Source organism: Emys orbicularis, chromosome 3, assembly GCF_028017835.1.
Source record: "Emys orbicularis isolate rEmyOrb1 chromosome 3, rEmyOrb1.hap1, whole genome shotgun sequence".
Classification (NCBI taxonomy): domain Eukaryota; kingdom Metazoa; phylum Chordata; order Testudines; family Emydidae; genus Emys; species Emys orbicularis.
Genome location: NC_088685.1, coordinates 98,718,947 through 98,863,125, shown reverse-complemented (window position 1 = coordinate 98,863,125; position 144,179 = coordinate 98,718,947). Strand labels below are relative to the sequence as shown.

General features: G+C 43.2%; 2 protein-coding genes and 1 pseudogene across 3 annotated transcripts in view; all 3 read right to left on the bottom strand.

Moving 5' to 3' along the window:
- The window catches only part of HINT3 (histidine triad nucleotide binding protein 3), a 10,119-nt gene extending 4,369 nt beyond the window's left edge, over positions 1–5,750 (bottom strand). The window contains exons 1-3 of the mRNA XM_065401875.1: positions 5,595–5,750; positions 3,995–4,112; positions 1,337–1,406 (exon numbers count right to left, since the gene is read on the bottom strand). Coding sequence (XP_065257947.1) covers positions 1,337–1,406; positions 3,995–4,112; positions 5,595–5,750 — 344 coding nt within the window. The remainder of the gene's footprint in view (positions 1–1,336; positions 1,407–3,994; positions 4,113–5,594) is intronic.
- Positions 5,751–7,115: 1,365 nt separating this feature from the next.
- Positions 7,116–14,789, bottom strand: LOC135876225 (uncharacterized; annotated as a pseudogene).
- A 15,104-nt stretch (positions 14,790–29,893) lies between these two features.
- Positions 29,894–143,261, bottom strand: NCOA7 (nuclear receptor coactivator 7). 2 transcript variants are annotated; one of them, XM_065400740.1, is made up of 16 exons: positions 142,914–143,261; positions 133,585–133,714; positions 109,495–109,748; positions 80,195–80,274; positions 78,898–79,005; positions 77,079–77,192; positions 75,526–75,651; positions 73,157–73,341; positions 69,749–70,794; positions 68,513–68,681; positions 57,461–57,608; positions 42,596–42,721; positions 42,151–42,303; positions 41,342–41,437; positions 40,563–40,636; positions 29,894–32,275 (listed from the first exon to the last, which is right to left on the bottom strand). In XM_065400740.1, the coding sequence occupies exons 2-16, from the start codon at positions 133,632–133,634 to the stop codon at positions 32,140–32,142; spliced, it is 2,865 nt and encodes a 954-aa protein (XP_065256812.1). In that variant the 5' UTR covers positions 133,635–133,714; positions 142,914–143,261; the 3' UTR covers positions 29,894–32,139. The 2 variants fall into 2 exon arrangements, with proteins under 2 accessions (XP_065256812.1, XP_065256813.1); XM_065400741.1 differs by lacking the exons at positions 57,461–57,608; positions 68,513–68,681; positions 69,749–70,794; ... (6 more) ...; positions 133,585–133,714; positions 142,914–143,261 and adding an exon at positions 50,231–50,376.
- Between the last annotated feature and the right edge of the window lie 918 nt (positions 143,262–144,179).

Genomic DNA, 144,179 nt, shown 5'->3' with positions numbered 1-144,179 from the left:
AGAAAAAATCAGTTTCACACATACAGAATGGGAAGAGACTGTCTAGGAAGGAGTACGGCAGAAAGGGATCTAGGGGTTATAGTGGACCACAAGCTAAATATGAGTCAACGGTGTGATGCTGTTGCAAAAAAAGCAAACATGATTCTGGGATGTATTAACAGGTGTGTTGTGAGCAAGACACGAGAAGTCATTCTTCCGCTCTACTCTGCTCTGGTTAGGCCTCAGCTGGAGTATTGTGTCCAGTTCTGGGCACCGCATTTCAAAAAAGATGTGGAGAAATTGGAAAGGGTCCAGAGAAGAGCAACAAGAATGATTAAAGGTCTTGAGAACATGACCTATGAAGGAAGGCTGAAAGAATTGGGTTTGTTTAGTTTGGAAAAGAGAAGACTGAGAGGGGACATGATAGCAGTTTTCAGGTATTTAAAAGGGTGTCATAAGGAGGAGGGAGAAAACTTGTTCACCTTAGCCTCTAAGGATAGAACAAGAAGCAATGGGTTTAAACTGCAGCAAGGCAGGTCTAGGTTGGACATTAGGAAAAAGTTCCTAACTGTCAGGGTGGTTAAACACTGGAATAAATTGCCTAGGGAGGTTGTGGAATCTCCATCTCTGGAGATATTTAAGAGTAGGTTAGATAAATGTCTATCAGGGATGGTCTAGACAGTATTTGGTCCTGCCATGCGGGCATGGGACTGGACTCGATGACCTCTCGAGGTCCCTTCCAGTCCTAGAATCTATGAATCTATAAGGATAAGATGATTTGAAACACGGTTTTGCTTGCTAGCACGGCAGGGGCCCAACTCTTTTCAAACAAATTCTTTAAAACAGCATTTGAGACTAGCATAAGCTCAACCACATTCAAACTCATCTCAAACAGAGACCCAGGGTTCCATATGGATAGGGCCAGGAAGTTCATCTCTACTTTGGACTCCAAAGCATGCTACTGGCACCTGGTCAGGGCAGCCTTTTGAAGTTTGTTTAAAATTTTCCCCAAGGCCTGGCCATAGACAAACTTCAAACTGCAACACTATTTTGTTCCATTCAACATTTTCTAGAAAACAAACAGGAAACTAATTTCATATAAAATCATGCTACATTTTACCAAATAGTCAAATCAAATTAACTCTGCACTAGAAATGTATCAGTGGAAGAATAGTTTATGGTCCCATGTTTGTGCACTCTATCAGAGAGCTCACGCTGTATTTCAAATCCTAATCAACTCCTAAGTCCATTTCTCTTTGACAATTAACCATGCTGCCCTTGCTACCACTATCAGACAAGTACTGTTGTAAAAAAAGTCAATAGTGTACTAGATATATCCAGAAAGCAAGTTATATACCTTATATCGTTCAAGTCAGTAAAATTATTTTGCTGAAGGATGTTCTTTCCAGCTTCCATCATTTTCTCCACTAAGTAGAAAAGAAGTTAAATTGAATGTAAACTCTAAATGTAATGCACTAAATGCCTCTAAATTACGAGGAATATAAAAAAAATGGGTACTTCTCTGTAACAGCCCCAAACTCTTCCAGTCCATAAGAATTGTTTTGTAAAATACTATTTTAAAATTTGTAACAATTTAGTAGCAGGGATAAATTGGAAAACTCATGGGATTGATAATTAAATACAAACCCTTTTCCTTTCTAAGTCACTGATTTGTATCTAGCGCAGATTGCTAGATGTGGCTGTCTGATAATGAAAGTGAAATGCAGAAGTGGTGTCCATCCACTTTAGTGGTCAAACTTCCACATCAAAAAACTTCCACCCATATTTTGGCACCATTTTTGGCAGCTTCAGCAAGGCCAAAGATTTATTTTCTTATGCCTAAAACCTCCAGGCCAATGCTGATGCATATTAGTGGGTCAGAATGGTGAAGTTTGCTCTGTTGCCCCCAGTGATGTATCTGCTTTATAGACAGCTGCAGGACTTCAATCTCTAGGGCCTAGCATTTTTCTTAAAGTCTGACAGCAGCAAATAGGACAAAGGCCAGCCTACACTAGTACTCCAAGATGCACTGGTGTTAGTGAAACAGTAAGAGATGTTAAGAAAAAATGCCAGAATAGACAAGGACTAGGACTGTTAATCCAGAATCTTTCAGATTCATTTTTAAAATTCTTGGTTTTTTTAAACTTTTTTGAAGTTTAACTAGGTTGAATGAGAAACTCGGGACAAAAAATAATGTTCATGTTAACAAGAATAAACATTTCATAGTCGCTCTCTCTGATTCTTAACACACAGTTAATCAGAACATTTCTTGCAGACTAAGGCAATCATGGAGCATGGCCAGGATTTTTTAAACCACAAAAGCTTTGACATTTTATGAATGCTACAAACTGATTAAAAACAAACAAACCAAAAAAAAAAAAAAAAACCTAATCTGTTCTCGCTGAAACTGCACCTAGCTTTAGAATCTGCACTATCTTTCCAACATCATTAATAAGCAATATCCCAATTTAGCCCGGGTAGTAAAGCTAGTAATAAAATACCTTCCACATACTTCTTTCTTCTCGCCATTCTCCAAAAGGAAAAAAAGGTTTTCTGAAAAGCACTAACAAAGATTCTCAACCAATTTAAACTACATCTGCAACTTCAAACAAGAAGAAATAGCTATATTCTTGGATCTTAGGGCTTGTATACACTGGCAAATTGTTTGACATAGCTAAAGTAGAATTATTAACCCAAAACAGAGTATCCACACAGAGGACTTATACCACCATAGCCACAGCAGAATAATTATAACTATTCTGCTATAACTATGCCAGTCAAATTCCCTGTGTAAACAAGCCCTAATATACTACTAACCAGTAATCCTCTGATACTGAGATGGAGGAAAACCAGTGATCTCTTAACAAAACAAAACAAAAATTGACTTTTTAAATTTAAATCAGCCTTTTCAAATTTAATTTTTAAAGGTTTATTAAAATAAATACACTTTGACAACCTATGTCAAGGCCTTGACCTAAACTTAATATAATCTATTAAAATAATTTAAATAAATATTCAAGCAGTACATATTTGCTGCCAAAGTTTTAAAGAAAAATCAAACCACTGAACTGGTAGAATACACTCGCTAATTGCTAGAAGCAGGGTTTGAAGATGTTCTAAACCAGCTTTTGACAGCATTTGCCTCTTCTGCAGGTGCAGAGAGAATATTTTCTACATTTCATTTTTTTCAATTTGTTCAATTCAAGGACTAGTTCATTCAAAGTTGAGAAACCAATCAGAAGTTGAAAAAAGCAGGAAAGCATGTTTTCTTCTTCCAATCTATGAATAAAACTAGGTGTGAAAGGATGATACTTACTAGTTCTAAAATCCTGAAGGACATGGTGACCAGTGCCAACCAGTTCAATGCACTAACTACAGATACTCTGCCTTTTGTTTAAGAAATCCATTTTAAATGCAAAATTTGTTGTAATGGGCTTTTTTTTTTTTAATGCAGCACAGTTAAGGTTGTTTTAGTTAAATAAAACTATTTTAAAATATTGTTTGTGCATTTTTATTGAATTTCATTTTCCTTCCAAATACAGTTTGACAAATCAGAAGTAAAATGTATCATCTAGTAAACAAGAAGTGAATCATTCACTAATTTCTAACATAAAAAAATATAATAATTAAGAATCTGAATAAATGTGTGATGTCATATATTGAATAAATGTATAGATCTAGTGTATCCTTCTGGTTAGCATGAAGTACCAAATCATACCAACCTTTCTTTAGGAAAAGAATTCCCAAAAGTACACCTGCAAAACTAGATTTAAATCAATCACTTAAAATCAATGCTTTCTGTTTGCTGATTTAAGTCATGATTAAAATCTTATTTAAATCAATCTACCCTGACACTGTTACCCATTCCCATAATAGATCTTTATCCACAAAATAAGCAATGCTCAAAACTACAATGCAATTGACAATATACTGTGGCATGCATCTCTACAGGAATAAACAATGATCCACAACTGTTTTCTTTTGATTCATGCAATAGCCATAGTTACAGTCTTACCTAGTGGTATGTGCTCTTTCTTTAGAGTCTTGCAGTTTCCCATATGCTCTATTGGCACTACTAGATAATGGTGTGGGGCCCCAGGTCTGATATCTCTAAAACAGACTAGGCCTTCAGACTAATGGAACAACAACAAGATATTAATCTGTTATTAAAATTAACACATTAGAAAACAGCAGATAACATAAAATCACTTTTACTGGAGCTGAAGTGGCATTCACACAGTGGAGCATTCTATGGTTATTCAAAACACATTATAGTTCTATAAATTGTAGCATTAGCTTCACAAGTATTTATCTCAGTGATGTATGAGATGTATATTGGAATTAGTACACAAAAAGCAATAATGCTTGTAAATAAATAGTTACATCATCAGCCACTCCCCATCCAGGCCTCCCCAGTTCTGATTTTTTTTTTTTTTTTTGATGCTCGCCTACTGTAAGGATACTGCTCAGAACAGTGAGAAATTTCGAGTGACTGCCTTTCTGATGAACATTTCACTAATATCTCCATCATATTAGTGGAGGAGGTCTTCCAGCTTTTTAGCTATGCAAGCCCCAAACCCACAAAGAACTCTGTACAGGCAGACCTGTGTTTATTTAGAGCCCCATGCAGGTTCAGGGCTTAAACTTGTGAATTATTGTATTGGTCCAATACCACCACATTTAATCTACAGAATGATTATGGATAAAACTAAGAACCTGTCATTTACTGACATTTGGAAATTACATTTTCCCTACAGATTAAGTGAAATGATAAAGAATAAATCAGACATATTTTAATTCAAATACACATTTTTAGATACATCTACTGCTACAAACCCCCAAACCTCAGAGTTAAGATTGAAAAAAGTTTAGTTCTACCCTCATACTTTACTGTTGGACCCCACCCATCCCACTTCCTGGGCAAGGCAGGGAAGAATGATTTAAGTTAAGGCAGTTTAAATCTTGTTCCAAGCAGCAAGACACTAACAAGCAGCAGATGAAGATAGCCCCAGAACAGACTAGTTATCTAGAAAAAAAAACAGTAGATTCGGTGAGTTACAGATCATTCAGCTAGAACTACTGAGATTTGGACAATCCCAACACTGGCTCTGCAGCACAGACTGCACGTCTTTATTTGCTTGCTACTGTTCAATAATGAGGAGAATAGAAAATAATCTATAAAGTCATGAATCGCCGCATCTTTCGCAGTGTTTTTGCTCAGTCGAGTCAGGGGGACCCCTGCACTTCCCTTGGGAGCCCCTGGGCTCGGTTTCCCAGACCTATGAGAAAATTCTCCTTCTCTCAACTGCAGGATCAGCAACTTCGGCTGCTCTTCCCACGGGTTAGCGAAAGAGGAGACAAACACCAGGGTCTGCCACACTGCACTGGCCAGGTCTCTCCCACCCGCCCCGGGCTCTCAACCGGCTCGCCAGCCCCGCGCTGTCACTGGCGGCTCTGCAGGGCGATGCCCGGACACCCCGGCTTAGACACGCTTAACTGTGGGGTCCCCGACTCCTCACAGCGCTTCCGGGGCCGCAGGGAGAGGCGCGCGGGGGCAGGGCTCAGAGGGACCGGCAGGGAAGGGCTGGTGTTCGGCGGTGCCCGGCTCCCCTCACCTCGCAGGGCAGCAGCGCGGTGCCCGGCTCCTCCCGGCGGCCGATCCTGCAGAAGACGCACTTGCCGTCGTAGCCGCCGCCACTGCCAGGGCTCGGGTCCGCGGGGGGTTGCGCAGCCTCGGGGGCGGCGGCTCCGGCTCCGTCCTCCCCGGCCATCGCTCAGCGCTGCTACCGCCTCCCTCCGCCCGCGATCAGCACCAGCCACCCGCTTCCCGGAACCCGGCGCAGCCGCCGTGTCGCCTACTACAGCGCCCCCTGCCAGCCTCAGGGAGCCTCAGCCACTCCCCCTCCCCGGAACTATACAGCAGGGCGCGGGGACACGTGACTCTGAGCGGGCTCGTGAGCAGGCGGCGCGCGGTGCTAACGGCACTGAGGACTCGAGGCATCTCCCTCGCTCTCTGCGGGGGCGGGGCTGTGGGCTCGGCCAGTGGCTATAGCCGTTCTGCTCCAGCCTCGGGCCAGGGGCGCTGACTCCCCTGCGTACCCCAGGCCTAGGACCGGGCTGGCGCGCGGAACCCTGGTAGGACCGCGTCCCCCAGCCAGGCTCAGCCCGGCCCGCGGGGGAGGTGCAGGTGGAGGCGAGACACTGGCAAGGAGACCTGTAGATGGCCGGCGGCGCAGCACTTGGGGGCGGTGCTGGGCGGAGAGGGTGTCGTCGCGCGCAGGTCCCAACGCAGGGGGCGGGCGCGCGTGCAGGACCAGGGAGCGAGGCGCCGAGGGGGTTGCGCTGGGACCGGGGTGTCTCTAGTAAACCCCCGATGCTGTTGTTGGCTGTGGGGTGTCCTGGGCGAATGGTTTACACAGTGCGTTGTGTCAGCGCTGTTGCAGGGCACATTTCATACACGCTCAGCGTTTGGAAAAACCTGAGGAAGGCGGCGTTCAGGAGACCTGGAAGACAGGAGCAAAGGCACAACTGGAAGCGGTCCTGATGCAAAGGAAAGGCAGAAGTAGCAGCAGGCCAGTAATGCTCTGAACACCAGACAATGAATCCTACTAAAACTAGGAATTTGGACAAATTGCTAAAGAGAACAAAAGACACGTACAAGTACTCAGGGAAAACAGCAGAAAGGCTAAGGTACAAAACAAGTTACAGCCTGCAAGGGACATAAGAAGGCAGTAAGAAGAGGTTCATTATATACGCTAGGAATGAGAGAAAGATGAAGGAAAATGTAGGTCTGTTACTTGATGGGGAAGAAGAGTTAATAACTGATGCCATCAAAAAGGCTGAAGTGTTTAAGGCCGATTTTGCTTCAGTCATTGCTGACTAAGGTTAATAGTGACCACATACACAAGTGATTATTAATAAAGGGGAAGGAATGCAAGCCAAAATAAGGAAAGAACAGGCGAAATATTTAGATAACTTAGCTGTATTCAGATCAGTAGAGCCTTTGATGAAACTCATCTAAGGTTACGTAAGGAACTAATGGAAGTAATCTCAGAAACATTAGCAATAATCTTTGAGGAGAGGTGAGGTCTTAGAGCAAGGGATCTCAACAAAATTTTAGTGGCCTCAGAGTGTGGTCACCAACTCCTGTTCAACAGGTACACGTTACTCCAGAACCCCTGTACTGTAACAGCAGGCTGACAGAAGTATGTTTTCATTCTTGAATCATTGCACATTTTCAGCATGAGGAATTTGAGGCTACGTCCTCACTACGGGGGGAGGGGGGGTCGATTTAAGATACGCAAATTCAGCTACGCAAATAGCGTAGCTGAATTCGACGTATCGGAGCTGACTTACCCCGCTGTGAGGATGACGGCAAATCGACCTCCGCGGCTCCCCCGTCGACGGCACTTACTCCTACCTGCCCCGGTGGAGTACAAGCGCCGATTCGGGGATTGAATGTCGTGTCCCAACGAGATGCGATAATTCGATCCCTGAGAGATCGATTTCTACCCGCCGATTCAGGCGGGTAGTGTAGACGTAGCCTGAGATTCCTTAAATCCAAAGAGTCAAAGGAAGCTAATCTGTCTTGCAAGGCAGTTTGCAGCCCAAGAAGCTGAACCAGAATTGCTGAATGGGCCAGTCACAAAGGTGTACAGTAACTCCTCACTTAATGTTGTAGTTATGGTCCTGAAAAATGCGACTTTAAGCGAAACGATGTTAAGCGAATCCAATTTCCTCATAAGAATTAATGTAAATAGGGGGGTTAGGTTCCAGGGAAATTTTTTTCACTAGACAAAAAACTATATATTTTATTATATATATATATATATATATATATATATATATATATATATATATATATACACATGTACATATATACACACACACACACACAGTATATGTTTTAAACAAACAATTTAATACTGTTCACAGCTATGATGATTGTGAAGCTTGGTTGAGGTGGTGAAGTAAGAGGGTGGGATATTTCCCAGGGAATGCCTTGCTGCTAAATCAGTGGTTCTCAAACTTTTGTACTGGTGACCCCTTTCACATAGCAAGCCTCTGAGTGCGACCCCCCCCCCCATATAAATTAAAAATACTTTTTTATATATTTAACACCATTATAAATGCTGGAGGCAAAGCAGGGTTTGGGGTGGAGGCTGACAGCTCACGACCCCCCATGTAATACCCTCATGACCCCCTGAGGGGTCCCAACCCCCAGTTTGAGAATCCCTGTGCTAAATGATGAACTAGCACTCGGCTGAGCCCTCAAGGGTTAACACATTGTTGTTAATATAGCCACACATTCTACAAGGCAGCAGGAATAAAGGGGAGGGGAGATAGCATAGCAGACAGAGACAGACACACACCTTGTGTGTGGGAGAGAGAGAGAGAGAGATGCACACTCCCCCTTTAAGTAAGCTGACCCACTCTTAAGTGCATTGTCTTTTTAAGTGGATCAGGAAGTTGAGGGAGCAGCTGCTGCCCCAGGCTCTCTCTGTCTTCTCAGTCCGTGTCCCCACCCTGCTCTATATGGAGAAGAAGGGGTAAGCAGGGTGTAGGGGGGAGGGGGACACCCTGACAGCCCCCCTTCTCCCACCTCCCGCACAGCAAGCAGGAGGCTCAGGGAGCAGCTCCATGGCAGAAAGCAGGAGCAGCACATGGCAGTGGGGGGAGGGATAGCTGCAATTGCTAGTCTGCTGGCAGCTGCTGCACAGGGAACTTAGGGGAGCGGGGAGCTGATAGGGGGGCTGCTGGTCCACCCTGGTTACAAGCCCCCACCAGCTAGCTGCAACAGGCTGCTCTTCCTGCAAGCAGTGGACAAAGCAGGCGGCTGCCAAACGACATTAGAAGGGAGCATTGCACAACTTTAAACTAGCATGTTCCCTAATTGATCAGCAATGTAACAATGAAACAACTTTAACCAGGACGACTTTAAGTGAGGAGTTACTGTACTGACGGGAAAAGTTTCCCTCACTGAAACAATTTTCAAGATCCTCCAAGAGGATACTCATGTATTTGGTTGCACCTAAGCCAACTTTTTGCTGCACATTCCAACCGACTAAGCTCATAAAAAACTGAAAAGTCCATTCCTCTTGTAGGTGCTGGACTGTCATTGATAGTATTGAAATAATTAATACATTTAGAATGACAATCAAATATTGTTAGCTGAGGTTTCTGAAGCTTTAGGTTCAAGGAAGCAAGCTTTGGTAAAAACTCTTTCAAAAAGAGCAGGCAACCATGTACTTCTGGATCTTGTAGCTTTCGGGACAGTTCCGGTGAAATTTTATTCAAAACCTCAACAAGCTCTTCCCAGAGTTCAAAGAGCCTCTGTACGCTGTCATTAAAACTAAGCCAGTGGACTGGGTTGTAATTCAGCAGCACCTTGTGTGTCTCTCAGCCCATTTCACACAGAGTTGCGAATCTTTATTGACACTGCTGGTGTTGACAGCAATGATGCATTTTTTCACTATGGATTCAACCTCATCCATACTTTCCATTGAAGCTTTGCTGGTAAATACTTCTTGGTGGGCAAAACAGAGAAACAAAAAAAGTTTCTCAGTGCACCTTTCTTGGAAGCAGTTCAATACTCTACTCAAGCACTTTTCATAGCTGCTGCCCCATTAGCTGTCAAACTGCAGAGATTGTCAAAGTTAACACGGCACTCCTACATTCTCACCTGAATACATTCAAAAATGTATTTGCCAGTAGGCCTATCTCTGTGGCACCTGACATAAAACACCTTCAGAAAAACAGTGGCAATCACAGTCAAAAAGTGAACGCATATGATTACCTCTGGATTCTTCATGACATCAAGACTCTCATCCAAGCACAGACTGTAGAAAGGGCTTGCTGCGACTTTTCCAGCTATTTCATTTTGTAGAAAATTCACCAGATCTCTTGTTCTCCTCTGTAATGTGTCATTGCTCAGTGGTATCTCTCTGAAAAGCTTACTTTCTGGTTCTATGGCCAGAACAATTTTCTTCAGGAGTTCTCCATCGCTGAATGGTTTTCTAACTTTCTCCAAAAGTAGTGCAACTTTAAAAGTAGCCACTCAATTCTGATCCGCTTTATTTAAAAAAAATCTTTAAACCGCCACTATTGTCTTTCGAACTCGGTTTTTGCATCATGTAACAGCTTGCGCCTCTGAAACTCATTGTGGTAATTCTCTTCAAGTACCCCTGCATGAGTGCTGTAGTGATGTTGCATTGCATAAATTTTGATTTGATGAATTTCTCTCTTACAAACATTGCACACTGCAACTTGCTCAGAAACGGAATCAGACAGCTTCAGAAACACTAGAAACTGCGTTTCCCACTGGTCTTGAAATGTTCGTTTTTCTTCCTTCCATGTTCTGCTTTTCTTAGCAGGAGGTGGCTCCTGTGGGATCATCTCTGTATCACATTCAGGGGCACTATCTGGCACTGATTTTTTGAAAAACTTTCTAATATCCATTTGTGTCTTTAACTCTTTTGCCTTCTGCCACAAACAAACAACCTCAGCCCACTCAAACACCACACAGTGATCTTGCTGACAATGAGGTTGACCAATAGCTACTTACAACAAAAACAGAAAAATTCCCTACGTTTCCCATCCTTGGTAACCTTGTAGTCTTGACTGCATTGGTTACCATTTCTATGTCCCAGCTGTACTAGAATACCTGTGCTGCATAAAGACCTTTCTTACCTTGGCCTTAACCCAACTTATGGTAATAATAATTGACACTATAGTAACAAACTGAGAATATACCACACCTTTGTAACTTCAGTGGGACTTGCAAATAAACTTTCCCACCAATGAGCGAACTTTGCATCCTTTAGTACCCGTTTAAGGATCTTTTCAATGTTGTTTGTGGAGTGATGGATGGGAAGCATCAAATTTTTACCTTGGTTGGCCAAATCCTTAATGTGACCCTCTAGTACAGGGTGCTGGACCAATTGTTCCAACACCTTTATGTTTACCCCCAGATGGATAGGGTCCAGGTAGTTATACAAACTATGAGAGCACAATGTTCTGTACATCTAACTTTTCTGATACAAAAGTTATATCACACCTGTGTATAGTCATGACAAAACGAAGACAAATTGACATGGGGATTGTTTACAACTTTGTAAAAGAAGTTAACAGTAAAATTTCTACAAAGGCTTCTAACACAAACACAGTTGCTATTAACTATTACTAACTCTGAATGGTTGCTTTCGTGTACCTGGAGGTCATAGTGGCATTTTCCTTGGTCTGGATCTAAGCAGATATGTGGACCCACATAGACTTTGGTGACACAGATATACCGATTACCTGCTTCCCTTACACATGCACTAATATAAATACCGTAGTATTGCCCTTCACTTTCCTGCACCCAACTTTGGATGTCTGTAGGTATTAACACCGACTGGTTAACATTAATACACGAAGGAATGCGGGGATATGCCCACTTTGTGCTGGCTTTGCTGATGTTTAGGATGTGAGCTGTTATTCTATTCATGTCTGCATCAAAGTAAAAATCTACTAACTTCCACCAGGCATGATGTTCTCTCTCGAAAGGCATGACATCCTTAAACATTAGGTTTTTACCTCTAGGGGAATATTACCCTGAAGTTCTGTTCTTAAGATTCCTACTGCTACATCCTGTAGCCATGCCTGGGTCTGCATACAGGAAAGTGCCCATGAGGTGCTGGACTGGAGCACACTTATAGCCTTGATTATTTTATCAAGATCTTGTTTCTGGGTGGTATACCAGACATTCATGGTATCTACGGTATCATAATTTAACTCATTGATTTTGTTGAGTGTAGAGGTAAGGGGCTGGCTGAGGGAGGTCATATTGTATCCTGATTTTCTGGGCCAAGTTGGTAGTGCTCAGTGAATTTGCCACCCCAAGGCTAGTCCCACCCCTCCTAGAACTTTGGCTGCTAGGTTCCTCTTTCGTTTGGAGTACTTAGAGGTGATGCTGTCTAACCAAGCATCCCAGCCTCTTGTTAAAGGTGTCACAAGGCGCACATCTGGGGGATATATGAATTAGCACCGGAATGTCCATAGAGCTAACATAGGTTTTGGGCACAACAGTTATAGTCTATTTTACCCCAGAAAGACCTGCCAGGTACCACATTCCAGAATCATTTACAGACACAGACAAGTTAATACTTCCATAGCAACTAAACAAAAACCGTTCTTGAACATACAACGAGCAAAAATTGTTCACATATTCCAAAGCATTACAGTATTGCTTCGGTTGGGTACTACAATTTAATACAAGAAAACAGGAACTTGAAGGGGTGCGTAACCATACTCTTACATATGGTACATAGGATTACATATTTAGGAATACCTTTACTTCCTGGATCCCTTCCCTAAGTTTTTAGGCAAAATTAGATATCATACAGGCACATCTTAGGGGACTTTTTGTTATAAGCCCACGAGTACAGTTGGTGATGCATCTGTCATGTAGCTTCCAAACACAGCTCTTGAACCTTCCCTAAAGGTTCCGAATTTCTCTCAGTTAAGATTACATGTGTGTTATAACTAACTACAGCCATGTTTACCTTATTGCCCATTTCCTCGTTCCATTGGAGGATACAGTTGGTGTCCCTTTTGTAGGCGACCACCATTATAGGACCTTTATCATCAAGCAAACGTGGTCCATGAGATACTCCCCATGGTCTTTTCTCATTTCCAAGAAATTTCCAAAATTTTTCAATTTCCTTAGTACCATTCACAGGTGATTCAAGGTTACAAAAATAATGTTCCCCTTCTTCTATGGGCAACATATTATACACGTTTGTATACATTAAAAGCAATAGCAGGTGATTGATGATTCTGGACACCTGTGCGATGAACAAAGAGGGAGATTACATTTTGCATTAACTTCACGTCTTAGCCCCTTTCTACCTTTTTAATTGACTGGAGTGAAACCATTTAAGGGTTTTAACTTTTTTGCCCTTTAATTCCACCTTGTAGACAGTGGGGCTGACTTTATTTGTAATTACCACAGGCCCCATCCATCTTGGGCTTAGGACATGCCCTCTTTCTGAATAGAATTTGTATAAAACACAATCCCCAATGTTCCAGTCAACAGGTTTCAATGTGTCTCCTAACCATTTTCCATGAACTTGGCATTTGCCTTCAACTGTAGGGCTACCTGTCTTTGAATACAACTGATGTTACTCAGAAGCTCCTTCATATACTTATCTATCAGAACCCTGGTAGTGGTAGGTAGTGGTCAGGAGGAACCCCTCCTACCCATCAATGCTCCGGAGTTTTCATCACACGACCTATTGCCTTGTATGGTGTAAAGCCATGGGAGGCTATTGTGGAGCTTAATGCCATGAAGACCAATGGCAACTTTTGGTCCCAGTTCTTTCCATTATTGCAGATGATCTTATGGAGAGCAGTTTTAATAGTCCGGTTGGTCCTCCCGACCAATCCAGAGCTCTTCGGGTGTCCCGCAATATGAAATTGTTTGATACCCAGAGCCTGACATAGGGCCTTCATTATTTCACCCACAAAGTGGGGATCCTGGTCTGAGTCGACGGTTTCAGGCAGACCAAAGCACCCAAATGTTTGCTCCAGGAGGGTTTTTGCTGTTGTGGAGGCTGTATTATTTCTGGTAGGATAAGCCTCCACCCACGTGGAGAATGCATCTGTGATGATGAGGCAATATTTATTGCCTCTGCCCATACAGGGTAATGGCGCAATAAAGTCAATTTGTAAACGCAACCATGGCCCAACGATGTTTTGGTGTGTCATGGGGCCCTTGATTACTTTGTGGTCCGTGTTATTTTCGGTACACTGAAGGAATTATGGATGACTGTTTCCACATCTCTAGTTATTCCCGACCACCAGCCCACACTTAGGATTCTGTTGGTGATTTTTTTCCACTCCGAAGTGGCCTTGGTTATGTGATAGGTTGATGAGTTCTTTTCTCAAGCATCCAGGCACCACTAAGACTGGTGTAACAAGAGGATGGAACTCGGCTGTTCTCAATGGTGGCAGATGACAGAACAAGGAGCAATGGTCTCAAGTTGCAGTGGGGGAGGTCTAGGTTGGATATTAGGAAACACTATTTCACTAGGAGGGTGGTGAAGCACTGGAACGCGTTACCTAGGGAGGTGGTGGAGTCTCCTTCCTTGGAGGTTTTTAAGGCCCGGCTTGACAAAGCCCTGGCTGGGATGATTTAGTTGGGAATTGGTCCTGCTTTGAGCAGGGGGTTGGACTAGATGACCTCCTGAGGTCCCTTCCAACCCCGATATTCTATGATCGTTAAAATCTTTCCTTAGAGCCATGATGATCCCATTCTTGTTTTTGAAGATGTTCTACCCTCTACATTCCTTTTTTGACAGAAGGTCCTGGACTTTGTAAGCTTTTTGAAGGTCTACGATGTCTACCTGGCTCATGATTTCAGATTCTGCAAGTTGCGCTTTATAGATCTTTTTATCAGACTTGGTCCACAAAGATTCTTTTTCCATTAATGCTGCTTGCTTTGGGAGGCTATCAACTTGATTGTTGAGTTTTGCAATTTCTGCCTGATCTTTCCTGTGTGACTTCACTTTACAGAGGTATGTATTACCTGTCCTGGAGGTGGCAAGATCCCAGGTGTGCAAAAGGTATTTTGCATAGGCGACAGGTCTTCCATCCGAGGTCTTCATGGATCTTAGGATCCATACTGGCATCCATTTTGTGAGTGCCTTCACCACCCAATCGGAGTCTGAACATACCAACAAGTTTCTCTTTGGGTTTGCGGCATCTAAGACAGCCAGGATCGCAATGACTTCTGCTGCCTGTGCTGAATAGAGTAGGACAGTGCTGTGCATGATGGTCTATGAGCTGAGCTGAAGGGCGGCATAGCCCGCATGCAGCTTGCCATCCTTGTGATAGCAACTCCCATGGACTACCCAGAAGTCAAGATGTTTATCTTTGGCTTCCTGGTATGTCATGCCCATTTTAAAGGGTGACTCTTCCTGCTCAAAGGTGTCTGATGTTAGAGGGCACTCATGCTCCTCGCCTTGTATTAGCAAAGCATATGGTGCAGCTGATAGTTGAGATGGCTTGTGAAGTTTGATGTCCCGGTTGATTAGGCTAAGAGTCCAGCATGCTAATCTTGGGTTTGAGACCCTTCCTTCATTTATTCGTCCTGACAGGACATGCTTGATAGGAGTGTGGGCTGTTTTGAGAACTACTGGGGACATTCTGCTGACATATTCCCAGTGGCCAAGTGCCCATGTAAGGGCCAATACCTCCTTTTCACATGCTGTATACTGTTGTTCTACATTGCTTAGTACTCTTGAGCCATATGCAACTGGTTTAGGACCATAACCAGCATCCTGCATTAGAACTGTGTAACGTTGCACTCCATATGATTTTATAAAAATATGCTGTTGAGTGTGAATATAATGTAACTGGAATATGCTTCATGCAAAAGTTCTCTTGTAAGGCATCATGACAAAGCTTATAATCTACTGAGTGTGTTCATCCTATTTGTATAAATGTATCATTCTTGAAGGGTTAAAATTCATGTGCATTTTATATAACAACCTGGTATATGCATTGTGCCAGCTCTTTCTAGGCCCAAAGTCCAGAGTTTGGTCAAGAGACCAGAGGCCTAGCAAATAGTGATCAGCTAAGAGAAAGCAGGGGTAAACAGATAACCTTGTTTTTGCTAAAATAAGCCTAGCCAGCAAATTGCCAGGTGTTGGAGCTGAGTACTGAATAATTGTCTTATTCAGAGTTGCAAATTGAACAAAGAAGCCCTGTTTCTGTTGTGTTAGTTTCTTTTGTAGGGAGATGTTCTTCCCACATATCCAACCTTGAGTTTATGAAAGGTTGGCACATGTCAGTATAAGATATGGCCTCCTCCCACCTCCCTTTCCCAGGGACCAATGCCTCCCTTAAAACACAAAGGAGACCATTTTTATTGCCATATACTTTCACTGTTTCTTTGCTTTAACCCCTGGGAATGTACCTGTTGGACAATCAGAGGAGTTGCTTCATTCCTGTGGACCCCAAATCAGAATTCAACATAGTATATATTATATATATATATATATATATATATATATATATATATATATATATATATATAAATACATTTAGCAGAGTATTAATTAAATGTTAACTTGTTAACTTGAGACCATGGGCGGAGACATTATGTAACCTTTTAACCATTGGCTAATGTGCTTCTCTTGTCTTGCTGCAAAACCTATCCCGGGGTGTGGAACTGCCTACCCCGTCACCTTCCCCCGCCCAGGGAAAATCTATATATTCCATTGTAATCAGTTGATTGACAGTGTCTCTGAGCCTAATAAGCGAGGTGACACTCTGTCAGCGCGGTATGTAATAAACACCTATGCTTGACTTCTACATGGTGTGGATTTATGTTCCTTCAGTTTGGGGGCTGGTCCGGGATCCAAGATTATGAGCTGATTGAGGATCTGAGACTGAAATCCAAAAGAGGTGAGTATGTTTACTTTACCACCTCATTAGGCGAGGGATAGAAGTCTCTCATCCCCTTTCGGACACATCTTGTTTCCATTTTTTAAATTTAAGTGCAGCAGAACCTAGACATGTGTAGTCCAAGCAGAGGGGTTAAATAAGGGTACCAATTGGAAGGGAAGACTTATGCAAGAGGGTTATGTACTGTTTATACTAAGGGGTGTGTTACAGAGGACTTGGATAAACCACCAGCAAGTGATTGGCCGTGAGTTAAACCACCAGCAAGTGATTGGCCGTGAGTTAAGCCCAGGACTGGCTGGGTACGCAAGTGATAGGCAGTGCAAACTGGTGGTCCATTTCCTCATTGCACGTAACATTGCAAGTCCTAGGGGAGTGCCCCCTCAGGCATGTGACGTACATGCTTTTGAATAGCACAAAGTCTCCAACCAATAAGGCCGGCAATTGTGTGTAACTTAATACCGCGCAGTATTTAAAAAGGGGGGAGACGTCCTCATAAAACTGTCAAGGCTGTGGAGATTTGAGACTATAGCATAAAAAAGGGGTGAAAGTAAATCCTCATCAAGGCTGACAGGCTGTGGAGATTGAGACTACGGCATTTATGGGGGGAAACATAAGTTCCCAACAAGGTCAGCAGCCGGGGCTAGTAAAAACCAATGGCATCAAAAGGAGAGATGATAATCAGCCCTCAAGAGTACTTGGAATATAAAAATGTCAAAACTTGGCAGGCAGCAGCTAAAACAACAAACTATTCTGCAGCTGGACCAGAGGCAGAGCTGGTTACTTGGTGGAATAATCAGAAAAGTGACAAAACAGACAAAGCAGTAATAGTTATATTGGATATTCTCAACATAAAGGAGAAAGAAAATGCAACTTTAAACTCTGTAAACCAGGCTCTGAAAGATAAGAGTCTATGCTTTAAAATATGTAACTGTCAGGAAATTGGAAAAGATCCCAGAGCAAGAGAATCACATTCACCATGCCTGGGACACGCCTCCAGATTGGGAGGGAGAAAGCACACCCCTGACATTTGTCAGCCAACTGCACCACCTATTAACTATCTGTGGGAAAACTCAGCAGCACAAAGCGAAGGGGAGGAATCAGAAGCCCCTCCATACATTTCTCCGCATGACAGGCCAAATTTGAGCACCCACAGAGATAGTAAAGGGACACCACAAGAATTAATTGCCCCAGGGGAGCAAGTACAGCGTATGGCTCCAATCAAAACACAGCTAAAGAGGTTCAGAAATGTTAATGCGGATGGTGAACCAGTAAGGGGACTCAGGACAGAAACAACTGAAATCTACCGTCCCTTCACCCCCCAAGAAAAACAGGCACTACTGTCTGATTTACCCAAACTCAAATGTGATAACAAGAACACTGAGTTCTGGGACAAGCTGGATGGCCTGACTGAAATACATGGCCTCCATAGGAAGGACGTTCACATTCTGGTCAAGTGCAAGTGCCCCAGGGATGTGTGGGAGAACCTAGATACTAAATGGAAGACAGGGCACTGGGCTGAAGATCATAACCCCAACCCAGCGGGAGGGGGATCAGGCTGAAGAACCAGCAGGAATCCCAAATCCAGACGCAGGTAGTGTAACAGAATTCAGGAATGCACTATCTGCTGTTTTAGGAGCCCAGACCACTAACTGGGGGGCTTTGCAATCAGTGGTTCAGCAGAAGGGGGAGTTTGCCATGTCCTATGCTGAAAAGAAATGGAATGCATTTCGAGCTTATTCAGGTCTGGAAAATATAACATCCCGAGACCATGATATATTCCTCCAAATCCTAAAGGAAAAGCTGTCTGCAGACCACCAAGCAGTCCTGGCATTGGGCATCTCAATGGGAGAGACATACTCAGCAGTAATGAAATGGGCCACAGAAGTAGAAAACAAAAAAGAGAAAGGTAGCAGCAACCGTACCCTCTGAGGAAATTGTAGCAGTTCATGCAGTCAGAACTACTACCTGCTACACTTGCAATAAGCCTGGATATCTGGCACGTGACTGTAAAAGTAAAAATAAAATCAAAACATGCAGTAATTGTAAAAGGAGCGGCCACATAAAGGAAGACTGTTGCCACCCTGGAGGGGGGTAAGGAAGGCCAGTGGTCAAACAAGCAGAACAAAACTGATACAACTACTACTCAAGAACAAGATAAGGATAAATAAATCCAGGAGTTGCTCAAACTCCTGGCTAGCAAATAGGTATCAGCGGCCTCTGTGGCTGGAACCAAAGGCGAGCCCAGGATGTTTCTTAACGCACGAGTGGGGGGCTGGCCGTGCAGCATGTTAATAGACCCAGGAGCCTTGGTATCGATAACCAGCCAAGATCTCCCCCTCACCCGTCGAACCATATGGATTGAAGGGGTGGGAGGGGGAAGATTAAAAGCAACCCTAAGCCAGCCAGTAGAAATAGAATTTGAAGAGATGGTCACAGTCAGTCAAATCTGGGTTTGCCCCAAGCAGGGAGACACAATTTGCGGCATAGATCTCCGTAAGGAGGTTGGGGGAGTAATCAACCCCAGAGCTAGCTGCATTGAATGGGCCAGAGGGTCCAAACAGGAAAGATCATCTCAAAATATAGCCATGATTGCCAGTAATAATACCAGAGTGGGGGGGAAGTCCAGTAGAAACACTGTGTTCCCTTCACCCTGAAGTATAGGCAACAGATAAACAAGATTGTGGGCTAGTAAACATGAAGCCTATATCTGTAGAAGGACCAACTCACAAAGTCCACAGGCAGTACTCAATTAAACCAGAAGCCTTAGAGGCAGTTAAAAATATAGTCACTAATTTGGAATCTAGAGGGGTGATTAGAAAAACCACCTCCACAACTAACTCCCCAATTTGGCCCATCAGGAAACCAGATGGGACCTGGAGGTTAACTATAGGCTACACCCACCTTAACCGGGTGACTCCAAAGGCACATCCCATTGTGGAAAGCCCTGCCACTATCCTTAATTTGCTAAAACCAGGACACTCAGTATTCTCAGTCCTGAATGTAGCTAATGGATTTTGGAGTATTCCCCTTGCAAAAGAGAGTCAGGAGAAATTTGCATTTACAGTAGGAGACCAGCAGTACACTTGGACCCGAGTACCCCTGGGGTTCCATAATTCTCCCTCCATATTCCACAGGGCAATGACAGAGGTAATAGCACAAGTGCCTTTGGAAGAGGCTACTGTGATACTACAGTATGTAGATGATTTGCTAATTGCCAGTTCAAATGAAAAGGACCATTAAAAAACCCTAAACAGACTGTTCATATATCTTCGCGAGGCAGGATTTAAATTAAGCGCGAAGAAAGCTCAGTTGCAACAGCAGCAGGTTTTATACCTAGAGCATAACATATCACAGGGAGAGAAGGCACTCACAGTAGACAGAAAGCAGACAATTCAAGAGTTAAAAAGACAACGGACAGTTAAGGAAGTCTGGAAGGTGCTGGGTCTTCTTAATTTCTGTAGAACATATATTTCGGAGTACTCAGAGATGGCGGAACCAATTCAAACTCTCACTAGAGGGGGAAAGCCTGCAAATGAGTTAGTAATATGGGGGTACAGAACAAGAGGAGGCATTTATAAAGATAAAACAGGCTTTAGCCTCTGCCCCCAGCCTGGGCTTACCCGATATGGGAAAGCCATTCCACCTTTACTGCAGCCATAGCGAGACCCAGTACTCCGCTGTATTAACTCAACTCCATGGAGACAAGCAACGTCTGGTAGCATACCTATCTACCTTAAGACCCCTGTATCCCAGGGATTACCGGAGTGCATAGCCGCTCTAGATTGCGCTATGTGGGCTGTGAAAGCTTGTGAATCATACACTCTCACTGGGAAATTAGTGTTACATACACCCCATACACTTATTGATCTCCTTAATACTGGGCGGCTAAGATCTGTAACAGCTGCCCGCAGGAGTCTGTGGAAATCAACATTGTGCTTGCAAAACCCTAACTTCTCTATAGTAAAGGACAAGGGAATAAATGTAGCTGAATGTCTGAACATAGAGGGAGAGGTACACAAATATCTTGTAGATAGAGAAGAGGAGGGGTTGGGGAGAATTAAAGAAGAGCCATTAGAGAATCCAGATATAGTTTTGTGTGTAGATGGATCAAGGAAGTATGAAAATGGAGTGTCACACACCGGATGGGCAGTGGTACTTAGTGACGGAACAGTGATAGAGTCAGGTCAGATGGAAGGACCAAAGTCAGCACAAGAAGCGGAGCTCACAGCTCTCACAGAAGCTTTGAGAGTGGGGGAGGGCAAGAAGCTCACTGTATATACAGACAGCAGATATGCATTTGAAGTAGTGCATAACTGCATGGATGTGTGGTCACGCAGGGGTTTCATAACAACAACCGGCAAGCCAGTTAATAATATGGAGGCAGTTCAAAGACTAGCAGAAGCTGCCAAACTACCATCAGAACTGGCAGTAGTAAAGATAAAAGCACATAATAAAATTTCAAGTGAGAAACAAAAAGGCAAGTCCTATTAAGGTTTGTGCAGCTATAGTGCCAGAAGAGGTGAATTTAAAAAAAGCTATATGCAACCAAAAGCCCAGAAGAGAAAAGTAAATTGGAAGAACAAGGCTGTGTGTATAAAAATCACCTCTTGTATGGGCCGGGGGGGAGGAGCTGGTAGCCCCGGAGTGCATCTGGACTCTACTGCTCCATGCCATCCACTCTCCAGCTCATCTGGGGTGGAGACAAATGATGGCCGCCCTGGAACACTGGTGGTGGCCAGCCATGAAAAAAGATGCTTTACAATTTCTCAAAAGGTGTGTGACAAGTGAATGTAGGTAGAAGGAAAAAGGTGCCTCTAAATCACCAAACCCGGCCAGAGGGACCGTGGCAGAATTTGCAAATTGATTTTACTGGACCCTTGCCACAAAGCAGGGGGTACACTTACATTTTGGTAATTATTGACACTTTTACCCGATGGGTAGAGGCATTCCCAACCAAGAACTGTACTGCCACAAGAGTGGCTCGAATCCTAGCAGAAGAAATAATACCCAGATTGGGTTTGCCACTGTCAATAGACTCTGACCAAGGAACTCACTTTACAGAGCGAGTAATGAAAGAGGCATGTAAGGCACTAGGAATAAAGCAAAGATTCCATATACCATACCACCCTGAAAGCTCAGGAATGGTGGAAAGAATGAATAGAACAATGAAAACAGCCTTAACAAAAGCAGTACTAGATACCAGAGAAGGATGGGCTCGTATGCTCCCTGCTGTATTGTATCGAATCAGAGGCAGCCCAAACAGGCTGACTCAGCTGACACCCTTTGAGCTAATGACAGGAAGAGCAATGAGAATGCCTAGCACTGTGATCCTCCTGGGGGGTGGGGTCGGGGCTTTTTGCAGACAGGCTGCAGAACTACATCAAGGTATTGGACAGAGAGTTAAAGGATTTATACAACCAAGTGAAGGAAAATCAAACCCAGCTGGATAATAGCAGTCCGGACAAACCTGCATTTAAAGTTGGGGATTTGGTAATGTGTCATATTTTCCCAGAGGTTAAAGGAATTTTAAAGCCAAGATGGCAAGGCCCTATGAGGGTCCTTCTGACTACCAATACATGTGCAAAGATTGGGGGGAAATTGGGAACGTTTTGGCGGCACTAAAATCAGTTAAAATTGTTTGAATCAGCATCTGTCAATACTAACAATGTTTCCATAGGTGTCTCCACAGGTGAACAACAAGAAGTGAAGGAGGAAGGACTGAAGGGTGACCATGGGGAGGCTCCTGCTGTCCCTGTGGTGCATGAGGAAGGACACAAGTAGTGTGCCATGTGAAAAGGAGGACTGGGAATAGGTCACTAACCCCCCTCCTCTGGATTTGCTTCGCTTTAACTGCCACACTAAGGAAACACTTAGCTTTTGCAGTGCCCAATAAACAAGTCTGGTCAGAGGTAAAGGTGGCACTATGGTTAGGACATGAGCACACAGTAGAACGCAAGAAGGTCCAAATAAAATCATACACTGATGCTCATAACAACAGGGAGGCTAGTAATATTACAATTTTGATAACAGCTGACTGCCCTGCTATCCGCTGGTGTCAGGTACCAGAGATTATGGAGTTTTATGGAGACATTTGGAAGGAATCATGGAAGTGCCTGAGCTACCCCTTCGAGCAGGGGGACGCTTTTAGATGATGTTGTGGCCCTCTTAGAGGGACAGTGTCTATACTTAATGCAACCAGTGTCCGAATTACCTTTAAAGGGGGACAGCTGCATACTACTAGTGAAGGGGACTACAAAGTCTTGGGCTATCCCTCATTTGAACACAATTACATGGCATATTGGCACGATGGCTTGGGAGGAAACACACAGACCTTGATACTGGAATTTGTGTGGGATTTTGTGGGAAAGAAACCAAACACTCATGAAAGATCATGTGCCAATTATACTGACATGGTACCTGTGGAAGTTGGGCTTGCTGATTCAGGATGGGGCCTACCACTTAAAGCATGGACAGAGGTAACCCCAAAGGCATGGCAAACATTTGTTAAATGATGGCCCAAATTAGAATGTCCATGACTGGTAACAATTAACCGAGTTATCAGGGACAGAGTGGAACCACCCGACTTTGTGTCATGCCCTGAACAAATCCCTGTTCCAGAACCAGGATTGGTCATGATAGGACCAGCACTACTGGTCCTCACCTCGGTGGTATTCCACACCTACAGGATCGAGGTGAGTATTTCTTTAGAGGAAGTGAACAGACAATGTGCAAAGGTCAGGCCTTGAGTGAGTAGAAACATTACTAGCCTAACAAACCAAATTGGTGAGCGCTTAACCAGACAGAAGAGGGGATTACTAGATACCCTTGCAGGATGGTTTGGTGCAGGTAATTCTGTTGGCAACACCTATACCATAGCACACCAAGCTGAAAGGAGGGACCAACTGGAATCAAGGCTGGCAGATGCTGTAATCTCTAATGCCCGGGGAAGATTGGATACTACTAGGGCTAGTTGATTGATCCTAGACAGCTTAAAGGATCTGTCAAACTCTGTAGCCACCTCATTATATATAACAAAATACCTGGGTCAAGAAGTCACCAGCCTGCTAATAAATGGGACTAAAATAAAGGCACTGGAGGAGAGTTGTTGGAGAGCAGGACAAACTCTGGCCATCACCACACGGAATTGTAACCTATCTCCTTGACGGCCAGGTCCACCCAGCCCTTATGGAAGTGGTGGGACCCTATCTCCCCAGTACCCCTCCGTGGGCATGGGGAAACAGAGAATCAATGAGAGTCCAAAGACCAGTTTGGATAGGTAACAGTATACTCTTTAGCCTTCTGGTACCTTTAGGCATCCCTCATTTGCAGCGAGCCAGGATGGTGACCTCCCTGCCAGTATGGAGGAGGGGTCATGTTATTAAAATTGAAGGCATTGCATACTCCAAGGTTGCTGGGAGAGCATTGTATCCTAGTGAATGTTGCACCCACTCTGATAAGGAAATTCTATGTACATTCCCATATAATATTCTAACTAATCTGTCTAGGTTCGAAGTGGCCATCAATGAGAACTTGTGCAGATGGAGCTGGTCCAGATGAACGGTACCTACTGGTGTGTGACTGCCCAGAACCACTTCATCGAGCTAAATGGAAAGCCCTGCGCCTCGAGACTTGCATCCGTGTGCATGACGGTCCCCCGAAGGGCAATCCTGACTGTTGACGGGACGCGGCTCCACCGTACTCCGCCAATGATGGGTAACCGAACCTGGGCTCCGGAATGGCACTACGGCAGTAAGTATCTAGAGGAGGGTCTACAGGCCCTGCAGGCGAAGATCGAGGAGTTGGTGGCCGAAGCCCAGAGGCATATTGGGGAAGGCCGTCTGAGCTACACTCAGATAGGGGAAACCGTGGACCAGGCCGATATGAAGTACTCGAAGGTGCGGAACCAGGCAGTGGAGGTTAAAGCGATGATTATGGGTGATGCCATCTCAGGTGATAAGGTCCCCTGGGGCTGGATCTGGGTGCTGTTTTGTCAAGTTATGTGGGGAGTGTCTATCCTCACATTCCTGATGGTACTGGTGCTTTACAAGTGACTCTGCAGTAGGCTGGGTACATTAAAATTGGTATATTTGACCTGGCAGGTTAGGGAATGCTAGGGTCCAGAGGAGGGACTGAAGGGTTACAATTCATGTGCATTTTATATAACAACCTGGTATATGGATTGTGCCAGCTCTTTTCCAGGCCCAAAGTCCAGAGTTTGGTCAAGAGACCAGAGGCCTAGCAAATAGTGATCAGCTAAGAGAAAGCAGGGGTAAACAGATAACCTTGTTTTTGCTAAAATAAGCCTAGCCAGCAAATTGCCAGGTGTTGGAGCGGAGTACTGAATAATTGTGTTTTATTCAGAGTTGCAAATTGAACAAAGCAGTCCTGTTTCTGTTGTGTTAGTTTCTTTTGTAGGGAGATGTTCTTCCCACATATCCAACCTTGAGTTTATAAAAGGTTGGCACATGTCAGTATAAGATATGGCCTCCTCCCACCTCCCTTTCCCAGGGACCAATGCCTCCCTTAAAACAAAAAGGAGACCATTTTTATTGCCATATACTTTCACTGTTTCTTTGCTTTAACCCCTAGGAATGTACCTGTTGGACACTCAGAGGAGTTGCTTCATTCCTGTGGACCCCAAATCAGAATTCAACATAGTATGTATGTATATATATATATATATATAACTAAATAACTAAATACATTTAGCAGAGTATTAATTAAATGTTAACTTGTTAACTTGAGACCATGGGCGGAGACATTGTGTAACCTTTTAACCATTGGCTAATGTGCTTCTCTTGTCTTGCTGCAAAACCTATCCCAGGGTGTGGAACGGCCTACCCCGTCACTTTCCCCCGCCCATGGAAAATCTATATATTCCATTGTAATCAATTGATTGGCAGTGTCTCTGAGTCTAATAAGCAAGGTGACACTCCATCAGCGTTGTACGTAATAAACTCCTATACTTGATTTCTACACAGTGTGGATTTATGTTCCTTCAATTCTTGAATCTGAAACTAGGAATATAAAATAGAACTCTGAGGTCCTATTGTAGTTATGCAAAGTGTGGGTCATTAATGGTGGTTTGGAATCTTGATGGCTCCCATTAACTAGGACAATTAGTTGTAAATGGCTATGTTTACTTGCAAGCTTTCCTGTGAATCAGGCCGGGAAGAATGAAGGCTTGGGGTCCCACAGGACATGTGACCATGTCACCTGGTACTGGAATCCATCTTAAACCTGGTGCTTTTCCATTTAGAAGGATGGGTAGGAACCCAGAGAGAGACAAAGGATTCCCACCTTGTTCCAAAGCTGTAAAAGAGGGTGGAACAGAACAAAGGAGGCTGAAGCCATGAGAAAGCCCCTACCTACCACCTGAGCTGGAACAAGGACTGTACTAGGGGAAAGGATTGGGCCCAGATTGGGAAGGAATCTAGTCTGCGAAAGAAGCTTATTGGAACATGTCTAAGGGGGAGATTTACCTGCATTTGGTTTCCTACTGTACTGAGCTTAGACTTGTGTGTTTTTGTTTTATTTTGCTTGGTAATTTACTTTGTTCCGGCTGTTATTACTTGGAACTACTTACATCCTACTTTTTATATTTAATAAAATCACTTTTATTAATTAACCTCAGAGCAAGTATTAATTCCTGGGGAGAGCAAATAGCTGTGCATCTCTCTCAATCAGTGTTATAGAGGATGGACAATTTATGAGTTTACCCTGTATAAGCTTTATACAGAGTAAAACAGATTTATTTGGGGTTTGGATCCAATTGGGAACTGGGTATCTGGGTGCTGGAGACAGGAGCACTTCTTAAGAGGTTTTCAGTTAAGCCTGCAGCTTTTGGGGGACATGGTTCAGATCTGGGTCTCTGTTTGCAGCAGGCTACCGTGTCTGGTTCAACAAGACAGGGTACTGAAGTCCCAAGCTGGCAGGGATAACGGGCTCAGAGGTAGTCTCAGCACATCAGGTGGCAGTTCCAAGGGGGTTTCTGTGACCCAACCCGTCACAGACAGCACATAGACCTTTTCCTGTTGTAGCCAGCTGTAACTGATAGGGAATGTTAGGCTTAGGATAAGCAAGTGTCGGAGCCTTCATAAGGGCTTGCTTTAGTCTGACAAAGGCATTTTTCTGTTCTTCTCCCCATATCCAGTCCTGTCCCTTCTTTAGAAACTGGTACAGAGGGCAGGCCATCTTTGTGTAACCTTCAATGAATTCTCTTGAGAATCCTGTCAGGTCGAAGAAGGAGCGTAGAGCAGATAAGCTTCCTGCTCCACAGAACATATTTATGAGCTCAATTCTTTGCGCGTCTGGTTTTCTTCCTTCAGCTCCTAACTCTATGCCCAGGTACATTATTGTTTGACACACCAGGTGAGCCTTCGTTGGATTGACAAAAACCCTGTATCCTTGATTCTCTCCAGCACTTTGTCAAGTGCCATTAAATTTTCTTCTTTATTGGTGGTGGCAAACAACACATCATCATCAACATACCTTAGGACCCTCTCTCGGTCTTCCAAGGAGTCCCACATTTTTATCAAATGGCTATGGCAAATAGCTGGCACACTGTGGAAGCCTTGTGGGACGGGGCAGAATGGATATTGCCGGTTCTTGACGGTGTATGCAAATTTGTACCAGGTTGACTCGTGCAGTGGGATCAAAAATATAGCATTTGACAAAGTCTAAAACTGAAAACCATCTGGCTCCTGATGTTATGGTAGCCATTATTTCATTGAATTTAGCTACAACTGGAGTTAAGCAAGGGATTAATTTATTTGACTCCCTGTAATCTAAGTGAGCCGCCAGGTTTTCTGGTCAGCCTTTAAGACTGGCCATACAGGTGAATTGCAGATGCTTTCAGTTTCTGTCAGCACCCCTTGGTCCACTAGCGCCTGGATGGTTTCAGTCAACCCTTCCTCTGCTGCTGCAGGATAGTGGTATTGGTGCTGAGGTTTCGGATTGGGACCTTTCACGATGAGTTCAACCTTAATTTTCGTGCATTGCAGTTTATTGCTAGCAAAGGCCTCTAAGTGTTGAATAGCCACTGCTTTTACTTCAGGTTCCCAATTTGGATTGACCAGCTTCTCCAGTGCTTTCAGTGCTGCTACACGATGGGACACAGGTATGATTTGGCATCCTTTATCCTCTAGGTCTCGCATTAGTCATCTGTTTGGCAGATCCACTACCACCTTCATTTTTGAAAGTACATCCATTCCCAGGATGCCACTGCCATCCAGCTGTTGGATTCCAAATGTTGTCTTGATAATGAACAGATCGATGTTGCATTCAATAGGTTCAGAGAAAGAAACCATGCTCTCTTTACCATTAGAACCTTTACCTCTTTCACAGGTAAGTTCTTAGCTTTGGTTCAGATTGGGTGCCCACTATTGAGATAGTGGCACCAGTATCATCGAGCATCCTCTGCTCAAAATCTCCCCTTAGAACCACAGATGTTGTTGGTCTTCCCCATTGATCGTTCCTGATTTGTGCCACCATCAGGGCCTTAAGCCCAGGAACCGCAAAAGGTATACACATGGTGGGTAAAAGATATAGCAAAAGCTTTAACATATCACCATATTTGCAGGGGAGGATCACACACGCAGGAACAGAGACAGGAACATGGGATACCACAGAGGCAGGGATTGACGAGGACACCAGGATATACCGAGATGGATATTCAGATGGAACACAGATTAGGTAATCTTCAGGTAAGCTGATCTCCTTCTCCTACACTTGTGTCGTCCTGGGTGGATGTATGTGGATACTAACCTGATAAAGTGATGGTATGCCAGGTGAGTGGGAGCAATGCAATTGCAGATGGAACAACGGGCACTGGTCTGCCACTCTGACGGGCAGCAGCCGCAGGACGGGTGAACCAACCTTAAATACTCTATTACGAGGCAGATTAGGGTCATGTGACCTTACCTTTTCCCGCCTTGCGGAGAAAAAGGGCACCAAACCTGGCAACAAGGGCACCAAAAATGGAGGGACAACCACCACCCCTTGAATCCAAGATGGCTAAGTAGGGAAAAACAATAAAAACAGAAAAATTTCCTACAAAACCACCTTTGTGGCTTTCTGCTCCTGGAGCTGATGGATGCTGGCACAAGATAGAACAGCTTGGAAAATACAAGCTGATCTATACGGAGAATCTTCCCACCAAAATCAAACAAGAAAGTAGTTTTAAACTGAGACATTTTGAAAAAGTTCACCTCTGAAGATTATTCTAAGACATTTTCTTGCAAGATCCTAGCTTGAGAACAGAAAATGGGAGCTAATTTAAATGATTCCAACACAAAAAACTGTGGTGTGCAACAGCTAAGTTTGCACAAGTACAACTACCAACTCAAATATTAAACAACTTAGAAAATTCACAGTTAAGAGGTAGCAAACACACTATATAGCAGCCAGCCAACAAAAATGCATGGAAATTAAAATCTTAATCATCCATCACACACTCGTAAGGAAACCAAAATAACCTTCAACTGTATTCCTGTAGTGATTAAAGCATACGATTCTGAAACAACTTTCCATCCATAACAGTTTCAAAATCCTACTGACCATAAACCACTAGACTATTTTACTTCTAGTTTACAGTTTTCCTGCAAATTCTGGTCACCGTTAAGTTTATACAAAGATGTACTTAAATTTATTAAAAGAGGGTATGCTCGTTCTGAGACCTCGGAGTTTCTCCAGTCAGAACAAAAACTTGACATGCCTAATCTTTTTGAAATTAAAGAAAAAAAAAATGCCCAAAAGAACCCAAAAAGAAACAAAAATAAAACAGACACCGCAGAAGAGTTTTTCTGGTTTTAATTTCAGGCCTTCTTAATACACTATAAAGTAGCAAAAAAAGCACAAGTTCCTTTGCAGATTACTTTCATGTTACTAATATCGTCAATTTTAGCTTCATTTTAGTTACTTTTTGTCTGGAAATAAAAGTATTATATTTTGCAAAGTCAGATGGTAAGCTAAGTATGTGTGCTACCTTTTCATATCTTGAGATCTGTTGAGACTCAGGAATATCATGGCCGTTCTCAAAAACATGAAGTACTTGTAACATGGCATGTGGGCACGTACAAAAGTACGAGTAAGCAATGCAGAATAAGGCTGATCAGACCCTTAAATTAACTGTTATATTATTTTCATTATTTTTTTTCCTAGTAAAAGGAAAGTGTTTTTTTCTTTTTTTGCATAGTTTTTCTTCTTGAAGTCCCTTCATAGGTACATTGAACCAACCCAAGTTAGAAAATAGCATATCAAAATAGATCAGCTTCCACCATCTACTCCTGTATTCTGCCTCTGCCGCGATCTGTACCTTTGAACTTCTCTTCTCAAGGAGGATTCAGCTACTATTCTTATCTGAAGCATTTGTGCCTTAAGGAAGGGCTTGTCTTATTCCCTCATTTTTAGGAGTATTCAAGGTTTGTAAATAAATGTAAAAGGAAAAACATCCAAAATAAGCATCTGAATGCATAAACTCCTTTATTGAAAATATTGCGATAGCACTGCATTACATATATTCAAGATTCATAGTTTAAAGTGTAAAGGGTCACAGAAGTTTGAATGAACAACACTGCTGAATATAGAAGACAGTGTTTAGATATGCTCTGACAAATACAGAGTAATGGAATAAACTGTAGTTAAATAAGAGAGATAGGTATGTAAAATGACAATTTTTTTGCTTATAACTAGTAAGTGGTATGCAACTGGCCAAAATGACAGACATTATTAGACATGCCTAGAATCTCTCAAAGCACTATGCTATTAGCAGTTTCTGAAATATCTTACAGCTAAATCCATCAGAACTTTTTTTATGGATAGACCAAGTGGAAGAAAACTGTTAACAGCGTATGTGCACTGTGTTACAGACTTCTTATTTTTACAGCAGTTTTTAACTGCATGGAACCTCTGTGTGGACTTAAGACTGATTGATGCTTTTGAAAAACAACAACAACAAAAAAATACTTGGCATCTAAGTTGTTCTCTTTTATTTCTGGGGGATGGGAAAAGAGGGTGAAGAGTAGTAACTAACTGGAGTTGTACTACTTCAGTGGAATATTCCAAGTGTTTAACAGTGCTTTTTTGAGCATGGAAGTGCAACACCAGTTCTAAAACCTGACTTCTTTTAAGATGAATTGGATTCAGTATGATGTGGTTACATTTTGCTTTGAACTCTAGAGACAGGACAGATTCCTTTCCTCGCAGCAGAGATTATCATTTAAATAATTTTTTTTTTTTTAAACAAAAACACCCACAAAGCTATGTTTTTTGAAAAGGCAGAATTGGTCACATACCATAAAGAAAAAAGTATTTTCTTATTTCCTTCAGTTACCTTTTGTATCTATTGATGTTTTCACAGCACTAACTGGATTAGAGTTCAGCTCTGCCTTTCGCAAATGAAATGTCCCTCGAGAAAAAATTCTGGTCTGTATTTAAATGCCACTTCATTAAACCAAAAAAGAAATAATTAGTTACTTGTAAAAGCGTAAGTTAGCCTGTTGGTTCAAGCCTTTTTCAGGAAGAAAACCAAATATCAATTACCAAGAAAAAACAGTTATTACATCAACATAATATGGCCTATTTGGGAAAGAACATTCCTTCCCACTTTTCACATTATATTTTTCCCCCTATTAAAAAACAAGATTTTCTTTAAAAAAATAAAATAAAAAATAAAAAAAAGTATAGGGTAAAACTCCTGAAACAGAGCTAGTTTTCTGTGCCACCAAGCAAGTGGCTGAGAAAAACAACCTGTGTTTCTTTTCAGACATTTTCTTAGTCATGAGTATAAACATGCTGGGGCAGATCCTGAGCTGATATAAACTGTCATAGCTCTACTGAAGTCAATGAAGCTATGACAAGTTACACTAAGAATGTGCCCTGCTGTCCCATATATTGCCAGTAGAAAACCCAATTAATAGGAAGATGGCAGCAGAGTCAATAATGAATGCTGACAGCACCCACCTCTCTCCCACCATCTGAAAGAAATCCAGAATTATGCACTCAGTGTTTCTGCCAAAAAACAAAAACCCTAAATTAGGGCAACAACAAAACAGAAACAAAGTTTCATTTACAAAATAAAAAAAAAATATAAAACTAACTTTAGAAATCAAATGGATTTGTTGCCAACACATATGAAAACTACCTCAATAGTATTTTTCTGTCAAATTCTGAGGTTTTAAACATTAAAAGAAAAAAACATAGCTAATACATTTTAAACAAATGTACTATACAATGAACAATAAATAAAAAGATTTAAAAAAAAAACATGTTCCCTTTAAGTGCTGTGTTCATCTATTATTTCAGATGATTATTATTGTTTTCATGGCAAACAAAGTATGTTGTAGATCTTCTTTTTGGTTAGCACTTATATGTAATATAAATACACATGGAATGTACTATATATATTTTTTCCACAGTTACAGAAAATAAAAAAACCGTTCTAAACAAATTCATACACCATGAATGTCTTCATAAGCATCTTGTTTCCTTATTCAAGGAATGTTGGTGGGAAGAGAGTAAAAACATTAACACACACTGGTCCTCTTATTGTTTTCTCCATTTCTGCCTCTTAAAATTGGGTCTCAGAATGTTTTCGTGTAGTCGTGTTCTGCTACGATATCAGAAAGAAAGTGTTACTCTGTGAGGCAGCCTGTGCTGGGGATTTAGCTTTCAGCATCCTCAATGAACCCAGTCCATAAGGCAATCCGTATTTCACTCAAATGTCCATACTTCCACATCTTGTATTATGAAATCTTCTTTCTTGGATAAGATGTCATTATTGAAGGTGCTGCAGGAGTTGCTTCGCCCATGATACAAGTCAGCATCTAGCCATAAACCAAATCGACCACTAAAAAAAAAAAAAAAAATTGTTAAAGTTTGAACTTTATCTACAGCAGCTAAGCCCACATACTTGTTAGCTAGAAACAAAACAAAAACCCCACAGCTTGGGCAAAAAACAGTTACCTTCTTGTAACTGTTCTTCGAGATGTATTGTTCACATCTATTCCAATCAGGTGTGCGCGCACGGTTGTCAGAAACTTTTCCCTTAGCAACTCCCATTGGGTCGGCTAGGGAGCCCCCTGGAGTGGCACCTTCATGGTGCTCAATATATGACCCTGCCAACCCAACCCCCCCTTGAGTTCCTTCTTGCCGGATACTCCAACAGATGTGAACAACACATCTCAAAGAACAACAGTTACAAGAAGGCAAGTAACCGTTTTTTCTTCAAGTGCTTGTTCACGTCGATTCCAATCAGGTGACTCCCAAGCTCTCCCCCAGAGGGGGGGGTCGGAGTTAAGGAATCACTGATTGGAGAACCGCCCTCCCGAAGGCGGTGTCCTCTCTAGCATGCTGGGTGATGGCACAGTGGGTGGTAAACGTGTGCACCAAAGACCAGGTTGCTGCTCTGCAGATCTCCTGGATGAGCACCTGGGCCAGGAAAGTGGCAGACGAGGCTTGAGCTCGTGTCGAGTGGGCTGTATTAGCCGGGGCTGGGATCTTGGCAAGGTTGTAGCGGGTATGGATGCAGTCTGTGATCCAGGAAGAAATGCGTTGTGAGAAGACTTGAAGTCTCTTCATCTGGTCTGCCACTGCTACAAACAGTTGGTTCGACTTCCTGAAAGGCATTGTGTGCTCAATGTAGAATGCTAGTGCTCTCTGGATATCTATAGTGAGTGAAGCCTCGGCTCCTTCGCATTAGCATGTGGCCTGGGATAGGAGACTGGTAGAATTCAGATACCACCTTAGCCAGGAAGGCTGAGTGCGGCCTGAGTTGTACTTTGTCCTTATGGAAGACTGTGGGGGATGGAATTGAAGGTTAGCGCTTTTAAACTTGGACACCCTCCTGGCTGATGTGATGGCAGCCAGGAATGCCACCTTCCATGAGAGATACAGAAGGGAGCATGTAGCCAGTGGTTCAAATGGGGCCCCTCCATTAGCTTAGAGAGGACCAGACTGAAATTCCAAGCAGGTACAGGCAGTCGGGCCTGTGGATATAGCCTATCCATGCCTTTCAGGAAATGGCCCACCATTGGGTTGGCAAATACTGAGCGCCCCAACTCTCCCAGGTGGAACGCCAAGATGGCCACGAGGTGTACCCTGATGGATGATCCCGCCAAACCTTGCTGCTTCAGATGCTGTAGATACTCCAGCATGAACAGTGTGGATGCCTAAAGTGGAGGTATGGGACACTGCTCACACCATCATGTGAACCTTTTCCACTTACCTAGCTAAGTGGCCCTGGTGGAAAGTTTCCTGCTACCAAGCAGCACCTCCCTCACCGATTCCATGCATTGGAGCTCCGTTTGGTTTAACCATGAAGCTTCCAAGCCATGAGATGGAGGGACTGGAGGTCTGGATGAAGGAAGCGACCATGGTCCTGTGTGATCAGATCGGGGTAGAGTGGCAGTGCAATTGGGGTGTCCACTGACAGCTCCAGAAGCGTGGTGTACCCACGTTGGTATGGCCATGCTGGGGTCCGCTTTGTCCCTGCGGATCTTAAGCAGCACCTTGTGGATGAGTGGTATCAGCGGGAAGGCACACATTAGACGGTCTCCCCAGGGTAGCATGAACGCATCCGAGATAGAGCCCGGACTGTGTTTCTGGAAACAGCAAAACGTTGGACACTTCCTGTTGCGCCTGTTGCCAAATAGGTCTACCCGGGGAAACCCCCACCTTTGGAAGATGGAATGTACGACATCCGGATGCATGGCCCACTCGTGGTTGCGAAACGACCTGCTGAGGTGGTCTGCAAGCTCGTTCCGTATTCCATGGAGATAAACGGCTCACCTTGAGGCGTCCTATGTAAAACATGGTGGTGGTGTCGTCGGTCATCACCGCCACGCACTGACCCTGAATTCTGGCCTGGAAGGTCTGGCAGGCTAGACGCACAGCTCTGAGCTCCTTGATGTTGATGTGGAGTGAGAGCTCGACCTGCGACCACAGACCTTGCGTCTGTAGGTCTCCTAGGTGGGCCCCCCAACCCAGAGCTGACGCGTCTGTTATTAGGGTCATGGAGGGTTGAAGGGTGCTGAATGGGAGTCCTTCGCAGACCGTGCAAGGGTCTAGCCACCATCGAAGGGATTCTAGAACTCGCTCCGGTACTGTCACTACCGAGTCCAAGCTGTCTCGACCTGGGTAATAAAGTTGAGGTGAGCCATGCCTGGAGCGGCCTGACCTTCAGTCTGGCATGCCCAACCATATAGGTGCAGGCTGCCATGTGACCGAGGAGACTCAGGAGTCCCCTTGCAGTTGTGGTGGGGTACTGCCTGAGATTCTGGATAATATCTGTCATTGTTTGAAATCTGGACTCCGGCAGGATTGCTCTGGCCTGTACTGAGTCCAGCACCACCTCGATGAATTCTATTCTTTGGGTCGGTGAAAGCGTGGACTTGTTCATGTTGAGGAGGTGTCCTAGTCTCTCGAAGGTGTCTCTGACTAACCGGACTTGGGACTCCACTTGTTCCCTGGAGCGCCCCCGCAGCAGCCAATCGTCGAGGTAGGGATACACCTGTACCTGCCTCTTTCAGAGAAAGGCTGCGACCACCGACATGCACTTGGTGAACACTTGGGGGGCTGTCGATAGACCGAATGGGAGCACTGTGAACTGGTAGTGTTTGTGGCGGACCACAAACCTCAGGAAAAGTCTGTGGGCTGGATGAATGGCTATGTGAAAGCACACATCTTTCATGTCGAGGGCGGTGTACCAGTCCCCCGGATCCAAGGAAGGTATGATCATGCTCAGGGAGACGATGCGGAACTTCAACTTCACCATGAGCTGGTTGAGTCTTCTTAGGTCTAGAATGGGTCTGAGACCTCCCTTCACCTAGGAGATAAGGAAGTATCGGGAGAGAATCCCTTGCTCCTTAGGAACCTCCTCCACTGCCCCTATGGCACCTCCTGAACAAGGAGTTGCTCGTGAGAAGGGTCCCTGAAGAGAGATGGGGAAGGGGGGTGGGAGGGAGGGGAGGAGCATAACTGGAGAGAATATCCCACTTCTACTGTGTGAAGCACCCAGCGGTCTGATGTTATTTGTAACCATGCATGTAGAAGTGGGACAGACGATTCAGGAAGTACGGGGATGGATCTGGGATATTGGCGGGTACGCCGTCCTCAGGCGTCCCTTCAAAATCCTTGTTTAGAGCCCGACAATGACTTGATTGGGCCCTGACCCTGCCCTGAAGGGGGTATGAAGGCTTGCGCCTGTGATTTCTGCTCCTTCATCTATAAAAATCCTGCCTCGGCCAAGGAGGATATGGGCATTGCTGTTACAGTGGTTGGGGCTTAAAGTGCTTGTGTTGGGTTGCAGGGGTGTGCATCCCCAATGACTTCATGATTGCCCTGGAATCTTTCAAACTGTGCAGCTTGAAGTCAGTCTGCTCCGAAAAAAGCCCTGCGCCCTTGAAGGGAAGGTGCTGCAGGGTTTGCTGTACTTCCGGGGGTAGCCCGGACGTTTGGAGCCATGATATTCCTGAGGCGAGGGTACAGGTGGCCGAATCTGTCGAGTCCAGGGATGCCTGCAGAGAGGTCAGTGTAACTGCCTTCCCTTCCTCGACAATAGCAGCGAATTCCATTCTGGAGTCCGCCGGGATCATGTCTCTGAACTTCAACATGGTGGTCCATGAATTGAAGTTGTATCTACTGAGGATAGCCTGCTGAGTGGCTATCCTCAGTTGTAGACTGCCTGTGGCATAGACCTTTCTGCCGAAGAAGTCCATCCTTTTCGCCTCCTTGGATTTGAGGGCTGGCCCTTGCTGTCCTTGACGCTCCTTCTCAATGACTGCTGACACAACAAGCAAGCATGGCTGTGCGTGTGAGAATAAATACTCATATCCCTTGGAAGGGATGAAGTATTTACTCTCGACACCTCTAGCAGTCGGCAGGATTGAGGCCGGGGTCTACCACAGAGTTTTTATATTGTTTTGCACCATCTTGATTAGGGCCACCCGTGATGGACCTTCGGGAGCAAGAACGTCCACCATGGGGTCCTCAGGCTTGACAACCTCCTCCACTTGCAACCCCATGTTGTGGGCGATTCGCCTGAGGAGGTCTTGGTGCACCCTCTGATCTATTGGAGGTGGCCCTGAAGCGGACGCCCCTGCTACAGCTTCGTCTGGGGAAGACGACGAGGTGGCTAGTGGAGGTACCGGGTCCTCCTGTCCCTCTAAGTCTCTGACCTCCTCTTGGTCAATACAGACCGTTGTGGCCACTACAGTCGATGCCTGGGACTGTTCCTGTGGTGGAGAAATCTTGGCCACAACCCGAGGTTGAGGGGGCGGTTGGGACAGGGTGGCCTCAGATCCCCGAGGGGCAGGTCTGTCCCCAGGAGAGTGGTGCAGCCGGCATCCTGACGCTACAGACCTTGATCCCCTTGATAAGGTGCCCTGGGCTTGATGATACAACCAGGGGGTCCAAAAGGGCCATTGCACCAGGGGTTGCCAGTGCTGTTGCCAGCTCGGTGGCGCCTCCCTTCGTTGCCTCTGGGATCTATGCGGATTATGTCTTGAATAATATGAGTCGGCATTGGACTCTGAGGAGGCCAAGCCCGATCGTGTGGCTTGCCCATGTGACTCCAAAACTCCATCTTGGAGCTGGACTTTGCATAGGAGTGAGGAGGGGGTCTCCACCCACAAGAGAAAGTCTATTTAAACCCCTGGGAGACCCCTCCATTTTGTCTTCAGCTGGCTAAAGAGAGCCTCTCCACCCCCAAGGCTACCTGAAAGAGATTGGAACAAAGGACAGTAACTACAGGGGGTGTGAGTGATTGCTGGACCCAGACTAGAAGGAGACTAGTCTGTAAAAGGAAGCTTACTGGAACTGGTGAGATTGTTATCTGTATTGTTTTCTTACTGTATTAAGCTTTGGAGCCACATGTCCATGCATGACTCAGTTACCACCAGCCAAGCCACATTCCTGGGAAATCTCCCATGTGGATTGGCATCTCCCAGTTCATTGTTGGCTTAAGTGGTTCTTGATTGGGCACTTAATCTGCTGGCCAAATGCTTTACTAAGCTAGTTAAAATCAAGCAAGTATACAGCCAATATTCCTAACTTCAAGTACAAAAATGATGAATGCATACAACTAGGATGAATAGATTCAGTAGATCATAACCTTTACAGAGATATGTTAAATGGCATATGTAGCACAAAACATTCTAGTTATGTCATTTATACATTCATAAGCATATTCCATAAAGCCTTATGCGGGGGAACCGTCACAGGATCTTGCTCCTCCTTGCTTGTTGATGTAAACCAGGCAGGACAAATGGTCTGACATGACCCTGACAGCTTTGCCCCGATGAGGGGCAGGAAATGGAGGCAAGTGTTCCTAACCACTTGAGTTCCAAAATTTTGATGTGGAGACTGGTTTTGTGGCTGCCCATCTGTCCTGAACCATGAGGGTGTTGAGGGGGGCTCGCTATCCTAACGGGGATGCATTGATTTTTAGAGTCACTAATGGGGTTTGGTGACAGAAAAGGATGCCTACACAGACACGGAGTTGCTCCTTCCACTAGTCTAGGGAGTTCTTTACATACAAGGGGACAGCCACCTGCCTGTCCAAGGTGCCCCTGTCTGGAGAATAAGTAGCTTTGATCCAACCTTGGAAGCAGCATAGGCATAGCCTTGTGTGATTGGTCACAAAGATGCAAGCTGCCATATGGCCCAAGAGTTGAATATGAAATAGTGACCAAAGGGGAGGTCCTCTACTGTGTTCTGAACCTCTCTCAGAAACCCTCAAAATTGGAGCCATTAAGCCCTGCACATAAGTACCACTGTGGAGATGGATCTCACAGCAGTGTCCACCACATCTAGAGATGCTTGGAGAGCTGTTCTGGTCATAGCTGACCCTTGGTAACTATAAACTAGAACTAATCCCTGCAGTCATGTGGCAGCTGTTCAATAAAGGCTGGGAGTTTATTGTTATTAGTAAAGTCATTTTTGGTCATGTCCTCTGGGAAGTTTGTGATCCAGAACTTCATGGTTGCAGATGAGTAAGACTTTTGTCCAAAGAGATCCCGCCGCTTTTGGTCCTTATCATAAGGGATAAATCTCAAAAAGTGCTGCCTACCCCGTTCATTCACTGTATCCACCACTAGGGAGTTGGGGGTGTGTGTGTGTGCGCGAAATCAGAATCTTTAAGGGGTAATCTTATCCACTGTTTTGCACATTCGTGGGGTAAAGGCCAATGTTTGCCACACTATCTTAGCAGGATCCAGGAGAGCCTCATTAATAAGTAGTGCCACTCCGGAGGGTGTTGCTGATTGCAAAATATCTAGCAGCTTGTGTTCAGATCCCCCTGGAAGAGGTCAAATATCTGCAAGTGTGTCTGATACCCTTCTAATGAGGTCCTGACATTGGGCAGTTTCATCGACCATGGAAGGTGATGGAGACATAGCTGCCTCATCCGGTGGCGATGATGAAGAAATGGGTGTCTCAGGGGTGGCATCCTCATCTGCCCTAGCCTCCTGCTCTTCAAACGTCTCCTCCTGTTGTGGAGGAGTATGGGGAGGATGTGAAACCCTGGTATCCCTAAGGGACATTACTGGTGGTCTGTGAAACTGTTATCGATACACAGCCCACGGGTTCCTACATGGCCATCGTGGAGCCCCATTAGATGTCTGGGTCCACCTCCTTGGTGACCAGCGAGGTTCTCCCTGTGTGAAGGCAGATTCCCAAAGGAGTATGCAGGAGAACTCCTCACCAAATTCAAGGAGACTGATTGGGAGTCCTTTCCTCCACATCCACCCATTTTGGGGGAGCCACTGAGGATGGAGAAGATCTCTGTGTTGCAGAATGGCCTCTTGGAGATGCTTGGTACCTGTCAACAATGAGGACTTTGGTTCATCCAACACTGAGAGGTCCTTTGAGTACCAAGATTCCGGTGGTACCAGAAAGGATCCTGGTATCGATGCTGTAGCCAAGGTTGCCGTAGCTGAAGCTGATGGTACCAATGATGATGGGCATACAGCAGATATTATAGATGTCAGGTGCTGATGCTCGCTTGGTACTGAGGGTACTACTTGTACAGGTACCACTGACTGAGCTGCTTGCATTGGTAATGATGGTGGGGCTAAGGTGCATGACAGCAACAACTGCTGAACAGGATGCTTCGTTGCTGATGGTAGGGTCGAACTCAATGGTACCATGTGCTTACCTTCCCCTTACTAGGGGAGGGTACAGGTGCCATATCAGAGCTGTGTTTGGAGCTCTGGGAGTTTGCAGGCTCACAGGTACCAGAGGAAGAGTCCTTGGCCTCAACAGTACCCTTTGAGACTGAGGACCTTGTTAGGAACCTGGTCTTTTTTGGAGATAGAAGAGTGAGAGTCCGCGCTCCTCTTTCTGGGAGTCTTCCCAGCAGGCTCCAAAGACTTTCCTTTTTTAGAGAAGGCATGCCCTGAGGCTGATGGGGTGCTGGATCTGTCCAGGGATTCCCCTGACCTGGCTCAGAGAGTGGTTGCAGAAAGCATTCCATGGCCAACAGTCTGAGAGATTTATCTCCCTGCTCTTCCTAGCTGTGGACTTAAGGGCCAAACAGAAGGAACATTTCTGGGACATGTGGAACTCTCCCAGGCAACAGACACACTTGGGAGTGCCCATTGCTTACTGGTATAGCCTCCAAGCAAGAGAGGCAGCATTTGAAGTCTGGTGAGCCAGGCATGCCCTGCCAGAAGAAGACAAGTCTCCCCCGAGGGAAGGGGGGGAAAACCACCCACAATCATCTAACCAAAACTAACTATGGTAAACACGAAGTACAACGATCTGTGCAAAACAAAGAGAAGGCCAATTACGCTCTAGGTGGACATGCTAGGTGTTCCATAAGGCTGAGGCAGTAGAGAAGGAACTGAGGGTGGTTTGCGTGTGCATCCCTATGTAGCCTTAGTGTCTGCCACCAGGAGGCATAGGGTGCATGCGCAGGCCAGACGGACACTGCTGACTAGAAATCTCCGATTATGGGCTCAGGAGGCGCATGTGCGCCTGACGCGGAGCACCCATAGGGAAACTATTCAAAGAAGGATAAATTAATCTACTAGACTAACTAGTTTTAACTTGACTACACTTTGGGAGAGAAGGGATAGTGTTACATGTAAGTGTGAAAGTTAATTATAGGATTTCAAAACCAAAAACCACACACTTACCCTCCACCTCCAAGTTCTAGGGAGCTGATATCTCCATTGATAAAGTAGGTGTTTTCTCCAGACCACTTAAACACCTACAAATGCAAGACCCAAATTTGATTATTGGGAATATAATAAAATAAAACAGCATGGTTCATATCTAAAAAAGGCACTAGATTGCTTTAAATTTTACATGTGTCCAATCAATACGCTTTTCCTTTTCATAGACTTTTTAATATCTTCAGTATTTAAAAATAAACAGTCTATTTACATTTTAGGGGTGTCTCACAGTTGCCCCATTCTCTAGTTTCTTGTCACGATGATCTAAGCACTATGTGAAATCATAAACTGCTTCTGTAGTTGCCACCTCTGGTTTTATGAGTGTTCCATGGTTTATTCATTACATCTTCCCACACAATCAACCTAGAACCCTCTTCTCACTCTCATGGAAGAGACTGGTCCAGCTCCTTCAGCCACTTTTGCTGAAAGTACTGCAGTTTGGTAGCACTGAATGAAGAGTTTAGTGATTAGCTGCATTCACAAGAAGTTTGTCACACACCTTCAAACTGATGCTTTCTGAGGACTCAAATTTTTTTCTTCTCTCTCTGACCAAGAGAAGTTGGTCCAATAAAAGATATTACTCCTCCCACCTTGTCTCTCTAATATCCTGGAACCAACATGGCTACCTCAGCACTGCAAAAGGTTCTCATGATAAACATGCTGTATCAGTAATGTTTTGTCAAGCATGTTTCACAAGTGGAGCTCCCCCTAGCCTTGGGTCCCCTCCCCCAACAAGTTACCTTGAAGTTTGGACTAAACGTGTAGAGGAAAGTTTCGCCTGTGCCGTAATAGTGGTCACTAAATTTGAATGGATGTGTTGCATATGCTCCAAATATCTGTCAAAACAAAAATGGTTGTGTTATACTTGAAGACAATTTGCAAAATTCAAAAGGAGAAAGGCCTTTCAAATATAGTTTCTGACAAATAACTGCACTGATGTTTTAGGTAGGTTAAAGGCTAATGAGTAAAATTCGGGGGGGGGGGGGGGGGGATGCTGATCTGGTGTCTGGGTTGTCCACACCCCTTTTTAGTTTTAAAATCCACATGGCTCCAGATATGGGGATTCTAGAAGCTACTGGAGAACTTCACACCAGTCCTAAAGATGCTCTCTGCTATTTTATAGCAGATTGATAACTGAATTCTGCTAGTGACTGGGATGGATGCTTGCGAGAACACTATTACAATTGCAAAGCATGCTCCATAGAAATTGTGAGTTGCTGCAGAGATTTTACCTCTTTTAGTACTAATATTTTCCTGGGTTTGAGTTTAAGGATAAATATGCTAATTTAGCAGTACTAAGCATAGTATAACATACATCTTGTCTTATTTTGACTCATACTATTCCATATAATTGAATTTGGCTGAAAACTGCTGCTTTGCTAACAAGCGTATGCAACTCTTAAAATTGTATGGAATACTCATGTGAAGGTTGTACTGCAAATGATAAAGACTGTAAATAGATTAAACATAACTATCATAAAGTCTTCTATAATGGGGTCACTCCAATCAAGGAGACCCCCAAATAAGTGCACTATACTCAAGTCCTAACCTGGTTGTCCATATCTTTGATGACAAGGAGGACTGGACTGTCAAGAGACGCTGATTTCCTGTACAGAGTTTTCAGGCTGGTTCCATGCTCCAATGTGCTATATGCAAGCCGCCATGGATATCCCTGCACTCTTGCTGGCAGACAGCGGGCAAGCTAGGAGTGAAAGAAAAGAATGGTGTAGACATTTAATTATACAGGATTTCTCTCTCTTCATCTCAAGTCGACAGCCAGTAGAGCACTGCAAGAAGCTGTGCCGGACACCTAGACACTACAGAGATGGGTATTTACAATGCACCCAAAATAAAGAGCTGAAGCATTGTGGTTAGAAATTTAAATTTGCGATAGTGTGCCAATATAATTTCTAATGTAACTGTTCCAGTGTCAGCAGGGAAGAAAATGAGAATGTGGGGAAGGGAGTAAACCAAAACTCCATTACTAATTATACCTGTTCTATGTGCATATTCTCTAGGAGCGCGCTGTGGTGCTTTAGGACAGGTAAAGAATCACCGTCATCTTCCTCATAGTAACTGCAAATGCTCTTTCGACGTTTTGCCTCTTCTACAGTGATAATCTGAGACAAGAGGACACAAGTATTATAAATTTGAGTCAATTTCTGCGTTTTCATTAACTTTAAACCTGAAAGAGTGAATTAGACTAATGGAGTTAAATTAGTACCAGGTCCAGATCTTGTACACTGTAAAGCAGCTCCAGAAAGCTAGTATATCCTACATATGCAGGACCACCCCAGCGTAAGGGGATACCTCAGGGACAATGTTACATATTGAATAAAGAAGTGTTGTTGACCCTGTCCCACAATACAAAAATCAGGGGTCACCTGATGAAATTACATAGGCAGCAGATTTAATACAAACAAGAGGAAGTACTTTTTCATTCACCACAACTAATCTGAGGAACTCATTGTCATGGGATTTTTGTGATGACCAAAAGTATAACCGAGTTTAAAAAAAAAAAAAAAAAAAATGAATAAATTCATGGAGGATAGGTCCACCAATGGAAATTAACCAAGATGGTCAGGGATGCAACCTCTTGCTCGGGGCAACCCTACACTCTGACTGCCAGAAACTGGAAGATGGGGTGGATCACTCCAAAATTGCCCTGATCTGTACACTCTCCCTGAAGCTCTGGTACAGTCACAGTCAAAAGACAAGATACTGTGTCAGACCAATAGTCCATCTAACCCAATATTGCAGCTCATATATTCATAGAATATCATAGAATATCAGGGTTGGAAGGGACCTCAGGAGGTCATCTAGTCCAACCCCCTGCTCACAGCAGGACTAATCCAGAGTTAGATTTTTGCCCCAAATCTCTAAATGGCCCCCTCAAGGATTGAACTCACAACCCTGGGTTTAGCAGGCCAATGCTCAAACCACTGAGCTATCCCCACCCCCGGTCTTGAACACATGGTCTAGATGAATTACTATAAAATGGGTGAACAACTGCTTGAAAGATTGTACTCAAAAAGTAATCATCAATGGTTTGCTGTCAAACTGGGAGGACTTACCTAGTAGGATCCTACAGGGGTCTGTACTGGGTCAGATACTATTCAACATTTTCATTAATGACTTGGATAATGGAGTGGAGATTATACTTTATAAAGTTTGTGAACGACATCGAGCAGGGAGGGTTTGCAAGCATTTTGGAGGGCAGAATTCGAATTCAAAACAACCATGATAAATTGGAGAATTGGTCTGAAATCAACAAGATGAAATTCAATAAAGACAAGTGCAAAGTACTACAGTTAGGAAGGAAAAAACCCAAATGCTTAAATACAAAATGGGGAATAACTGGCTAGGTGGTAGTACTGCAGAAATACATCAGGGGAGTTATAGTGGATCACAAATTGAATATGAGTCAACAATGTGATGCTCTTGTGAAAAAGACTAATGTTCCGGGGTATATTAACAGGAGTGCTGTATTTAAGACCTAGAAGGTAACGTCCTGCTCTACTCGGCACTGGTAAAGCCTCAGCTGGAGTACCATGTCCAGTTCTGGCTGCCCCACTTTAAGATGTGGACAAACTGGAGAGAGTCCAAAGGAGAGCAACAAAAAGGTTAAAAAAAACCCTGTGCATGTTTCGTCTTGTGAGAAGAAAACTGTGGGGGGACCTCATAGTCTTCAGACATGTTAAGGGCAAAACGGGAGATTTAGGTTAGATATTAGGAAAAATTTCCAACTTTAGCTGGCATTCCATAGGACTGAAGAATATTCCACAAAGTATGTCTGTGCAGGCTGTCAAATGCCTATGGAAAATCCATGAAATTGATAAGGGGAGGTGCCATTCTACATGTTCTTCATGCTCTACAGCCAAAATGCTTCTGAAATAAATGTAGTCAAACTTTACTAATTCTGGGTCACTGAGAACGAAAATGATGCTTAAAATTGTTGATTGGCTCTAGTTTTCAAGATATGCTATTGGGTCAGTATATACGACCCTTGACTTGGGAATGGTCGAGGATAAGTGAGTTATAAAGGGAAGGGATCGCAATTTAAACCAGAAATGACTAAAATACATCTTTGACTGGATCTATGAATAAATCTATGACTGGGTTTGGACAGTACTTGCTTTTTAGGCAAAACAATTAATGATGCAATCTGAAGCTGGTATTGCGTCATACATGATATGAATTGCATCATGTTATTCCTAGAAGTCATGGATGATGCAATCATAACTAAGCTTACATCACTCTGCTGAACAAATTGCCCTATATCAGCTCTAGAAATCATACAGTGTCGTGCTCTCTTATTTGTCAGGGTTTGATTTTGCAAAGGGACACATTTCTGTTTAGCCAAAGTGAGCAGAGATGCCTCGTACTTGTGTGAACAGTGCAGATAACTTCTGCTATGTTTGTGGTGAAGTGACTTTTGCATCACAAAAGCGCAGTATAACCACTATGGTTAAGAAAGCCTATCACCTTTATTTTGGCTGCAAAATTGGAGATCAGGACAAGAGGTGGGCCCCACACATATGCTGCAACACTTGTGCAACAAATCTTCGCCAGTGGTTGAACAGGAAAAGGAAATCTATGCCTTTTGCAGTGCCAATGATTTGGAGAGAGCCAACAGATCATACCAGCAACTGTTACTTCTGCATGGTGCCTCCAGTTGGGAAAGGTGTGTCAAAGAAGAAAAAGTGGACTGTGCATTATCCAAACATTCCATCAGCTATACGCCCAGTACCCCATGGAGAAGGACTGCCAGTTCCTGATGCACCAGAATCATTCTCACTTGAGTCAGACGAGGAAGAGGAAGAGGATGAAACTTCTGGTCCTGAACCATCAATGTCACAGGACCCACATTGTCTCCCATCCTCCTCCTCTGAACCACACCTCATAACACAAGGTGAACTGAATGACCTTGTCAGGGATTTGGAACTACCCAAGAGTAAGGCAGAGCTGTTGGGCTCCAGACTACAGCAGTGGAATCTCCTGGCAGGTGATGTTAGGGTTTCCATGTTCCGTGACCGTCAAAAGGATCTTGTCCCATTCTTCTTCATGGAAGGTGATCTTGTAGCCTGCAACAACATCGATGGTGTGATGGCAGCCCTCCACATCCTTCACGATCCAGATGAGTGGAGACTGTTCATTGATTCATCGAAGACGAGTCTTAAAGCTGTTTTACTGCATAATGGCAATGTTTTGCAATCAATTCCAGTTGGTCATGCAGTCCATATGAAGGAAACCTATGGGTAGCACAGGACGCATGGACATGTCTTCCTTATGGCCTGACAATCCCTTGTTGCTGTATTAACCCCTTGGGGCCATTAGCTGGTGGAGTAACTAAGCTATGTTGGGGAACTGGCCTGGTACATACTTAGTCCAACATCAAAGGAGTGCAAAGGCCACCTCTTCCTGAGAGGCACAATGCGCATCTGGGCCACGGGGCTTGAGATGTTCTTTTAAATATGAAGGACACAGAAGCTTCTTCGTTTTTCTTCCTGCAGTTAGTCAAGCGCAGTGAACTCTTCTCAGATGCTAATGCATAGCACTAGTATAAATAAGGCTTTGAGTTTCACTTCCCATTATTCAAGTATCAGAGGGGTAGCCGTGTTAGTCTGGATCTGTAAAAAGTGACAAAAAGTCCTGGGGCACCTTATAGACTAACAGACGTATTGGAGCATAAGCTTTCGTGGGTGAACACATGCATCTGACGAAGTGGGTGTTCACCCATGAAAGCTTATGCTCCAATACGTCTGTTAGTCTATAAGGTGCCCCAGGACTTTGTCGCTTTTTACTTCCCATTATTGCTAAACTAACAACAGCCCTTTCTTGCTCATTAATAAACATTTATATAAACTGAAATAAAACACCACACCAAAGAACCAAAAAGAAAGTTACATTTGAGCAAAACCTGGAAGAAAAGCACATGCTCTGAAGGCTGTATCATATAGGCAAGCTCTCAATGAAACTATATGCTCAGTCAAGTATTTAGTCCCAAATTCTTACTAGTGTAAGTTCTTTCCTGTCTATAAATAGTCATTTTGGGAAACTGATGCTTATTTCAAGAAATTTTAAGAATTTATTCCAAGGTCAAAGGTCTCATGGTATGATTTTTTTAAAATACATTTTCAGTTGAAAAACTATCCAATAATTCTTTGGAAATGTGGAGAGGGATGGGTTACTGACAGTTTTTAAATCTGAGTGTGCTACAACTTTAAAAGCAACATTGATCCATATAAAGACTCATTAGTCAGATCTGGATTCAAATGTTCTTCCTATAGTTAGAAGGAAAATGCCATGCCCCCAGAACTCCATTAAGGTCACTGCCTGTTCCAATAGGGCTATAACTTTAGTGAGAACTGACTGCAGAGTCTGAGGCTTCAAATTTATCAGTTATCTAAACCCACTCTCTCTATACAAACCTATTAGCCTACAATTCCCACTCTGATGACCTGGAATAATGGCCCTAATCTTTGTGCTGGGTGCTCTGCAGCCAACTCATAGGTGCAGCTTTAGGCTATCTTTACAGTGCTATGCAAAGCCATTCCCCTCCAGCATCAGTTACAAAAGCTGTTGTAATTTGTAGAAGCTGCCAAGAATTTCCAAGAAGCCCTCTCCTCCTACTTTAGCCACAGGTAGAAGCTGCTGGGTCAGCTATCTGCCCCGAGCCCCAGCGCTCCTCCCAGATCTAAAGCCCTGAGCCCTGGTGCTCCCATGGGGCAGAAGCCCTGAGGGCCCCTCCCCTCCCAAGCCCTGACCTCCCCGCACCCTGCAGCTGCAGCCCCAACTCCCTCATGGCTGAAGTCTAACATTTTGTTTAAAGTTACAGAACATTTCAGATATATGAACAACCTCCATTCCCGAGGTGTTCGTAACTCTGAGGTTCTACTGTACAAATTAAAATTTCATACAATTACTTGTTTATACTGCTCTATATACACTATACACTGAAATGTAAGTACACTATTTATATTCCAATTAGCGCTGTCAAGCAATTAAAAAAAATTAACCACACTGTTAAACAATAATAGAATACCGTTTACTTAAATATTTTTGGATGTTTTCTACATTTTCAAATATATTGATTTCAGTTACAACATTGAGCACTGTACACTTTCTATTCTATTTATATTTATTTTTATTACAAATATTTGCACTGTAAAAAACCAAAAAAAAATAGTATTTTTCAATTCACCTAATACAAGTACTGTAGTGAAACCTCTTTATAATGAAAGTTAATTCTACATTTCTAAGTTCATATACAAAAAATAACTGCATTCAAAAATAAAACAATGTAAAACTTTAGCGCCTACAAGTCCACTCGGTCCTTCTTCTTGTTCAGGCAATCGCTCAGACAAACAAGTTTGTTTATATTTATGGGAAGTAATGCTGTCCGCTTCTTGTTTACGATGTCACTTGAAAGTGAGAACAGGTGTTCACATGGCATTGTTATAGCTGGTGTCGCAAGATATTTACATGGCAGATGCGCTAAAGATTCATACGTCCTTTCATGCTTCCACCACTATTCCAGAGGATATGCATCCATGCTGATGACACCTTCTTTGCCTTTTGTCAAATCTGCTGTGAAAGTGTTCTTAAAATGAACATGTGCTGGGTCATCATCCGAGACTGCTATAACATGAAATATATAGCAGAATGCGGGTAAAACAGAGCAGGGGACATACAATTCCCCTCCAGCCCCCCAGGAGTTCAGTCACAAATTTAATTAACTCTTTTTTTTTTTTTTTAAATGAGCATAGTCAGCATGTCCTCTGGAATGGTGGCCGAAGCATGAAGGGGCATATGAATATTTAGCATATCTGGCACGTAAATACCTTGCAACACTGGCTACAAAAGTACCATGCGAATTCCTGTTCTCACTTTCAGGTGACATTGTAAATAAGATGCAGTAAGCAGTATCTCCCGTAAATGTAAACAAACTTGTTTGTCTTAGCAATTGGCTGAACAAGAAGTAGGACTTGTAGGCTCTGAAGTTTTACATTGTTTTGTTTGAGTGCAGTTATGTAACAAAAAAATTAAATAAAAAAATCTACATTTGTAAGTTACACTTTCACCATAAAGAGATCGCACTACAGTACTTGTATGAGGTGAATTGAAAAATACTCTTTTATTTGCCATTTTTACAGTGCAAATATTTGTAATCAAAAATAATATAAAAAGTGAGCACTGTACACTTTGTATTCTGTGTTGTAAATATAAATCAATATATTTGAAAATGTAGAAAAATCCAAAAATATTTAATAAATTTCAGTTGGTATTCTCTTGTTTAACAATGCGATTAATCACGATTAATTTTTTTAATCACAGTTAATTTTTTTTTTAGTTAATCGCATGAGTTAAGTGCAATTAATCGACAGCCCTAATTCCAATTGATTTATAATTATATGGTCAAACTGAGAATGGAAGCAATTTTTCAGTAATAGTGTGCTGTGACACTTTTGTATTTTTATGTCTGATTTTGTAAGAAAGTAGTTTTTAAGTGAGGTGAAACTTTGGGGTGTGGAAGACAAATCAGACTCCTGAAAGGGATACAGTAGTCTGGAAAGGTTGAGAGCAACTGGTTTAAGGGATGTGAATTTTCTGCTTTTTCCTTTCTTCTCATTAACTGTGGTCTCCCTGGAACCAGTACTTTTTTACCTTTTTATTTTTGAATATTTTATGAGTGACTCCTCTCCCCCCCACTGTAATCAAAACAACCCCCCCACTAAGCTTTCATAATGCCACCAGGTTTCTCAAAGCTTTAATAATGCCTCCAGGTTTCAAAAAGAAAGAACTCATACCAAGTCTACCGGCCAAATATGTTTGTAGTGATGTATAACTGAATTTGCAGAGGCAAGCAGCGGCAGATATGTTTCTTCTTAACAAGTCCATCATCAATTCCTATCAGTCAGGAATAAAAGTCAAGCCCCTCCTACCACCCAAAAAAGGGACAGAAATCCAGTTCTTAAGAAGTTAAAACAAAAAGGCATTCAATGAAGACAAACTCTCCAAAAGTTCACCTACTTGCATCACACTAGATGAATTAAATATCTCAATGCTGTAGTCCAGGGGTCAGCAACCTTTCAGAAGTGATGTGCCGAGTCTTCATTTATTCACTTAATTTAAGGTTTCACGTGCCAGTAATACATTTTAACATTTTTAGAAGGTCTCTTTCTATAAGTCTATAATATATAACTAAACTATTGTTGTATGTAAAGTAAATAAGGTTTTTTAAATGTTTAAGAAGCTTCATTTAAAATTAAATTAAAATGCAAAGCCCCCCGGACCAGTGGCCAGGGCCCGGGCAGTGTGAGTGCCACTGAAAATCAGCTCACGTGCTGCCTTCGGCACGCGTGCCATAGGTTGCCTACCCCTGCTGAAGTCAGACCAAAATAGCAATGAAGAGGTCTGCATTACCATCCATTTACAGGTCAGTTCAGGTAGCATAAACATTAAAAACCCCACAGAGAGCTGAACTGCAAAAAGGTTTTTAAGTACTGCCATTTTTAGGAACAAAGAAGCAAGCCCCAGCGTGCAGAAATACCCAGTTAAAATGCATTTTAGTTTATTGGTGCAGAGATAGAACACAGCACCACAGCATTGTATGCAGTCCAACGTACCTGCACAAAAGGCTCCTGGTCAGGTCTGACACAGTAAACAATCTGAATATCCAACGGTATTTTTCGCACTCTCATTGTTATAGAATTTATTTTCACTATATCAAACTTCTCTTCTGTACTGCCAAAGCTGTTTCCTACACGCTAGACAAGGCAGCTACTGCTTCTGACATGCTGTGATAATATTGCTTATACACTTCCCTGGTACAGTCTTACTTTCTGTTTCCCCAACATGAAGTATAAGTTTCACAAAGGATTATGACCAAATTAGGGCTTCACTCAAAGCCATTTCCTGGTAGATCCACCTTCATATGTAAAAGCTTTAAGGGTTTTTTTTTGTTTTTTTTTTCTCTGAACCTTTGGAACCATTTCCAGCTATTTCCTTATTACCACCAGCACATATTTAAAATAGAACAATGAGAGTTCAGCATGATAGGAGCAGCGGTTTGTCTCCTGTGCCTTGTGGTAGGCGTTCTGCAGCTCCTTCACTTTGACCCTGCACTGCAGAGTGTCCCGGTCATGGCCCCTTTCTGTCATGCATCGTGAAATCTGTCCGTAGGTATCATAATTCCTACGGCTGGAGCGCGGCTGGGACTGCACAGCCTCCTCTCCCCAAATGCTGATGAGGTCCAGCAGCTCGGAATTGCTCCAAGCGGGGGATTGCCTGGTGTGTGGAGCAGGCATGGTCACCTGGAAAGATGCGCTGAGACCACTACACATGTCACTGAGCAAACAGGAAGGGGACTTTCAAAATTCCCCAAGGAATATAAGGAGTGGGGCTCATGGTGGTCACCTGAGGGCAGGGCAGTAGAGTTCAAACCGATGACCAGAGGCAAGAACAGACTGTAATTGACCAGTGTCTCTACACTGGCAGCGCGGCGCTGCAGCCCTGGCGCAGAAAGCTGTACACCTCTCATCGAGGTGGTTTTTTTACAGCACTGCAACTGCACAATTTTTGCACACTAAGTGGCTTGGCATAGTGTACACACCTCGGGAGTTACTGCACAGAAAGCTGCTTTACTGCACAGAAACTTGCCAGTGTAGAGAAGGCCTAAGTTATTCCATCATCTTTTCTTCCTCTCTTCAGCGTCCCTCAACCTCTCTCTCTCTCTCTGTCCTTGGGTTTATTATCCCTCCCCATCACATCTACTTACACATCATGTGCTTGAACTAACAACTGCACAGTGAAACTTACCGTATACACTCGTTCATAAGCCGAATACTTTTGGTAAAAAAATGATGCATCAAAGAGTGGGGGTCGGCTTATAAACGGGTCTACACCAACATCTGATGATTTTAAACTCTATGGAATCATTGAATTGAATATCTAATACAGGGATTGGCAACCTTTGGCATGCACCCCGCCAGGGTAAGCACCCTCGCGGGCAGGGCCGGTTTGTTTACCTGCCACGTCCACAGGTTTGGCCGATCGCGGCTCCCACTGGCCACGGTTCGCCGCTCCAGGCCAACGGGGGCAGCGGGAAGCGGCAGCCAGGACATCCCTCGGCCCGCACCGCTTCCCACTGCCCCCATTGGCCTGAAGCGGTGAACCGCAGCCACAGGGAACTGAGGGGCTCCATGCCTGCAGACGCTCCAGGTAAACAAAGTGTCCTGACCCACCAGCAGCTTACCTTGATGGGCTGGGAGCCAAAGTTTTCCAACCCCTGAAATATAGGGTCGGCTTATGAAAGGGCCATACAGTTTTTGCTACTTTTACCTATCCACTTTGGGGGGTTGGCTTACAAATGAACGGGTTAATGAACTATTATATACAGTAAGAATGATTTGATATCCATTGACTGTACACTCAGCCCTGTACAAGGCAGGGAATAAAGTCATAAGTTTCCCTTTGCAGAACTGAAATCTGTTCCACTTTACAGTCTGTAGCTTAAATGCTGTATAAAGAAAGTTATCAACAATTACAGACAGGCGACAGTTTCCAATATAAGCCCTACTTTCCATCCCTTTCTCTAATTTTTGAGCAGAGCAACTCATTTGTTTGCAAAAATGCTTAAAATAGGAGAGCTGTAGAATTTTTCTAGAGATGTTTGAAATTTTACTATTTAAATTCTTAAATACTAGATCAATTTTTTTTAAATTAAAATTAAAACGGTGTTGGAAGGCTAGCAGTTTTAAGTGCTACACTCAGCTGTGTTCTGGAACTAACAGAAGCTGGGGATGGCCGAGTTGGATAATCATGGAGGAACACTGAACAGGGGGTAGGGTATATTCTATAGGCTCCAAGGAGAAGACGCTCCAGGCTCTGATATTCAGGCTACTTTGAAAACCAGCAGATCTCCTAAGCTCCAGTCAAGCAAGACTCCTGCTCTTACTCCTGGGGGAATTCTGCACCAAAATATTAAAAATTCTGCACCATAAAATTAAAAATTCTGTGCACAATATTTTAAAATTCTACAAAATTCCACACATTTTGTCAAAATAATGCAATATAATCATGCCAGTTTCAATTACTTTGGTAATTTATTTAAACTACAATATAATGGATGGAGAATGGGAGTGGGGAGCACTGGAGGAAATCCCCACCCCTTTGTCTAATAGTAATATAGCTAGGTTTGACCCTTTATTTCTAGTTATTAGTCAACAAATATATGCAGCCATATGCTCAGTGTTATAGGCAACTGAAGAGCAAGTAAGGGCTGGGGTATCAAACTCACAATTTATACTGGATACTGACCATCTCCAGAAAGCTAAGTACCAAAACAGTTCATGGAGCACATTTTGATAATGATTGGAACTGGTCTACATTTTTGGACTGAAAAAAATTCCTAATGCACCATAAACATTTATAAGGCCATACTGTCCTTTACACCACTCAGACAATGGAGCCTTAAAACTTTTACATCTGTTTTATGCTCCTGAGGGAATTCACAAAGACAATGGGAACAATTCAGTAAGCAGGAAGGCTGCTACATTCTGCTCTGCCCCACACCTACCTCCTCAGAAACACCCCAAAGCCCTGCCTCTCCACGCCAAGCGTGCCACAATAGCGGGCAAGAGAGACAGAGTGTCTCTCTCCCTTTCACACGCACGACTGCCCAGCTCCCACCCCCCACATCCCCTCCACTGTCCTAGTGGTGATTTACATCTCTACCAGCTGCCTGAACCAACCTGCCTGCACTGCCGTGGGGGCACATAGCTCAGTGGTTTGAGCATTGGCCTGCTAAACCCATGGTTGTGAGTTCAATCCTTGAGGGGGCCACTGAGGGATCTGGGGCAAAATCAATACTTGGTCCTGCTAGTGAAGGCAGGGGGCTGGACTCAATGACCTTTCAGGGTCCCTTCCAGTTCTATGAGATAGGTATATCTCCATATATTATATTAATGACCGCTCTTGTGGGCTTCCCTTTGCTTCCCCATCAGAAGTCATTTTTCTGCAGGGAAGCAAAGAAATCTGTGGGGGACAAGAATTCTGCACATGCACAGTGATGCAGAATTCCCCCAGGAGTATCCTCTGTACACCTAGCAGTGGGAGAAGTGGGCACTGGGGATAGGGAAAGGAGCAAGTCAAGGAAAGGGGCTGGCTGGAGAATGGGAATGAGTCTGCAGCCTGGTAATGAGAACCAGCTGGAGTCTGGAATCAGACAGCTAGGAGTGGTTGAGAAACCAAGGCCAGAGATGATCTGTGGGACCTGGGAAGCAGAACCATAGAGCTAGTGAGCAATCTCCTCGGGGTGGGGTGGAGTGGGGAGGAGAATCTTTGCATTCTCAGCGAAGCTTTCACCAACATTCAAGTTTTCACTAGATAGTATACAGAAATTTTCTTGAAGCAGAAGCCTGACATGAGATGAAATAAGAAATTAACAAAAAATACAACAAATTCCAAACAAAACATTATGTTAATTTGCAAGTAAAGTTACTAAGCACAATTCAAGAGAAGATGATGCACCAAATAAGTGTGTAAAACGAAAAAATCCCCAAAGCATGAAAATTACTGAGAGTCACCTTGTTACCCACCCCACACCTCCAGTGAGAGAAAGACTTGCTAGTGCTTAGGCTGGTGCTGTCAGGCAGCTGACACCCAGTCGTTAGCTACCCAAACAATCTCCTCATGGCTATGCCAGCCTTCACTTTGCTTTACATTTTACTCATAGGGGCACCTCAGTCCCTGAGCCTCTCACCTCCGTGATATCCAGCCCCGACACTAACTATTCACAGAAACATGAGGTTTGCTATCCCACTGTACATACCAGCTTATGAGATTCAATTCAGGATCAGCCCCGATGTAACATCACAGCCCTGAGATATATTTATAATGAAAACTATCCTAAGTTCATTATCAAAAGCTAAGATTTAGGAGATAGTGAATGACGATAATGGAAACAGAAAGGTTATATATAAAAAACAAAATCCATACATGCTTTCTAGAGACTGAACTTGGTTAACCTATTAAAGTTATCTGTCTAAAAAGCAGTCTCTTCTCACCTAAAATGTCTTTTATAGTGCTCCCAACCAGGACAGGTTGGGATCCTCTTTTCATGAATGTAATCATAGAATCACAGAAATGTAGGACTGGAAAGGACCTACTCCAGACCCCAGCACTAAGGCAGGACTTAGTATTATCCTTCCAGCCCATCCTGACAAGTGTTAGTCAAACCTGTTCTTAAAAACCTCCAACGACAGAGATTCCACAGCCTCCCTAGGTAATTTATTCCAGTGTTTAACTTCTCACAGTTAGGAAGTTTTTCCTAATATCTAATGTAAGTCTCTCTTGCTGCAATTTAAGACCATTCCTGCTTGTCCTGTCCTCAGTGGCTAAGGAGAACAATTTATCACCCTTCTCTTTAGAACAATCTTTTGCATACTTGATGACTGTTACCAGGTCTCCCCTCAGTCTTCTCTTCTCCAGACTAAACAAACCCAATTTTTTCAATCTTTCCTTGTAGGTCATGTTTTCTAGACCTTTTATCATTTTTGTTGCACCCTCTGGACTTTTTCCAATTTGTCCACATCTTTCCTGAAGTTTGGTGCCCAGAACTGGACAAAGCTCTGCAGCTGAGGCCTTATCAGCACAGAGTAGAGCGGAAGAATTACTTCTTGGGTCTTGCTTACAACACTCTTGCTAATACATCCCAGAATGATGTTTGCCAAAAAAAAGGGCAACTATTTTACATTGTTGACTCATATTTAGTTTGTGATCCACTATAACCTCCAGATCCTTTTCTGAAGTACTCCTTCCTAGGCAGTCATTTCCCATTTTGTACATGTGCAACTGATTATTCCTTCCTAAGTGTAGTACTTTGCATTTGTCCTTATTGGATCTCATCCTATTTATTTCAGGCCATTTCTCTAGTTAAATCACATTGCCTGATTATTTCCTAAGGTGCAGGATAAGGAGATGTCCTTTTGCCTCCTCCTTATGTGCTCACATCCCATTTTTTGTACCTAGAGTCAGGGTGATCTGCTGAAGTTTATTCCCTGGTGTGACTTCATGTTGAATTCACATCTTCATGTTGACTTGCAATGCTTAACTTACACATGAACTGAGGCAGGCAGGTAAATATACATCCCTTGCCTGGCAGAAACCCATTTTTAAGGCCTGCCTTGGATTCAGAGACTTTTTTAGGAACAGAATTTCTTTATACATATAAAACTTTTTAATGTAGTATCTGTACATACATTTCACAATGATATTAATGATCAGTGGCTTTCATTAAAAATCCTACATGACATCATTTATGGATAAACAGATGAAAGCAGTGTACAAGATGTAGTTTGTCAGGCTTGTTAGGCATCATTGTTACAGTACAGTGAACCCTTTGCAAACTGACACTGAGGTGTTCTTATGGTCACAATGATGGAAATCAGAAGCTAATATTACAAACAGTTCTACCCTTAGCACAGGGGTGGGCAAACTATGGCCACCACCACCATAGCGCCACGGGCCCCACGCCACTCCCGGAAGCAGCCAGCACACGTCCCTGCGGCCCCTGGGGCAGAGGGGGGCAGAGGGCTCCGTGCGCTGCCCTCGCCTGCAGGCACCGCCCCCTGCAGCTCCCATTGACGGGGAACGGGGAACTGCGGCCAACGGGAGCTTCGGGGGAGGTTCCCGCAGGCAAGGGCAGTGCGCAGAGCCCTCTGCCCCCCGCTTCCCCAGGGGCTGCAGGGACGTAGTGCCGGCCGCTTCCAGGAGAGGCGCGGGGCCAGGCTGTCCTCCAGGTAAGCGGTGCCAGGCCAGAGCTGGCACCCTGAACCCCTCCTGCACCCCACATCCCAACCCCCTGCCCTGAGCCCCCTCCCGCACCTCAACCCCCTGCCACACCCCTCCTGCACCTCAACCCCCTGCACTGAGCCCCCTGCCACACCCACACCCTTTCTGCACCCCAACCCCCTCCCCTGCCCTGAGCCCCTTCCTGCACACCACACCTCCTCCCAGCCCTACATTCATGGCCCTGCATACAATTTCCCCACCCAGATGTGGCCCTCGGGCCAAAAAGTTTACCCACCCCTGCCTTAGCACCAAATCCACAAAGTCTGTTGAACAAAAACATGTCCCAAAGACCAGTACCCAGACCTCCTTAACTCTGTCCCAGTAATGCAACACCCAAAATAAAGTTCACTTACGCTTCACAGTTATCTATTCAGTGCAAAGCTTTCGCCCAGAACTGTAAAACTTTAATACCTTATCTTCCTTATTCTTTTTCATACAAACATTGTGATATGTTTGGCCTTTCACACATGCATGTACAATCCACAGATCAGAGATACATCAGCAATGCTGTAAAAGTATTCATTAATCATTTAAAACAGATGCTCAAGCAAGCACTATACTAAATGATATTCTCCTCCTTGGAACTTCACTGAAGCTGACCTATAAGTGCCTTTTTTGCAACATTTGCAACTATTGTAACATTTGTAAAGTTTCAAAAAAATGTTCTCTCTCTAAAAGGCTATGAAATATGGTTTAAAAACTTGTTATGCAAATACTTACTGCAACTATTATACATTCTATTGATTCTGCTGGAATCAGAAAGTTCCTTGCCTGGCCACTACTTGACCACTAGAGGATGATGGGAAAGGAGAGCAGTAGGGATGAGAGTAGGTATTTTGGACAGCCACAAAGCCTGAGGACACCATAATACAAGGAGTAAGAGTCCTATCAGTAAAAAAAGTACCAGAATGTTAGAAAAATTAAGAGTGTGTATTTAGATTCTCAGCGGATGACGCACATTCCCTGTATCATTCTTGAATCTCTGAAAAATAGAAGGCACTTACCTCCCAGCTTTTAGTTGATGGCTCACTGAAGAAGTTGTCTATCATATCAAGCTCTTCCTTTTCCACCACTACAAAACCTTGCTCTTTGGCATCTTTTCCATATACTTCTGGTGACCATTGAACAAAAAATGTATACAGATGATCTACCCTGTGAAACAAAACAAGAGAAGACACGGTATTCAGTTTTCCACAGAATTGACATATGGTATGCAAACAACAATTCAAGTTTTTGTCTATATATTTTCACACTCAAATTAATGCATTGCACATCTACAGCTCCTTACAGCATTTTAAAATTTCAGCTCACGTCACCTTTGTGTTTTTCCCTCATTTTACACATGAGGAAACTGAGGCATAGAGAAGCCAAGAGGCTTGCCCAGGGTTACACGAAACTTGTGCGTCAGAGTCAAAGATAGAACTTCCACCTCCCAGGCTTCTTTATTCACAGAATTTAAGGCCAGAAGGAATCAATCATTATGATCATTCAGTATGACCTCCTATGTAAAACACAGGCCAAAGAACTTTTCACCCAATAATTCCCACATCAAGCTCCTTACTTATGGTTGAGCTATAGCATTATTTTTTTCATTAGAAAGACTTAACAACAACACTGTCCTTCCTCCTTTTATCACAGTGGAAATGATCAGTTGTTGCTGGTTTTCTGAAACTGACAGTATAACAACATCCCAAAGTAGGTAGAGAGCTAGCTCATCACCGTCTTCCTTTGCTATTTATTAAACACACCTTAAAAAATTATTGCAGTGTATAAAAATGAGCATCACTGACCTATTTACACCAAAATTATTTTGTTGTGATAGTGCTAGAAATAGTGCAATTAGAATACACCCTCTCACTAATACTTTCCTGTCAGTAGGTGTACCACTTGCCAGAGGCATATACCTATTGATGAAAATTAAAAGTCCTAACTAGAGATCATACCTATGAAGTTATAAATAATTATACTACATAGGAATATTGTCAACTAGCAAGATATTTTACCAGCAATCTTGATTACTCCTTGACAGACAGATAAAAACCAAAGATGAAGGGCCATATTTCATTACTTTTTTCCTGGGAATTTATCAGAAGTTATTACTACAACAAGAAAAACAGGTGAAAATTGGTGAAAAAAATATTAATAATTCTTCTGGGTAAATATTGGGGTATATTTTTGTGGACGGAAGGACAGAGGGAAAAAGTATTCAATAGATTAATGCTTTAATGAATGGAATTCAATATGGTTTGCTACAGAACTAAAACAGAACTCAAAACTCAATGCCACCTCTGAGTTTAAGAAAACAATAGATTTCTAATCCCCAATTAAAAATTTTCATTAGAACAAACAATTTACTGTTGTAGACTTAGTGCTATTAGCCCTATAAATATTTACATTTAATAATTGGGCCACACCATTTGGGGTGCATACACCCAACTTCATGCTTTTCTCCTGTTTTTGTTTTCTTAAAACTTGATTACTTCCTGGTGTTCTGAAACATACACTAAAATGGAAAGAAAACGAAAATCTGTATCGGTGTGTCAAATCTTTAAACCGTTACCTGCTAACCACTTAAAATGTGTAACGGGTGGGCATGAAATTCATTAGTACCTTCAGATGTACATGCACTTCATACATATTATTTTGACAGATATTGATGTTTATTTTTAAGCTTTTTATTTTTATCAACTGAAACTTCACAGTTGCAGAGTTGTCAGACAATTATTGTCTGACAGACATTAAAATTAAAAACTTTCAAGTTTTATAGACATTTGTGTATTAACAGTTAACATCACAAGTAAATATCCTTAAAATCAATAAATACTTGTTTTTACTAATCACTTGCTAATCCATTTGTAACAAGCCTAATTAAATAGTCTAAATCCCTGTTTTTCCCCCAACACAGTCTTACTTTGCCTAGCTATAAATTTCAATCATCATCAAAAGGAAATACTTTTTCAATTTGTGTGTATGGTGAAATCAATATTTATCAACATTTACCAATACAAATCTAATCCATCCAAGCCTACCTAGAAGATTCTTTCTACATTACAAATCATTTTAGGTTTTATGATGTATGCATGACTGATCTTGAACGTTTTTATAAAACACCAAATAAGCAACATCATTAATTTCCTCCTAAAGCATGAACACTGCAATAAAACACCTGTGGTTGGGTTAGATCAGTTGACGCAGGGGATTAGGCTGCAGGAATATAAAACTGCAGTGTAGATGTTTGGGCTCAGGCTGGAGCCTGGGCTCGGGGACCCTCCCCCCTTGTGGGGTCTCAGAGCCACGCCCTGAGACCCTGCACGGGGGGAGGCTCCCAGAGCCTGAGCTCCAGCCTGAACTTCTACACTGCAATTTTATAATCCCACTGCCTGAGCCAGCTGACCAGGATCAGCCAGGGGTGTTTAATTGCAGTGTAGACATTTTCTTAAGAGTCAAATTCTGCTGATGGCTACTCCAGTGTAAATCCAGAGTAACTCCATTTAAGACAATGGAATTACACTGGTCAGAAGCTAGCCCTTAATCACTTAAATTATCAACCCTCAAATTCTAGACAGATTAATCCCCAACTAGCATTTTGTGTTTAACCAAAAAATTATACCTACAAAAGGGACACCAATAGTTGGCTGCAAATGCTCTCCCAGATCTCAGCTACATCTTGGGCCACTGGCTCACTTTGGACCCAGAGATTTGGCTGCAACTCCCCACACCCCCAAGCAGAATGAGAGGTGGGTTTTTGCTACATCAGACACTTCCTTTCCCTATCTCCAGAGGGGGAACAAGCTTACTCCTCTCTTGTTCCCCGTCAGCATAGACACCAGCTGCACAAATCCACGTTCCACTGGAGGACCTTCTGTTTTTACTGAATTTAAGTTCTCATTTTAAAATTCTGTAAAAAGTGACTATGGTTGCAAAGAACAATATTCCAAAGGCAAGGCCAAATCCAAGTCCAAGTCTGTGGACAGCCTGTAACAGTAGCCCAGAGATGTATGCAATGCATTGGGGCAGGTAAGTAGGGTGTGTGTGGAGGGGAGTTTAACAGCAATTTAAAATGTTCATTATTAACTATTTCACTGCTCATCACCGTAGCAGAACTATTTAGCTAATGTGCTTCTCCAAAGTGGTTGGATAACAGAAATTAGAGATGCAAAAGGGGGGTGGGAAATAAAAGTTATGTGCACTACACAGGCTGAGCAAATCTGGGGATGATCAACCGTAATCAGCTAGGGGAGCTTATGGAAGGCTTATTCTCTAGCTATTGAGGACTCTACTCTCTGCAAATCTGAAGCCACTTGACTAACTCAAACAGCTAACAAAATCTGCATGCTTATAAAAATATCAAGCTGTGGAGAGGAGCTTGTGGCTGTCATAATGGTGGAGGAGATAAGGCTTTTATTTCTAGTTGCAAGATTTTTTCCCATGGACAACTTCAGCAGAATGATCTTTCCCACTTCCTGACTTGCTCAAGAAATAGGAATGTGACAATGATCCCTATGCTGAATGGATCAGAAAGTTTCCACATTCATTTGATCAACAGTTTTAAAATTTCTAAAGGGACAACAAAATGTCCAAGTTGCTTACAGACTCCTTTTTAGCTTAACCTGTAGAAAACAGTCACAGTTGAGCTAGACATGTCTGACGTGCAATACTCTGAACCAAAGTTTGGGAAGCTAGCTAAATTTCTACCAATCCCTGTGAAGGGACTGATATGCAGAGAGCTACTGTTGTGAAAGCCTGTTTGAAAGTATTTATGTTTGTGAAAAAAAAAAAAAATTCTATGACAGAGCTAAACAAATTCACACATTGTAGACCCAAACCAGATTCTATAATGTATGTGACAACCTCAAAACCAAAGCCAGACAAGAGGATGGACTGAGAGAACCAGTACGAGCCATTAATACCAGTTTCTTAAAACATTATACTGTGCATGTACTGAAAAACTACTATGTATGCTTACAGCACTGTCTCCTTATAAAACTGTGTGGTTAGCATTCGCTAAAATCCCATATACATTTAATGTAAATTAGGTGCAGCCCTTGTACTAATGGTAGTGTGCAACCCACAGTGCAAGAAAAGTTTTGCATCACTGACCTATTTAAGAGGCAGGCAACTTTGGAGAGGTTTTTTATTTTTTTTAATTGTTATTTTGACTAAGGCCAGTTTACTGCCTAATTCAGTACAAGGCTGCACCTAATTTAGTACGAGGGCTGCACCTAATTTACTGCCTAATTCAGTCATCTGATTTTCAAAGCAAGGTCCTTGTATTAGGCGGTCACTACAAGAAAAGGTCAGTTGTTCAAAGGATGAAATGATGTCCCTTTTGAAGGTAACTGAAGAAGTGATATACAACACATCACCTCTGCTTCAGTGTGTTATAAATGTCAAAATGGAGGAATTCCCAGTCCTTACTTTCTAAAAATTATACTGTAACTGACAATTTCCTAACTCAAGAAGTGTGGCATCCAACATGGGGAAATCCTATCTTAGACCTAATTTTGCAGATAAAGAGGGCATGATCACAGAACTAAAAGTTAAGGGTTGCCTAGATGCATGCAACTGTGACTGGATTACATTTATGTGCACAGAGATAAAGTCCCAACCAGTAATATATATACTTAGGTGCTTTACAAGGGCCATTTCACAAACATGAAAATTGTAAGTCAGATCAGCTAGGAGAAAGAACAGAAAAATGTTAGTGATAATTGGGAACTGTTCAAGAATGTTTTACTAGATGTCCCAAAAGCAAAAAACCCGAGAAAGAAGGCTATGCTGGTTAAACAAAAAAAACCAAACCAACCCCCCTGACCCATACCCTTGCTTAGAGGGGAACTGAACTCAGCAATAAAAATAAATAATATATAACAAATGGAAAAAAAGGGAAACGGATAGCAGTGAATATACATTAGAGGTGAGAAACTGTAGGAAATTGATAGGGAAGCAAAAGGACACAAGACAAAATCCATGGCCAGCAGAGTTAAGGGCAATAAGGAGAGGTATTTTAAAAGTATAAAGAAACAAAAGGAGTCCTTACAATGGTACTGGTCCATTATGTAGAACTGTCACTAATAATGCAGCAAGGCAGAAGTATTCAAAAATATTTGTGTTCTGTATTTGGGAAAAAAGCTAAATGTTTTCATATCATGAGGGTGATTAAATAACTCTACATAAGTAACTTAAGGGCATGTTATACAGTAGCTACTGAAGTTAGACATCTCTAAATCAAGAGGTCCAGATAACTTGCATCCAAGAGTTTTAAAAGAGCTGCCTGAGTAGCCGTCTACTTTTTAAAAGGTCTTGGAACACTGGGGAAGTTCCAGAAAACTGGAAGAAAAGCTTGTGTTGTGCCAATATTTAAAAGGGGGAAAAACAGGACAACCCACGTAATATCCCCGACTTCAATCCTGGGAAAAATAATGGAATGGCTGATATGGGACTCGGTTAATAAAGGAGGGTAATTTAATTAATGCGGATCAGCATAGGTTTATAGATAATTCAGACTAGAAATAAGGTAAAAAAATAAAATAAATAACAGTGATGATAATCAATCATTGGAAGGACTTTCCAAGGGTTGTGGTGGATTCTCCATTATTGGAAATTTTTAAATCAAGATTGGATGTTTTCCTTGAAGATATTCTCCAGTTCAAACACGAGTTCATTCAGGGAAGTCTCATGGCTTGTGTTATATAGGAGGTCAGGCTAGACTAGCACAGTGGTCCTTTCTGGCTTTAGAATCTATAAAGGGTATATGAAAGTGAACATCCAAGGCACCCACTGGCTGCCTAACTAGAACACATTGCAAACCTATTGTATCTTACCTATCTGGAGTTCCAAAGGGCACTGGACATCAGTGCTGGGATCACCCAAGGAGTCCAATCCTTAACTTTATCTAGTCTGCTCCATTAATCATATGAACAATAGGAAAGGGAGGGAAATTTTGGATCAGCCTCTCCAGATGGCCCTAGCACCAATGTCCAGAGTCATGTCAAAATCCAAACGGATCCCTGTCACACCACCCATGATGTACAGTCCTGGTGTATCTGACATGGGACCATGTTATGATTCTAGACCCTTGCTAGTTAGAATGGAATTCAACTTGCAAGAAATTTCTTGCAAGAGATCCAACTTTAATAACTACTAATCTCCTCTCAACTGACAGAATGTCACAGTTTGTTTACAGCCAGGGTTCCCATGAACAAAAGACAAACCAGCCAGAATCTCATCTTTTAAAATAACTGTTGGAAACAGAAATTGCCCATATTCATCGAGCACCAAAACCCTACCACTTTTCTTTCCTGAAGCTACTGTCTGCACCAAACATAATAAGTGAGTGCCAATGAGAGAGAGCCTGATTCTTGGATGCTGATACCAAGGCAAAAAATAAATCCATATATTTGCCTGATGAAAAGCTACTGCAGGTAACTAACAAGGTTTACTTTTTAATATGGACACTACTCTGAATACTGTAGTAATTAGAAAAAAAAATTAAAATAGCATGCACATGTGTGTTTTGAATTTGTAAGTGTATATTTGGCAGTTCTGGATTCAAGCCTGATATGTGCACTTCAGTCCCTGCAAAGCAGAATTTAAAACAAAAATGAAGAAATTGTTGAATAGTGTGTTTCACCTTGAATCATTTCATACTAGTCTTCCTTAATCTGTGCATCATTGTTTTTTCACCACTTTCCATACATACCTTAAACTAAAAAACATTCTACAGTTGTTTTTACTTTCCAGCACTAGATATTTTTCCTCTTAATGCCTTTAAAGAAATAATTTTAAGAGTAGCTCAACAAACAGTCTAATATCCTCAACAACAATTGAGAATCAATTCAGAAATGTAATTCTACAGATTCACTTAGTTCCAGAGAAATATAAAACCATACAATACAAGCCCACTTATACTTACTCTCCAACGCTGTAAGCAACACCCATTGTCAGGTCTACCAGCAAGCGAATTAGTTACTCTCAGTCACTGTCCAAAAGCATTAGAGCTACTTGCGCTGCTAACTGGCAGAGAAGTTCCCTTATGTAGTGCACCTTTTTCAGCTGAGACTTCTTTAATGATTACATCTTCCCAGTTACGTGCTAGAGACAAGAACTGCTGTGATTTTGCAATCAAAACAGTAGCCTTGAAGTCACCGATTAACTCAACTACATCATCAGGGATAATGGGGAGACTATTTTTGGGACTTTCTGTAACTTGTAAGTCATGTATTGCCCAAGAAGGAATCCAGTAGAAGAATTAAGACAGAAGACAAGGTGGATACATGATTTGTTACGGTTTTGTGACCCCCACAGGAAGCAAATACTGGGTTCTGCACATATTTTTTTTAAAAAGTTGTATTAAAAGCTATTAAAACAGTTAAAACTAAGGAATAATTTTTTTTGTGTCTCCACTACTGATGTTTCAGGTGGCTTACAGAAAACATTGAAAAACAGATCAATTCAGACAGGTATACGATGGTATGATACCGAATTAGAAAATCATGAAGTAACTTTTTTCATGTGACTTTAGCACTCATGAAACGTACCACACTGAAAGACCTGGGTGCCTGCACTATGAATGCACACAGCAAGTACTACACCAGAAGGGGCAGTTTAAGTTCCCACTATCTCTCCAGCACTGAAATGCAGTCACCTGTGGGCTAATTACAGCAGTGGTTTAACAGCACACAGCAACACTACATGAAAGTTTAGGATGGGGTGAACTCATCGAAGTTGGAACTATGGGGGAATTTAACTAGACAGAATGACTGGGAGCATGGATCCTGATTTCGCCACATTCTGGCTACATTTTTTTTTTAAAGTCTTAATGAATAAAACAAAGATACACTAAGATGTCACACAGGTTACTACAGGGGTGGCCAACCTGTGGCTCCGGAGCCACATGCGGTTCTTCAGAAGTTAATATGTGACTCCTTGTATAGGCACCAACTCCGGGGTTGGAGCTACAGGCGCCAACTTTCCAATGTGCTGAGGGGTGCTCACTGCTCAACCCCTGGCTCTGCCATAGACCCTGCCTCCACTACACCCCTTCCCGCTCCCTCCCCTGAGTCTGCCGTGCCCTCGCTCCTCCTCCCCAGAGCCTCCTGCACGCCTCGAAACAGTTGATTGGGAGGTGCAGGGAGGAAGGGGGAGGTGCTGCGGCAGGGCTGCCAGTGGTTGGGAGGTGCTGGGAGCTTGGGGGGGGGAGGGGCTGATGGGGGGCAGCTGATGTATTACTGTGGCTCTTTGGCAATGTACCTTGGTAAATTCTGGCTCCTTCTCAGGCTCAGGTTGGCCACCCCTGGGTTACTATGACTGAGTTGCATGGGGGAGAATTTGGTTTCACTGGTGGCAGGTTGAGAGGGTTTGTATGTGGCAATTGAGCCTATACAGGTTGGGGTTTTTTTTGTACATTTGGAATGAATAATTTCATCAGCACCTGAAGTTTTATAACTAGACAACACATTTTTTTGATCTATGGAAAGAAACAAAAACATCCCTAAATGATCTGCTGTTCACAGTTTTTCCCAGGGAACAGCACAGTGAAACAGACCCGATTATGGACAGCAGTGAAAAACTGTCAAGGTTTTGAATAGCAGCTCTGAAAGTCACCAGTCTTGTTGATTTCACTGTGAGGCTCTTTGACAAAGTTAAGACAAGCAGCAGAGGTATTGGAGCTGTCAGCCTGCAGACTCAGTGGCAGCAGTTCACATTTAGAATGATTTCTTTGTAATCACAAGGGCTAGAAAATTAGTTTAAAACAAAAAAAATAGCTTAAATGGCCACTTTACTCACCAGAAGAATTTTCTACTCCTCAATGAGAATTAGGCAAGTTATTTTTCAAGCATGGCTAAGGTTAATATATATTTCAGATTTATCCTTGAACAAATAAGCACCCAGAGAAAGACCTTTAGCATTTTTTATACAACATTAAATTAGATACACCACCTAAAAAGCAATACTGGCCTTGCATTAAGTTACAGTATCACTTAAACTCTGAAGTGCTGGCTCACATTTTAATCTAGAATTTTCTTAATCTACAATTTTGTGACCCCACTGGAAGCAAGTACTGGGTTCTGCACATAGCTTTTTATTCACTGGCTATCTTCAGCTACAGCTCAAACCACTATAAATTTAACTACTACCAACATTCCAGCTGGATTAAACCTTTATCTCTGAGTCAGCTAGTTCCACACCACTGCTCTGCTTAACTAACTCCTTTCTAAAATGCACCCGGGGATCAGACATAGCTAATTTTATCTTTGTTTTTTGTATTGTGAAACTATTGGTAGATTAGGAAAATATGATTTTTAAAAACTGACTACAGCTTAAAACCCCTGACTGATATTTGCAAAGTGGGATAATTCTCTCTCCTTAATTTTTGGATCATCAATAGAACTAACTGAGCAGCTCTGCATATTATGTGAGTCCATTATAGCAATACAATTGCAGAATGCTGGAGGGCAATGGGAGGAAGAGGGTAGGAAGGTTGTATGTCGAAAGCGGCAGCAGCTGGAAAAAAACCCTCTCAAAACATAAGTCTGAAAAAGCCCTACCATTGCAAAGATCATTTAGCAATATGAAATGAGACTTTAGGTAATTGACTGCATTAAAGCCTTATTTCAACAAGTTTGATGAGCAAATACAGCCAGTTATGCTCTTTTGTCCATCCGTGAAAGCTAGATGTTACTGGTACAGTGAAATGCAGGTAAGCAGTTTTAGCAAACTGGTCCACATCTGCCAAAAAGGAGAAAAATCAAGAGCATGGCTTAACGGGTGATTTACTTTGAAAAATGACCTTTAAAATAACTGGCATTGAGGGGTTCTGGATTTATTGCTGCTCACTGACCTACTAGCAAACTAAGCTAACTTGCTGTGTAAGAAGATAATTTTATGATGTGCCAACCCCACAAACTCAATCTGGGGAGGGGAAAAAAAAAAACCAACAACCACACACACTGGCTTCCTTTTGGCTTGTACATCATTGTAGTTGTTAGAGATCCTGCAAACCCAATTCTGCCCTAATTTACACCAAAGAAGCCCCATTGACTTCCATCCATACTCTGACAATTACATAACTTGTAACTGCTCAAATGGAATTGACAGGCAGAGTTTGAAATTGGAACTTAAAAAATCCCACGTGTAAGCCTGAATAGATCCAGCTCACTCTCACATAATTGTGTTGGCTCCACGCTGCTAACAAAACTTCAGTACGAGGACACTGGCCACCTTCTAAAGCATTTGACAGACAATCAGTCTCCAAATACAAACTGGGAACAGATGTGAGTAAGAAGATGCCATTTTTACATAACCGCATTGAAATGCAGACCTAAGTATTGTACTCTTGAGCTCTGAAGGAAGCAGTACCCTTTGAAATGCCCACATTTGACAGAATTTCTCTGCAGCAGCCACATGACTATCTTTACAAGCTACAAATTCCAGTGGAATAAATATTTTAACAGGCTAGAAATTCAAGTGAATCATGATGCTCTAATGAAGTCTCTGGAACTTATTCTATGGCTCTTAGAATAAGTTTAAGCAAGAAATTATTCAACTACTATACACAATATATCCTTCCAGCAGAGTAAGTTGTTCTTTTCACAGCGGTCTCCTTCAGTTCAGAATACAAGAAACAAAGGCTCAGTGAAAAAGAAAAAAAAAAAAAATAGATCTGTAATTCCTGTGCGCAGGAATCCAACCCTCCTTTGTTGAACATTATTTATTACAATTTATACTCTTCTAAACAATGGAAGCGGAAATAACTGAACTTCTTTGACAGTCACTCCTTCATCCCCACCTCCCAAACACCTCTCTACTCACATGCTGCTAAGGAGGAGTAGGCTTTCCTTTGCGCTTCCAATCCCTCTTCACCCCATACACTTCCCCTGCATCCTCAAGAACACCACACAGACGCTTTACCTCCTAGCATTCCTGCTGCATTTGGGCTCTTGGACAAACTTTGGTGTGGGATACGGGGTGTCAGGATTTGCTCCTAAAATTGTTGATGTGGTTGATAATTAATGAAGAGACAAATGCGTTTTGTATCATGTACTGCAGCCTACCTTTCCCGAGGAACAGCAAACCAGTACTCTGGCTGCTTTCTCCTTTTACCATACTGCTGTGCCATGGTGGTGCTTTGAGTAACAAAGGACTTTCTCATGGGCTTGCCCACTTTGATACACAGAAACATTGGAGGGGTCTTGCTTTTCTCCTCTTTTGAAGGAAGCATATCTGAATCAGAAACAAAAGGAATGATAGGCGTACAGTACAGTACTGGTAGCTTAGATACAGACACAAAGATCAATCTCCTTCTGGGAAGAAATATTCAACACACTGAGTTTACCACATTCACCCTGGGAGGGCCCAAAGGCCACCTTTTCCATAAGACAGATGCCCAGGAACTGTCAGTGGCACACAGACCTTTTCCAAAAGGGGAGATAAAAAAAAAATCCCCCCCAGACACAATTTGTGACCTAGACTATGATTCTCCTCTCACCTACTCTGGTGTAAATCAAGGATTTCTCCACTGAAGTAAATGGAGTTTGTTACCCTGGTTTTAAGGGAGAATCGAGCCCTCAGACTTGAAAAAAGAAACACCTCACACATGCTGTGTAAACTGGAGGTCAGCTTGGCTTGGGTTCAAGAGAATTCCACGTTTTCCAACGTGCGCCTATATTTCATCTATATTCACATAATAGTAGAACAAACAGAATGGTGACTCAGCAAGACTGTGCTTATACTCCTGCTCAGCAGCACATCTTGGGTGGTCCAGCAGCACAAAAAGGACTAAGAAACAGTATAAACATGTGCACGCCTGCACACACACACACACACACACACACACACACACTCTTTAGAGTCATTATGTTGGTGTGTACCACTCTGGATTTTTACACATTAGAAGTACATTGGCAGTCTTCAATGGAACTGCAGATCATGTCAATACATAGCAAAATAATAGTAAATCTTTCAGCCACTGTGTGTCACAGTCAACACTATACATGGATGACATTTTATTGCACTTATTGCTAAAATGTTACGAAAAATTGTTACTAAACATGGACAAAGCACACTAGCCATCTGTCAAACTCAGTAGCCCAAACTATTAGAAGGGATCCTTTTTCTCCTACATTACTTCTGGATTGAGAATTTGTACGGTCAAGTTATCGCCTGAAGATTTATATTGTAAAATACCAAACTACACTGAAAAGGAAATAAATAGGAAGATCATCCTAGTGAGCACTGAATTGATGCTGCCCAGCTCCCACAGTTAACAGAATAAGAATAGACAGACCTACCTTCAATTGGTACTTGAATTCTCTGTAACAGCCACAGTCTGATTTCTGAATTATTGTCCAACTGTGTTTCTTGACACACCTTGTCCAGAGATGGTACTGATGAAGATTTCAAAGACTCTTTAAGATCCTTTTCCGCCACTGCAGCCAAACGGACTTCCAGTGAAGGCTCTTTCCTTTCAATGCAGCTTGAATCCCCACTTTTAACTGTAAGAAGTTTGTTAACTTGAAACTCTGAACAGCTAAGTGTGAGGTCTACGCCTGTTGCTTTATTGTTTTCACCTTCACCGATTCCAGCCTTATGTAGCTTTTCAGAAGACTGTGACCCATCTTTATCTTTACTGAGGTAAAACTCAATAAGTTTGTTTTTATCTAGCTCCTTTTGAGTGTCCAGTGTAGTCTCCACCTTACCTGTCGGGGAACTGGCACACTTGTTTACTTCTGGCATGACATCTTGCTTCTCACATGATTCTGAGTCTATATCAGCTTTGGGTTCAACATCATTCTTTGTGCCCAAGGAATCAAATGCCAGTAGGTCCTGGACTTCTGAAACAGATTTGGTTACTTGCGACCTGGCTTTCCCCAACTCCTTGGGGTCAAAAGGAAAACCTTCTGTTACTGCATCTTTTCTGTCTAATCTGGTATTTGTAAGAGATGCAGTCTCTTGGAGTTCAATGAAGTCATCATCTCCTCCTCCTATAAGGGAACGTTCTTTCGTTTTGGAGTCTGAAGCAGCTTTTTCCCCAGAAGGTTCCTTGGTATGTGCCCCTACAGCGGACCTTTCAGATGCTTCAGCGGAGGCCATGTCATTGGGAGGTTCCAATGACTTAGATTCCATTGAAACAGTGCTGTCAGAAGGCTTAAGAAGTTCAAAATCTGCAGATTTCTCCTTGTCCAAAGGCTTTATTGATTTGGAATCATCCCCATTTTGCTGCCTCTTCTCCTTGCTCAGGGACTTGAATTTGCTGAAAGGGTTGATATCTTTCTCAGAGGAAAGGTCTTCCCACTCTCCTGGCCTGTACAAAGGACAAAGATCCTTTGGAATGTCACTGTCAGGAGAAATGGTGGATGTATGTGGGATGTTAAAAACAAAATGGAAACGAAACAAAATGGCAAAGAAAACAACTTAAATATGTGAAAATGATTTTAAACAACAAAACCAAACCAAAAATGGCTTCCTTGAAAAGAAAATGTAAGCCAGCTGAAATATATGGTATCAAAATGAAGAAACTGTGGGAAGTATAACTTTTAAAAGATGAGTAATTCTGCAGCGTATATCTCATGGGGGAAGAAATGGTACATATGTAACTAACATGGTATGCGTCATCGGGTATTCAATAATACAAAAATAAGGCCAGCTGGTGTAAAATGGCATTGCTTTACTGAAGTCAAAGGACCTGCACTGATTTGCACCAGCTAAGGATCTAGCCCTGTTTATTCTGTTACTTCTCATCCTTTATAAAAGAAGAGTGGTATGTCTGGAACAATGCTCCAGACTCTTGCAGCATTCCTGCTTCTTTAACTGGTAGAAGTTAATTATTGAAAGTACAGAAAACCACAGAGAGAACCTCTACATTTTTTAAGCACTTACACAACTTTAGAGCTGTAAATGCCCTAAAAGGCTTAAGTTACTTGTTATTCCCCCAATGCTAAAATTGATCATTTGACTGCAGGATTTCCCCAAAAACTTTAGGGATGGGTGGGGCAACCCATCAAAGAGCCTGAAAGTAGGAAAATCTTGGCAATATATGGACATATAGCTCAAGATCTTAATTTACTTTGTTATTCACATAGGTCAAGTTTAAAGAGCCTGAGAACAGATAATGAAAGCTTATATATTTTCCCATGAAGATACTGGGATGCAAAGTATGGTATAGAGGTCTAAACAGATAAGACAGGCATCCCTATGACTAAGGGTCAGATTAGGTCACAGAGGTCACAGATTCTGTGACATTCAGAGCCCTCCGTGACATTTTTCACCTCAGCCCTAGGGACCCAGAAACCCGAGCTGCCGTGGGCAGGCCCTGGAGCCCCAAGCCGCCCCATTATTTTTAGTAAAAGTCACTGACAGGTTGAGGACTTCTGTGAATTTTTGTTCATTGCCTGAGACCCGTCAGTGATTTTTACTAAAAGTCACGGTGACAAAAATCTTAGCTTTACCTATGACTATACCACCACGATACATCTCTCCAGGGCTAGCTGCCTTTGTTCTGCATGGCTGAGATGTTATGACTATTTTTTTTTGTTGGGTAGGGGAGAAGAGGGAAGATGACACATTTACTTAAACAGTGAAACCCTGTGATCTGCATTGAGAAGACAGGTTGTTGTTTTCTAGAACAGACCTGTGGACAGTGTTCATCATCAAGGTATAATTGACAAAATGTAAGTGAAAATACCAGGTAAGAAAACACTGCTGTGTATTAGAAGTAATTAAATGGGTTACGATCTCTTATTCCTACATAAGAGGACTGATATTTTGGAGGTTTGTGGGAGGTAGGAATTTTCCTGCTGCTATGACCAGAAATGTTTAAAAATACCTGTTCCATTAACCAATATAGTTATAATAGCAACAGCAAGCAATTTGAACGAAAGCTAATCAGTAACATTCTGTAGTCACCTCCCGTCCATTAAAATTGTGGAACACTTTCTGGGGGGCCTCAATCAGTTGTAGAAACTAACCCGCAGGAATAAATATCACATAAACCTAAACATTACACATGGCGTGCCATCTTTCTCTCAGCCTTTGGACATTTTCACTGTCCTTTGTCTCTTAGGTTTTGATACCTACTACATGTGTCTCCTTTTCTGCTGTTGAAAAGTTTATTTTCCTTCATCTTTTATAGCAGTGGCTCTCAACCTTTCCAGACTACTGTACCCCTTTCAGGAGTCTGATTTGTCTTGCGTATCCCCAAGTTTCACCTCACTGGAAAAGTACTTGCTTACAAAATCAGACATAAAAATACAAACATGTCACAGCACACTATTACTGAAAAACTGCTGACTCTCTCATTTTTACCATGGTATATAAATATTGTACTTACATTTCAGTGTAGAGTATATAGAGCAGTATAAACAAGTCATTGTCTGTATGAAATTTTAGTTTGTGCTGACTTCACTACTGCATTTTATGTAGCCTGTTGTAAAAGTAGGCAAATATCTAGATGAGCTGATGTACCCCCTGGAAGACATCTGGGTACCCCCAGGGGTATATCTACACCTGGTTGAGAACCACTGTTTTATAGGACATCACACCTTTCTGCCTTTATCCACCTCTCTTTCCTTTAAGGCACTGTTAATTGTCTCTTCCCATGAACTTTATTACCACTCCCACCAAACCTCTCTTTTCTTGTTCTTGTTTTCCCCTCCCCTGCTGATAAGATGTAAACACAATCAGGAAAGAACACTCCTTACGATGGCAGGGCATCTTTAATCTTCATGTGAGAGATATCATTGTAGAGGGCTATCGAAACAACCTCCTCCATAGGGCAGATGAGCCCATACTCTTCACAGCCATTCTCAATTACCAGAGGATCCGACTTATGTGGGTCAAACATGATGTTGTTTGGAGTCACTATCATGACACCCCCAACTACACCCTAATAATAAAAACAAATAAAGAGAGAGTTAGCACATCAAATCTAATCACTGACCAGAGGTCACTTTAATGAATAGCTCAGTGTCAACCTTTAAGTTATTTGCCCAGTATAATACTCACTCTCATGTCTCTTTATACCCCTGTGGGGCAATATTTTCTAACAGAACGCTCTGGCTCCCAACTGCACTGGGCCAGGTATTATAAAGAAGGATAAATAAAAAGAGAACTCTTTGGAACATTCAAAATGCTTAGCTGACAAGGACAGGGTTATAAAGAGGATTCAAGGTACTTAACTTTCATCCCTGGCTGCTATAAACTAGAGCTGCAGCTTGTTAATTAACCAGAAGCAAGAAAAGATTTTTTTTTTTTTTTTAAACCCACCAGCAACTTTTTATTTTGGCTACACCTGCATGGTAAATCTGTGCTAGCAGCCCTACCTCAACCTGCTGGCACAGATTTCTGCACACATGCAGGGCCGCCCATTAATAGGGACATGGAGAGGTTGCTGTACTGACAGCAGATGAATCTAGAGTTCCACATCCCCTTCCTTGAAAGAGCCGTCTGGTACATAGAAAATCTTTTCTTGACCTATTTTACAGGGATCCAACATGGTGATTCCATTCTCCACCCTCCAATGGCACTACTGGCCAAGCTGGCAATTTATACTGCTGTGGAAACGATTTTTAACTCTTGGAAATGACTAGCCCTGGGTTGGATGAATGACTGTCTCCCACAATCGGATATGGGGCTCATGGATGTGGCCTTTTAGTAGCCTACAATCATGACCAAAATTTTCAGTAATACTGCATTTGATCAGAAGTCATTTGACAGACAGTTGTCATAGGGCCCAAATGATCACAAGATTAGCCTGCATAGCACTGCGAGCATCACTAAGGAAAAGGCTAGTCAACCAGCAAGTCATGCCAGTGCAGGCTAGGAAGCCAGAGGAAGAGATACAAAACTAACAGATGGATGCTAGGGAGCACGTGTTGCCTTTTGTTTGTGGAGCAAAGGCAAGATATACTTTGCACATCCTTCTTCTGTGTGGTGTGTGTGTGTGTGTGTGTGTGTATGGCAGGAGGTTCTGCCATTCAGACTCACAGGTATCAAAGTCACTGTTCTCAATACAGACAGCAGAATGCCACATATATAGGCCAAGTTTTGTATTTGGGCCAAAGCGGAAACAGGAATAGATTGGTCTTGGCAAAGCAGAGTCTGAAGTCCACACTGGACTGCTGAGGTGTGAAGCTGTTTTTGGCTCCTAAAGCATACATAGGCTTCAAAGAAACTGACAGTTATATATTTTGAAATGGAACCCAATATCAAAAGCTTTATACAAGAAAGCACTGTGTTGTACAAGTTTCTGCACAAGACACACTAGTATTCTGCTACTTTCTACAAAAACTCCAAGTTGGTTAAATGCGTATTCCACATCTGTTCAGAAACAGAAAAAGCGAGAGCCCTGAATGTAAATCGTATACAAAACAATAGGACAAAAGGAAAAAAAAGCTAAGTTGAAACAATTAGTATCTCAGGTGTTTCCTGTTGGCTCCAAAGAACATGAAAACTCAAGTGTATAAACATCTTTTATAGGAGACGTAAATGAAAAACAACAAGAGTAGATAAGAAAATAAATAAGTGTAGGAAAACAGTTTTCAAACTTCAGGACTAAGAGAACTAAGATCTGCCCTGATCTTGTGCATTTACCTCTTGAGAGAGTTCAAAGCCAATTCAGGTCACACATATACATAACAACAAACATTTGTCCATTTTATAAAGTGATCCTGTAATTTAATGGAACTTTGCAGTCTCTGCTCAGGCATTTTGTACATCATGATTAATGGAACTATGAAGTGCAATACTCTCTGTACAGGTGTCTTCCTAGCAGATGGGTGGGGCCCCCAACATTTCTTGAAAGGAGACCTTTCTAATAAAAGGCTGTAAAGGAGAAGGAGATGGGTGGATAGGAAGAGCTATTCTTCCATCAAGCAGTCACTGTAATAGATAAATGGACGTAAAGAGCAAATATGTCACTATAGTGTGGAGTAACAAATGGAATGTCCAGAGCACTTTCTTACATTATGCTTGGCTCCCAAACCCACTGTTAGCCTCTGACTTACACTAACAACAAAGTTCACTCTCTAAAAGGATCTCGAATCAGGCCCAAGGCCCAAGCTCCACTTACCTTACCGTCTGTGAAGTAACGGCAGTTCATTTTTAAAAATTTGACAACTATTGGTTCATCTTCCTCCGAGGTAGATGACAGAACTCTCTCAATTGGTTTGAAGGCCTTTCTTGCCAAGTCAGCATCCTTTAAAAAGCAAAAGCCTCAGTGCAAAACAACAGGACCAGTTTCACCGACATTTTCCTTCTTAGATTTTGAAAAATTAAAGACCAAGGTGCATTAACAATTTTCCTTTTGGTTTAAAGGAAAAACAGAGCCAGATTTATATTTCATACTCCACCCAGCATGTGTCCACGTTTTGTTTATAACATTATAAAAAAACAAACAAACACAACCTCCAAGTAAATGAGAGACAGGAAATTAAGAAAAAAAACAAAACCACCCACTACAAAAGTTTCCAATTAGACACCTAAGTTAACCACACTAAGGCCTAAGTTCCCTGTAAACCGCGCAGCCACGCAGTAGCCTATTTAGCGCCACACAGGCGCTTAGGGAACCCACCTGGGGGCCTGCCTCAGCCGGGGGAGGGGCGCCCCTCCCCCCGGCCCCAACTCACCCTGCGGCCCAGACCTACCACAGCCGGATCGGGCCCAGGTGCAGCCCCAGGCGTGGCCGGGGTGGTATGGCCCGGGCCAGCCCCAGGTGCGGCGCAGCCCGACCCTGGAGCAGCCCGGTCCCAGCCGCAGCATGGCTGGTCTGCCAGCCCTGCTGGGGCCGGGCGCCTATCCTGCAGCCCCTGCCCCAGGGCTCCCGCAGCAGGGACAGGCACCTCTCCCCCCAGCCCAGGTGCTGCTGCGGGGAGAGAGCGCAGGGGGGCGGGGAGGACGGGAAGGCCTCTCTCCCCGCAGTAGCTCCAGAGCACCCTCCTTCATCCCAAACCCATCATCCCCAGCCCCACCCCAGAGCCCGCACCCCCAGCTGGAGCCCTCACCCCCTGCACCCAACCCTCTGCCCTCGCCCTGAGCCCCTCATCCCCAGCCCCACCCCAGAGCCTTCATACCCCTGCACCCCAACCCTCTGCCTCAGCCCCCTCCCACAAAAACCCACCCCCACCACATGAATGTTGTTATGTGCACCAATATGAATGTGATATGTCACACATCCATATTGGTGCACACAACAAAATTCATTCCGCACATGGGTGGGAAAAATTAGAGGGAACACTGACTAAGGCCCAATTCTTCAATTTGATTGACATGGAAAGACCAATGAACACAGCCCCACTGACTTTAATGGGACTCCATTTTCATGGATCAGATCATAGGCCTAACTGAGGCCTAACACTCTCAGCAATTTACTTCATTCTAGTCTCAAATCCCTTAAATAGCCATAGATTGGGGGAGGAGGAGGTAGCGGGGGGGATTGGTTTAATTGTGTAAACATCAGCACAGAAACATCTAAACTCCCAGGAACAACTGGCTCAAACCCATCAGCCAGTTTTAATGCCATTTTCTACAATGCCTCAATTGCAACCTCATCAAAAAATAACTATTTAATAGGATTTAACCTGAGCTTCAAAGAAACAGTGTTCTATAAATACAAGATTTACTTACAGGAAGTTTATCATATTCAGCATCTGATGATGAAGGAGAAACAGGAGCACCAGGACTGGAAGACGCTAACCTAGAAGCACTGGAATAGTGGTCAGTATCTGGGACATAGAGAACCTGCACAAAGATTACATTAAATATAAATAACTTATTTTAAAATAGTTACATATAGAAGAAAAAGAGAGAGACATAGAAGTGTCTGTAGCCCACGAAAGCTTATGCTCAAATAAATTTGTTAGTCTCTAAGGCGCCACAAGTACTCCTTTTTGTGGAAGCAGACTAACATGACTGCTACTCTGAAACCTGACATTCTGGAATAACTCCTATCTCTAAAATCCTATTTGTCAGTCAGTGGGGTTCAATATGAATCTCACTGCAGGATCAGGGTCTATATTTTGTTTTTTGAGAAAGGCAGCAGCATACACCAGTTTTGAAAGAATGATAACCTCCCTTACCAGTGTAAACTACAACCTAATTACAAGATTAACTAATACAGAAATCATCACAGTATAGTTCATATAAATTAATGCAGCAGATGCCTGTTATAAAGGCAAAAATTGGACCAAAAAAAGAAGCCACTGGAGGAAGCAACAAATGTAAATTTTAGAGCTAGAAGTTACAGGAAATTATGTTTTGCAATAAGATGTCTCTTTTCCAAACCATATTTATGTCAGAGGGAAAAACTCTTCTGAATTAAAGAGAAAATATGTAATGGAACACTGTCAGGTACCTTGGAAACTTTTTATTTAAAAAAAATAAATCTGTCCACAAATTTTTTTTATTAAAAAAATTAAGCCATATTTTATTTGGATTTTTACTCTTACAGACTTTCAAGCGTTTAGTAGCATAAGACCCTAAAAATAAAGCTGCACAGTCATTTGTCAATGTCAAAGCCCAAAGAAGTGCAGAAAGAAATACACTTCAATGGTCAAAAAGAAAAATTAAAACCACAGAACTTTTTAAACCCACAGTATTATTTACGAGTACAGACACTTAAAAAAAAATTTTTTTTTAATAATAAAAACTGTACTTGAATTCACTCTGCTGCTGAGTGACCTTAGGCAAGTCACTTTACCTCTGTGCCTTGGTTTCCCCATCTATCAAATGGAGACAATGATACTTGCTTACTTTATAAGTTGCTTTGAGATCTACTAATGAAATGTACTTTATAAGAGCTAGATATTATCACTAGAGCTGGCCAAAACTCCTGTTCTTTTTATTCCAGAATGTGTTTTGCAGTGAGATGTGTGTGGCCAATACCAGATTGTCTTTGTTGGGACTCCTGCATGGATCTCATTGCAGAATCAGGGCCATAGTGTTTATATTACACATTTCAGAATTTCGAGAACTGGTTTTGTTCTGACTCAGAATGAAATCAAATTTTCAAGATTTCTTGCAAATCAGAAATTCTGGAAAAAAACTGTACCTGGTGTTTTCAAATCTAACTATGCTCCCAGGACAGCAGCTGCTCACTGACTAGAAGCAATGGTGAAGCTGACAAGGATGTCAATTTCACTCCGCAGCTTCTGAGGGCTCCCAGAATCTAGGGTTCCTGGGTAGACCTGCCATGCAGACTGCCTCTGGGACAAGGAGCCCAGGGTTTCTTATTCCTGGGCCAGCTGGCTTCCTGATTCCCAAGTGGGCCTAGACCAATTCTTGCAACCATCTGAGCTAGACTCCATTTTGAGGTTTTATACTATTGCCCATCACCATCATATATGTCTGCCTTAACAGACTCATTAAGTTGGGGGAGAAAGAGGGGAGTCTTTAAATACATAGCAAAGAATCAGAATTTCGGAGTATTTAAAACTTAAAAAATTACCTGCCCTGGAACAATTGTGTGTGTGAACAGCCTATTGAGTTCCACAAGTCTGTTTGGAGTGATGTTAAATTTCAATGCTATGCTGTTTAGGGTGTCCTGACTTCCAGCCTGAAGAAAGAAAACTGGATGTTTAAGATACGGCAATAATGAAGTACAGGATCAGTATAATAGTTTATTTAAACTTTATCGGGTAAACCAGTTGCAGGGTATGGACTTGGTGATCTAACATATTTTCTATCGGTCTACTTTTTGGGAGATGACACAGTTAATTATAAGACAACATATACTAAATTAGCAGCACTTTTCCCACTCTGTAAAACAGAGAAAAGAGAACAGTCACAATCCCTCTCTCACTGCTTCATCAAACTTAGTTAAACAACGTATCATTTTAACTTAGCTCCTTCCAGTTATAACTAGTTAGGAGAGAGGAGGAGGGGGGCACATTATGCACACATTGTATATATATATTTGACATTCATTACTCTTTCAAAGCAACAGAGGGTCCTGTGGCACCTTTAAGACTAACAGAAGTATTGGGAGCATAAGCTTTCGTGGGTAAGAACCTCACTTCTTCAGACTTGCATCTGAAGAAGTGAGGTTCTTACCCACGAAAGCTTATGCTCCCAATACTTCTGTTAGTCTTAAAGGTGCCACAGGACCCTCTGTTGCTTTTTACAGATTCAGACTAACACGGCTACCCCTCTGATACATTACTCTTTCACGCATTCTAGCAGTTAAGTTTCAAGCCTATTCTCAGCAGGCCTGGTGGTAACACAGCATACTAGCACATGAGAGAGTCAGGTTAAGAGTTCCTTCCCTTCCTGAATCTGTAGGGAAAGGGTACATCACAATACGTCCCTGGCACCTTTCAGTAAGCTTTCTCCCAGTACACAACTAATCGCTTCTGATACAGAGGCAGTGTATCTCATTGGCATTCCAAAAGGGAAACACTGGCATCTCATGTCCAGGGTACAAACATATTCCTGCTAGAGGGCCTAGGCAACACTTAATGGGACAAAACTATTTCTCAGAGGAAGAGGAGAGGTATTACATGGCCACACTATGGAAGTGGAAATACACAAAGACAGGCAGCTGGGAGAGGGTGGGTGATGCCTAAGTTGGAGGATGGTTGTGGGGTTGAGACCAATTTCGCTTCCTACACATAGAATATTTGGAGGATATTTTTAAAAAGAATTAAAGGGTGTCTATATTAGTTTGGTTTCTTTCGATTCTCATTAACCTCGGCAACCTCATTTTAAACATTAACAAATGACCTAACTGTGCACCCAGTACTTACAGTATATTCTATAGTTCCAAGGGGTTTCTGAGTAACCATTTTCTTCTCTTTCTTTTCATTGGTTTTGTTTTGATTGTCATCTGAGGAACAAACAAGTCACTTAAATTAACCAAGTCTCAAACCTTTCACCTGTCAACATTTTTCAAGTGAGGATATTTACTGTACATGTGGGATATAACTGTGGTTTGATCACATACAACAGTGACACTGCAAAAAAGAGATACTGTAGTTGTCAAGCCCTGAAATGTTACCATATGGCCACCAAGACTAAATCAATACTGTACTAGGTTCTGATTAGAATTTTACAGCCTTTTAAGGTCAACTTATACTCTGCTGCATCCCTGTAAAAAGTCTTTGTGGATTCTTCCCTTAGTTAAAGAAGAACAATTTACTTCTGGGGTAAAGCACAGGTTTGTACTACACAACTGGGGTGATGTCTACATAGAAAGAGCTAGCACATGGTTGTATTCAATAATTCTGCATCAGTAGTTTTATGAAAAATCAGATTAAAATGGAGACCTAACCAATAATACTTAATATTTTAAATACTATTTTCATCCTCAAAATATTTTTAGGCCCTTGTAGACACGTACATGAGTTAATGGAACTATTCAGGTGTGTGTGTGTGTGTGTGTGTGTGTGTGTGTGTGTGTGTGTGTGTGTGTGTAAAACTTTGCAGGATAGGAGCTTAATTCATTAGAATTCTCAACTTCAGGTACGGTAAGTATTATTATCCTTATTTTTTGCAGAGAGTTTAAGTAACATGCCCAAAATATGAGAGAGACAACAGGTATCTGTCAGTCAGTTGCATGACCACAGCTCTCACTGACTTCAAGGATTACTGAGTAAAGGTGCTGGAGGCTAAACTGCAGGGAGTCTTACTGAAATCAATGGGACTCTGCCTAGGTTGATCCCTTTGGAGGACTGAAATCTGATTTTGAAAACAAGCATTTTTTTCTTAACTACATGGTTTATTTCTTTGGAAAAATAAAGTTACTCCTCAATTACTTCGAAATAGTCATGCAAACACTGCAGATACTTAAGAGATAAACCACCATTTACTAAATATATACAGCTAAATGAGTAGATAATTGTATTGATTGTAAAGGTACTGGCAGCAGAATGTCTTTTCTTGCTAATCTATACTCATGAGCAAGTGCTAAAACCAAAACATGGTAAACAGCATGAATAAAGCGGCCTCTACAAAAACAAAAAAACCTTAATGATCTGATGCAACTGGGAGTTTTGGATGTGAAGAAACACGCCACATCATAGGGTATTAATTTTCAAATTGTGCCATTACTACAAAATAGTCTCTGTACGTGCTTAATGGAAACCAACACCACACGTTTAGGGGCAAAGGTACAATTATTTGCTATTAGAGAACAACTTCTAAAAGACACCCATTCAAGTAAGATTTCAAATTGAGTCAGCCCCTTAACCTCCTCCCCCATATTCTAACAAGTAAAGTGACCAGCAGAAGGAAACAGGAATCAAAGACTGCATACCTAGCAAAAGGTAAGGCTGTCTGTAGTCAACACACCAGGAGAAATGCTTGTGAACGGAAAGACTGTGCATAACCTCTAGCAGGTTCTTCAAACTGCTGGGATCACAGGCCACAACTTCAGGTAAGGACTCGCAGCTGTCTCCATTTGCCGAATTGTACCCAGAAGACAAAGTCTCGTCGCTTTCAACACTGCTGCATTCTTGGGGAAATTTGCATGCAGCTCTTTTGTCTGTAGCAGCAGCAGCGGGAGAAGGGCAGATGTTGCAACATTCACCTGGATCGTGGACACTACAACACTCCACTGCAAACATCTCCGGGCGGGGAATGAGGGCAAATTACCTAATCACACGCAATGTGTCTGATAAGGAACGTGGTGGCTCATACCCCGCAAAGGAACGATGACTTCTGGAAAGCACAGGGATCCTGCTGTTCTGTTGCTTGTCCGGCAATCTTCTAGAAAGGTCACGTCTCTCCCCTTTCCCCGCCTCTTCCTCCCAAGACAGCTCCCTTGGCTCCAGGCGGGACAGCAGCAGAGCCTCTTGCTGCTCTGAGCTGTAGGGGTCTCTCCCTTGCAATGAAGCCTCTCCCCTACAGACTGAGGCCTCTCTCCAACAGTACGTGCTGCTTGTTGCTCGATGAACTAATGCCATGAAAAGAAGCTGCTGCCCACCCTCGTCCCTTCTCCGATCAGCTGGAGCAGCGCTGGCAGAGGGCAGGGCAGCTGAGCTCTCCCAGTGCTCACTGGGGAGGGGGCTTGCTCTGCGCAGTCCAGTTTCAACCAGACTAGAGCAGGAGCAGAGCGAGTGCTGCCCTGCACGTACCGCCCCCAGCCCCAGGATTGCAGGCTCTGTCTGGAACAAAGGTATAAGGGCCCTCCCTGGTCCTGCACATGCAGCACGTACAACCCCAAGCCCTGCGATATAGCACAGGAAGGCGCAGGGTCAGTAGTGGGACAAGGAGCACGTTGTCTCCCTCCCCACTCAGGAGCCACCTGTGCAGGTAGTCTGACACTATTCTCCACAAATCAGTTTTAACAACACTAGCAGCTGTTTTTACTAACCCACTAAAATAGATTCCAGTCCCTGCTTTGTGATCTAACACCACAGAGAGGCCTGAATATTAAAAGTTTAAGCCTGTTTAACAATATCTTTTTCTTTAAGTGGCTGATTTACTTGTTCCATCCTGCTTTGTGATTTGGAGAATAGGTAACCAAATACTGCAAAGCTGGGCTTCTGGTACTTTATATTGCTATTTTAGAGAGACTGTGAAATTTAACATCCTTGTAGGGGGGGAAAGACTAAAGAAACCTAGCACAATAGCATTTAACTTCAAAAAGGGAAACTATACAAAAATGAGCAGGCTAGTTAAACAAATTAAAAGAAAGTCATAAGAGTTAAATGCCTGCAAGCTACATGGAAACTCTTTAAAAACACCATAAAATGTATCCTCCTCCCCTCCAAGTACCAAAAATGCATGGTAGCTTTGGCTTGTGTGACTGCTAATGTATTTACTTAGTAGGGTTCCAAACAGCTGTCTGATGCAATACAGAAAAGCGAGCTAGATTCCTGTTTTTAATTAAAAAAGCCTAAATAATGCAAACAGTAAGGAAGCTTTGCAAAAGTTCACAAAATCAGTTTAGGCTAAATATAAATTCTAACTGAGGCAAAAGAGACACAGTCAAAATTAATTATACCCAATTTTCACCAATAACTATTTTTCTTGCATCTAGCACCTTTGCCAACACATATGTTCATCTTTTCAAGTGCAAGAGAAATAGCATACATGAGAATACAGACCTCATAAAATTATTTTTTTATTTTAAATAGGTTTTTAATTTGATCGCCTTTATAGTCACCTTTCTTCTATAAGATGGAAATTTCCAAAGAGATAAGTTGCATGATTTATAACCCAGTACTTAAAATATAAAGATTGCCAAATAGGCTTGTTTGCAAGAAATGATGGGACGTATGTTATAAACTGTCTGAGTTTCTTCTTAATGTTGCTGGTGAATTCACATTAAGTGGCTGGTATGTTTTTGTTAGGACTTTTGTAATCAGCTGTTTTTACAGAATTTGAGGATACACTCCGTAAGGTGATCATAGCATTTTAGGCCCGAAAGGGACTTCAAGAGGTCATCTAGTCAGTCCCCTGCACTCATGGCAGGACTAAGTATTATAACAGATACCTGTTGACTCTCTCATATTTTGGGCATGTTACTTAAACTCTGCAAAAAATAAGGATAATAATACTTGCCTACCTACCTAACACTGAAGTTCTAGGTCTTTGTTACCCAGGTAATTCCATGTTAACTTCCTCAAAAGTGGTCGTTTGTCTTTTTCATTTTGATATTTTCAGGGCATATGGCATAAAACACTGATTATTTTTTTAAAAGCTGCTGGTTTCAGCAGGACTTTTCCAGAAAATGACATGAGCCCAGGATGACATAAAACAAATCTTATTGGGCCATATTATCAGAATTGAAGGTAGTTTTCACAACTGATGTGCCTGAAGACCCTCAGGGGAAGGTGCTGCAAGGTGTAGTCACCACCCATTAAAATCAAGGAGAAAGCTGAGACCATCACTTTTTTGAGACAAAAGAAGACTGATGTTTCAGAACCCCAGGACTAATTACCTCCCGGGAAGGAAGTCATGACATCAATAAACAGGCTACACCAGCCTTTGACCAGTCTCCCAGCAACTGAAAAGCCCTCTACTGTGAAGTACTGTGCCAGCTATAACATCATCTACTTCCTTGACTGCAGCTATAGCTCCTGACCCTTTTTTTCGACTTTTTCCTTTTGTTTTCATTATCTGGGAGACATCCCAACCTTTTTGTTAGTTTAGGATGTGAAGGTATGGTTGTGTGCATGGATGTGTGTCTGAGTGCCTGTAAAACCCTCACAGGGAAGGTATCAGAAAGAAAGATTCCCTCCTCCCCCGGTTCAAAACAACATTAAATGCTATCTCTTAAAAGATATTTAGTAATGTGTATTCCGTATTCCATGTAAGCATCCTAGGAAATTTAAGACTGTCAGCTGAAAATTAAGTAAAATTTGTCAAACTTCTGCTACCAGAGTGTTCTGCTAAAAGTCTGTAATCCTGGCTGGGCGATTGGAGGCAGGAGAGAAAGGGTTAACCACCAGATAAAAGTTTGGAAATCAGCCTAGACATTAAACAATAGTTTGGCTTGAATTTTAAAATATCCAACCCCCTCCAAGCCCTGATTTGAGTAACAGCCACCTCCTTAGATTGCCAGTAAGGACTGATTGTCTGTGAGCCCCAGGCACTGTTAACTTTTCTTGGGACACTTTGTGGAATCTACAGAATGATTTTCTTGGGATCCAGAGGAGAGGGATGCCATGAAAAAGAGAGCTATGACCGAGTTTTCTGAGTAGTGGGGGAGAGAGATAAACACAGCCATTCCCATCCAGGCATGGACTTGAGGGACACCATTCAGGTCATGGTCTGCCCTATTAACTAATAGATAGTAAATCTAAAACACAGAAAATACTTTGTGTAACTATGACTAATAGTAATAGACATATTTATTAGTCTTCACTGGTTGCCTGTCCATAGTATGTAATATGGAAATTTTTAAAAAATTGCTAGAGGAAAACCGGGATCCTTATTTCTGAAGAATTCATTTGCTTCTGCTACTTATTCCCTACCTAAAATGACAGTCCCTCAATTGTGATTTCATAATCAGTTTTGATGTCAGAAAAAGTATTAAGACATCAGGTACGGAATTAAATAACAGGAGCAGATGAACTCTTAAAGAAAGATTCAATTTTCATGCTACTATCCTTAATAATAAAATTGGGGGCGAGTAGAGAGAGAGCAAAGAATAGAAAGAAGAGTGAAGCTATCTAGGCAAAACAGTCTCTAAACAGATTTTCAAAGTTTTCCACCAGGCATCAACAGGGCTGCAAGTACTATATCAGGTGTGATGGAATGGGTGGGGAATTCTTCCTTGTTGTGGTTGTCCTAGTGGAGAAGATAGGGAAAGGGGCTTCATACATCTTCTCCCTTGCCTACCTGGGAAGGGGCTGGGCTAGCACAGCCAGAGGCACTGCAAACCCTAAAGAAGGCATGGCTGAGTGTGGTGGGGCCATGCTCATATCGCCCCTTGTACATCTGCTGGAGGTTGGTGTTGATGGGAGCCCATACTGCACCTCTTAAAAAAAGGTATGAAAACTGCTTCTTACCAAAGGCATGATCCATGCCTCAGCTTTCTGCAGGCAGAATGCCCCCAACTAATGCTGGCAGGGTGCCCTGCCGCATCTTCATCTATCATCTCAACTCTGGCTCTGAAAGCCACAAAAAAGGACCCATATCTTTGTGCTTCTAAACATATTTCAAAAACAAATGTGAAATCTTTAGTCATATTTTCTTTGTTTGGGGCTATTTATTTTTACCTGCAAATACAGTAACTACGTCTAGATAAAATCCTTAGAATAACCCCCCACCCACTTTTTGACAACTTTTTGCCATTTAATTATTGCGCTTCCACTGGTAGAAAATATTGGCATATAGGCATGAGCTATTGCTGTACCTTGCATACACGGCTTTTAAAAAAATTAACCTTTAAAACAAACTCAGGTTTTCATATGAAAGAAATCCAACTAACCTAAATCCCAGGGGGACCTAACAGTGTCACTTTACTGTACTTGTAACCACACTTATCATACGTTTAACTTCACAGAGGTCACAAATTGAACTCTGCACAAAAATATTTTTATATATATGTTTATCATTTCCCACCACCACCACCCTCATTTCTCCCTGAAGAAACCAACGTTTTCTTCTCTGTGCATGAATTAGGGACACTAATACTTGTCCCGTTTGCTCCAGCAGAGGTCCCAGGCACCTAGTAAATATCAGGTGGTGGAGTCCAGCCAGGCAGTTTCTAGGCAACTTCTTCATCCCATGGCAGAATAGGCAATCACTCTTTTTTTGAGTCAAATAGTATTTCAGGCTCAAAGAAAAAAGGCAGCCAGCATCTGTCCTTTGAACTTGGACATTTGCTTAATGCTGAGAAGATACATTCATGTTCTCAGGTTTTTCTGTAGTGCCCATTTGCCCAAAAGCTGGTGGCTCGAGCATTTGAGAATTCTAAGATGTTAATACCATTTGTTAATTTGTGGCATGTGCTGAATAGCATTTGCAGGAAGGGGAAAAATGGGGGCGGAGAGGGAGCCATCCACAAATCCAACATACATGGACAGTAGCAAAATAACAAGAAGCAAAATAAAAGTATATAGAAAATGATTATTAATAAAGAACAATGAGAATGAATGTTCAGAGAAAAAAAGCAGTAAAAGAGATCAGCTACAAAAAAAGATTTTAGCAAAGAACTACCGACTCCTTTATGCTTCTCTCCGTGAATTTATACTTAATTCCTGAGTTCCCTGGAAGATTATTCTGATTTTTCTTTTCAGTGCTGTGAGATCCTTAAAAATGTGCAAGGTCACTTTTTGATGGTATTTTGGTAAGCGAGAATGAGTGCTAAAAGAAAATGATGCTAAAAGAGCAACTATCATCCTAGTAGCCTTGAGGAATTACACTGGTCTACAATTTTTGAGAAGTCATCTGCTTCAGAGATAAAATGTGCTATTTATTATGTACTTTGATGTGCTGAATTCAAATATGACAATTAAAACAACTGATTGGCTACTGTTTCTAAGATATTTAAGTTTTTACATTTTATGTCTATGTATATTGTGTAGATAGTAGAGTTTTAATCATAAATTGTAAACCTAGGTCTTCTCATGTGTTTATGGTTGCTTTACATGATAATATTTCACCTGTCCTGTTTATGTAACACTTTAAAAATCAGCAAAAGGGTTATATAAATAAAATTTATTATGAAACAAAAGGCAAAAAACTATTATGTACATAGTTGAGTCCTATTCAGTGTCTACTCGGCGCTTCTTGGCTTGTCTCTTGTATTCATTAAATGGAGCATCTCTTGTCACTGTCCAGCAATAGTCTGCAAGCATTGATGGGCTCCATTTGCCCTGATAGCGTTTCTCCATTGTTGCAATGTCCTGGTGAAATCGCTCGCCGTGCTCGTCGCTCAGTGCTGTGCAGTTCGGTGGAAAAAAATCTAGATGAGAGTGCAAAAAATGTATCTTTAGTGACATGTTGCAACCAAGGCTTTTGTATGCCTTGAGGAGGTTTTCCACCAACAACCTGTAGTTGTCTGCCTTGTTGTTTCCGAGAAAATTTATTGCCACTACTGGAAGGCTTTCCATGCCGTCTTTTCCTTGCCACGCAGTGCATGGTCACATGCATCATCTCGAAGAAGTTCACGAATCTGAGGACCAACAAAGACACCTTCCTTTATCTTAGCTTCACTTAACCTTGGAAATTTTCCACGGAGGTACTTGAAAGCTGCTTGTGTTTTGTCAATGGCCTTGACAAAGTTCTTCATCAGACCCAGCTTGATGTGTAAGGGTGGTAACAAAATCTTCCTTGATTCAACAAGTGGTGGATGCTGAACACTTTTCCTCCCAGGCTCCAATGCCTGTCGGAGTGGCCAATCTTTCTTGATGTAGTGGGAATCTCTTGCACGACTATCCCATTCACAGAGAAAACAGCAGTACTTTGTGTATCCAGTCTGCAGACCAAGCAAGAGAGCAACAACCTTCAAATCGCCACAAAGCTGCCACTGATGTTGGTCATAGTTTATGCACCTCAAAAGTTGTTTCATGTTGTCATAGGTTTCCTTCATATGGACTGCATGACCAACTGGAATTGATGGCAAAACATTGCCATTATGCAGTAAAACAGCTTTAAGACTCGTCTTCGATGAATCAGTGAACAGTCTCCACTCATCTGGATCGTGAACGATGTTGAGGGCTGCCATCACACCATCGATGTTGTTGCAGGCTACAAGATCACCTTCCATGAAGAAGAATGGGACAAGATCCTTTTGACGGTCACGGAACATGGAAACCCTAACATCACCTGCCAGGAGATTCCACTGCTGTAGTCTGGAGCCCAACAGCTCTGCCTTACTCTTGGGTAGTTCCAAATCCCTGACAAGGTCATTCAGTTCACCTTGTGTTATGAGGTGTGGTTCAGAGGAGGAGGATGGGAGAAAATGTGGGTCCTGTGACATTGATGGTTCAGGACCAGAAGTTTCATCCTCTTCCTCTTCTGACTCAAGTAAGAATGATTCTGGTGCATCAGGAACCGGCAGTCCTTCTCCGTGGGGTACTGGGCATATAGCTGATGGAATGTTTGGATAATGCACAGTCCACTTTTTCTTCTTTGACACACCTTTCCCAACTGGAGGCACCATGCAGAAGTAACAATTGCTGGTATGATCTGTTGGCTCTCTCCAAATCATTGGCACTGCAAAAGCCATAGATTTCCTTTTCCTGTTCAACCACTGGCGAAGATTTGTTGCACAAGTGTTGCAGCATATGTGTGGGGCCCACCTCTTGTCCTGATCTCCAATTTTGCAGCCAAAATAAAGGTGATAGGCTTTCTTAACCATAGTGGTTATACTGCGCTTTTGTGATGCAAAAGTCACTTCACCACAAACATAGCAGAAGTTATCTGCACTGTTCACACAAGTACGAGGCATCTCTGCTCACTTTGGCTAAACAGAAATGTGTCCCTTTGCAAAATCAAACCCTGACAAATAAGAGAGCACGACACTGTATGATTTCTAGAGCTGATATAGGGCAATTTGTTCAGCAGAGTCATGTAAGCTTCGTTATGATTGCATCATCCATGACTTCTAGGAATAACATGATGCAATTCATATCATGTATGACGCAATACCAGCTTCAGACTGCATCATTCATTGTTTTGCCTAAAAAGCAAGTACTGTCCAAACCCAGTCATAGATTTATTCATAGATCCAGTCAAAGATGTATTTTAGTCATTTCTGGTTTAAATTGAGATCCCTTCCCTTTATAACTCACTTATCCTCCGCCATTCCCAAGTCAAGGGTCGTATATACTGACCCAATAGCATATCTTGAAAACTAGAGCCAATCAACAATTTTAAGCATCATTTTCGTTCTCAGTGATCCAGAATTAGTAAAGTTTGACTACATTTATTTCAGAAGCATTTTGGCTGTAGAGCAGTGTTATAGTAGAATATTACTCCTGCAACCGAGTAAATATCTGTGTAAAAGGAGAAAGAGTCCAAGGAAAAAGCCAATAAAATGCTGGGCTGTGTACGCAGAAGTATCATATCTGGGTGCTGTAATGTACTATAAACAGTACTTTCTATGGGTCTGTTCCTGCTCCCAATGAGAGCTAGACCAGGTTCTATATAGCTTTGTCTGTACTCGGCTTTTCTGCAGAAAATCTCCCACCATTGCTATCACCCATTCAACTCTCTGGGCAGTAGCAGTGGTACTTGGTGCTTGAAGCCTTCAAGGATTGATTTAATCAAGGAAAGTTAAAGGCATTAAATAATGATAGCTTAGCTAAACTACGAATAAGGAGTGGATGCATGATTGCAGTCCATAAGTATTTGAAGAGCGTGAACACACAGGGGCGAGATGAAATGATCCAACCATAACACTAGAGGTAATGGGATGAAACAGAGTTAATGGCTGAATCTCAGGAAACATTTCTTATCAGTGAGCTCCTGTTTAGAATGTGAAACTGCACAATCTCCATTAGGATGTGGTACAATACCCATCCTCTGAGTCATCCTAAAAGAGACACACAGAATTTAAGAATATAGAAAGTAGAGAGCAATCCTGCTTTGCCCAAGGTAAGCATGTGGGAGACATGGGAAAGGGGGAAGATGGATAAGCTGACATAACATGTCTTTTCTATCTCTAGGTTCTAGGATGTCATTATAGCAGGTTGCAGCGATACTGGCATGTGGAGGGGATGATTTCATTGTATGTCTGTGGGGGTATCGTCATACCTACTGTTAAAATAACAGGAGTACTTGTGGCACCTTAGAGACTAACAAATTTATTAGAGCATAAGCTTTCGTGGGCTACAACCCACTTCTTCGGATGCATATAGTGGGTTGTAGCCCACGAAAGCTTATGCTCTAATAAATTTGTTAGTCTCTAAGGTGCCACAAGTACTCCTGTTATTTTTGCGGATACAGACTAACACGGCTGCTACTCTGATACCTACTGTTGGCTGTTTCAAATGGAAGTGGGAGGGTTTGTTTATGAATTCTTTCAGCTCCTTTTTTTTTTTTTTTCTAGATCCCTGTAATTTAAGAGTCTTCTGCCGCCACTTCTCTCCCCCAACCCAGTCCCCATCTTGATTCCTGTATGTTTCTTCTCTGTCACCTTGTTCTTTCCGCTCTCTTGCAGGGGGTAGCTGGGGCTGTGTGTGGGCACAGGGGTAGGTCAGGGTGCATGCAGGGGGTAGCTAGGGGCTGTGTACGGGCACAGGTAGCTCAGGGTGCAGGCAGGGGGTAGCTAGAGGCTTTGTGCAGGCAGGGGGTAGCTAGGGAATGCACAGACAGGGGAGTAGCTCAGGGGGCAGGCAAGGGGTATCTAGGGGCTGTGTGCGGGCAGGGGGGTAGCTCAGGTTGCAGGGAGAAGGATAGTTAGGGGCTGTGTGCCAGGAGGGCTCCCCCTGCGGTGGCTGCTCCCAGAGGGCTCTGCTGGCTCCGGAGCCAGGTACCCCCACCAGGGTGGCTCTTACTGGCTGGGTGAGCAATCAAAGAGAGCTGGGAGCTGAGGAGCAGCCGCAACCCCGGGCACCAGCAGCAGATGGGGGAATGCCACAGCTGCCCACCCCATGGCACCACCAGCCAGAGGAGCAGCTGCCCCGCACTGCCTGGCTCTGGCTTCCCACCTACAACGTGGCCTGAGGGGGGCTGAGGGAGAGGAGGAGGTGTGTGGGGGTGGAGCTGCCCCTGGACTACCCCACTCTGGGTAAGGCAGTGCAGTTTGGAGGGCCAACACCCTTGTGCCCCCCCAACTCTGCCCATGGGCTCAGGGCTTCTGTCCATGGGGAGCACCGGGGCTCGGGGCTTCAGTGGGGGAGGAGAGGCAGACTAGGGCGCCCGGCTTCAGCCCTGTGCTGCTCCCAGCTTCAAGGGATGCTAGCTTCAGCCCCGCACCACTTCCAGGGCAGAGCTGCTGATTGCAGCCCCGTGCCACTCCCAGGGCTCCCGGCTTCAGCCCCATGGGGGGTGCCAGGGCTTGGGGCACCTGGTTTCAGCCGTAGGGCCCTGCGGCCCCCCGAAAGGGCTCGTGGCCCCGTGGGGGCTGCAGACCCCCGGTTGAGAACCACTGAGTTAAAGGACAGGGTCATTTGAGAATGTACTTGGTTTTGAGGCAAAACCTTAGCAGAACATCTAAGCCTATTTTAATAGCCTTTTACATCTAATCAAAGTATTTTTTCATTATCAGAGCACTTTATAAAAATTAAATTAATCTTCTGCACCTCTCTCAGGGAGATAACGGAGGCCTGGTCTACGCTACACAGTTATGTCGATGCAAGGCAGCTTATGTCGACCTAGTTGTGCATGTGTCTCCCACCGCTGTGAGCACCCCATTGCTCCAACATAGTAACATCACCTTCCCAAGCGGCGTAGAGCCATGGTCAATGTACTTAAGTCCATGCAGTGCAAGTGTAAACACTGCATTAGTTATGTCAAACCTAACTGTCCCCCAGCACCTGTCCTCCAGTGTCCCCCACTGACCCACTCTGGTCACCATTTTGAACTGCACTGCCCAGTGGTCAAGCAGGCCAGAAGTCCCTGTCCCCCCTTTAAAGCCCCACAAATTTTTGAAATTCCTTTTCTTGATGGCCTGGCTTGGTGAGCACACCTAGCAGCTCTCCATGGTTAAGTGCAACTGCCCAGCTGATCATGCCAGCTACACACTCCAGACACACTCCTGCCTGGAGTAGACTGGAGATATTGGATCTCCTGGGCCAATGGGGAGAAGAGGCTGTGCAGGCACAACTCCGATCCAACCAGAGAAATGTGGACATCTATGAGCAGATTACAAAGGGATGCAGAAGAAGGGCTAAGACAGGGACCAGCAGCAGTGCTGGGTGAAAGACAGGGAGCTGCAGCAGGCATACCAGAAGGCCAGGGTGGACAAGAAGTGATCCTGTGCTGAGCTGCAGACCTGTTGCTTTTACAAAGAGCTGCATACCATACTCGGTGGAGACACTCCACCCCCACCCCAACAGCACTCTGAGTCACAGGTCCCTGCTGTGAAGAGTGAGGAGGAAGAGATTGTGGAGGCGGAAGAGGAGAAGTATGGGGGACAGACGATCAGGGGATCCTGCTGTGCCTCAAGCCAGGACCGTTTTTTGACTCCACTGCAGTCCAGGCTGATGCAGGGGAAGGAACCTGGGGTAAATGTGTAGGTAAATTTTCAGTTACAGGGATGGCACCCCCAAAGCAGCAGGACACATCTTTTGACTTTTCATGACTTTATTCATGCTAGAAGAGGTAGTGGTACAATCAAGAAAGGCAGAGTTGCTATCTGCTTTTCATTCTCCTCTAGAGTTGGGGGGGGGAGGGGCGGGGGCAAGCAGAGCAGTTTGTTTATGTACACAGGGATGTGTGTACTAGATCCTGAGAGATCTTGATGAAACTTTCATGAAGTACTCTGCAGTCCTCTGCCGAAGGTGTCTACGGAGGTCTGCCTTCTTTCTTCCTCTGTGGCAGGACACTTTTCTGTGCCACTCAGTGATACCTGCAGCAGGCATCATTGCAGTACACAAGCTAGCAGCATATGGGCTCGGCCATTTTGGGATGCCAGTGGCTCCTGTGCTCTCTCTGCCTTTGTGACCCTCAGGAGTGAGATATCAGCTAAAATCACCACCACATGTGGAAAATGGGGCCAGTATTCAGTGCCATTGCCCTCAATTATTAGCAGGGGCAGCTCCAGGCACCAGCGCACCAAGCGTGTGCCTGGGGCGGCAAGCTGCGGGGGGTAGCCTGCCGGTCGCCATGAGGGTGGCAGTGAGGTCGCCTTCAGCAGCAAGCCTGCGGGAGGTCCGCCGGTCCCGCGGCTTCGGCGGCGGGTACGCTGAAGGCGCGGGACCGGTGGACCTCCCGCAGGCATGCCGCCGAAGGCCGCCTCACCGCCGTGCTTGGGGCAGCAAAATACATAGAGCCGCCCCTGATAATTAGACTCATACAACCAAGCAATTCCCTCCTCATTTCCCCTACCCTTGGTGGGCCATACTCACCATGGCTAATGCCATGACTGCCACCATGCACAAGCACTCCCAAGCAAAAGTGAGTCTGTAGTGCTTAATACTTGAGGGGAGCGACTTCAAAATCTTAAGTTTCACTTTCTGTAGTGAATGCACTGACAATGGTACCTCTGTGTTTTATCTTTAGCTGCTGCCACTGCAGCCTTCACCACCACACAATGCCTGAGCCAGATAAGGAGGAAAAAGAAGAGGACTTGGGATAACATGTTCAGCAAGATCCTGCAAGCCAGTGCTACATCGGACCATGAACATGAACACTGCGATCAGCCTGAAGAAGGAAAGAGTGGTGAGGAGACAGGAGTCCCAGCAGGAAAAGGAGAGGGAGATGCACCAGGACACAATGGGGCTTCTCAAGCAATAAGCACAGATGCTGCAGACTCTGGTGGACCTGCAGATTCAACAATTGAGTGCTTGCCTCCCTCTGCAGCCCACTAAGAACTCAATATTGGGATCTCTGTATACATTCCACATAGCATCGGGGTCACTGCACTACCCCTACCACTCCACTCCAATCACATCTTCACATACACTAACCTGTGAAAGCCATGATTGGTGTACGTGTAGCTAAAATGGACATAATGTTCTTTCCCCTTCATAAGTTCTGTTCTCTTAATTTATTAGGGTATTTGTTTTAAAATCACAGGTTTTTTTGCACTGATTCTGTTACAGAATAAAATTCTATTTGGAGCACAATTCATCTTTATTAGTACACAACATATGCCGCCGAGCGCTCAGCAGTTCTGAAAATAACTAATTACCTCTTACTGCACAATGTCACACAACTAATAGGTTTCAGAGTAGGATCATTCACAAACAAAATTAATAGGTGCATTGACAATGTTACATTCCTACATGTACAGCAATCACCACACAATTCCTACCAGGCTACAAAAGTGCAAGGCCAAGTAGAGCACACTACAACACACACTATTCTGGCTTGCTCTTAAAATGGTCTTTCAAAGCCTTCCTAAGCCTTTGAGCTCTTCTCATAGCTCTTGTTCAAATTCAGCCGCTCCACCTCCGCCCTCCACCCTGGTGGAAACATTTCCCCCTTTGCTTTACATACATTATGCCAGACACAGCAGGCAGCGATAACCATTGGGATATTTTTCCCACTGAGTTCCAATGTTGTGAGTAAACAACTCCAGCAACCCTTCAAACAATCAAAAGCACATTCAACTGTCATTCTGCACCTGCTGAGCCAATAGCTGAATTGTTCTTTGGTGCTGTCAAGGTGGCTGGTATATGGCATCATGAGTAAAGGGTAGATTGGGTCCCTCAGGATCACTATTGGCATTTCAACATTCCCAATGGTAATCTGCCGATTGGGAAAGAAAGTCTCTGCTTGTAGTTTTCTGAACAGTCCTGCGTTCTTAAAAATGCAAGTGTCATGCACCTTTCCTGAGCAGCCCACACTGATATCGGTGAAGCATCCCAGTGATCCACCAATGCTTGCATAACCATAGAAAAGTAGCCAGGATGTGATTAATGGCCCTGCACACTTGCATCACAACAGCCCCCACGGTGGATTTCCTGACTCCAAACTGATTCTTGATTGACCAGTAGCAATCTGGTGTTGCAGGTGTCTACAGTGCGATAGCCATTTGCTTCTCCACCGTCAGAGCAGCTCTCATGTTGGTGTTCCTGCACTGGAGGACTGGGGCAAGCTCGGCGTTAGGGTGTCCAGATGTCCTAATTTTACAGGGACAGTCCCGATTTTGGGGGCTTTTTCTTATATACGTACCTATTACCCCTCACCTCCTGTCCCGATTTTTCACACTTGCTATCTGATCATCCTACTCGGCATAGAGATCTAGGAATATGGCCTTGCACATCTGAAAGTTCTGCAGCCACTTCTGGTCATCTCAAACCTGCATTATAGTGCGATCCCACCAGTCAGTGCTTGTTTCTCACCCAGGAGCGGTGCTCCACCACCTGCAGCTGCTCTGTGAACACCACCAACAGCCCTGAATTGGTTCTCGCTCTGTCCAACAGCACTCAATCGGTTCTTGCAGCTCTTCAAATATTCCAGGATTGTGCGCCCTGTGCTTGCAACGCTCATAACAATAGTGCAGAGCGGCGCAGGCTCCATGCGTCTGTCAGAGATGGTGGACAGTGAGGAGGACAGAGCAGGTTTGTAGGATTTTGAAAAAAGTGAAAATTATAGGATACAGGTACCCTTATGGGATGGAGACAGTTGCAAACAGGGAAGTTGACCCCAGGCTCCCAGTCACCCTGGCATGACTCGTTTTGGCCCCATTACGTAAAAGACAGTGCGCTGGATGGTAGTGAGTTGCACATGGGATTCCTACCCATGGTGTACTGCACTCTGCATTGATACAAGCACTTCTGGTGAGGAAATGCACTGCCAGTACAAGGAGCCAAGTATACACGTGCACAAATGATGTACCAACTATGACGGCTGTATGCCAACGTAACTTGTGTAGATATAAGTTTGTAGTGTAGACATGGCCTAAGTATGAACCCCATTTTACTGATGAGGAAGCTAAAGCAGGAAGTTAAAGTCTTGTCCACACCAGCCTCCTTCTGGCAAACATTTCCCACCGTTGTTACAATTAGTACAGGTGAAAGCATGAGCACTAGCCTAAACAAGGCTTTTGCCGCTATAGATGTTTAAGCCCACTTTATCGAACCTGCTCAGAGCAGGTGTAACTGAAATGGCATTGAGAATGCCAGTTGCTGCTGCATATTGGATAAAAATTTTAAAAGCACCTAGGCTCTTAAGTCACTTGAATGTCAATAAAATTTAGGTTTCTAGGTGCCCAAGTTTCTTTTGAAAATGGGACTTAGGAGCCTAAGCCAAAACCACTTAGGTGCTTTTGAAAATTGTAATCCTTTGTCTACTCTACCACTGGATGCAATGGTAGGAATACTAAAGATTCACTGGTGTGAACAATATTGGGAAATGTTTGTCAAAACCCAAGCGTACAGAAGGTCCCAATCCTGCACTTGTGCATGTGCTTAATTTTAAGTGCCTGAATAGTGCCATCAAGATCAATAGGACAGCTCAGATGCTTAAATTTAAGCAGGCTTAAGTGACTTGCCCAAAAACATAGAAATAAGATAAGAGCTGAGATTGGAACTCAAGATGGCTTTGTCTAATACTGTTTAAGATTCAAAGGTCTCACTTTGCTAACTAGGCAATTTAGAGAATTTGCTCACTAGCATCCACTCACATCACAGAGAGGAAACTTTTCATGAGACCACACACTGGAAGTCAGTTTCATACTGTGTGTTTTTCAGAGACAGCATTACTCCCAGATTACAGCAACCTTGAGGTGGGGAGTCAAAGGGGGAAAAAATACATGAACTAAAAGATTAATATTAGAAAATAATAGTTATAGAACAACATGTACCAGAAAAACATTGGCGTATGGAAGGGGAAACAAACAGGCAATTCTAAATTAAAGATATTTAAAGCATTTTTAAAGCAATTGTAAAAGTTAACCTAAAACTCTGAGTTCAAAGGGACACATGAAAAAAGCATCTTAAGTAAAAGCCTGTTGAAGTGGAGGAAAACATTTACCGGATGAACCAAACCCAACTGTCCCCTACATGCAAATACCTCACAGAACAGGAAAGAAAACAGGCATCAAGAACTGCTTGGTTTGAGGCTGGAGGATTTAATGCAGTTTAAAAGCCATAGACAATTGACTGCATTGGGAAAGTACAATTTCATTCATTTTCCTATCCATTACACCACAGAGCTAGTAAAGATGTAATGATATAGGGGAGGAGAGCCACTCATGGGTGTCTTACTAATGCAGAAAAGTATCATAGTGCAATTATGTAGGTATCCACAGCCTCTCAGCTTCAAATTACTTTGAACTCAGTCCTTGGGGAGATGTGTAGCATAGCTTTCTTGTGCACTGGGTTTTTCTCATTCAATATTACTGTTTCATACGCTTGCCAAGTTCACTTTGGATCAATATAAAAAAACTGCAGTCACCATACACCCAGATAGTGTTATCTAGCTCCCACTTCAGCTACAAACTTCAAGTGAAAACCACCACTCATGTAAAGCAGTGCAGCTAAATAGATTGGTCTTGCTTACTCCTGCCAGCGTGTCAGGCCGAAAGGCTCAGATAGAAAAATTTCAGATGGAACAGTCAGGAAATTCCAAAGTTAAAGGTTCCTACGGCTGAGGTAACTTACTGTGTTGCCTCTGAGTGTATTTTATAGTGTACACGTAACAATACGAACAGTAACATATGAAGTTATATAATGAAACACCACCAAAAAAAGAATACCACATTTGTACAACTAGGATGAGTTTGCAATGTTGTACAAAACAGTCATTTCTCAACTTCCTGCCTTTGGGGGCTTAATTTCTTAGCGGTAGCTTTGCATTTAATTTCTCCTTTGCGGGAACCTCCCTGCAAAAAGCAGCTCTCTGGCTTTAGCTTCTGCCCTCCCCTTTGCTAGCCAATTCACTCCTGAGCCCTCTCCCTCCCTCCCTTCCACTAGTTCAGAAGACAGTGGTCAACAACATGTGGACAAGGGGGATCCAGTGAATACAGTGTACTTGGATTTCCAGAAAGCCCTTAACAAAGTCCATCACCAAAGGGTCTTAACCAAAGTAAGCAGTCATGGGATAAGAAGGAAGGTACTCTCATGGATCAGTATCTGGTTGAAAGTCAGGAGACAAAGGATAGGAATAAATGGTCAGTTTTCAGAATGGAGAGAGATAAATAGCAGGGTCCCCCAAAGATCTGTATGCGGACGAGTGCTATTCAAAATATTCATAAATGATCTGCAAAAAGGGGCAAACAGTGAGGTAGCAAAGTTTGCAGACGATATTAAATTACTAAAAATAGTTAAGTCCAAAACTGACTGCAAAGGGCTACACAGGAATCTCACTGAAGTGGGTGACTGGGGAACAAAATGGCAGATGAAATTCAAGGTTGATAAATGCAAAGTAATGCACTTTGGAAAACATAATCCCAACTATCCATACAAAACAAGGGGGTCTAACTTAGCTGTTACCACTCAAGAAAGAGATCTTGGCGCTATCATGAATAATTCTCTGAATTGTACATCTATCTGCTCCATGTCCAGCAGCAATCAAAAAAGCGAACAGAATGTTAAGAACCATTAGGAAAGGGATAGTTAAGCAGACAGAAAATATCATAATGCCACTATATAAATCCGTTTTACACCCACACCTTCTGGTAGTCCCATCTCAAAAAAAGATGCATTAGAATTTAAAAAAGTACAGAGAAGGGCAACAAAAACGATGAGGAGAGATTAAAAAGGCTGTGACTGTCAGTTTAGAAAAGAGATGACTAAGGGGCAATATTATAGAGTTCTATAAAATCATGAATGGTGTGGAGAAAGTGAATAAGGAAGTATTTACCCCTTCACATAACGCAAAAGCCAGGGGTCACCCAATGAAGTTAATAGACAGCAGTGTTAAAACAACCAAAAGGAAGTACTTCTTCACAAAATGCAGTCAACCTATCAAACTCGTTGTTGTGAAGGCCAAAGTACAACTGGGTTAAAAAAAGAATTAGATAAATTCATGGATGATAGGTCCCTCAGTGGCTATTAGCTAAAATGGTCAGGAACGCAACCCCATACTCTGGGTGTCCCTAAACCTCAAATTGCCAGAAGCTGGGACTAGACAACAGGGGATGGATCATTTGATACTGCCCTGTTCTGTTCATTCCCTCTGAAGCATCTGGCACCAGTCACTGTCAGAAGGTCTGACCCAGTATGGCCATGCTGATGTCTCTAGCTGGGTGAGATACATGTGAAAAGTAGGGCAGGCTTCTTTTCCCTCTGTGATTAAACACAAATTTCCTGTTGGTCCAGCCTTCATCTATCATCATTAAGACTAAGATTTTGTCACAGATATTTTTAGTAAAAGTCACGGACAGGTCACGGGCAATAAAGAAAAAATCACTGAAGCCTGTGACCTGTCCCTGACTTTTACTAAAAATATCCCTGACAAAATGGGGAGCTCAGCTGCGGGGTCCCCACACCACCTTCAGAGGTTGGGCAGCTGCAGGGGCGACTCTGAGTTCTGGGGGCCCCAACCGCCTGTGGGGGCTCAGAGCTCTGGGGTACCCCCAGCACCCGCAGCAGCCAGGACCTTTGAAGGTCCCACGGCGCCCACGGCGGCTCAGAACTCCAGGGGTCCCACTGCCTCTGGTGGCTCAGAGCTCTGGGGTACCTCCGCCACCCGCGGTGGCCAGGAGATTCAGGGTATCCCTGCCCCCCACGCTGGCCAGAAGCTGCGGCCCCGCTGCCCGCGGCAGCTTGGAGCTGTGGAGGGTCCTGTCGCCCAGAGTGGCCGGGAGCTGCGCAGGTGGCCCCCGCTGCCAGGCGCTATGACCCCACCGCCCACGGTGGCTGGGAGCTCTAGAGGGCCCCCGGCTCCCACGGCCCTGGGGAACTGCGGGGTTCCCCCACCGCAGCGGGCAGACCCTGCAGCTCCTGGTCAAAAAGACTGAATTCATGGAGGTAGCTGGAAGTTAAAGATTCTGTGACTTCCGCAACCTCCGTGAAAAAATCATAGCCTTAATCATCATTTAGAAAACAGTATATTTGCAGTTCATAGAAGAAGAATAAAGTGACCTCCTGCGGACTGCCAACAAGAGTGCAATACATCAGCCCAATGGTTTGAAAGATTGGGTGATAAAAAGCATTTCAGATTAAGGTGGAAGAAGGGCTGATAGGACTCAACCTCTACAGTCCCCAAATAGCTGGGTGTTTCTGCTAAAGTAATCAGCAGTCAAATAGTTAACAATGTTTGATATTTAAAATATTAGAATTTTAGGGGTCATGTTTCACTGAGCAGGAGCCATCCTCACCTCTTAAAGCATTTGCTTCAGTTTGTCTGTCTGTAGATTTAGGAAGACATTGCACCAAATTATTTTATACATATTCTGACTCCCTTGCTATGATTTACAGAATCAAAATGTTCTAAGCCTTGGTCTGATGGACAGTACACTGACCATTCTTTATTCATTATATTTGTTATTTAAGTCTTGGTGAGTTTAATTATGTGCATATAAAATATTAGGCTGCCTAACAAATCAGCCAAGAACCCAAGAAACCACCTGGAGTGAAGACGTAATTAGTGTACTGAAAGACCTGCTGTTAGGGGATGTTTACCCAGACATCACAATAGAAGGTGCATGCTTTTGAAAGACATCAAGGTGTTAATAATACGTAAGATGAACTGTTTTTTATATAAAAGCTTACCTATTCATCTTAAAATAATTAGCTTCAAATAATTGTTTGAAATGGGCAGTTTCTTTGAAATGTTCGTTGTAATCCTTGATTATTTGCAGGGAATTATGAGGTTGTGAATTAGAAACCTAAATATGATGTGAAAAATGTGTGAATGAACAGATGACGTCAACGTCCAGTATATTGTTAAGGATTTTTAGCACATCAGGATTTTTCAGGAACTATAAAACATAGAGACTCAGGTTACACAACACACTGATCCTGGATGCAACCTGATGAGAGTCACAGCACACTCACAAAGGCTAGGACTCTAGAAAACTGTCAGCTTAGGAGCTGGGAACAAAGCTTTTCCCAGGACATAAAGCAATCTTCTTGCTTAACTTATACTGTAATTTAAATGTGGGTCCCATCATGTCCCTTTGCCACAGTACTTAAATATGAGTTCCATCACCTCTATTTTTCACAGTATTTAGTCTAACTGCTCATATTGTGCTTGAAAGATGGGGCAAAAAAGCTGGCATAGGCCAGTGTGATCATAGGGTGAGATGCAAGGCCCTGAGGGTGCTCAGTCTGTTTACACAGAGGAATGGAAATTATGCTTCAGTATCTTGTGGGTCAATGTTCTCTAAATCTTACGACATTTAGCATTGTTTGTGGTTTTGCCTATCTGAGAAAGAATGAGCGACTGTTGTAAGGGTTGCTTATGTTTTAAAACACGAAGAGATTTACATCCAATCTGCTTTTAACAGAAAGCAAATCAGTCAAAACCATATGCAAATTCTTCGGTACATTTATATGTGCATGGAGCTTTTAGTTACATTTATTAATACTCATACCTGCAAATGTAAAAATCCATTCAACGAAGGGAAAACCCTGGCCCTCTCCATAGGCATAGGGTCCCAGTAGGCAGCTGAACTGCTAGGGTTCCATTGTGCGGAGGAGGAGGTGTGACATGGAGAGACTTAGGCCTTGTCTACACTGCCACTTTACAGCGCTGAAACTTTCTCGCTCAGGGCTGTGAAAAAACACCCCCCTGAGCGCTGAAGTTTCAGTGCTGTAAAGCGCCAGTGTAGACAGTGCACCAGCGGTGGGAGCCACGTTCCCAGTGCTGGTAGATACTCCCCTCGGGGGGGTGGGGTTTTTGTAGCGCTGGAGAGCTCTCTCCCAGCGCTGGTGCCACGGCAACACTTTAACGTTGCTAGTGAAGACATACCCTTACACAGGGTATGCACGCATCCAGTGCCCAGTCCTGCAGGCTCCCAGAATGTTGTCACATAAAGAGATTTGGGGGTGGGGCAGAAGGGCTAAGGATCTGCCTCTTTATGGATCCATCATCCCCTACATAATGAGGGTGCAGGATTGCAGTAGCAGCCACTGAACAGCTCTGCTGCTATACTGCAGCCTTGGGTGGAGGATGATTCCTTCATCTCCAGCCCCATCTAGAAACCTCCGCTACCCCCAGTCCAGCTAGTTGGGCTACATTCTACGGAACAATTTGCCCCACTAGGGCTTGATTTTCAGAGGTGCTGAGTATCTGCAACTTCCACTGGCTACAATTAAGGATGGTGAGTGCTCAGTACTTCAGAAAGTCAGGTAGTCAAGGAGTGGCATACGAGTGGCAGAATCAAACCTTTTATGGTTAGATCTGCTATAGAAAGCAGGCCTTTTGCAGGGGCAGTTTATGTTGGTTTTGTTTTTTAAATGTACCTCACCTTTTTCAGGTCAAATTATGAGAAGCACTTTATTAAATTATGCCCTCAGCTTCTTATCAGTGTTAAACCTGCTGCCTATTAATTTCATTTGGTGACCCCTAGTTCTTGTATTATGGGAACAAGTAAATAACTTTTCCTTATCTGTTTTCTCCACATCACTCATGATTTTATATACCTCTATCATATCCCCCCTTAGTCTCCTCTTTTCCAAGCTGAAAAGTCCTAGCCTCTTTAATCTCTCCTCATATGGGACCTGTTCCAAACCCCTAATCATTTTAGTTGCCCTTCTCTGAACCTTTTCTAATGCCAGTATATCTTTTTTGAGATGAGGAGACCACATCTGTACGCAGTATTCAAGATGTGGGCGTACCATCGATTTATATAAGGGCAATAATATATTCTCCATCTTATTCTCTATCCCCTTTTTAATGATTCCTAACATCCTGTTTGCTTTTTTGACCGCCTCTGCACACTGCGTGGACGTCTTCAGAGAACTATCCACGATGACTCCAAGATCTTTTTCCTGATTAGTTGTAGCTAAATTAGCCCTCATCATATTGTATGTATAGTTGGGATTATTTTTCCCAATGTGCATTATTTTACATTTATCCACATTAAATTTCATTTGCCATTTTGTTGCCCAATCACTTAGTTTTGTGAGATCTTTTTGAAGTTCTTCACAGTCTGCTTTGGTCCTATCTTGAGCAGTTTAGTATCATCTGCAAACTTTCCTCTCTCCCCCTCCCCCCATGCCAGGAAACGGCTATTTGGGAGGTGCAGGGAGGGAGGGGGAGGCGCTGATGGATGGGGCTGCTGGTGGGCGGGAGGTGCTGGGAGCGGGGTGGGGTGGGGTGGGGAGCTGATGGGGGGGCTGCTGACGTATTTCTGTGGCTCTTTGGCAATGTACATTGGTAAATTCTGGCTCCTTCTGAGGCTCAGGTTGGCCACCCCTGTAATAAACTGTGCAGTCTTCTCCCCAAGGATGTGGTGGCAGCTCCCTAGCCTGGGACATTTCATAATAAACCAATCAAAACATTAGAAAATGTACTGTGGGGAACAACCCTGCACTGGGAGAGGTCTTAGGTAAACTAAAAGGAACTTTTCATTTCCACTTTCTGATTCTTTCCTACAGAATCAAAAGGTGCAACAGTTATTCCTTTTTGGTTCTGATACGTCACCTACTGGCCTCTAACAGTAACAGCAAGATAACATCATATTCCTTCTTCATATATACTACTCTAAGATTTCTCATTCCCATGTCATATTTGGAACCTCTTCCGAAGATAGAAAATGTCAAAATCAATTCCTTCTAAGAACCATCTCCTCCTCGAAATCAAACAGAAAAGCAACAGTGCCTAGTTAATATGCATCTCCACACCCTTAAGAAGCTGCATTACACTCATCCTAATGTAACAAGTGGCATTTGTTGAGTCAGTGAAATTGTGCTGACAGAAAATATTACATATTACACAAATCTATTAAGGGGACTGACATTCAAAGTGCAAGAATGAGAAAGTCACTGTCAGCATTTACAAATTAACATAGGCATGCAGATGTACATGCTTGCAATGAAGATTCATGGAGTCTAAGTAATGATTTATAGTGAGATATAGTGCTCCTCCTCCTTCTCCCCAATAACAGTAAATAAAGAAGGCTTTATGACCCTGTAAACCATGAAAGGGAGATTATAAAGAGGACAAATTTCTGCTAGACTGACACACTTGACCTTTCTAGACTCAAAGCACTTGTGATAAAACTTCCATTAAGCCATGTTATATATTATGCATCCACAATCACATTAGCACACTGATGAGGCAAACTGCAGTGCTGTTAATACAGCTAATACATTTCTTTCTTTTCCACAGAAGCACAAAGGTGTACTGGAAAAGCATAAACTATTACTGAGAAATAATCTCAGAAGTACCACTCAGAAACCATTAAATGTTAAAGGTCTAAAATGTAGAGTTAAATTATACGGATATTCCTCAAGTTAGCAGCAACAACAACCAAACAACAACAAAACATACAAATGTACCCAACACTAGATATATGGATAAGCAGAAGAACAAGAGAGAGTGAGGTTATTGGGTTTAGTCAAAGCACTTTAGCCTGTCTAGAGAATACTGGTCAAAACTACATTTAGACTGAATGAAGTATGGCACGGACACTCTCCATTAGCCTGCTTGTTAAGGAAGTCCTGTGATACTTCAAATAAGCATGTGAATTGTTTGCAGGATGTGTGTGTACATATTATTGATTGGGCAGAAAGTATCCCCTTATTGGTAGGGCCCTGTGTGTTCTGCCACTGCAGAATTCCCGAATTCACCCCTTCGTACAGAACTGCGCTCCGGGATCTAATTAGCTTTTTAATAAATAAATAAATAAATAAATAAATAAATAATGTGTATAGCCCTTATGGTTGTGGAGATTACTTTGAAAATGTTAACTAGCGTAAGGGCATGTCTACACTTAAAACGCTGCAGTGATGCAAATGCACCACTGTAGCACTTCAGTGAAACGCTACTATGCAGATGGGAGAGCTTCTTCTGTTGGTGTAGTTAATACATCTCCCTGAGAAGCGGTAGCTATGTTGACAGGAGAAGCCCTCCCCTCGACATAGCGCTGTCTACTCCGGGGGATAGGTTGTTATAACTGCGTCGCTCAGGGATGTGGATTTTTCACACCCCCGAACGACGTAGTAATACTGATGTAAGTTTATAGTGTAGACCTGGCCTCAGTGATTTGTCTGCTTGAGTTTGTAGAGCTTAAAACAAACTCTGAGAGATGTGAGCTGCCTCTTAGTTCAATTGATTAAATCTGTAACTTTAAGATGATCATTTCAATGTCAACATTGTTATCTACTACCTCATGTAGATCATTTTAGCAGCAACATCTAGCCATTGTGCTTGTCCCACAATCTCAATCTTCCCATGCCTCCCAGCTTCCCCTCCAACAACTTCTCCAACCTGAATAGGTAAAAATCTTTGGTATTCTGAAACTGTGAAGCTAGCATAAAATATACCTAATTTAGTATGAGGATTAATAATACAGGGACTACTGTATGGATTATATTAGTCATTTTTATATTTAATCTGATAACAAAACTCAATTTTCAAATGTATCTGAAGCTGCCCAAAGTTTTCCCCAGAGTGCTGCAGAATCCAGAGATCCTGAATTTGGGTGCAGCAGATAAACAGCTTTTCAAGTCACTTTTCAAGCACACCAGTCCATTTTAAACATCTCATCACATATGAGACAAATTTTGTTAATATAAATTCAATCTCTGCATTCTCAGGTTTCTTAGATTGAGATGCTAAAAGCTCTCCTTATAAAGGCTCAGGGGGCACATTTTTTGCTGGAAAGAACCAACGTGCAAAGACACTCTTAAGAGAAAATGATGGCAGGGAATGTGACAACAGAAGAGCCTTGAAGGAGTACAGGGAGAGAGGAGGGGAGCATCATGATGTTTACATTCCTAGCAACTTCATTTTTGTGTTTGTCATGTTTTTCCAAGAAAGTTCCAATAGTTCGTCAATGTTTCACAAAAACTCTGAAACACTAAAACAAATTCCAGCCATTTCACAAAACTCAGAACTTCTCCAGATTGTCATTCTCTATTAAAAATGCTCTTTTAAAGAAAGGGTTAAGATTTCATCTAAATCATTTTAAGTAGAAACACTTTTAATAACCACAGTATTTACTTTGGTGTCTTTCAATTATTTGTCAGTTATAAATACTTGCAAAAAGGTTTGCCAGAACAACTAAACAGAAGTAAGTTAACAGATTTATTCTTCAATCCAAACACTTCAGTGTTCTTATACTAAAGATACTATTGCAAATATAGTACATTGTTGATCTGAGGCAGTACTCAAGATAAACTGATGTACAATTTTTTTTAAACTTCTAAATTGTTGACCTCTTTGGGTCCAGCTCTGCCAACGCTTTACACACAAGGAATTTTGCTCAAGTGAGTGAAGTTACCAACAAGCAAAAGAGTTTACAGGATAGGGTCTTTAAAAAAAAAAAAGTCACAAATTACCACAGGAGAGCTTTGGTTAATGTACAACAGAGATTCTAAAACTGTTGACTAATCTGCACATGCTGCTCACAAGGCGCTAGCTCCTTTTTGGTTTCTGATTCTTTTATTACAATGCAGGATATTCAGAGTGAAGTGGGTTTTCATGAATGTGCAGGGCACAAATTGTAACAATATAGCATGTAACACAAAAGGGTCATGTCTTTATGATGTAAAATGTACAATATTCTTTTTTTTGAGACAGCTTTGTGACAGCAAGTCCTCACAAAACAGGACTGCTGTGATGCCATATACTGGCACTATAAATTAACCATTAGTTAATGGTTACTTTTTCTATCAAATTCCCAGTACAACATTTGGAAGATAAAATATATTATCATAAATCATATCTGAAATATATTTGTCCTGTGACTACAGGGATGTTAACAGGCCACTTCACCTTGAACGGTCCCTTAGAATATGTGCTACTTACGCTAAACTATCTGTTCAATCTTATATTTAGCTGTGACACTCTCAGTACCTTTCCCAGACCTGAGGAAGAGCTCTGTGTAGCTCAAAAGCTTCTCTCTCTCACCAACAGAAGTTAGTCCAATAAAAGATATTACCTCGCCCACCTTGTCTCTGAAATGATTTAGGTAGGGTGATCATACATCCTGTTTTGACCTGGACAGTCCCCTTTTTAACCTCTGTCCCAGACGTCATGACTTTTTTCACAAAAATAGGCATTTGTTTCGTTTGCTCTTGCCCTAAGGGGGTGCAGAGGAACGTTTGGGCAATAGCAAATGGGACAAATGCCAAGTTTTGCCAAAAAAGTTGTGACATCCGTGACTTCAGCTTGGGAGAGCAACAACACCAGGTGGTTCAGGCCAGCCCAGTGCAGTGGGGCTCAGGCAAGCGGCAACGCCAGGCGACGCGGGGCTGGCCTGAGCCGCCTGGCATTGCCGCTTACCCAGTGTCCCGTTTTCAGTTTAGGGAAATATGGTCACCCTAGATTCAGGGCATGTAACAAAATGTAATCCAGACCAACAGACTGGATGCTACATATAGACTCTGATCTTGCAAACACTTAGACAAGAGTTAAGCTTTATTTCAATAGGATTATTCACATGTGTAAAATTAATAAGTGATTGTGAGACCATGGACAATTTTTTTAAATCATTTATCAATGTCTCAGTGCTATATCTTCTCGAGACTGTGGGTGGATTGTTTTTAACACTTATTTCACAGCACTGCAAGTAGAACAGGATATAAATTTAAAAGCAACACACTTCTAGATTGCTATATATTCTGTTGTCAGTAGGCAAAAAACAAACAAACTGAAAAACAATATTGAATATACACCATCCATTTAAAAAATACAAACCACATGTCTAAAAATGTTTAAGCCTATTATATAGTTACAAACACCACCTAATATTTCCACAACTGAAAACAAAGAAAATTATTTCTATCTTTTCATTTGTTTACTTCATGATACTGACTGTACATTGTCTACAGTCAGTTTCCCCTGTTTGAATAATAAGAAACCAGTGATTGAAACACCACAAAAGTTGGCAGAAGGGAACTAGGCTATGTCTGCATTATGAACTAGGGGTGTGGTTTCCCTGCTCAAGTGACAGCTCTCATCGAGCAAACTTGGCTACACTTGCAGCTGTACAGCGCTGTAAGGTAAACCTGTCTTCGTGCAGCTGAGTAGGGAAAAGCGCTGCAGTCTGTCCACACTGCCAGCGCAGTGGTGTGGCCACACTTGTAACATTTGCAGCTGTGTTGGGAGCGGTGCATTATGGGCAGCTATCCCAGCATTCATGTGGCTGCAACATGCTTTTCAAAACGGGGGGGGGGGATTGTGACAGGGAGTGTGGGGGGAGAGAGAGTGCTTTTTGGAGCATGTCATCTCTCTATTTTGCAAGTTCCGAACTCCCGGCCCCCTGCTCATTCATTCACTCACTCAAAGCAAGCTTCAATCTGTTTACTTTTCTCTGTGGTACGAGCTTTGAAACCAGCACTTCCGCATTCCTGCAGCCAGTCACAACAATGGAGAGGATTGGCCACTTGACAAGGTGATTAGTACAGCGCTGCAAGCCGTTTACACTCACACCTGTGAGTCGTAGCCACTCCGCTGCAGCTGTTACTCCTCTCGGGGAGGTGGAATACCTGCAGCGGTGTACCCAGGGAGATACAGCGCTGTAAGTGCCCTGCCAGTGTGGACGGGGAGTGAGTTACAGCGCTGGGGGAGGCTTTACAGCGCTGTAACTTGCAAGTGTAGCCAAGGCCTCAAGTATACATAGCAGTGTAACAGTGGTAGCACTAGTTGGTATGTAGTCAGCACGGCTCAGCCGTGCCTCCACTGCCACTACCCGTGCTACTGTGGCTACACTACTACTTATACTCATGCTACCTCAATGACAGCTAGCGTGAATATCCATAAGTGAGCAGGGGAATCACACCCCTAGCTCATAGTGCAGACATAGCCTTGGGGGCAGGTGTAGTACCTGAAACTATTTTAACTAATTTTTAGATGTTACAAGATTTCAAGTTGACTATCCCTTTAAGGAATACCTAAGTCAATCACATGAGAAAAAGATATTAAGAACTACCAAAACAATACTGTATCAAAATACTGTAGTGCTAACATCACTCACCAGTATTATAGTATCTTTTCAGCTCTGTGCGCCTGATATCTTTTAGTTGATTATATTTTTTCTTTTTCTTCTCTTCTTCGGTGATACACTCCTCCTTTTCCTCAGCAAGTTTGCAGTTGTCTTCAGAACTGATTTGCTCCAAAATGACCTTACTGCCATCATCCTTCCCAACCTGAGTTCTGGAAGCAGTGGTTCCATGAGAATTAGAAGTGACTGTCTCAGCATTTTGTTTGGCTTGCTTTTTCTTTTTCAACCTAGATAAAATATAAATTACAAAAAAATGAGAGTGAGATGTGGTCTCTTACTGTGAACTGATTAACTGAGTTGGCCAATCTTGTTTCTGCAAATGAATTTATTATATGGTGACTCACTACAATCTCTCTCTCTCTCTCTCTCTCACACACAAACACACACACACCCTTCACAAAACAGCATACTCTTTTCTCTACACCAGGGGTAGGCAACCTATGGCACGCGTGCCAAAGGCGGCACGCAAGCTGATTTTCAGTGGCACTCACACTGCCCGGGTCCTGGCCCCCGGTCCAGGGGGCTCTGCATTTTAATTTAATTTTAAATAGAGTGACCAGACAGCAAATGTGAAAAATCAGGAGAGGGGGTGGGGGGTAATAGGAGCCTATATAAGAAAAAGACCCCAAAATCGGGACTGTCCCTATAAAATCGGGACATCTGGTCACCCTAATTTTAAATGAAGCTTCTTAAACATTTTAAAAACCTTATTTACTTTACATACAACAATAGTTTAGTTATATATTATAGACTTATAGAAAGAGACCTTCTAAAAATGTTAAAATGTATTACTGGCACGCGAAGCCTTAAATTAGAGTGAATAAATGAAGACTCGGCACATCACTTCTGAAAGTGCCGACCCCTGCTCTACACAGTTATAAGGAGTGGGGGGAAAACAAAGCATGGAGTAATGTTTTCTAGATGAGACATGGGATAAACTATTCCAGGTCTAACTGTATTATAACACAACAGCTAAAGTTATAATTTCACAGTTGACTGCCACTGCTTTATGAGCTAGCTTGTTTTGATATAAACTTGTTATTTATTTACATTTTGTTCAAGTATCAGGGGGTAGCCGTGTTAGTCTGTATCTACAAAAACAACAAGGAGTCTGGTGGCACATTAAAGACTAACAGATTTATTCTTCAGATGCATCTGAAGAAGTGAGGTTTTTACCCACGAAAGCTTATGCCCAAATAAATCTGTTAGTCTTTAAGGTGCCACCAGACTCCTTGTTGATTTTGTTCAAGGTTATTTATCAGCAGCCACTCATATTCTGTTCTATAAAGGTTATACCACCCTCACCACCATAGTTTCTGAGTGTCTACTGCATTAAGCAACATAACTACAGTTCTGTCTGACTGTTCATATAGGGCAATGTTCTCAAGCTGTCAAATTTTCTACAAGAGAAATCTTAATGCCCTGCCTGTAACTCTCTACAAAATCTTTTATCACAAGAGATTTTTTTTTCAAAAATGCCTTCAAATAGACCCAAAGTGAGAGATATGTGGCAGGTGCAGGGCTGGCTCCAGGCACCAGCCCAGCAAGCAGGTGCTTGGGGCGGCCAAGGGGAAGGGGCGGCATGCCGGGCTGTTCGGCAGCAATTCGGCGGCGGGTCCCTCTCGGAGGGAGGCACCTGCCGCCGAATTCCCGCCGAAGAAGAAAGCGGCGCAGTGGAGCTGCTGCCGGAGTGCCGCCGATCGCAATTGCGATCGCGGCTTTTTTTTTTTTTTTTTTTTTTTCTGCCGCTTGGGGCGGCAAAACCCTGGAGCCGGTCCTGGGCAGGTGTCACAACTGCTGTTCCAGTCGCCATCTTTGGCACTCAATTTCAGTAAGAACAGCGCTTAACTGAGAGATCATCACAAAGATTATTAATGGTAATGTAATCCTTACAACAACCCTCTGTTACCATTCGTTTACAAATCACTGACACAAACTGTACGAACAGAAAAACAACTAACCTCAATGATCCTTCCCTCTAGTGCATTAATAGCTTTTCGGTTACAGGGATACTAAGGAGGATGCTATATGTTGTTCTCTGCGGCTGATAACAGTCATTATGTATGTGCATTGAGAGAAGATAGCCATAAAACTACAACTATTAAGGATCCATTACAGTTATGAAAATGTTTCATGAGCATGCACAAATGGAATAGGATGGGAAGGGAAAACTCAACGTACATACAAAGTATCAGGGGGTAGCAGTGTTAGTCTGTATCCACAAAAACAACAAGGAGTCCGGTGGCACCTTAAAGACTAACAGATTTATTTGGGCATAAGCTTTCGTGGGTAAAAAAACTCACTTCTTCAGATGCATGGAGTAAAAGTTACAGATGCAGCCATTATATAATGACAAGATCTAAATCTGGTGCAACAGCAGCAGTACACTATGATCAGATTGCAGATATATGGCTATACTCAGTCCTTGGGTAAACTTGTGCAAAGCTACTGTCTATGCTGAAATTGCAACCTCTTACATCATGGTTGATCTTGGCTCCAGACTCTTAGTGACTTGCATTTTCTGCTCTGGAGGAGGTGATGACCTTTATCTGTGTGTGTAAGATTGCATCACTTTTAGAGAGACCTGAATCATCTGGTTCAGTAAAAAGTAAAACTAACAACAGCCTACTAATGGCCCATATACAATTCAAACACACCAGGGCCTTAGTTTTCAGATTCCCCGTTTATTTATTTTTATCAAAACCAGATGAGCAAGTTTTGAACTGCGTATGTGCAGTCTCAAAACTAAGAAAACGGTAATGGAAAATTACAGAAGATTCCTCACATACACCCACCAACTAACTTTAAGAAACCCTCAACATGTACACTGATCCTCAGAAACACAGTTTCATATAAAGGACACTATAAACAGATGCCTCCAATTAATACATTTGCTTATAATATTCTTGTGTCCTTATTTAGATAAATAGTAGTTATTAAAAAGAAAAAGACATTAACCAAAGATTATCAGGCCTGTTCTACGAGCGGTAGCAATGGCGAAAGCAGTAGCATGAATACAGGGTTGATGTGTTTTTTTACCACCACATCTAACCCTGAGTCCTGAGCTCTGTACTTTAAGTGCATGATTCGTACCAGTCTGGCACACAACTTCCTTTGCAAATGGGATAGTTTAAGAAAGACACCATAAGATTAAAAATAATGGCCAAAATTTCCAAAAATGACTAGTCTTCTTACTGAATGCGGAGCGTGCCAAGCCAATTTGCGGCAGCCTCATCAGCGAAGCATAGAGCCTTCAGACCACCATCAAATCTGGGCAGAAGGCAGTGATTTGGGGTGAGTCACATTTTGAATTCCCAATCTGTGACACCTTAGAGGGGCTTGCTTTTCAGACAGTGCTGAAAAGCAGAGCCTTTTAAGGTGCCTCAAGTTTGGCATCCAAAAACTGAGGCACTACAAATCATGAGTCACTTTTGAAAATCCTGGTCTATATATTTAAAAAAAAAAAAATCCCTTTGCCTGGGCTAGCGACACCACCTAGCATTATACACAACAGATTATTAAAAAATCTCACTTTCTTTTTTCTCTCTATGATTTTGTTTACTAGTTGCATTCTCTCAGCCTGGCCAATGAAAAACGCTATATAAGTGCTATGTATTATTATTATGCACTAGCACAATGCAGCAGAATGTGGTTGCAACTCTCACCGTTACAGGCCTAGCTTCACCTTTGACCCCTCTCTAGTCCCTTTGGGTATGTCTACACAGCAACTAGACAGGCATGGCTGGCCCATGCCAGCCAACTCGGGCAGGGCAGTTTCACTGCTGTGTAGAATTCTGGGTTCAAGATGGACCCTGAGTTCGGGGACCCTTCCCCCCTCACAAGGTCTTAGAGCCCAGGTTTCGGCCCAAGCCCAGAAATCTACACAGCAATGAAACAGTCCTGCACCCTGAGCCCCGCAAGCCTGAGTTGGCTGGCATGGGCCAGCTGCAGGTGTCTAGTTGCTGTGTAGACATACCATTTGAGTGCATGCATTCAGGTGAGAAGCCCTGAGACTTCACTTCACTCAAGGTGGAATCCTTCAATTTTCCCACTCACTGCGCAGCAGGTCTGACTGGGACCAGCTACCTGTGGTTCTTCCTGTTGGGAGTAGTGGTGAACACAGTGACCTAACTGTGACGGGTTGGATCACAGAAACCCCCTTGGGAGCTGCCACCTGATGTGCAAAGACTACCCCTGCTTCTGTTTTCCCTGCCAGCTCAGGACTCCAGCACACTGTCTTGCTGAGCCAGACACTCCCGTCTGCTCCAACACAGACCCAGGGTCTGAATCACTTGCTCCAAAGCTGCAAGTTTACCTGAAAACAGCTTACAGTAGTGAGCTTGTCTTTAGCACTCAGATGCTCAACTCCCAATGGGGTCTAAACCCAAATAAATCCGTTTTACCCTGCATAAAGCTTATGCTGGGCAAACTCATAAATTGTTCGCCCTCTATAACACTGATAGAGAGATATGCACAGTTGTTTGCTCCCCCAGGTATTAATACATACTCTGAGTAAATTACTAAATAAAAAGTGATTTTATTAAATACAGACAGTAGGATTTAAGTGGTTCCAAGTAGTAACAGACAGAACAAAGTAAGTCACCAAGCAAAATAAAATAAAATGCGCAAATCTATGTCTAATCAAACTAAATACAGATGATTTCCTCACCAGTTCCAGAGCACTCCCTTTTACAGGCTAATCTCCTTTTAGCCTGGGTCCAGCAATCACTCACACCCCCTGTAGTTACTGTCCTTTGTCTCAGTCTCCTTCAAGTATCCTGGGGGGGGTGGAGAGGCTCCTTCTTTAGCCAGCTGAAGACCAAAATGGAGGGGTCTCCCCCAGGTTTAAATAGACTCTCTCTTGTGGGTGGAGACCCCCCTCCTCCCTCCTATGCAAAGTCCAGCTCCAAGATGGAGTTCTGGAGTCACCTGGGCAAGTCACATGTCCCTGCATGACTCAGTCTTTACAGGCTGAAGCCATTGTCCACATGGTATCTTGCATGTCTCCAGGAAGACTTCTTATGTGGATTGGAGCATTCCAAGATGCATTGTTCCCCAAGTGTTTTCTGATCAGGTACTTAACCTGGCGAATTCCTTCCTAAAGAAGGGTTTCAGAGTAGCAGCCGTGTTAGTCTGTATCCGCAAAAATAACAGGAGTACTTGTGGCACCTTAGAGACTAACAAATTTATTAGAGCATAAGCTTTCGTGGGCTACAACCCACTTGGGTTGTAGCCCACGAAAGCTTATGCTCTAATAAATTTGTTAGTCTCTAAGGTGCCACAAGTACTCCTGTTATTTTTCCTAAAGAAGCTGACCAAATGCCTCCCAAAGCTTACTTAGAAACCAAGCAAGCATACAGCCCATATTCTTAACCTCAAGTAGAAAATGATATATATATATGTACAAATAGGAGGAATAGATATAGTAGACCATAACCTTTATGGAGATATGTTACCTGGCACAGGCAGCACAAAACATATTCCAGTTATGTCATACATACATTTATAAGCACCCCCTCCCCATAAAGCCTTATGGGGTACACTGTCACACTAACAGCCTATTCAAAACAAAAGTATTGTTTAATCTCATCAGGAGGAACAAGGCCTAATCAGAGAAAAGGGTGTGTAACACAATAAAAAGTCTACATGCAGGTCTATGTTACCTAAAAAATAAGCCTAGTTTATCCCAGACACTTCAGCCTCTTGGCATTGGCGTTTAGTCTGCTCCACAGCAGTTTGCTGCCTACTCTCCCCAGTCCTTCAGAGACTATCATAGAATCATAGAATATCAGGGTTGGAAGAGACCTCAGGAGGTCATCTAGTCCAACCCCCTGCTCAAAGCAGGATCAATCCCCAACTAAATCAGGGGTTCTAATACTGGGGGTGGGACCCCTCAGGGGGTCATGAGGTTATTACCTGGGGGGTCGTAAGCTGTCAGCCTCTACCCCAAACCCCGCTTTGCCTCCAGCATTTATAATGGTGTTAAATATATTAAAAAGTGTTTTTAATTTATTGGGGGGGGGGTCGCACTCACAGGCTTGCTATGTGCAAGGGGTCACCAGTACAAAAGTTGGAGAACCACTGAACTAAATCATCCCAGCCAGGGTTACCTTTTTATCCATACAAAAGTCTTTGTTCCAGTTTTTCCTACATGGAGTTGGATTCCCCTGTGGATACAGGCTGGGACCCGGCCCACCCTACCAAACCAGACTGTTGAGCTCAGCATGGTTAGAGGTAATGACACCTGCATTGTCCTTTAAGTATCGGTAAATGGGAGGTTATCTGAAGCTATTGTCCTTTTCCTGGGTACATGCCACTAACTCCTGCTTGAATTAACCCCTTGTAATCAGACAGCAAACAACACAAGAACAATCAATAAGATGGAACATAGAATATTAATTAAATATTACAGATCACTCCCATGTCCTTCACAGCAACCACTCAGGGGAAGATTTATTTAACAAAAAATGTTTCCTTTGGAATTAATTTGATAGAAACATTTCCACTGTTTTCAATTTTGCAGAACCTTTTTTGTGTGTGTGTGAAAAAACAAAACTTGGGGCCAGATTTGAACCCCAGAATCCAATCCAGAAAGTTATTCTTAAAATACATTGAGTGTGAGCACTGTACGGCAGATTTCTGTGGTTAAATAATAGACTTTGGACACAGCAGTACATGACCTTTCTGGTGAATGAATAAATTGCTATTACAGGAGATACTTGATTAGCCACATCACACTAATGGATAACCTATCCTGTTTCATTGGGCAAGCTGGGAGAAGAGAAAATATGCCACTCAGCAGACAAAAAGAGTTTTAGCTATCTGTATTTCCATGACAATAGAACCCACATCACTCAGATGAGTGTCTTTCACAGCTTCTTTGTATTTAAGCACCAAGAAAAGTATTGCATATAAGGCAGTTCTGACAGGCAACACAACTATTTTATTTACTTACTTACAGGCATCTGTGTAGTGCTCCCACACCATGGCATTTGCACACCGTGGCATCTGAGGAACAATTGATATTCCATGTCTATCTAAATGCATAACTTAATGATTTTCAAGCCAAAGCCTCCAGACTCTGTTGGTTCCCACCAATTTTGATGAGGGGGGTTCTATAAATTCCCACTAAAATAAGGGAAAGATTCCTATTGATTCCTGTATGAGTTAGCTATGGTTAATTTGCTGGGGGGGTGGGGGGGAACCTTATAAACAGTGATAGGGGAGCAGAAAAACCCTTACAATGACATTTTTGATATTATATTATATATCTATATCTATATATAATAAAAACAGAAACCCTCTTCCATTTTCACCCTCCATACATATCAATTAACAAACAAATAAAAAAATCAGCCAACCAAAAACAACCTCCCCTTAAGTCCTCAAACAGATATGGGCGGGGGGGGGGGGGGGGAAATAGCCACAAACTGCTATGTTCCCCAGCACAGACACAGCAAAGCTGGATTTAAAAAAACAACTTCTTGCTGGAAGGTTGCAATGTAATATTACTTTTATTATTAGAATCCAGAACAATAACACACAGTAACCAAAATGAGAGAGAGAGAAAGCAGGCTGCTCCCTAAAACAAAGAGGCACAACTCACCCCAACTTACTATATAGGCTGTCTGTCGGCAGACTGAGTGCTGCTAGGCCAAGATCTCACATGTCCCTGCAGAGCCCCTAGCCCGCAAGTGGAACCAGAAAAAAAACTTGAAATTTATAGTGTCAGCTTACAATTTTAACACAGCTCTTAGTAAATCACACAAACCTTCCCTCTTCATTTCACTTTTAATGAACATCCTTTTCCCATTGGGAACAGTTCCACAATGTGCGTCCTGTAAAAGTTTCCTTGGCAACTGATATACAATCAGCATAACATCCTGTGGCACATGCACATTATGCTCCACAGATGGGGTCACTGGAAATCCAGCAACATGCATACATGCAGTAAGGTGGGGGTTTTTTTAATTAAGCCAATAGACATTTTAAATCACCTTAAAAGGATTTTTATCTGTTTGTGCCCCCACATGCCTATTATGGAGATATGAGATTAATATAATATGGAGAATATTATCTTAATTACTTTGTATCACCTCACAACAATATAATTAAAATAATACTCATCCTAGCTTTATTAATCTCACCGCACCACAATATTAATGTTAATTTTCTTCTCTAAGAGGAGTCCCCCATAAACTTTACACTATCCAAATATATTGCACAGAATTATTCTATTAAAAGCCTACATTAGATTCCACTAGACAGACATTTCCCAGGCTTTCCACTCTAGCCTGCCCAACATCTCCCCTTCATTCAGCTCAGCGCCGCAGCAGCTCAATCAGCTCTGGGCACAGCTACCCTCTCATCGGATCTGATGTAACCTGATAAATAAGTGATTTCAGGCTAAATAAATTATAGCTGCTTGCAAAGCTAAGGGAAGTCAGATGCTTTGCCAGAGCATCACGCCTTGCTCCAGACTTCCGTTGCGGAGCCAGCAATCTTTCTTTTCAGATCAAAACTGGTGCAAACAATTCATGTTGAGTGAAATGTCTTCATAAATCCATGTATCAGCCACCCTGCAGGAAAACAGCTCTCTGAAATGGCAACAAGTGCCCACACCGATACACATCCTGCAGCAGAAACAGAAAAGCCAAGAAGCTTGGTATCCCTATGCTTAAACTGACTCAAGGCAAACTTGGGGGCTGGCACACTATTTTGTACTTTATTTAAAATAATGAACATGTTCAACTACCACTGAAACACATCTATAACAATAATCTCTACTAGCTCTCTCAATTTTCAAAACAAACCTTATTGTAATTCAATTAAACAAACTCAATTATCTATTAAAATGACAAAATACACTAACTATGTAAGAGAATAAATTAGCAGCATAGGTCATTACAGGAAATTCCCTCCTCTTTAGTGAAAATTAATTACTGATCTGCAGAAACAGTCTTTGCATAATTTGATTTTTATTTTTTTATAATTTTGATGGATAATGTTTGTTTTTAAGCTTTTTTAATATTTATACATTTAAATGTTTACAGCTGCAAGGAATTGGGAGGATGTCAGACAACAAGGGTGTCAGAAAATAATTATTTAATAACAGATTCAAAAAGTTCAAGCTTTATAACCATTAAAATCAAAATTGTCAACATCACATGTCAAAATATACAAAGTAAATATCCTTAAATCAAACACTAATAAGTTCTCAAGCAGTATTTTTCTTACTTTGCCTATCTGTAAATTTTGATTATCATCTATGGAAAGACCTTATCAGTTTGTGTGTGTATGGTAAAAATCGACATTTATCAATAAAAATCTGATCCTTCCATGCCTAAGTAAACAGCAGATTCAGATTTCACACACAGTCAGCCATCAACATCACCAAAAAGGCAGCATGATCCAATGTAAACGGCACTGCACTCATGATACCTCAGTTATGACTGTGATCAAGTCACTGCACCTTAATGCCTTCTTTTATACTGAGTTACAGCTGGCTCTCTTGGGAATTGCTCCTTTAACATTCTCTTAAGGTCACATAACCACAGGTGCCGACTTTCCAAAGTACCAGGGGGGGCTTGACACCCAGCTCTGCCCCAGGCCCCATCCCCACTCCATCCCTTCCCCCAAGACCCCACCGTGCCTCTTCCCACTCCTGCTCCACCCCCATCCCACCTCTTCCTGCCCAGTTCTGCCCCCTCCCCCGAGTGCGTCGCATCCTCGCTCTTCTCCCCTTACCCCCAAGCCTCCTGCACGCCGTGAAACAGCTGATCACGGTGGGCGGGAGGTGCAGGGAGGGATGGGGAGGTGCTGATCCGCGGGGCCCGCTGGCAGGCAGGAGGCTCTGGGGGGAGGAAGAGGCATTGATGGGGGGCTGCCATTGAGTGCTTAGCACCCACCATTTTTTCCCTGTGGGTGCTCCAGCCCCGGAGCACCCACGGCGTCGGCACCTATGTACATAACCCATACTTGTTCAAGTAAATCCATATTACAAATCTTTTTTTCCAAATGCAAAATTAGATTCTCTTACTGCATTCCCATCCCAACCACCTCCTCTGCTCTGCCAGTGATGTTCTCCTAATACCAGTTCTATGCATCATTACGCACTGGTCCTGCATATAAAACACTTTCTAAATGAGCCCCAGGCCCTTTAAATTGCCGCCAGAGCCCCGCTGCTGGAGCCCTGGAGTAGTGGCAGGGCTCCGGGGGCTATTTAAAGGGCCAGGGCTCCCGCTGCCTCTACTGCCCCGGGCCCTTTAAATAGCCACGGGAGCCCCGCCGCCGCTACCCCAGGGCTCCGGCAGCTATTTAAAGGGTCGGGGCGGTAGAAGCAGAGGGGTCCTTGGCCCTTTAAATAGCCCCCAGAGCCCTGCAGTAGCGGCGGGACTCCAGGGGTTATTTAAAGGGCCTGGGGCTCCTGCTGCCTCTACGGCCCCAGCCCTTTAAATAGCCGCCGGAGCCCTGCCACCGCTCCGGCAGGCTCCAGTGGCTATTTAAAGGGCCCGGGGTGGTAGAGGCAGGGGAGCCCCGGGCCCTTTAAATAGCCCCCAGAGCCCTGCTGCTGGAGCCCTCGGGTAGCAGCGGCAGCCGGGGGCTCCAGCAGCAGTTTAAAGGGCCCGGGGCGGTAGCGGCGGCCGAGCCCTGGGCCCTTTAAACTGCTGCCGGAGCCCCCGGCTGCTGCTGCTACCCCGGCGGGGGAGGGGGAGAGCACTTACCGGTACAGGGTGGGCCGGGGCTGGCTCTGACACCCCCCATCCTCACCCCTTCCGCCCGAGGCCCCGCCCCTTCCGGGGGCCAGAGCCGGCCGCAACCCAGCCCCGTACCGGTAAGTCCCTATTTCTACTTTCACCCCTGGGTACAACTTTGGTCAAATCACTTAATCTCTCTGTGCCAGTTCGTCATCTGTAAAATTATAACAATAATTTCTTGCTCTCACATTTTGTCTGCCTTATCTATTCAGTATGTAAGCGCGGGCACTGTCATACTGTATATACATACAGTGCCTACCACAATGGAGCCTGATCTTTGGTGGAAACTCTAGATCAGGGATTCTCACGATGAAATTTTTGGTGGCCTCAGAGTGCAGCCACCAACTCTTGCTGGTGGCTGCTCTGACAATTTTTCCTAAAATACTTAATTAACTTTAGGAAAAACAAATAAATATGCACATATGCACATCAAAATCATTGTAATGTATTTATTGCTAGCTAGTAAGTCTGCTGCTGAGAAAAGTGATATTTGTATGTTTGCTAATATTTTTTACAGCCTCCCAGCCAGCTAAGTCTGCCGTGAAAAATGATATTAACAAACATACAAGTATTACTTTTCACAGCAGACTTACACAGCCCCAGCAAGCCCGGGGACAAATTAAGCCCTGGATGGGGAGGTGGATGGATAGTCTGCAGGGGTCAGGGGCGATGAGGGCCCCAGGAAGGAAGATGGGGAGGCAGCGGGGAGTCAGAGCCTGAAGCCCCGGAGCGATAGCCTGAAGCCCTGCAGCCAGGGGATGGGACCAGAGCCTGAAGCCCCATGGCCGGAGCCTGCCACCCCACCATCCCAGGGCTGAAGCCTGAGCCCCACCGCCCCTGGGAAGATGGGGAATTCACAGGCTGCCTGTTCGTCCAGCACTGTGTCTCCAGAGGGGGGCCAACCCCTGCTGGCAGCCCCAGCAACCAACACCAAAGTGGCACATCCAGGAGCAACAGGTAAAGTGAGGGGCGGCTGCTTTGCCCCCCAATCACTGCCCAGGATGCTGTGGCCACAAGAAAAGCCCATGGCAGCGGCCATGCATTTGAGAAACGGTGCTCTAGACACTAGTGTCACAGTTCAGGCCAACTGCACCTGCATTCCCCCATCATGGGCCACCAAGGGCACCCATTTTAGGCTCCTGGCTGCTTAGCCGGTGTCACCTCTCTTGGGTGGAGACCCATATCTTTTCCTTCTGACTGTTTTTCCAAGTTGTACAGTTCCCGGCCTAGACTGTGATATTTTCAGCAAGCCAGACTTCCTAAAAGGCCAGCGCCTGCACTTTGCTTTCTTTCCAGAGACTGTGCCCAGGGTGTTGCCCGCAGTTATAAGTTACCACACAGCTCTTTATAAACAAGCACATTTATTTTTAAGGTGAGGTCTAGGTTGGATATTAGGAAACACTATTTCACTAGGAGGGTGGTGAAGCACTGGAATGCTTTACCTAGGGAGGTGGTGGAGTCTCCTTCCTTGGAGGTTTTTAAGGCCCGGCTTGACAAAGCCCTGGCTGGGATGATTAAGTTGGGAATTGGTCCTGCTTTGAGCAGGGGGTTGGACTAGATGACCTCCTGAGGTCCCTTCCAACCCTGATATTCTATGATTCTATGATTCTATGAAACATATTAAAACAACAAAAGAACCTACACGCATGCTAAAAATCTTATCAGAGGTTATCCCAACTCCAGCCTCAGGATCTGGTAGCTGTTAGTTCTTTAAAACCCACAACTGGGTTTTCCCCATGGCTACAAGTTTATAATTTAGAACCAGAACACAGGCTAGCAGAGTAGCCAGTTTCTTTATATGGCTATTGACTGTTACCTTTGGTAGCAGGTAATTAGCAGACAAAGACCCTTTCCTTAGGGCATAATTTTAAAAGGCTGAGTTTTTGCATAACCAAAGGTGGAAAATTTGCTTTAGTCTTTTTAAGGTATTTTCCAGGAAATTCACTTAACACTTATTGTTCCAAAAGTCCATTTTTGTCTGGCACATTTTTAATATAGCTCTTTGAACTTTCAGGCCTTACTCCCTCCACCCCATTGCCCCTGCTAGAGAGGTTGCATGCAATCCCAGCCCACAATCCACAATAATACATAAAAATAACAGGAGTACTTGTGGCACCTTAGAGACTAACAAATTTATTAGAGCATAAGCTTTCGTGGGCTACAACCCACTTCTTCGGATGCATCCGAAGAAGTGGGTTGTAGCCCACGAAAGCTTATGCTCTAATAAATTTGTTAGTCTCTAAGGTGCCACAAGTACTCCTGTTATTTTTGCGGATACAGACTAACACGGCTGCTACTCTGAAATAATACATAAACTTTGCATTTAACACAGAGGACCCCAAATATATTTTAATTCAGTGTAATAAGTTTTTCCAAGGATATGCAGGAAACTGCCATATTTGTTATTTAGCATAACACCACCAAATATTTAAGACCCACTACTATCATGAAGCCTATGATAGTAGTGGGTCTTATATGATAGTAGTGAGTCTTAAATATTTGGTGGTGTTATGCTAAATAACAAATATGGCTTTTCTGATTTTTGATATAAAAACCTAAAACTGTCACCAGCTTTTCATTTAAAAAAATCATAAAAATTTCACTTGACATTAAAATTTTCTATGGAAACATTCATTTTGGGGAAAAAACAATTGTCCAAGAAAATATGCGACAATTATATTTTTTGACCATCTCAAAAAAGCTGGAAGAAAATAGGGGCATAGCAGTAGCAGTGTTCTGCACTAGTACATAATATATTCTGCTTTTCTTCCCTGCATAAATTACTCACACCCATAACCATTTGCAGGATCAGAACCATATTCTGCATTTTTTAGAAATCTTATTAGGGTTGTCTAGCTGTGCCTTTGGCAGCATTAATACTATGAAAGCTTTCCGTGGTAACAAAAATGTTGCTCATTCTGAAACAAGTTGAGATGTGATAAGCAACCCATATCTTGTTTAGAAAGAATGAAAAACTTCTACTTTTAGTAACCATATTGGACACACACAAAATCTGAGAAATTTTCAAAATTCGTCAGAAGTGTTGTGATTTAATATCATAACATATGAGTTAAGTAATTAAAGCCATTTTATGCAAATACCTGTTACAAGCAAGTTGCACTAAAAAGCCTTGTATTTTTTTTTTTAATCTTATTTTAAAAAAATGTTTTCCTTTGGACAGTGACTGGGTGTGCTCCAAATTTCAGCCTAAAGAAGAAAACCCACCCAACTACCAGAATGGATAAGAAGGCAAAAATTTAGGTATTGTTAAGGTGTCAAGTGAGCTTGGTTCTTTATAAGTAGGGTAACCATAAGTCCCGTTTTTAAGCCCTGTCCCGGCTGTCCCTACTTTTCTGACAAAACTGGGCATTTGTCCCGTTTGCAGTGGGGTGCGACCCCTAGTGGGGTGCGGAAAACGTGTGGGGCGGGGGGCCAAGCAGCAACACCAGCCCCACGCGGGAGAGATGGCTTGGGAGAGCGACTTGCTCGGGCCTGCCCTGTGGGTGGGTGGGCAACAGGGGGGCCTCGGGACGGCCCCACACTCGGGGGGCTTGGACCAAACCTGCAGGGGAAGGGGCACCTCAGGCTGGCCCCACAGAGGCAGGAGGCAGGGAGGGCTCTGGCCAGCCGCACAGCGGGTGGGGGTGGGGGTAATGGGAGGCCTCAGGCTGGCCCGTGGGGTGTCCCATTTTCCCTTTGGAAAGAGACAATCTCTGTGCTTACAATCTAAATAGACAAACACAAGACACACTGGGACACCCAGAAGGCTAATGTTAATTTAAGGCTTTCTGGGGTGTAATTCTATCCCACACTAGCCTGCCATGCACTAAGTGTCAGTGTGGACGCTGCTGCCACATACTAAAAGTTCCCTAGTGCACTTTAATGTCTCCTGCTTTACAACAGGAGTAGATTAAAGCATACCAGGGAACTGTTGTTGTGCAGCAGCAGAGCCCACACAAGTATTAAGTGGTCAGCAGCAGACTAGTGTGGACTAGTGTAGACTTATCCCCCAGCTTGCCATGAACTAAATGTTTGTGTAGACAAGCCCTTCGGGTGATTCTCTCCTATCCAATTCAACGGCAAAACTCTCACTGACTTCAATAGTGCAGCTTCATGCTCCTACAGCACATTCCTAAATCCTATTGAGTCAATGGGATTTAATCACATGCTTAAATGTAAGCACATGCTTAAGCACTTTCCTAACATAGGGTCTTTATTATTATTATTTTAATCATTCATAATTACACAAGTATAAAAGTCAAATTTTAAGACGTTAGCCAACCACTAATTAGTGGCTGGGGGGCTAAGGAAAAAAAAAACCTTCCTCCCTGGGCATGCTATTGCATAATTGTTCATTACAGGAGTTTTAAGCCTTACACTGAAACATCTGGCATGGGCCACTGTCAGAAACAGGATACCACACTAGATGGACCAATGGCAATCCCTAGTGAAGGGTGTGTGAAATTTTTAGGACAGCAAATTTACTGGCAAGGGATAATATTTTTGGTACAGATATACATTTCCACAGGAAGTATTTCAGTTTCCTGCCGAAACAGGTTATTCTTGCATGCACATAATTTACTGTTGCAGACCAGTTTGATGCAATCTCTGTTGGGTGAGATCTACAGGCATATTGCCCTGCTTGTCGGGAACAGTCCCGTTTTTTGGGACTTTTTCTTATATAGGCGCCTATTACTTCTCACCCCTTGTCCCGTTTTTTCACAGTTGCTATCTGGTCACCCTACCATTATCATGTGCGAAAATGGCCTTAAAGATTTTATTCCAAAATAAGAGATCTTTCTATCTGCTTGTTTTATTAGATTAAAAAAAATATCAGGTATGGATTTCCCTCTTTTTCCCCATATCCTTTTGGCATTCTCTAGCAGACTGGGAACGACCAGAGGCTGAAGCCTGAGGCTGTGGCTACACTCGAAACTCCAAAACGCTGCTGCGGGAGTGCTCCTGCGGCAGCGTTTTGAAGTGTGAGTGTGGTCGCGCGCCAGCGCAGGGAGAGAGCTCTCCCAGCACTGTAGGTACTCCACCTCCACGAGGGGATTAGCTTACAGCGCTGGGAGTGCGGCTCCCAGCGCTGGGGCACTGTTTACACTGGCGCTTTACAGCGCTGTAACTTGCTGCGCTCAGGGGGGTGTTTGTTCACACCCCTGAGCGAGAAAGTTGCAGCGCTGTAAAGCGCCAGTGTAGCCATAGCCTGAGCTGCAGTGATTCAAGTCCCCAGCTGAGGGGAGATAAAGATCTTGAGTTAATTTAATTTACTATGGGAGTACAGGAAAGTTTGTTTAAGGTCAACATTCTACCCCCACCACCCACCCCCATCCCCTTTCAATTGAATGCCAGGGGGAGCTGCAGCTCAAGTTTTAGGGTTCTGCAATGTCACATTCACAGTCCTCCTAAAGTTTGCAAAGTCCTCCAGGGAAATAAAAAGGGAAGTCAGGACCTGATCATTCTAACGTGTGAAGAAAAATCAAACAAATGTAGAACTGTATGTTGATTTTATATATCACAAAGAGCAGTAAAGGATATACGTGATTTGGGGATTTGGCTTGGTTTACAATTCAGTCTTCATGCCTCTTCTTATTAGGTTGCCATCATAGCACTACCAAAGCTTGTATTCCACTGCAAATATTGTTAGGTAAATTGTGGCTTCCCAAAATATTTGATTGAATGAGAGGCTAACAACAAAAAACAAAAGAAACAAGCCAAAAACACCCCACAACCCTACCACAACTCTGTACTACTAAATGTTTGTTTATTAAATTGCCATTTCTCAATGCTAGGATTTAAACAGCTTCATCTTGAATTTAAATTTCATGGAGGTCAACAGAATTGTTTGTGGGGTTCCCTACTGCAATTTGGCTGCACCTAGTTTTCTGTAAGGTGAAGTTAACAGGACAATAGTACACTGGGAAGGCTATTTTCAAAACTGAAAAAATAAAACTGCAATATTTTAAAATTAAAATCTTTGATTCTGCAAAGTACAGAAAGAGCCTAAAACTGAGGAATCAAACAAGTCTTGCCCTATTGTTTTCTGCTGCCCTCCCTTATGTTTTGAGGGCCATTAAGATGTAATGCTATTTAACTACCCCAATGACGGGATCAGTTAAATTGTGCAATAATTACATAACCTTAAAAATCTCCAGGGAGAGCTCCAAGACCCTTCCTATGGTGGAGGAACATGAAGACATAATATATTATGACTACTATACCACCAACTCTTATCAGAACTGTACAGACTTCTGCATCAAAGCTGCATTATGTACACTGTTTACACACTAAAGGAGGGATAAGTTCAGTTTTTTCTAATGCTTTCTTTTTAAAGACAGATAAAAGTCACCAAAGGTCCCCCTTACAAAGGCAAATAGAAGGTCATTGTATGCTTATTGCATAACAAGTTAGTATTGCACATATCTTTCAGGATAAACAATTCGTGAAAATCAGCTATGAAATCTCTAATGTACCACAGTATGTTTTGAAATTAAGTAATCAAACACTTTTTACTCTATATGTTTATAATGGTGCCCCAACAGAATTCAAAATACTCTTCATTCTAACTTTCTCCCTTCTTCCCTTTGCTAAAATTTCTTTACACTAAACTTGGACTATTCCCTGGTCTCTCTTCCTTCACTCCCTTCTCACTGTGCATGGTGACTAGATATCAGGGCAGGCTCCAAGTTTTTTGCCGCCCCAAGCAAAAAAAATTTCCCGTGCCCCCCCCCCCCGGCCCCACCCCAACTCCGCCCCTTCCCCGCCCCATTCCAACCCCTTCCCCAAATCCCCGGTCCCGCCTCCTCCCCTGGGTGCGCCGCATTTCCCCTCCTACCCGGGGAAAAGCGGAGTGCTCGGGGGAGGAGGCGGAGGTGAGCTGGGGGGGGGGGAGCAGTTCCTCTGCCCCCCCCAGGGTTACTTCCTGCGGCCCTCCCCGCGCCCCCCACCGCCACAGCTCACCTCCGCTCCGCCTGCTCCCCTGAGAGCGCCGCCGCCACTCCGCTTCTCCCCCCTCCCTCCCAGGCCACCACTCAGGGGAGCAGGCGGAGCGGAGGTGAGCTGCGGCGTTCGGTGGGGGACGGTTCCTCTGCCCCCCGCCATGGTTACTTCCTGCGGCCCTCCCCCACCGCCGCAGCTCACCTCCGCTCAGGGCCGGCTCCCAGCTTTTTGCGCCCCAAACAAACAAACAAAAAGGAGCCGGAGTGCCGCCCTTTGGAAAGTGCCGCCCCAAGCACATGCTTGGAGTGCTGGTGCCTAGAGCTGGCCCTGCTAGACATACAGCACTGAGAATCTCCTCTCTTCCAGAAAATGGCCCAAATGACCCAAATAAATACTCCCACTATCCCCGCATCTAGTAACAATGTTTGTTCTGCACTCCTATAAGGTACCTACTCAGTGAAGGCACAGATATCAGTATAAACTCACTAAGACTGCACAAATCACTGTTGTTGCTTGGACTGCCCTGAAAAAAAATCTGTATGTTGGGAACGTAGTCCTGTGACTGACTGCACAACTAGTGTTTAGTTAGTTCTTATACGCACTCTTACCCTGTCTTACACAAAGGATATCACAGAAATACATGCTGATAATGTAAAACCTCACCTATAGTTCAGAAATCAGAAGGACACAGTTCCCAGGCTAAGTGCTGCCTCAATACCTCCTAAAACCTTCGCATTCCATGCCCACTTCCATAACAGATTTTTTATGCAGAAATTAGATAACTGCAAACTGTCACACTTCTCAGATTTACACATACAATAAGAGCTATTCTTAATAAATGCAACAGCAGTATGATGTGAGCAATGAACTGCAGATACCACCTATCCACACTAGAGGATCTTCTCAGTTTAGCAAAGCCCCTAACAAAAATATAAGAATTTCTTATACTGCTGTTTGTGCAGTTCTAGACATTCTTCAATGTCTGAAAGCTAAAGCCATTGTGCCAGGGATCAAAATATTAAAAGTAGATTTCATTAAAAAAACACCCTAAAAAGTTATATAAAACTTTATATAGTTATACAAAAGCTCTGGAGTGATGTATTGATATAAGGCACGCTAGCAGGCAGAAAACCGGCTACAATCATTGACATTTCTGTTCCCCATAATATCACAAAGGTCTAAGTCCCAGAAGTTCCTTTATGGTATCTCTAAGGCCAGATCTACACTAGGAAATCAGGTCAGTATAACTACATTGCTCAGAGGTTTGAAAAATCCACACCCCTGAGTGATGCAGTTAAACCGACCTAACCCCTGGTTTAGACAGCGCTAAATCATATAGCTACCGCCTCTTGGGGAGGTGGTGTACCTACACTGACGGAAGAAGCCTGTCAAGTGTAGACCTGCCCTTAGCATCCAGAGCTTTATCCACCACTACATAGAGAAATCTTCAGTTATAGGGCAGATTATATGGGTTATAAATATTCATAAATCTGAACAAGTTATATCTCTTTAGTCATTTTTTTGAGAATGAAGCTTCTTTGGCATACATGCCATTGGTCATGACAATGGGACTAAAATATAATACTGTTTATAATCTGAATAGCAGGATATTGAGCTAACATTTACATCCCTGCAAGATGAGCTAAAACATGTTCATTATATAAGTAAGCTGATACAAGACAACATTTTCCCCACAGTTATTTATAAAATTCCAACTTCTGCTATATGTTGGCTTTGAGACTATTCATACTGCAAGGATAAACCGCCGGGTCACTATGCCTTAACAATATGTGGAAACTTGCCCTTCTGAAAACACAGAAAAGACTGGGGACAAACAGATGATAAAAAATACCCAAGCTTGATATACCTGCGTAGATGCATTCTATACAGTCAGTTTCTGACTTCTTCCAAGCAAAGGTGTTAATGCTAGAGGGTGAATGTGAAAATCTAACCACTGATTTAATATTTCTCAAATATTTTAATTACACTGTCGGATACGATTATAAAACAAAACTAGCTAAATAATCAACTCCTTCTTTACTTACAGATTCATAGATTCCAAGGCCAGAAGGGACCACTGTAATAATCTAATCTGGATAACACGGGCCATAGAACTTCCCCAAAATAATTCCTTTTGAATTAAGCAGATCTTTTAGAAAAACATCTGAACTTGATTTTAAAATGACCAGTGACAGAGAATCCACCATGACCCTTGGTAAATTCTTCTAATGGTTAATTACCCTTACTGTTAAAAAGTTTCACCTTATTTCCAGTCTGAATTTGTCTAGTTTCAACTTCCAGCCATTGGATTGTGTTATACCTTTCTCTGGTAGACTGATGAGCACTTTATCAAATATTTTGTTCCCCATGCAGGTATAGACTGTGATCAAGTCACCCTGTGACGCTGTACCCCATAATGCTTTATGGGAATATGACACAACTGGAAATATGTTTTGTGTTGCCTGTGCCATGTAACATACCTCTGTAAAAGTTAAGGTCTACTATATCTATTCATCCTATTTGTACACATATATCATTTTGTACTTGAGGTTAAGAATATTGGCTGTATACTTACTTAGAAATCAAGCAAGCTTTGTGAGGCATTTGGTCAGCTTCTTTAGGAAGGAATTCGCAAGGTTAAGTACCCGATCAGGAAGCACTTGGGGAACAATGGATATTGGAATGCTCCAATCCACATAAAAAGGTGGCAGCTCCCAAGGGGGTTTCTGTGATCCAACCCGTCACACACCCCTTAACCTTTTCTTTGTTAAACTAAATAGATTGAGCTCCTTTAATCTATCACTATAAGTAAGGCTAAGATTTTATCATGGATATTTTAGTCAAAGTCATGGACAGGTCACGGGCAATGAAGAAAAATTCACAGAAGCCCATGACCTGTCCCTGACTTTGACTAAAAATATCCATGATAAAATGGGAAGGGGCTGGGCAGCTGTGGGGTGGCTGAGAGCTCCGGGGCCTCCACCACCCATAGAGGGTTGGAGCTCCAGGTCCTCCTGTTCCCCCGTGGTGGCGGAGAGCTGCAGAGTCCACCTCCCTCCCCAGTGGCAGGGAGCTGCGGGGATCACCCTGCCGCTGTCGCCACCACAGCCGGGGACTGCGGGGATCCCCCTGTTGCCTGCGAGGTACCTGTCACCCGCAGCGGCCAGGAGCTGTGGGGTACACCTCCTGCCCACGGTGGCTGGGAGCTGCGGGGTACCCTCACTGCCCATGGTGGCTCAGAGTTTGAGGGCCAGCTGCCTCAGGCAGCAGGGCTATCTCATAGCTCCCTGCCCTGCGGGAGGCAGAGAAACCCTGAAGCTCCCAGCCACCAGGGCTGAAGTCATGGAGGTCTTTGGAACTCACGGATTCCATAACTTCCGCAACCTCCATGACAAAATCGTAGCCTTAACTATAAGGCATGTTTTCTAATACAGTAAAAGCTGTTTTATCCGACACTTCACCAACCGGAAAGCTCTATAAACCGGCATTTCTGATCTTCATTGAAATTCCAGTTTATAGTCCAGTTGGTGCGGGGCCAGCAGGGGGTTGGGGCATGGGAGGGGATGTGATGCGCGGGCTCTCGGAGGGAGTTTGGGTGCAGGAGGGGGTTTGGGGCATGGGAGGGTGTGCGGCGTGCTGGATCCAGGGGTCACTCACCTCGGGCAGCTCCCCACAAGCGACTACCTGTCCCAGCTGCTCCTAGGTGGAGGTGCAGCAGGCAGCTCTGCGCGCTGACCCCGCCCTGTCTTGAGTGCTAGTTCCGCAACTCCCATTGGCTGAGAGCCGCAGCCAATGGGAGCAAAGGGGGCGGCGCCTGTGGGTGGAGACAGTGCGCAGAGCCGCCTGCCACGCCTAATGAACCCCAAATCATTTTCATCCTTATCCTAGTTTAAAAACCCCTGTGGGGACTCTCTTATTTTGGTTGAAGAGTGGCTTATTTCAGATTAGTTTACACCATGTCCCCAATCAATTTAAGCTATTTCTTTCTGTAGAGAAGGCCTAACTTACAACTGCCATTTCTTGTCAATCTTCTCCAAGTACTCCTCAGGCCTTGGCTACACTGGCGCTGTACAGCGCTGCAACTTGCTGCGCTCAGGGGTGTGAACCCCCCCCCCTCGGAGAGGTGGAGTACTTGCAGCGCTGCGAGAGAGCTCTCGCAGCGCTGGCGGCACGACTACACTCGCGTTTCACAGCGCTGCCGCGGCAGCACTGTGAATTCTCAAGTGTAGCCAAGGCCTCAGTGTCACCCTTCCTCTCAGTAGAGGAATTGAACTTGTAACTCCCTCCACAGCTGTCCCATGCATCAACCAGGATTTGGGAGACTAGAAGCTAGTGTAACTAGTACCCTAATAATCACTGCCTCTTGCAAACAAAGAGGGTTGTGGTACGTGGAACCCTTCATTAATTTAAGGGGTCCTGAGAGTAGTTCTAGACTTTGGGAGAGGGAGAAGAGAACTACTGCCATAGTCACCACTTAGAAACTTTTCAAAGCTAAAGCTCTCAAATTATCACTACTATGAACTTCCACACTACTATTACGTCTACATTCCATCTCACATTCACCTTACGTTTTGGCTAAACAACAACCAAACATTATTGCACCCTTTTTCCCACTCCTGTTATTAGGAAGGGGACATACTTTATTACAAGTCCACAAAACACCTAGCACAGTTTTTGGTGCAGCTGGTTAACAACAATTAGACTTGGAAGAATTTGATTTTGATTTTTTTATAATTTCAACAGATAATGTCAATGTTTCTTTGTAAGTATTTTTTTATTTTTATCGATTTAAAGTTGCGCAGAATTATGTGTTTAAGCATTTGTTCCTGATTTTTATTCATTTAAATTTTCAGAGTTGAGGGAAATTATCAGGAGAGGTCAGACAATAATTATTTAATGTCAGTAGATGCTGAGATTCAAAAAGGTAAAACTTTATAGACATTAAAACACAAACTGTCAACAGCCAATGTCAAAATATACAAGGTAAATATCCCTAAATCAAACTCTAATAAGAGTTTTCTTATTAGCATTTTTCTTACTATGCCTATCTGTAAATTTTGATTATTATTGACAGAAATATTTTTTCATCAGTTTCTGTACAGTGAAACAGACATTTACCGATAACAATCTAATCCTTCCAAGCCTAACAATAATTAAGTACAGACTGGAGAGGGAAGGTGTTAAAGCACCTTTGTGGTGGATTTTCCTTCCCAGTAATGTTACAGCAGCTATTTTTATATCTCTGTTTGAAAGCAGAGTGAAGAATTTTACTCTCATATTTTTCAAACAGACTAACTGAGCTTTGGCACTTTTTCCTCCCATACAGCTCATCATGGATGACTATTTATAAAATATTATATTATATTATATTTATTATATTAACAAAGAATTAATTTCCCAGCAACTCATTTTTATCCTTAAAAATCACATGCCATGGCTCCCAGATAATAAAAATAGTTGGCAAAAATATAATGCTGTCTTTATAAATAGTAATATAATCTAACTACTAGAGTAGTTTATAAGTATTAGCATAGAACAGGGGTAGGCAACCTATGGCACAGGTGCCGAAGGCGGCACGCGAGCTGATTTTCAGTGGCACTCACACTGCCTGGGTCCTGGCTACCGGTCCGGGGGGCTCTGCATTTTAATTTAATTTTAAATGAAGCTTCTTAAACATTTTGAAACTTTAGTTACTTTACATACAACAATAGTTTAGTTATATATTATAGACTTATAGAAAGAGACCTTCTAAAAACGTTAAAATGTATTACTGGCACGCGAAACCTTAAATTAGAGTGAATAAAATGAAGACCCGGCACACCACTTCTGAAAGGTTGCCGACCCCTGGCATAGAACATCATCTTATCTTTCAAATTATTAGGGTGATGGTCTCCCATAATTTACCCACCTTCCCACTATGAGACTGTACTGCTGAATCGTTCTCTCTTTAGGAATCTGAAGTTAACAAACTTCTGTTGTGTTGCAGATTTACAGTCACTGCAGCTTTATCCAGTTCACCTTAAACAGGAGCCAGGCAAGTTGCTGAACAGGAGCCAGGCAAGTTGCTGATATGAGATTCAGAGCATATTGCAACTAAATTCAGTAACAGCTCTGTACTGTAAGTAACATTTATAACTGGTATTGCAGCACGGCCTCCATTACCGAGAAACAGCAGGAAAAGGACAACAAATCATTACTCAAACTCAAGGGGGGGAAAGCAGATAGAAATCCAGCTCCCACTGAGGCACTTGTGGATTCATAATTCACTAGATTATCATTTTAAAATATGAAAAACAAGCCTATTACCGATGGCAAAGTCCACAGGTACATTTTTATCAGCACTGAAATAATAATGCACACTTACCGGGCAAAATAGCCTTGTCTCCGCTCCTTCTTCTCCTCCTTAGTCTCCATGGTATACAATGAAAAGTGCCAGGTGAGCGTTTGGGGTGTGTTTCTCTTTTTCACAGTGCCTCATACCCATGTATAGTTCCCTGTATTTATCATTTAAAAGCAAAAAGGAAGTTCATAAATCAAAATGTCAATAACTTCTGCAGCAATTTACAGTGCGGAGATAACATACCTGACAAATGGCAGTAAACTTTAACCAGTGAAAACATGTCACATGATACGGACCTATTGTACCAAAACCACAAGACTATGAATATGGTTGGGCAAGTCACTGCAGAAAAATCATGCCTGAGATTTGTTTGTTTTTGTTCTTTTTTTTCTGAGGGAGAATCAGAGGGAATCTGAAGAGAGTTTGATATGAAAATCAGTGACAGCATTTACAATGGCATACTACAGGGGATTAATTCAAAGCGCTGTAACAATATCTTAACAGCTTGTAAATATTTTATCCTTTACAGATTTGTAAATTGGTTGTATATACCAAAAAAGCCCACCCTTCTTTTGTTTCCCAGTTATGACCATAATGATCCCAAACTGCCTAGAAATCCTATAATACGAGAAGCAAAACCTGAAATAATAATTTAAATTGCATTTACTGAAAAATGCTGACAAAAGCAACAAACCGGAAAGTTTGAGTAGGGGGCCCACTGACAATTCAACTTGAAATAGTAAAAAGCAATCTGTTTTCTCTGTAACAGCACAGGTATTGTTTTTCATTCCTCATTAAACCAATATGGAAAATCACAAATAACGATGGTACAGGTTGAACCTCTCTAGTCCGGCATCCTTGGGACCTGACCGGAGCTGAACTAAAGAATTTGCTGAACCACGGGAAGTCAATGCAGAGTTCCATTGGGTCTCCATAGGCGTGGGAAGTAGGGGTATGGGAGGTGCTGCACCACCCCCAGGCTTTGCACCCAGCGTATCCCCCCCCCCCCCCGGGGCCCTGTTGCCACCCGGGGTCCCGGCCACCGGCCCCATGCCTGGGGGCTCCAATGCCGGCCCCAGGTCCCAGCCGCCAGCCCCTCGCCCGGGGTCCTAGCTGCCGACCCCAGGTCCTCTCCCTCCCTCCCGGAGCTTGAACGCCACAAATCAGCTGTTCATGGCACTCCGGAAGCGTTGGGAGGAAGGAGGAGTTGGGGTCACCAGCGCGCAAGAGGCGTGGGGGGAGGGTGGCAGAGTGGAGAGTTTGGCACCAGTGGATGCTCTGCACTCACTGATTTTTCCCCATGGTTGTTCCAGCCCTGGAACACCCACGGAGTCGGTGCCTATGCCGGACCATGGATGTTGCCAGACCAGGGAGTGACGGATTAGAGAGGTTCAACCTGTACGGTGCTTGCAGATGAATTGTAACCACCTTGAACAAGGAACCAGTGACTTTTCTGGGCTGTATGAGAAATGAAAAATATACCTAAAGAAGGTCAAGATAACATCCAAAGTTTTAAACTATTGCAGATTAACATATCAGTTTTGGCTAGATATCTGTTTATGGCATTATGCATTGGAATCACAGCTTCTTTACACAATGCAGGACCAAGGCACTTTTAAGCCAGAGGGTAGGATTTTCAAATGGGCTCTGCACTACAGCTGGGCAAAATATTAATTGGAGCAGGGACTTGAACACAGGTGTCCTCCCCTCCCCCTAACTGCCAGGCTAGAGAGTAATTCTCAATGAATATTTATTTATTTACACAAAATGAAACCACTTCTACAAAAGAGGTTCAGAGACACCTATCCCAGGCTAGTCAACAAATAGCTTGGTGGTTAGGGCATTCCCCTGTGACATGGGAGACCTGGATTTAAATCCCTGCTCCAGACTTGGAACGTGAACCTGGGTGTCCCACATCCAAACTGAGTGTCCTAATCACTAAGCTATTAGATATGGGGGAGGCCTACACTGCTACTCAGCACTGGTCTAACGCTGCTCCCACTGAAGTCAATGACAGGCCAATGCCATGCGCTTTTGAAAATCCCATCCAAAGCGTCTCTGGAGCAACTTTTTCCAAGAGGCTATTCTGATGGACACATGCTCATTTTCTCACACACACATACACAGATGGAAGTAGTAATTTAATTGGGAGTAACTTTCCTGCACACTAGATTAGATTTTAAGGCCAGAAGGGACCATTAGATCATCTAAGTAGTCTGATTTCCTCTATAATACAGGCCATAGAATATCATCCAGTTACTCCTGCATTGAGCCCAATAACTTGGGCTTAGCTAAAGCACATCTTCTATCAAAAGATGGAGAATCTATCACCCCCCTTAGTAATGGGAGACATACAAATGATTTCCCATGTAAGCAACAGAAAATTTACCCCTTAGCATAATCTGTTCCCACCAGTTTTGTTTCTGCATTAAAATCACACTCCTCAAACTAGCAGGCATCTATCAAAGTAAATGTAATACCAAAGAAGAAGATATTTGGTAGTGTGTAATATTATATTCTATCAAAACATTTGGAATAATTTCCCCATCCCCATATAATGAGCCCTGAACATCATCAGCCCATGTTCCTCAACATATACAGCATCAAAATGCACTTTCTATTCTTACAAATTCTTTGTGGTTAACTGAACATATTCCAAATTAAAATCTTCTTTCTATACAGTTATCTTATTTAGTGGTCATCATTGGAGTCTGCTAACAGCAATCATTATAAACCCTAAATTGAATTAGATAAATTAGACAGATTTACCGTTTTAAAAAATGATGAAAAATCCCAATCAAGTGCTCTGCAAACTAAAATGTTGCAGTCTTCAGTAGGATACTAGGATCTATGTGACAGTAGCATAGGAAAAACACCATAACATGCCATTCTGTCCCAGATACTTAGGGCCCAATTATGCAAGATGCTGAGTGCCTCCTGAAAAATTAGGAGCACGCTTACATCCAGCCTCTTTGGGAGGCCCTGAACAGCTTTCAGAACCAAGTTCTAAATACTTAGATGTTTAAATGTAAGGCAACAACAGTCACTTTTTTTGCTTGTGCTGTATTTAGAGTCAAGCCTGCACTTGGAGTTCAAGTGCCATCTATCCAGTAAATTTCAAGAAATTCAAGTGCAGAAGGAGCCTCTTCTTCTTCTCTAACTTTGACCACACATCAGGTAGTAAAAACAAAAACATTCTGTGCAGAGTGTCACATAGCAAATCTACGCATGAGAATGCAAGTCAAGAGCTACAGTTTGCTTCCCATTTCAGCTCCATACAACACAAACAAAAGCAGTAGAATGTATCCCTTCAGGCAACTTCAAAATCAAGACTAAATACAATAGAAGTGCAGTATTCTATTCAGGATAAATGGACTACCCTGAAAATGGGAACATAATATATAACGTAGAAGTGAAGTGAGGGCATTCAGATAAAATTGAGGAATTCTTAAAAGAGAAGTAAAGTGTCTGTTCTTTTTTGTCTTATTGTACTGAGAGGGAAATAATGAGCTCATCTCAAACATTGTTAAGAAGTTCTTCTTCTATTGTTTTGTTTAGTTTTAAATCTTAGCTCACTTTCTCTGAAAGAAATTTGAGTAATTCCAGAGAAAATACTAATGCATCTTAAAGGTATGTTGTAAGGTTAAAATCTGTACTTAACAAAAAATTCCGTCTTAATGTTACTATAGAAACAGATATTAAAAATGCACATTTTTTAAAAATCCAATTTAGTTTTCACCATTTATGTTTGGAGTTTTTGCGCTTCACTTGAACAAGGAAAACAAACTAGGTGAGAGGTTCTGAAACTTTTTCATAGCACGGATCACATTACAATAGCGATATTGTCTCATGGACCATCTCCCATCATGACCACATAACACTCTACAGTAATTACTACCAAAAATAATAGTTGGGAAAGAAAAGCTTCAGTTTCTGGTTCTCATGCACTAGTTCAATGCTGCAATGATTTGATTAACAAACACTACAGGGGAATGTTTAGTGCTAAATAATACACATTTTTACTTGAAATTTAAAAACATCTGAAAATTCTTTAATAAATTTTTATAACTTTTATTAAATAAAGAAACCCCATATTTTTCACTCTAACAGATAGTGTCCCTTCAATACTGTCAGAAAAGAGATTAGATTAATTTAGGTTAGGACAGATATTTAAAAATCCACCTCTTGTAGTAACCTTTTCTGTACTACAGATAAGGATTGGATTATGAAGCTTCTATGGAGGTCCAAAGATAATATTTTTATTAGGGAGAAAGATACTCATATTCTCAAATACTGCCAGCCAGGGCCGCCCAGAGGATTCAGGGGGCCTGGGGCAAAGCAATTTCGGGGGCCCCTTCCATACAAAAAAGTTGCAATACTATAGAATACTATATTCTCGTGGGGGCCCCTGCAGGGCCTGGGGCAAATTGCCCCACTTGCCCCCCCCCCCCCCGGCGGCCCTGCTGCCAGCATGGCCCAGGCTCAAAAACACAAGTATGACAGAGTTGAATTTCTCTTTATAGGTATTTCAGGTTCAGTATTATTTCCTACTAAAATGCACTTTTCAAAAGATGGGAGAAAGTTTCTATTTAAGGACTCTGATGATGCCAGGGTTTTTTTGCTTTGTTTTGTTTTGTTTTTTGGACACACTTTTCTAAAGAGGGAAGATCTGGTTGAATGATCTCATACACTCGATCTCAAGATGAATTATTGCTAAACTCCATGTTGAGAACAATTAAATCAGTGTTAAATAACATAGCCAAATAAAATATATACCAATATGAAATATTTAAAACTATACTACAAATTTGGGTTAGTTATGTGTTTAGCCTTCTTGCTTTCGGTTTATTTTATTAATACCTAAATAGTCCTCTAGCCCCTTTTCATTAACCCCTTTTAACTGAGTCTTAGGGACTCTTATTTTCTTCCTTCTTTTCACCTCTCAATCTATCAAGATGAACTGATTGATTTTAAACAACAAATTAATTAAACATTAAGAACATTTTGTTATTTGTGTTCCAAGTCATTTGTTTTTTTTAAAATAAGTCTGTTTGGTGCACACCAGGGTAACAACCTATAATCACTTTTTGACTGGCTCTGCGGCAGAGTTCTCAAGCATCAAGTACTATTTTCCTGAGCTGTGCACATTGCTGATGGTATATTCAACAATATTAGTTCACAGATGAGCATGAAACAGATTCTGGTATTTTGATATGACATTCAGTTTATCTGGTGCTTTATCTGGTGCTTGTCACTTTGTGCAACAAGTTTAAGAATCACACACATGAAAAATGTCACCACACATAGACACATCCCACAGAGAAACTGTGAAAATCTAAGGCCACATCTACACTACAAAGTTAAGTTTGACTTTATGTAAGTCGACATCAAGCCTCCGATTTAAGCAAGTCGATCTTGCGTGTCCACACTATGCTCATTGTGTCGATGGAGTGCATCCTCACGAGCAGGGCTTTCATTGACACACGGAGCACTGCACTGTGGGTAGCTATCCCACACTGCACGTAGCAGAGTGGAATTTTGGGTTGGGCTTGCAATGCCTTATGGGACCAGAACATTGGCACAGGTGGTTATGGGAACATGGCGTTAGCCTCCCATGATGCACTTACCTATCTCCCTCCCTGAAATCAATGGCAAACAATCCAAGCCTTTTTTGCACCTTTTTTCATAAACCTGGGTTACCCACACGGATGCCATAGAACAATAAGCATGGACCTGCTCAGCTGTACACTGTTGTTTTGAGCATTACAAACACCTCGCACCTTATCCTGCAGTATTTACACAGCCGATACAGGAGCCACTGCATGGCACAATGTGATGCCACACAAGCAGCCCTGCTGGAAGACATAGAGCGGAGCAATTCGCAGTTGCTGGTGACAGTCATGCATCATCTTGACACAGTTGAGTGCTGTTTCTGGGCCTGGGAAACAAGCACTGACTGGTGGGACCGCATCGTTATGCAGCTATGGGATGACAAAGAGTGGCTGCAGAACTTTTGAATGCATAAGGCCACTTTCCAGGAACTGTGTGAAGAGCTTTCCCCAGCCCTGAAGCACAGCAATACTAAAATGAGAGCTGCTCTGACAGTGGAGAAGCGAGCGGAGATAGCTCTGTGGAAGCTTGCAATGCCAGACTGCTACCGGTCAGTGGGGCATCGATTCGGAGTGGGTAAATCTACTGTGGGATCTATTGTGATCCAAGTTTTCAGGGCCATCAACAGACTACTGCTAAGAATGGTAGTGACTCTGGGCAACGTGCAGGACATAGTGGATGGTTTTGCTGCAACGGGATTCCCTAACTGCAGCGGGGCGATAGACGGAACGCATATCCCTAGCTTGTCACCAGACCACCTTGTCAAAGAGTACATAAACCAAAAGGGGTACTTCTCAATGGTGTTGCAAGTGCTGGTGGATCACAGGAGCCATTTCACCAACATCAACGTGGGATGGTTGGGAAAGGTGCATGACGCACACATCTTTAGGAACACAGGTCTGTTCAAAAAGATGCAAGCAGGAACTTTCTTTCCAGACCGCAAAATAACCATTGATGATGTTGAAATGCCACTCGTGATCCTGGGAGACCCAGCCTCTATCCCTTGCTCCCACGGCTCATGAAGCCGTACACAGGCAGCCTGGACAGCAGTAAGGACTGGTTCAACCATAGGCTGACTAAGTGCAGAATGGTGGTGGAATGTGCCTTTGGATGTTTAAAAAATTGCTAGTGTTGTTTGCTTACTAGGTTAGACCACAGTGAAAGCAATATCCCCATTGCTATTGCTCCCTGCTGTGTGCTCCATTATCTCTGTGAAACAAAGGGAGAAAAGTTTCTGCTGGGGTGGGGGGTTAGGGTGACCAGATTTTATAGGGACAGTCCCGATTTTTGGGGCTTTTTCTTATATAGGCTCCTTTTACCCCCCCCCATCCCCTGTCCCGATTTTTCACATTTGCTGTCTGGTCACCCTATGGGGGGTTGAGGCAGATCACCTGGCCGCCAATTTTGAGCAGCCAGACATCAGGGCAATAAGAAGAGCACATCAAGGGGCTCGCGTCTCTGTGAGGCTTTGAAAACCAGTTTCAGCAATAAGCCAGAATAATGTGACCCTTATCTGTGTTGTTCCTTACCAAACTGTCCCCTCCATTGCATTTTCTCCCCTGTAAACTTCACCCCCACCAACCACCATGTGTTGAATGAATAAAGAATATTTTCTCCTCAATCCATTACGTTTTATTATGCATACAAACACACAGAGACAGCAAAGAAAAGTAACATAACCTGGGGCAAAGGGCTGATAACACTGGGGGGGGGGGGGGGGAGGAGGGAACAAGGAAAGTTTGCTTATAAGTGAACTGCAATAACAATCAAAGGTGTAGGAATGGGCGCCTTCGGGTACAAGGACCCTCCCCTGGTGTTGAGTGCAAGGGATATCAAACTTTTGCCCCCCTCCCCTGCCTCATAGGACATTGTGGGAGGAGGATGTAGAACTGGGTGATTATGGCAGCAGGTTCAGCATAGGCTGCAGAGGGACTCTAGCATCCAGCTGCCTTCCTTGAACCTCAGCCAGACACTCAATATGTCAACACGCCTTCATAATCCGCAGCATCCCTTCCTGTGTGGCATGCTCCTGTTCCCTACATGCTCTCCTGTCCTCCCTGTCCATGTCCTTGGACAGTGTAATCCTCCATGCTCTGAGCTCCATCTTATCTAGGGTTACCATACGTCCGGATTTTCCCGGACATGTCCGGCTTTTTGGGCTCCAAATCCCCGTCCAGGGGGAAATCCCCAAAAGCCGGACATGTCCGGGAAAATCGGGACATGCGGGGCCGGCGGTGCTGGGCCGGGGCCCGGCGGTGCCGAGCCGGGGACCGGGCCGGCGGTGCCGAGCTGGGGGCCAGGCCGGGGACCGGGCCGGCGGTGCGGTGCCGAGCCGGGGGCCGGGGGGTGCTGAGCCGGGGGCCGGGCCGGGGACCGGCAGTGCTGGGCGGGCCGGGGGTGCTCGGCCGGGGGCTGGCCCGGGGCCGGCACCCCAGAGCCCGAGCCGACCCAGGCTGGAGACGCCGGGGGGGCCAGACTGGGCCGCGCCTCCTCCCCCCACACCCCCCTTACCTGCTTCAGGCTTCCCGCGAATCAAATGTTCGCGGGAAGCAGGGGAGGGGGCGGAGTTGGGGGGGGGGGGGCATGGGCGGGGGCGGGGCCCAGTGGAGTATCCTCCTTTTGGAGGCTCAAAATATGGTAACCCTATCTTATCACTCTCGGAAGCGCGCATTAACTCATTGAACATGTTCTACCGAGTCTTCTTTTTCCACCTTCTAATCTGGGAGAGTCTCTGTCCCGGTGTGGAGGATGCTCCAACAGACAAGGTTTCAGCTGCAAGGAATGCAAAGCACAAGGGTAGCATTGACAGTGCATACATTGTTTCTGGTGCAAGGTTAATTTTTTTTTATAATAGAACACCCCTCAATACACTTCACTGCAAGCCACAACGTAATCACAATCACTGGCTATTGCAAGGGTCGGTCTGCTGCTCCAGCCATGATGAGTAAGGCCATGAGGCATGGGCGAGAGGCCTTGTGCTGCTGCTTTTGTGAAGACATCCTTGGGATCACAGGTTGGAACTTGAGAAAAGCCCCCTTTCCCCTAGCAACCTGGATGGTGCTTGAGGACAGGCACCAGTGTAAAGCCCCCCAAATAGTTTGTTTTTTACAAAAGCAGTATCGGGGGAGGGGGGAGACAAACAGGAAGCTGCCACCCCGCCACCCCCGTTTTATTTTGTTTTTTTTATAATGCTGCTTGCAGTACATGGTGATCCCTTCCAATCATAACCATGGCATGTTTGGGAAAGCGTGGTTGTGTGATCCAGATTTCACCAAACAGGGGGCAGATTACTTGTTGAATTGTTTGCAGTTTAAGGGCTAGCATTGAAAACTTACCCTGTTTCCCAGGTGACCCTAATATCACTCTCCTGAGGGTAACAGAGGCAGCAAAGGAGCAGATTCTGCAAGCGTCTGGGTACAGACCTGGTCCTTATGCTGCAATGCTGTGTGCTGCAGAGTTAATACTGGAGTGGCGCGGGAAAGTGTCCTACCAGGACGAAATAAGACAGCCCTTTCCAGAAACCTTCTGCAAAAGATTGCAGAGTACCTCCATGAAAGCTTCCTAGAGATCTCCATGGAGGATTCCTGGGCCATCCCTGTGCACATAAACAGTCTTTTTTGGAGAGCACCCTCTGCATAGCTGGACTGGCCACCAATACCTTCTACACCTACTTTTTTGTTCAGATTAAACATAAAAAATGATAGCCAGTAACCCCTATGGTTTGATTGGAAATGTATACTCACCAGAGGTGCCTTCCCAGGCATCACGCTCCGTTGCCAACTGGTCCTGTGTAGGGATGGGCTCCAGGATTAAAAACAGTTCTTGGCTGTCGGGGAGAATGGATCCTCTGCTTTCCTGCCGCGCATTCTCCTCCTCCTCAACAAAATCCTCCTCATTGTTGCTCAAGGCCACATGGGGCTCCTGGGAGGTATTCACGGAGAATTTTGGAGTAGTGGTGGGATCACCGCTAAGAATCGCATGCAGCTCCTCATAAAAGCGGCATGATTGTGGGGCAGAACCAGAACAACTGTTCATCTCCCTTGTCTTCTGGTATGCTTGCCAAAGCTCCTTTATTTTCACGCGGCACTGCTGCATGTCCCTGGTGTAGCCCTTCTCCCCCATCATGCCCCGTACAATCTTGGCATAAATGTCAGCGTTTCATCTGCTGGATCGGAGCTCTGTCGGCACAGACTCTTCTCCCCACACAACAATAAGATCCACCACCTCCTGTGTACTCCATGCTGGAGCGCATTTGCGGCCTTGAGTCTCCAAGATCAACTGTGCTGGTGAGCTCTACATGCAGATCAAACAGGAAATGAAAACTCAAAAGTTCCCAGGGCTTTAACAGGGGAGCAGCTGTTTCCTGTGTACCTGGCTGACGTGCAGTGGAGTTGAAAGTATCTCCAGAGCAGTCACGGGGAGCACTGTGGGACACCTCCTGGAGGCCAATTCATTCGAATTACACAATGCAGTGTCTACACTATCCCATGTCGACTCGTGGATGTCGAATCAAGCGCTACGCCTCTCGCAGAGGTGGAGTACAGAAGTCGACTTTACAGGCCACTTAGGTCGGCGGAAGGGATTCAGTAGTCTAGAAACACATTATTAGATTGATTTAACGCGGCTTATGTCAACCTAAGTTTGTAGTGGACCAGGCCTAACCCATACAAGAGCTAGCACTTTTCTCTCGTCCATGTCCCCCATTACTGTAATATGTACATGCTTCACAAACTTTGTTGCATGTTTCCTGACAAAATCTTGAGAGGTAGGGAAGTGCTATTATTTCCATTTTACAGATGGGGAACAGAGGAACATGGAGACTAAATGACTTGCTGATATCATACAGGAAGTCTATAGCAAAGCAGGAAACTGAACCCAGGTCTCCAAAGTCCCAGGTTAGCATGCTAACCACTGGACCATCCTTCTCTCTCTAGGTTCTCCAACAAACAATGGAAGACATAGCAGGTCTGAGCCTGCATTTCAACAGCTTTCTGAATTTCTAGCACAGA

Coding starts and splice junctions, on each gene's coding strand:
- NCOA7 (XM_065400740.1), bottom strand. CDS start 133,634: ATGGAGACTAAGGAGGAGAAGAAGGAGCGGAGACAAGGCTATTTTGCC. Junction 70,795..73,156: donor ATTAAAGATGCCCTGCCATC/GTAAGGAGTGTT, acceptor TTCTCCTGACAG/TGACATTCCAAAGGATCTTT. Junction 40,637..41,341: donor CGTTTAGTCCAAACTTCAAG/GTAACTTGTTGG, acceptor TTGCATTTGTAG/GTGTTTAAGTGGTCTGGAGA.